At 34.0% G+C, this 144,179-nt stretch overlaps 4 protein-coding genes, 1 long non-coding RNA gene and 2 pseudogenes across 5 annotated transcripts; 4 read left to right on the top strand and 3 right to left on the bottom strand.

Moving 5' to 3' along the window:
- Positions 1 to 11,614: 11,614 nt before the first annotated feature.
- Positions 11,615 to 14,499, bottom strand: LOC120205702 (annotated as a pseudogene).
- Positions 14,500 to 22,034: 7,535 nt separating this feature from the next.
- On the top strand, positions 22,035 to 23,246 carry LOC120205704 (putative disease resistance protein RGA1). Its single transcript, XM_039205540.1, has one exon. It carries the CDS (start codon positions 22,035 to 22,037, stop codon positions 23,244 to 23,246), a length of 1,212 nt encoding a protein of 403 aa, XP_039061471.1.
- Positions 23,247 to 24,846: 1,600 nt separating this feature from the next.
- LOC120205703 (acyl carrier protein 2, chloroplastic-like) lies at positions 24,847 to 26,924 on the bottom strand. The gene is made up of 4 exons (XM_039205538.1): positions 26,784 to 26,924; positions 25,731 to 25,859; positions 25,267 to 25,389; positions 24,847 to 25,095 (listed from the first exon to the last, which is right to left on the bottom strand). Exons 1-4 carry the CDS (start codon positions 26,832 to 26,834, stop codon positions 24,967 to 24,969), a joined length of 432 nt encoding a protein of 143 aa, XP_039061469.1. The 5' UTR covers positions 26,835 to 26,924; the 3' UTR covers positions 24,847 to 24,966.
- Positions 26,925 to 41,878: 14,954 nt separating this feature from the next.
- LOC120205705 lies at positions 41,879 to 46,387 on the bottom strand (annotated as a pseudogene).
- Positions 46,388 to 49,377: 2,990 nt separating this feature from the next.
- LOC120205697 lies at positions 49,378 to 66,600 on the top strand. The gene is made up of 6 exons (XM_039205533.1): positions 49,378 to 49,495; positions 49,578 to 49,628; positions 49,834 to 49,885; positions 50,501 to 50,559; positions 65,669 to 65,714; positions 66,420 to 66,600. Exons 1-6 carry the CDS (start codon positions 49,493 to 49,495, stop codon positions 66,485 to 66,487), a joined length of 279 nt encoding a protein of 92 aa, XP_039061464.1. The 5' UTR covers positions 49,378 to 49,492; the 3' UTR covers positions 66,488 to 66,600.
- LOC120205698 lies at positions 50,618 to 65,417 on the top strand. Its single transcript, XR_005524045.1, has 3 exons — positions 50,618 to 50,846; positions 58,558 to 58,559; positions 65,369 to 65,417. It is a non-coding gene; the product is annotated as an uncharacterized LOC120205698 (long non-coding RNA).
- Positions 66,601 to 67,118: 518 nt separating the features above from the next.
- LOC120205699 (glucosidase 2 subunit beta-like) lies at positions 67,119 to 107,454 on the top strand. Its single transcript, XM_039205535.1, has 16 exons — positions 67,119 to 67,299; positions 67,413 to 67,526; positions 67,794 to 67,829; positions 84,301 to 84,361; positions 84,708 to 84,941; positions 85,257 to 85,438; positions 85,743 to 85,874; positions 85,965 to 86,097; positions 86,218 to 86,319; positions 86,430 to 86,487; positions 86,590 to 86,658; positions 105,434 to 105,521; positions 106,262 to 106,323; positions 106,781 to 106,832; positions 106,911 to 107,035; positions 107,347 to 107,454. The coding sequence occupies exons 2-15, from the start codon at positions 67,485 to 67,487 to the stop codon at positions 106,977 to 106,979; spliced, it is 1,320 nt and encodes a 439-aa protein (XP_039061466.1). The 5' UTR covers positions 67,119 to 67,299; positions 67,413 to 67,484; the 3' UTR covers positions 106,980 to 107,035; positions 107,347 to 107,454.
- Positions 107,455 to 144,179: the final 36,725 nt, after the last annotated feature.

Raw genomic sequence — 144,179 nt, forward strand, 5'->3', positions numbered from 1 at the left:
TTTGTTCATTATTTTTGTTGATTAGGACGTTTTTACATGATAATGTACTTAAAATGACTAAAAACTGTACTTTTTGTTCTAGAATCAAGGCTGGAACAATGGGCATGAAATGCTGATGTGGCAATGAGTTACCAACTTCTAGAAAGTCCAGTCAGCAGCGTCCAGTCAACAATTCTATAAGGTGGATGGATGGTTGAAGCATTTCAAGCATTTGAAATTCAAGTTTTTAGGAATTAGCTTTTTAATTTTTATGATTTAAATTTAAATAGTTATCTTTTGTATTTTCAGCACATCTTAGGGTTTTAGGAAACTATAAATACTCACCTTGGTTAAAGCTTCAATGATATCTCAGATTGCCTAATTTTTTTCTTTCTTTAGTTTAATAAAAATTCTTTCTTTTCTTCTAATTTCATTTTCTTTAATTTTCTTTTAAGCCAATGGCTAAAGCGATTACTCAATTTCAACGTGAAAAATTGAAAAACACTTGAATATCTTCGGAAATCTCTCTCAATTTCTTGCACTTATTTTCAAAAATCAAAACGATTTTCAAAACCAAAGATTGACGTTGGTCAGGATGTTGTTGCGATTAAACGTGTGGGAGGAAAGATCAACTTATTGAAAGAACATTCGACTTCCTATGAACACACTTATCCAATGATTGCTAAGGGGGAATTGAGATCGGAATCTGTTATTGTTGAAACAACATAATCTGAGTCGGTCTTTTACGAACTTAATTGGTTCTTGGTTTACAACAATTAATGTTAATTAGATTAATTTTCAAAGTTGGAATCAAAGTTTGTACTTGGGTATTCGGTATATAAAGCATAGTCACAAGGATTGATCCTTGTAGACAAGTAACCGACATGAATCCCGAAGTAAAAAAAACTATTTCGATGATCCAAAGAAACTGAGTCAAAGCGACAACCCAAGGTTAATTTACCTTATTGAATTCACTTATTTTAAATCTTCTTTACTTTTTTTTATCTTATTTCTTTTCTTGTTTTATTTACTTTACTCTCTTCATCTACAAATCCCCCATTACTCAAATTCTACTCCATCCACTTCTTGGCACAAAGATTAAACAAAACACGAATAAATCATAAAGTTTTCTTAGTCTCTGGGTTTGACACTTACTTCTCCTTTACTACGTTAAATTTCATTTATTTATTATTAATTGAGAGGAAAAAATTATTTTGAAGCGAAAAATGACGCGTGTCAAATTGGCGCTGTTGCTGGGGACTAAGTGCAAGTTATTGGTTTATTTCTTTTTTTTTTTTTGTTTTTAAATTATGACCAGGAAGTGGAGGAAACATCTTGCGGAACATGTAGTCTGGATCAGGTCATCAGACTAACGACGTTAAATAAAACGCTTTAATGGGATGTAACCCATTTTTATCTTTTGTTTGCTTATTTTTTATTTTTATTTTTATTTCCATTTTATTTATTTATGTTTTTATTTTATTTTTCTTTAAATTTTGTAGGTATCCCGTTATTCCTAATTAAATTTGGATTTACTTTGAAGTTGGAAACCGATCGAATAACACATGAAATTGCCGAATTTTGGAGCAGTTATTTGTGCACAAGAAGCAAGGAGCAATCATACAAGACTTTGGATTTTTACCCAATTTAATGAAAATCACCGTTTCATTTTATTGGACACATTTTAGCGCCTTTTTCCTTGGCCCAGGCGCACTCGCCCTTGCCTCACGCCACTGTTGCTTCATTCAACTCCATCTCTCTTGTTTCTAACAATGGTCATCACTAGATCGAAGAGTATTATTTTTCCCTCTTTTGCTTTAAATTTGAATTATGTTTTGGGATAAAATGGATTAAGTGATGGGAGGAATATTGTTGAATTTCACCTTGATTTTTGGATGGTTGGAATTGAGTTATTTTGATTTTGAATTATTTGAATTGTTTCTTGCCTATTCTTTAGTTTACTTGATTGTTTTAATTTTTTCGATGAATTTTTAATTTTACTTTGAATTGAACTTTGATGCATGATGGTTAGTTGGCATAGCTAGTGAATCTTTCAAGAAATGTTTTTGACATTCCATGGTTTATTAGTTGAATTGATGCTAGACTTGATACATTAAGCCTATTCTTCTGAGTTTTGAGCCTAATAAGCATACATTTGACTAGTGTTTATTTTGTGCAACATTTTATGATTTAATACTCCTCGTTTGTTCATTATTATTATTGATTTGGGTGTTTTTACTTGATTTCTATGCATGGGAATGTCTTTTGTTTTTAAATTATGACCAGGAAGTGGAGGAAGCATCTTGCGGAACATGTAGTCTGGATCAGGTCATCAAACTAATGACGTTAAATAAAATGATTTAATAAGAGGTAACCCATTTTTATCTTTTGTTTGCTTATTTTTTATTTATTTTTATTACCATTTTATTTATTTATGTTTTTATTTTATTTTTCTTTAAATTTTGCAGGTACCCGTCATTCCTAATTAAATTTGGATTTACTTTAAAGTTGAAAACCGATCGAATAACACTTGAAATTATCAAATTTTGGAGCAATCATTTGTGCACAAGAAGCAAGGAGCAATCGGGCACGACTTTGGATTTTTACCCAATTTAGTGAAACTCACCGTTTCATTTAATTGGACACATTTTAGCGCCTTTTCCTTGGCCCAGGCGCACTCGCCCTTTTCGATCGCCTCATGCCACCGCTGCTTCATTCAACTCCATCTCTCTTGTTTCTAACAATGGTCGTTACTAGATCGGGAAGTATTTTTTCCCTCTCTTCTTCTTAATCTTCTTTTTTTCTTGTTTTTATTTACTTTACTCTCATCATCTATAAATCCCTTATTACTCAAATTATACTCCATTCACTTTTTGGGTAAAGATTAAACAAAACACGAATAAATCAAGAAGTTTCTTTAGTCTTTTTGGGATCGACCCTTACTTTTCTTTTACTATGTTAAATTTCTTTTATTTATTAATTGAGAAGAATAAATTATTTTAACACGAAAAACGACGCGTGTCACTTATGGTGCTTGGCGTGCTCAAGATGGCTTGGCGGTTTATGGAGGGGTTCTTAGAGACCATGAAAGACGGTGGATGCGGGGCTTTACAAAACAGATCGGGAAGTGTAAGATGTTGCAGAAGACGGCTATCGAATAGAGCAAAATCGCAACTGATAATTTGAGAAAATAACAATGAAGATAAAAGAGACACAAAATTTACGTGGAAAACCCCTGAATAATATAGGGTAAAAACCACTGGCAACGGTAGAAGAATTTCACTATGAGAAAATAGGAATTACAACTTCTCTCAATCGACCAAGGAGAAAACAATGATAATTCTCTCTTGATAAAAAGGAGAAAACAACTCTCAAGAAACTCTCTAAATTCTCTCTAGTATTGGAAGAAAGCTAGAATGCTTTGGGATGGTTTTGAAGCTAAATGAGCTAGGGTATTTATAGTTGAAGCTTTAAGGACTAATTTGTAAATACCCTAAATTACAATGGCTAAAATTGAGGTTTTACCATTGTTGAAAAATCAACAAATGCTGCACCGAATGTTGAAAACAATTTCTGCAGCCCAAGCTTTTTGACAATTGCCATTCAATGCATTAATTGCACCGAAATGGCTTGACTTTCAACAATCTCCCACTTGAAGATTTGATTGGAACAATCATATCTTCACACCATTCTTTCTACCTTGTACATTCATGTTGCTTACGTTTCTGACAGGCCACAGGAGGATCGACACCAGGTAAATTTATCAGCATTGATCACCTTCGTCATGAAATCTGCTATGTTGTCTTTGGTATGGATCTTCTGCGTATCTACTGTCCCTTCTTCCACCTTTTCACGAATGAAATGGTACTGAACTCGTATTTGTTTTGTCCTTGAATGAATGCTGGATTCCTTGCTAGATGCAAGGCGCTTTGACTGTCACAAAATAGAGAGACATACTCTTGATTGTGCCCAAGCTCCTCCAATAGCATCTTCAACCAAATTGCTTCTTTACTATCTTGTGTAGCTGCTACATATTCTACTTCTGTTGTTGACGTAGCCACAACTGACTGCAATTTTGAAACCCAGCTTACAGCTCCAGCAGCAACTTTGAACACATACCCTGTAGTAGATTTGCTTTTATCCAAATCCCCTGCATAGTCAGAATCTACATACCCATTGATTAGTAAATTTGATCCTCCGTAGCATAATGCAACATTTGAGGTCCCTTTGATGTATCTCAGGATCCTCTTTATTGTATTCCAATGCTCTATGCCTGGATTCGTCATGTACCGACTAACCACTCCCACTGCTTGTGCAATGTCTGGTCTTGTGCATATCATAGAGAACATTAAACTTCCCACTGCTGATGCATACGGTACTCGAGACATCTCCATCCTCTCTTTTTCACTGTTAGGACTCATACTGGAGGATAATTTGAAGTTAATAGGAAGAGGAGTAGAAATTGGCTTACAATCTTGCATGCTGAATCGTGACAAGATCTTTTTCAAATAATTCTTTTGTGAAAGCCAAATCTTCCTATTACTTCTGTCTCGGTGAATTTGCATCCCTAGAATCTTGTTTGTTGATCCCAAGTCCTTCTTTCAAATTCCCTAGCCAGTTGTGCCTTTAATTCTTCAATATGATCTTTGTTGGGTCCTGCAACCAACATGTCATCCACATACAACAACAATATAACAAAATTATTATCACTAGACCTCTTAAAATAAGCACAAGGGTCTGCATTAAGTCTGTTGTATCCAAGGCACATAATAAATGAATCAAATCTCTTATACCAACACCTCGGCACCTGCTTTAGACCGTACAGAGATTTGTTCAACCTGCAAACCAAGTTCTTCTTTTCTTTTTCTTCAAAACCTTCAGGCTAGAGCATGTAAATCTCTTCTTCAAGATTTCCATGAAGAAAAGTTGTTTTAACATCTAGCTTCTCTAGATATAAATTCAATGTAGCACACATTGCCAAAACTACTCGAACTGTTGTTAGTCGAACCACGGAAGAAAATATTTCATTGAAATCAATACCTTCTTTTTGAGCATATCCTTTGACCACCAGTCTTGCACGATACCTCTCAACTTGATCGTCACCATTTCGCTTGATTTTGAAGACCCATTTGTTACCAATTGGCTTCCTTCCTTGTGGTAGTGGCACAAGGTCTCATGTATTATTTTTATGAAGGGCTTCAATTTCTTCTTGCATCGCCATCATCCATAATGAAGCATCTGAGTTGTTTATTGCCTCCTGGTATGTTGATGGCTCACCGTCCTCTGTTAAAAGGCGGTATGCAATATTACCTTCTATAACATAATCTGAGTGCCAATTGGGACGTCTTTTCACACGATCTGATTGACGAGTTGTTGGAGCTTCAGAACTCTCTGGTTCTTGTTCATCATGTGCTGGTTCTACTTCAGAAGAATATCCTTGTTCAACCTCTTTTTCTACATGTATTTGTGTAGTCTCTGACTTTTTAGTGCTATCATCGTCTTCTTTTCTTTGTAGCTTATCTTCTACAAAGATGGCATCCCTGCTGATGATCACTTTACGGGCAGTGGGATCCCACAAGCGATACCCCTTTACTCCATCAGCATACCCCAAGAATTTGCATTTCCTGGATTTTGGATCCAGCTTTGAGATTTCTTGGGAGTTGTACATCACGTACACAATACTTCCAAATATATGGAGGTTTGAATAATCAGCTGGTTTACCAGTCCACATCTCCATTGGTTTCATTAGTTCTATTGCAGTTGATGGAGCTCGATTCACCAAATAACAGGCGGTATTGACTGCTTCTGCCCAGAATGATTTTTCTAGGCTTGCATCCCTTAACATTGCTCTTGTTCTTTATAACAAAGTTATGTTCATCTGCTCTACCACTCCATTTTGTTAAGGAGTGTTCGCCACTGTGAACTGTCTTTTGATGCCTTATTTCCTGCAAAAGTCATCAAATTCTTCGCTTGTGTATTCTTCTCCATTATCTGTTCAGAAACACTTGATCTTATTTCCAGAATCAAATTCCACCAACGCCTTGAAGTTTTTGAAAGTTGAAAACATTTCTGACTTCTTCTTGATAGGGTATACCTAACATCTCCTGGAGTAATCATCAATAAATGAGACAAAGTATTTTGCTCCACCTAGGGATGTAACTGGTGCTTGCCATACGTCAGAGTGAACCAATTCTATAAAACTTTTTCCTCTAGAATTTGATTTGTTGAATTTCAACCGGTGATGCTTACTTGTTATGTAATGGTCACACAAAGGAAGTGTTACCTTTGTTAAGCCTGGAAGTAGGTTTTGCTCCACAAGGACTTTCATTCCTTGTTCTGACATGTGTCCAAGTTTCTGATGCCATAGCATTGCAGAATTTGAACTACACTAGGCAACAGAGGCTTCCGCTTCTAGCTAAGGCTCTCCCTTCAGCATGTACAAGTTTGCTGCTATTTTTTCGCCTTTCAGCACCACAAGCGCTCCACGGAACACCTTTATGATTCCTTTCCGTGTTTCAATCTTGCTTGCATTATTATCCAACAATCCGTAGGATAATAAATTTTTCTTCATGCCTTTCACGTGTCACACATCTCGAACAATTTTAATTGTTCCATCATACATCTTCAATTTGATGGTCCCCACGCCAACGATCTCTAAGGCATGATCATTGCAACTATACACAGATCCTCCTGAGACAGGTTCATAATGATGGAACCATTCTCTTCTTGAGGTCATGTGATATGTTGCTCCCGAATCAATGAGCCATATATCTGCAAATCGTTTTCTTCCTTCCACGGTGGTTGACGCTTCACAGCATAGAGCATCTCCATCATCTGAAGTGTTTGCGGTATTGCCTTGTGGATTGGAGTTTTTATTTAGACTCCAACAATCCTTCTTCAAGTGACCCTTCTTTCCACAGTTGTAGCACTTTAAATTCTTCTTGCTCCTCGACTTCGATCTACCATGTTTGTGACTGCTGCTTTGGCCACGTTCTGTTGATCTCCCTCTCGTCGTTGTCAACGCTTCTTCTTGTTGCAGATTTACTTGTATGTCTTCCTTGTTCTTGCGTCGATTTTCTTCTTGTAGAACAGCAGTTGCAACGTCATCGAAGACTAGACTGGTGACATTACTGTTTGTCAAGTTGATGATGAGTTGATCATACGAATCCGGTAGACTTTGAAGTAGAAGTTCAGCACGTTCTTGTTCTCCTATTTTACAGCTTAAGGATGTAAGCTGAGAAAATAAAGTGGTCAGCGTATTTAAGTGCTCTGTCACTGAAGTAGATTTTGGCATACGGAGAGTGTACAATTTCCTCTTAAGGAAAATTTTATTGTGCAACGATGTGGCCTCGTACAATTTGGTGAGATGATCCCATATCTCCTTAGTTGTCTTCTTCTCCTCGATGCTTGACAATACTTCATCTGCTAATGCTAGATGAAAGTTTGCCATAGCATTCCCGTCCATTTCGATCCATTTGTTGTCATCTGTGAAATCTATCGGCCTTTCACTGATAGCTGCTAGACACCCGTCTTTCCTCAGGATGGCCTTCATCTTCAATTTCCACAATGAGAAATTTCTCCATTGAAATTTTCAATATCAAATTTCGTTGTCATATCTTCTTTTATGGATAGCTCTCACTATTTCACTATCGTGAATAGTTCTTTGGAACCTTCAAAGAATGGGTAATACCTTCTTACTTTCTTATGTTGGAGGATCCACCTTTTTGGTGGCAACCACAAAGACAATAAGCAAATATTACACATTCTAATCTAGCTCGGATACCAATTGTTGCAGAAGACGGCTATCGGATAGAGCAAAATCGCAATTGATAATTTGAGAAAATAAAAAATGAAGATAAAAGAGACACAAAATTTACGTGGAAAACCCCTGAATAATATAGGGTAAAAACCACGGGCAACGGTAGAAGAATTTCACTATGAGAAAATAGGAATTACAACTTCTCTCAATCGACCAAGGAGAAAACAATGATAATTCTCTCTTGATAAAAAGGAGAAAACAACTCTCAAGAAACTCTCTAAATTCTCTCTAGTATTGGAAGAAAGCTAGAATGCTTTGTGATGGTTTTGAAGCTAAATGAGCTAGGGTATTTATAGTTGAACCTTTAAGGACTAATTTGTAAATACCCTAAATTACAATGGCTAAAATTAAGGTTTTACCATTGTTGAAAAATCAACAAATGTTGCACCGAATGTTGAAAACAATTTCTGCAGCCCAAGCTTTTTGACAATTGCCATTCAGTGCATTAATTACACCGAAATGGCTTGACTTTCAACATAAGATTCTTGTGACGAAACTTTGGACCATTTTTTGAAGGTTTGTCGTTTGCGTAGAGTTTGGGTATCCGATCGGTATGTGTGGAGTCTGATAGTAAGCAAGCAATTGCTTCTTTGGATCGTCGCAATTAGGTACGCACCAGTCATTCGCTTGTTTTCCATATGCAACGTTTGGTAGATCAACGGTGGGAGGTGAGTTTTATGTATGCCCCTCGGGAACAAAATCATGTAGCAGATGGTTTAGTCAAGCTTGCTTGGAATCTCTCAGAAGGTTTTCACGTTCATCAAGTTTCGCCTACTGTTAGTGGATCTTAGATGATAGCTATTCCTTTGTAATTCAAAAAAATTAAAGTTAAATAAGACATTTAAGGATTAAACACGCTATCAGGGTTTCAAATAGCAGTACGTAAGTGTTATAGCGGCCACTATTTTATAGTTGCATAGTCGTCTGAAACCGATATTGATGGTTTTAACGGTGGATAATGGATTCACGTCAATAATGATTTATCGCGCTCGCAATGTAACTAGTAATGGCGTATAACGCCGATAACGGAACGTTATTAGCATTATTCTGCTGTTACAGGAAAAAAACTTAAAAAAAATATAAACTTTCACCCAAAAATGTAAAGGTAAACAATCCCTAGATCTAAGTTTAGAAGAGAATAGATGATTTTTTTCTTTAATTACCTGTATTTATCATCGCGCGATGGCCACCACCATTAAATATGATCGACGCTCGAAAAAGGAGTTTTTGAGAGTTGGGAGACGGGAGACGGGAGACGGGAGACGGGAGACGGGAGATGGGAGTTGGAGAGGATAAAGGCAAACCTTTTAGAATTTTAATTTTTAAATGAAAGAGATGATCCACGTTTGGACTTTTCTTAACCTATTAAAATATGGCTTTTAATTCCAGGAAAATATAGATTGGGCCGTCCCACTCTCACTACCACTCCCATTTCACTTTTTTTTTAATTGTTTTAATAAATTTTAAAATATATTTTTAAGGGATATATTAATTTGTCATCCTCCCACCTTTTAAAATTTATAATTTAATCCTAACTTTAGAATGTAAACTTTAGTTTTTTTTAATTTAGTCATAATTTCAGTAATATAAATTTCTACAATTTAAATTTTATACTTTTATTCTAATTCTATTTAATTTAGTTATTTTGTGTTTTTTTAAGTTTATTCAAATTTCATTCAACATTTCAATCTTCATATTTCATTACAGTTTATTATCATGTTAAACTAATGTAATTAAATAATAATTCAAATTCAATAATACACTATTTTTTTTAAAAAATTTATGTATATACAATTTTTAATTTTTATTAAAATTGAAGCATTCTAAAAATCATTAAAATGTCTCCTTAGAATTAGAATTATTGTGTTTTATGATAAGTTTTGTGAAATTTAAAACAAATTTACGACCGCGGCACTCGCAGTGATCGTAGTGACATCCTTTATGTCCGCAAACGCGATAAACGTGACGCGACTGCAAATACTATTTAAATTTCTACATGCTATTATCTTAATTAAAATAAAAATAAAAATAATATAATATATAATTAAAAATATTAAATATGTTAATAAATTTGCTTAACTATCATATTAATAATTTTAGTAATAATTAATACTGACTGACGTGATTTAAATCAAAATACAATTGGAAGATAATAACGATTGTTTTCTTTCTCTGTTGCAGTTACAAGTAGTTTCCACATTTCTTTGGAGTTCTCACTTTTCTTTTGTGTCACGGGTACTGGTGGTGGCTTTGCCCGGCCACGCCCCCGTCATTTCTGTTTTCCTTTTTATTTTTTTTAGTTGATAGTTGTTTGATTTTATTAGATTTCACTTATACTCTATCATATTTTTAATAATGTTTTTTTACCCTTTTTCTAATAAAGGATATCATGACTATTAGTGCCTTGAACTTCCATTGCAGGCTTCTTCTTTTTGGTCTTTTGTCTATGATTCTACGGATTTCCTTGGTTAATTGTTTTCTTATGCGTGGCCGTTTATATATGACATTTTGTTGACTTTCGAATATATGTATCGGATGAGATTACAGTTAAGAGAGGATTGATTTTTCATTAATCCACTTTGGACACTCTTCAAATTATCTTCCTCTATGTCTGGTGCTCGAAGACGACAGAATAATTTGTCTCTGCATGTCATTGTCTCGATTATTCATGCTTTTGCTCATCATGTTGTCACCAATCACTCATCGTTATAGTTTACTTATGATTGTACTGAATGTATATATAATATTATTCTGCATGATGTCCATTATGGTTAATGCAATCAAAGCATTTATTTAAAAAATAATAAAAATAAAATTTCTATTTAAAAATATCAAAATAAAAAATTTAATGACTTATAAATAAATTTTTATGTAATACTGAAAACAGAATCAACTCCACAATTCAATGACTAATTAAACAATTCATGATCTTCTAATGATCCTCGAAAAAGTAATTAAGCAACGAACTAACGAGTTGAGTTGCTGCAAAATGAACAAGGATTTTTGAATTAGATGCACATGTAAGGTCAATAAGATAAAGTGGTATCGTACAAAACAAACGCCATTGATAATTAAGATTATCAATAAAGATTTTGAATTCGACCACCACCATTTTCCTCTAAACCAAACATAAATATCTTCTGTAAATCAAATACACTTTAAACAAACGACATTGATAATTAAGAAAGATGATTATTATCTATAAAGATTTTGAATTCGACCACCACCATTTTCCTCTAAACCAAACATAAAAATCTTCTGTAAATCAAATACACTTTAACAAGACCCTCACCAGATTCGAACGTAGACCAACAAGTCATGAAATTCAGATTTTTAAAATTAAAATTAAAAAATTCTAAAAATCTCACATTAGATCACTATGTTAAACACAATAAAAAAATTCAGTAAAAATTTATTAAATTTAAGGTTAGCATTGATAAACAGACGTACACTATTTTTTATTTAATAGGATATAATTTAACAATTTTCTTGAACTCATTTCAGTGAAAAAATCAATTCCGAACGAAGTTTTGCATTGAAAAGAAAAAGAAATCGAATGTTGATCTGGAATAAAATACTTGGTTTAAAATTCAAGGTTCAAACCTTTGAACACGACCAGACCAAAATTCAAACGTTGAATTAATAATCACACAACACTGTACATAAAAGCCAAAATTCACACCCAAACTACAATAACAGCATGGACTAATAGAGCTAAACTCGAGTCAGAGACTTATAAAGATGCAAAATTTGGCAATGAAAATCCCTGAATCACGAGTGGAGAAATTAGTCATTTCAGCAATTGATAGCTTACCATTAATGTCAAAAAACATTCCATTCCATTAAGAGAGCACTATTTTTAAGTTCAAAACAAAAACTAAACAAGGGTTCTTTTACTTTTATTCACTAAGTTTCTACTTCACATACAGAGTTTGCTCTCCAATCACTGTATTATTCTGGTTACCACTTACCAGGGCCAACATTTCACCCCTGCAAACCGATGATACCTGCAATTAAAACAAAGTTATAGCGAACGATCAAGAGGGTAAAAGAAGGGCATTTCAGAAAATTATTGACATTTTGTAAATGAATACACTACAGTGACGGATGTGAACTAATAAAAGTTGCTGTACATGTGATTCAATATAACTTACCGCAGGCTACTCTGCCACCAGCATTTCCTGTGCTTTTGCTAAGTTCATGCCCCCCTGCAAATATAATAGTAGTGACATTAAATGCTTAAATCATTGGATATATAAATTGGTTATTATAAGGGAGTAACAAATAAATGATTGAACGTGATATAAGTTGGTGGATACTTAAGCTTAGCTAGAAGCAATACACATACTCGCATGCATTGCCAGATCAGCTGATCTCCCAGTGTATTAACATTTCAAATTTGATTTTTCCATCGCAGCCAGGCCGAAAAGATGTTTGGGAGCGGGATCAATTCAGGAAGATGACCATTTTCATAGACTAGAGTCTAGAGAAGACTTAAGTATAACAACATTAAACAACTTAAGCAGTATCAAAATTTTGAACTATTACCCTTTCCAAGGTCATCAGGATCTGCATGGACGACAACGGCTCTTCCAATAATGGAGTTTGGCCCAGTCAGAGGAATCTGCCAAAACATAATACTGCAACGTTAAAAAACAAACACAGGCATATAAGAAAGGAAATTAAATTCAAACAGAGGAAAAAGGAGTTGAAAGAAAACCTGTTTGTCGACAATTGAGATACTAGTAGAGCTTGGATGGCACAGATAAAATTACAACGTTAATAATACAAGAAACATAAACACCAATTACATACAACCGGAAAAAGTTGAATTGGAACAATGAAAGGAGAACCTAATATAAATATTTTAAATATGTTAGTAATGAACTACAAAGCTGATGATCATTTAAAAGAAGGCAAATAACCATACCCTCATCACCAACAGTGACATTTCCAAGATCACCAGCATGGCGATTCTCATCTTCAGGAGCACCGGCCTATTTTCCAGCATGATTGAAGTGAGGTCCTGCAAGGAGATCAATCATGAGGAATTACACCCAAAGACAAAACAAATCAATAAAATCAATCTCCGATCACTTTCCCCCATTTCCCTTCCAATTACAAACGAAAAGGAAAAACAAATACTTTCAGACTTTTACCTGTTGACATGCAACCATTTGTTGTGTCACCAAGGGCATGAACGTGGAATCCATGGAGGCCAGGCTTTAGACCAGAAATGTTCCCTGTTACAGTCGTTGGACCTAAGAAAGGCAGAAAAGGTTATATAACTTTGACAAGAAAGAAATACAGAGACCAATAAGTCTTATCAGGGTTGTGATTTACCATCTCCCTCTTGAGAGAAGAAAACAGTTCCACGAACACCTTCACTGCTGCTAAGGACGGCAACGGCCTTCAGCATTTTTATATGTGTTCTATAGCATACAACGTTAGATATGAAAAGTAAATAATTTCACCCAATTAAAAGATATCAATAATAAGTCGTTAAATACTTTAATGACAATGGCATAAAAGGTCAAAAAGTATAATTATGACGAGTCATACTACTTGCTCCATCAATTTCATCCAAATTTTCTAATGACATAACATATCATTATTGGATAAATTCAAATGCAATCAAAACAATAATTCTATGCTATATGAAATAAAAAAAATTGGAGAAAAAATGTGGTGGGACAACTATTATTTTACAATTTGGATAGCTTTTATAGAAAAAGTTAAAGTAGTGAAAGAAAAACTATGAACTTTATCATTTTACCAAGGTAAGTCCATATACTTTTATGGCATCCAAATAAGTTTTAGCCTTGATTTTGCACTAAATTACCTTTTCACATAAATAATTTTTTTATTTGAAATAAAGCTTTATTTAGGTACAAATCAAAAGATAAGCTCTTATTTGACCCAATAAAAGTATAGTGGGAATAGTTTGAGAGCTATTTTTAATATTTCAGCCTTTATAAAACCAGAAGTTAGTTTAAGTTTGATGTTCACCATAAACTATCATTTATCCCCACAAAAAAAGAAAAACGGATTAGTTTCATCCACTACTTTTTAAATCACATAACAGCAAAAAAATATACTCCCTCAAAGATTAGGGAAAAAAAAGGAAATAAAGAGAAAATCAAAAGCTTGAAAAATAAGATACTTTCTTCCTCCCGCACTAGATGTTCTTCGAATATGAGCGTGCATACAAAAAATTCAACAAGAAGAAATCTAAATCGATATTACATATAAGCTGAATAAAGGCAAAACCAGAGCTTAAGATATAAGTCCGGTCGAAGCTTTAAACCGAAAATCACGGCTTTGAAAAGAAGAAGGTCTGCTTCAATATGCAGTTTGTTCTATATTTTTCTTAATTTCTTCAATCATCAACCGGCAAATAGGATTCATACAAACTTATCACAAAACGATGAAAATAATGATAATAAAAATAGAAATTCAACAAGCAAGAGAAGTCTAGGCAGAATTCAAAAGAAGAAAAATCTAGAACGATCTTATATAACAGCAGAAAAAAAAGCAAAATCGAGCTCAAGATACAGAGAAATGAAGCAGGTCGAACCTTTAAAACCTTTAAAATTGAAGGGGATATGGAAGTCAAAAGATGCATACCTCAGGGCACCCCTACAGAGTAAACGGAAACGAAGAGCGAGAAATGAACGAGTCTGTGTGTTTAGGAATTTATAATTCAGATTTATAGAAACTAAAACGGGTGTCAACCGCATGAGATGATATGCAGTCGTATCCCAACTACCCATACGAGGGTACAATTGTAATTTAACTGACTATTCTTGAAACATCTTTTAGATTTGGGTAAAGTATAGTAATGGTCACTGAACTTTTCTAAAGATTTCATTTAGGTCCCTCAGCTTTTAAAACTTGTAATACAGTCCTCTAACATTTAGTCCGTTTGCAATATATTCCCCGACGTAACTGGTTGTTTGACGCCGATACAATGTTGTTAGTACATTTTCAATATGGTCATTGAACTTTTCAGGTGTTTACATTTAGGTCCACTAACTTTTAAAACTTACAACACAATCATCATTTTCATTCTAAACCCCAAATTCCTTTTCGATCTCGAATTTCCTTTTTCTCTTCTCTCTTCTCATTTCCAGCGTAACTTTTCACTCGGGAATGCATGAGAAATTCTAATCTAACTTTGAATTATGTGGAGGTGTTGACTTGAATAAGGGTCCATTGAGAGAAGACCCGACCAAGGGACTATCGGGACCATCAACGATTCAAGGTGTAATGTTAGACACATGTCATCTCAGGTGAAGCATATATGTTCAATGAAATGCTTGTGAGGAAAAAATGGGTTTAGAAATGCAGAGTTGACAAATACTACTAAGATGAACTAAGTATCATTGTTGAAAGTCACCAACAAAGTTGAAATTATTTTGTATAAATGGCATATAATAATTTCTTCGTATAATCCTTGTGGTTAAAGATTTTCCAGTAGATGATCAAATATAATGAAATCCCAAACAGCGCATTCACCTCTCAGTCTCTTTCGCTCACATGCACTCTCGTTTGGTTTTTGTTCTTCAATTTTCTGCCATGTAAAATTGTAAACTCAAGCAGTGCTCTGTCTTTCAGCTTTTTATTTACAAAGAAAAAATGTAGGAAGAATTGCTAGAACGCAACACCGATTGTATTTATTTCTTAGCCTCTCCCCTCACTTGCAAGAAGATCTTGTTGTAGGATCCATTATTCATTTATATGTCTCACTAAGTCTATGACTTAGCGTGTGAGTGTTTCACACGTAGGATCCGCGAAGTTCCAAAGAGAAGATAGGCAGAAGAGACAACATAACTTCAACAAAGATCAGATCAGAAGAAATAATAGTAGGTTTTCTTGTTGTATTATATAGTGTTGTCATGTATTTAAAGAATTAAATTGTATAAGCTATGAACAATTTTTTTAACTTTTTGAGTTAATATATGTAAATTATTCAGTATATTTAAATTTAATCTAAATTTCCCTCTATTTTATATAAGAAATGATTTAAAAGGTTGATGTAACATCTCAGACTCATATTCGGGTCGGATAAGGGTTGGGGGTATTACATACACAGTCTAAAATAATAACTTAATAATTTTTTTAATTTAAAAAATATTATATTATATTTTTTATAACATTTTCAGTTGCATAAGTTCCTGTGATTCTTTAAGTTTAAATTAGGCTAATATTCTTTAAACATTTTTGGAAGAAAGAAAAGTCAAAATACCAGTATACACGTCTTTCTCTAGAGATTATCTGTCACATGAATTATCACAAAGTCAACTTCGATATATTGATAAAGGATTAATATAAAAATAAATGTGTAAATAATATTTAAAATTAATTTTTAGTGACTAAAGAATTTTTCATTAAAAATAGGTGCTAAAGTTTTCTTGTTATACTTTTAGGTGTCTATCGTTCAAAAAATCGTGACACGTGCCACATCTAGATTTTTTTTTAAATAAATAATATTTTATTTTTAAAAATTTATAAACATGACACGTGTTAATTAATGATTTTTTTAAGGTAGTCATCTAAATATATAACAAATAAAATTTTAGATATCTACTTTTAACAAAAAAATTCTTTAGACACTAAAATATTTTTCGATGCATTGTTTAGTTACTTATTTCTGTATTAAGCTGTTACTAAAAGATAAAAAATATTTGATAGTACCTTACTTTCCCTAAAAATTTGTCTTTCTTTATTATTTTTTCTCTCTCTCATAATTAAATTATGGCATAGACGTTTTTGTTCACTATTGCAGAAAGTTTTGGAGAAAATAGTCAATCTCTCCCTAGAATAAGTTAGCTTAGCGTTCAATGTCCAAAGCGATTTGGGAAAGCTGAAGGAGACGATGAGCAACATAAAAGTTGTTCTCTTGGATGTCGAGCGCCAACAGCACTAGAATGAAAAGTTACGCCTCTGTATATGGAAGCTCTAAGACATATTTTATGATGTTGAAGATGTCATTGATGATTTCAACTGTGAAGCTTTCCGTAACCTCAATCATCCCCAAAATGAAAATATACGATCTTTAGCTTCTTTATGTTTCCCTCTTTCATTCTCTTTAAACGCGGGTCATAAGATCATAGAGATCAATCAGAGGTTAAACATGCTTGCTACTGAATGGAACAACTTTAATCTAGTACAGGATAAGATATTCAACATATTTTTCGCCGACTGTTAAGCATTGCAGTAAGCAAAGGTTGGACTACGCAAGAAGAATATCAGAAATATTTTCATTAAGCTTACTTCCTTTACACATCACCTAAGCTACTTACTTATAGCTAATTCACAACAACATTTAACAAACTAACAGCTTCTAGAAACCGTTTCCTAACAGACTTGACATGTATACTAACTACATGCATCAGCTACATTCCAGCTCCCATGCATAGCATGCATGAACTGCTCTATCATGTGCACAACAACCCTAGCTACCTTAAGTATCTCAACATTCTCTCCGCTTATTCTTCTTCCCTTCCTTAACAAGACAGTACTCGCAGCTTTTCTCGAAACTGCTCAAACATTGGTCTGGTCAGTGGCTTGGTTAGACCATCAGCCACTTGAAATGCAGCAGGGACATAGCTGACTCGAAGATGACAAGTTATAATCTTCTCTCGGACAAAATGGACATCCAGTTCAACATGTTTGGACCGAGCATGGCATACTGGATTTACACTCAAGGCAACAACACTTGTGTTGTCGCACCAAATAACAGTTGCATCATGCAATGACAACCTAAGATCACAAACCAATTCAGCAAGCCAAGTAACTTTTGCAGCTGAGTCAGCAACACTTTTGTACTCAGCCTCCATTGTCGACCAAGAGACTATCTTTTGTTTCTTGGAATTCCATGCAACCAAACATCCTCCAAGAAAAACACAATACCCAGACATGGACTGACGATCACTAGCATCACCAGCCCAGTCTGCATCAGAAAAGGCTTTGAGACACAGCCTAGCATCACTGTTTGAAAACGCCAACCCATAGTCCAGTGATCTTGCCAAATAACGCATGATGCATTTGACTGTTACCAAATGTATTTCTCGTGGAGACTGCATGAACTGGGCTGCTTTATTGACTGCAAACGCTATATCCGGTCGAGTATGGCAAACATATAAGAGAGCCCCCACAATATTGTGATACTCTCGAGCATTGGCTAGTAGATTACTACTTTGATCAGCAGCAACCATCAAAATACACACAAGTGCTACTTGACTCATATTAGTTTTCTTCAACAACTCGCAAATATAAGCTCGCTGACGCAGCACCAAACCAGTGCCAATTTTCTTAACTTCTATCCCCATAAAATATGACAGCTCACCTAGATCTTTAAGGCAAAAATGAGTACTAGGCATATGAATGACCTGATTAACAGCGTCAGCAGATGTTCCTATGATTATAATGTCATTTACATACACTAAAATATGCGTACAACAATCATCTTGAATCCTAACAAATAGTGACACATCTGCCTTGGATTCAACAAACTCTAGCTCAAACACACTGGTTTTAAGTTTGTTATTCCAATTGCGTCGTGCTTGGCGAAGACCGTATAGCGCCTTTTGTAACTTACATACCAATGGAGTACCATCTGAAGCACACTGTTCAAATCTTGGCGGGTGCTGTATATATACGTCTTCAAGCAAATCACCATTTAAGAAAGCATTATTGATATCAACCTATCTCAAGACCCATCCTCGAGCAATAGCCATGGTTAAAAACACATACACTATTGAGAATTTCACAAATGGGCTAAACGTATTCTGGAAATCAAGGCCAGGGACTTGTATGAACCCTTTTGTAACTAATCGAGCTTTGTATCTAAGCACATACCCATCAAGGTTGCGTTTGAGCTTAAATAACCACTTTCACCCCACCACATTTCTGTCAGCAGGTAAGGAAACAAGCACCCATGTGTCATTTTCAAGTAGTGCTGAATATTCAGCATGAACTGCTTCAGTCCATGGAGCTGACTGAAGAGCCTCTTTAATTGTGGTTGGTACAATGTCATCAAAGAACGTAGTATACACTTTTGGTTTAAATACGCCACACTTACTTCGAGTCAGCATAGGATGAGCATTACTAATTATCGTTCATGTTCTGTCATCAGGCATTGACTGAGTGTCCTCAGTAATTTCAGGATCTCCATTAACAAATACTTGGAACCTCAGTCATAGCAGTAGATTCAGTATCTGACATTGATCGTGCAGTGCAGTGACCAGGAGTATCTACAGGCAGTTGAGGAACATCTGGCACTTGAACACCACTAGTATGCAGTTTATTGACATCCATTACTATATCAAGAGACCTGCTCAAAGGCAACTCGAATGATGACTGTTTGACAGGATTATCACCAGCAAATGGAAAAGTCCACTCATCGAACTTCACATGACGAGAGACATTGACATGCTTATCAGGCATTAGACAAAGAAAACCTTTGTGTTGAGAACTGATACCCAAGAACGTGCATGGCTGAGATCAAAAATCTAGCTTATGAGCATTGAATGGTCTTAAATGAGGGAAACATCGACACCCAAATACCCTAAGCGATCCATAATCAGACTACTAGTTGAACATGCACTAAAAAGAGGATCATCCAGTTAATACCCTGGAGGGAAGTATGTTGATCAAATGCACATCCATAACTACCGCATACGACCAGTAACTAGTTGGCATGGAGGCCTGAGCAACCAAAATTTGTTCTGACGTGCCTATGTTTACGTTCCACTACACTATTTTGTTCTGACGTGTGTGGACATGTAACATGATGAGAGATGCCAACTTCAACAAGAACTCGAGACAACCGACGATATTCACCTCCCCAATCACTCTGAACAACCAAAATTTTCAGTCCAAATTGTGTTGTCACAAGCTGTTGAAATAATTGAAATGCATAAGTAACTTGGGACTTATCTATAAGAATATATAACCACGTGTGTCTAGTGCAAGCATATACAAAACTAACATAATACCTATAGCCATTAGAAACAACAGGTGACAGTCCCCATAAATATGTAAATACAAGATGGAAAGGCAACTCTTATACAGTGGATGAATTAGAAAATGAAAGTTTATGGTTTTTCACATATGACAAGCAACACAAATCCTATTAACATTTTCCTTAACATTTACATCAATTAGTTTGCATATTTGCCCAAGGGTTCCCTGTGCAGGATGCCCAAGGCGTCTATGCCACAAATCGTACAGATAATGTGAAACAACAACACTATTAGCTTCAAAGAAAGCACTCGTATTTTTTATATAATCTACTTGGAACAGATATAGATTATCCTTCTCTTGTCCTTGCAGCAACACTTCACCAGTGCCTTTATAACGAACACATCAGTGGGATGCATGAAACTCAAAGTATACCCCATTGTCCCTAGCAGGTTTCGAGACCGATAGAAGATTTTTAGTTATCTTGGGAACATGAAGCAGATCATTCAACATCAAAGCTCGAGAAGAAGAACATAAAGTAGTTTTACCAATAGCTCAAATAGAAAGTAAATCTCCACTGCCAACAACAATTTTACCTATTCCTGAGAGATCCGTTTGATTAAGCACCTTAGCTGAATCAGAGGTTACATGATGTGTAGCCTCGGTGTCAACCACCCAATGATCCTTGTAGTGGTAGCAACACGACTATGAGGCTGTGAGGAATGGCAGACCTGGGCCTCAGCATGAGTTTTTATGCAGTACGCACAATCATCCTCACCAACAGAATCTGTCTCAAAACCGGAGTAGTTAGCAGAGCCTGACTCACCACGAGCCATAACACGATCCACCGACCGACCAGTAAAGGTTTGATCGAACCTGTCCCAACAATCAACAACCAAGTGGCCATTTTTTCCATGCAACTGGCACTGAAAACGTGGTCGGCCACGACCACGTCCTCCACCTCGACTTGCAGTACTAGACCCAGATCGCCCAGAAATACGATCATGGAAGCCATGACCGACAGTTTTCAAGCCAGGGCTAGACTGAACTACATGAGCGCTCATCGAGAGAGAATCTTCTCGGGAATCAAACCCAGCAAGCTGTGTCTCTGCATCGATCAACATCGAGAAGATCTTGTCAAGAGACAATGCATCTTTCATGGTGGTTATGAACGCAATGTATGGCTGATATTCTCGTAGAAGGCCTTTCAATATGCTAGCAACATGCTCGGCCTGAGGAATAGCATTATCGCACGAATCTAATGCATCACAGATTTCTTTGAAGCGAGTAAGTTATGTGCGTATGCTATTATTCCCTTTTTTGAGTGACTGAAGCCTTTAATGAAGACTGATAACCGCCGTGGTAGACCAATTCACAAAGAACTGTAACACCGTACTCCAGACCGCCGCTGCCGTCTCCGCTCCAACGAACTGGGATAACAAATGAGGGTTGATCATGGACAGTAGCCAAAAAGCTAGTGCACTGTCTTGTGCAACATACTATTCATACATTCGAAACCAAGTCACCATGCTCGTTCACCACCGTTGCAGAAGGAGGTGAGGCGGCTCCCGTTAGCAACCGTTCCAGTCGATGACTACAAAACGGTCAGCAACATTTGCTGCTTCTAGAGGAGAAAGTTTGACTCATCGAGTATGATGTTAACCTTCTTGTTTGTGAAGGTTTTTCCTGCTGAGAACTCCATGGACACGAGAATAGCGTAGCACACAGAAGCAATCTCAGGAACAACCAGCGAATGATACCATGTTAAGCATTGCAGTAAGCAAAACTTGAACTACGCAAGAAGAATATCAGAAATATTTTCATTAAGCTTACTTCTTTTACTCATCACCTAAGCTACTTACTTATAGCTAATTCACAACAACCTTTAACAAACTAACAGCTTCTAGAAACTCTTTCCTAACAGACTTGACATGTATACTAACTACATGCATCAGCTACATTCCAGCTCCCATGCATAACATGCATGAACTGCTCTATCATATGCACAACAACCCTAGCTACCTTAAGTATCTCAACACCGACAGACCCACTCTTTCATTCACTCTTCGAATGTTATTGGTAGAGATGTGGATAAAGAGAACATGATTGATCTCTTGATGAAACCCAGTGAGGATGGGAACATCCCTATCATTCCCATTGTTGGAATTGGGGGTCTAGGGAAAACAACACTTACTCAAATTGGTTTATAATGATTATGGAGTTGCCAAATCTTTACCATTGAAGATATGGATCTGTTAGATTCCTCAAGATGATCATTCAATCTATAAGTAAAGGAGAAAGATGTGATGATTTAACAGTCCAAGCCTTGCATACTTGTTTGAGAAATCTTTTGCATGATGAGAAGTTTTTGCTGGTTCTAGATGACGTGTGGAATGAAAATCGTGTTAAATGGATTGAGTTAAGGGATTTATTAAGATCAAGGGGTGATTTATCCGAAAGTAAGATCATTGTGACTACTCGGAGCTTGAAGGTTGCCTCGATAATTAGTTCAACTCGTCCTTATGAATTGAAAGGTCTCCCTCTTGAAGAATGTTTGACTTTGTTTACAAAATGGGCTTTCAACGACGGTGATGAGAGCCGGTATCCTAATCTCATGAGAATCGGGGAGGAAATGGTGAAGAAATGCAAAGGGGTTCCATTGGCAGTGAGAACATTGGGAAGCCTACTGTTTTCGAAAACTGATGCATCCGAATGGATTTCTATAAGAGATAGTGAAATATGGAGACTCGAGCAAAGCAAGAACGATATCTTACCGGTGTTGAAGTTGAGTTATAATCATTTGCCATCTTATTTGCAACGATGTCTTGCTTTTTTGTCCTTAAATAGAAAGGATGAGATCTATAACAGTAATGAAGTCATCATATTTTGGATGGCAAATGGATTACTTGAGCATCCAAAGCAAAATCAAGAGTGGGAGGCTGTCGGTGATCGGCATTTAGACGAGTTACGGTCAAGGTGCCTCATCCAAAAAGAGAAGGATTATGGCATGTATTCTACCTTCAAAATGCATGGTTTGATACATGATCTTGCACTGGATGTATCACAAAGAGAGTGCAAAACGGTGAATTCCCCAACAGAGCTTGTTGATATAAATGTACGACATTTATCATTTATCGATGAGAAGCTGCTAAAAGTTCCACGCTTGAAGAAATCGAAAAATGTTCGAACAGTTATCATCTGGGAGGTTATAGAGGATTCTCTTATAAATCTCTGTATCTCAAAATTCAAGTATCTTCGAGTACTACGTTTATGTGATTCATATTTGACAGTTTTACCTGATTCCATCGGCACCTTGAAGCACTTACGAGACCTCGACTTGACCAATGGCCGTAATATTCGAAAACTTTCGAGATCTTTCGATCAGCTTCGGAGCTTGCAAGCATTGAGAACGAGGAGTGTTCCTTTAATGCAAAAACATGGAAAGTTTGTCTGTGCTTCGATATTTAGAAATAACTATTAAAGCTTCGCATTTGAAAGAGATTTGAGCAGGATGTTGGACTTCGCTTCAACACCTTGCCTTTTATGAATGTGACAATTTAGAATGCTTATTTGAAGGAATGCAGCATCTCACATCACTTCGAAGACTTGTTCTGGATGGTTGTCCTAAACTTGTTTCGTTGCCAAGGAGCCTGAAATTTCTAACTAAATTAGAAGACCTATGTGTATCCTGCTGCAAAAATATAGACTTAGAAATGGAACCAGAGGAGGAAGAAGATAAAACCCTTAAAACTTTCGTGGTCTCGGATTCAGACGGCTTCACGGATTTGCCACTAAGCTTATGAACTGCTACTTTTTTAGGGAGCTTTCCATTGTCAAACTCTTGCTTAATGACTATATGTTTTGGTTTGTAACTTTTAATTTTTAATATCCTACAGTATTTATAAATTCCAATGTTATCTGTTGGGCACTCTTTTCCCCTCATAGGACTAGAAGGGATTTTTAATGAGACATTTCTTTCAAATAAATAAATATATTCCTATGTATTATATTCTGTTCTTCTCTGAGGCTTCTTTCAAAGAACAGGAAAAATCATTACAGGTTGTACTGCAACATATTTGTGTTGCTTTGAATCTTCTTCATGGTCAAAAAAAAAAAACCCTTCACTACGTACTTTATCTGGCAGATTTTTTCTAGGTATCTAAATTATTTTAACCAATCAAAGTTGGTTGCACAAGACGATAGGTTTTGCATAGTATTCAGCTTAGCAACAGGGGCAAATGTCTCCTGGTAGTCCATAAGTGAATACTTGTTTTGTACCTCACAGTTGAACCTTCAACATTTCATTTTTTTTTCGAGGCTCTTCAACATTTCAAGGAATGAGACTTGGAGAGCTTAGACTCTCATCCAATCATTTTTTCGATGCTCTTCTTGACAACTTTTCAATTCTTCCAAGCTTTTGGTACTGCACCTTCATGGCAACTCGCTCGATGGAACTCACCCTGGTGAAATTGGCAATTTTTTGTCTCCTAAACTACTCAACCTCCCCGGCAACCCATTCCTTCAACCATAGGCAAACTAAGCAATCTATATGGGAATGCATTCTAAACCTCACCACCTTCTATCGGAATGCTATCCGAGTTTAAAGGGCTTCATCTTTCTCACAGTCAACTCATAAGTCCCTCAAATTGGTGACATGAGCAGCTTTGAGAAGCTTAATCTCTCCCATAAAAATCTCCAAGGCAAATTAAACAAACAATTGCCACACTAGCCAGCTGAAGCATTTGAAAGGAACTTAGATCTTAGTGGAATCCCTCTTGATGGTTGTTACAAAGCTTGCATCCAGCAAGCATCGATCACTAACTGAAACATCTGCGGTGGTGATATCAGTAACTTTGACTTTAGCTGCAATTGAGTTGCTTCCTAGTAATAAGCAAAGTTATGCTTTCAAAATTATTTTCCAACTAATTTCAGGCTTAAAAGCTTCCTTTCAATCATGGGTTCGGGAGGGGAAATCATCGGCGGAGTTAAAGAAACAGCTGCGGTTTCTTTAACTCAATCCCTCATAGCTTGCAACAAGCAAGAAGCTCTAAATAAAAAACTAAAAAAGCGACACAAATATAAATTCATTACCAATAATCCCAACAACTTTATTACGAGTTTTCCTACATATTGGACATGAAAGTTCACACAAGAAAAGACATCAAACATCGGCATTCGAACTGTCCGACTTAACTAGTTTTCTAGGCACTCTTCTTGCTGCAGAGGTCCTCAATGAGATCTGCAGCATCTTGAACAGTTGTGATGCTCTGTGCATTGTCTTCTTCGACAGTGATTCCAAATTCTTCCTCCAGTCCCATCACAATCTCAACCTGAAATGGTGTTCTAACTATTATAACACAAACTACAAGTAATGCTTTTTCAAGTTAAAAAAAACACTAATTTAACAAATTCGTGCTCCCCTTGATTTTGCACACTACGTTTATTTGTATAAGATTAAATCGAGGAAAGAACGTCAAAGGGTTAAAGAGATAGGAGAGTACCGTATCGAGAGAATCAGCTCCAAGATCAAGAAATGTCGATTCGCCGGTGATTGGTTTGTCATCTTCTACAGCTAGTTGTTTCCTTACTACTTCACAAACTTTATCCAGAGTCTCTTTTTTGGCCTGTACAATGACATTTAGCTCAGGGCGTCATCTTTATGTTGTTCATCATCAGTATAACTGTCATTTCTGCATAAATCTATGGACCATGACTAGGATATTTACAGCAAACCCTTCATATGACAGAGAAGATGACATTATTTTAATACTCATGTAGGCATGATAAGTATGACAGAGAAAACATACAGTTTAATGATATTTTTTTGAAACTCCAATTGAAGTATATATATATATATATATATATATATATTGTAATAGGGGAAGTGTATTCTCATGATCACTACCACATCTACAATAGGAAGTACTACAGAAACTAATATCATTGTATTCAGTGAGAAACATACAGCACAGCTAATCTGCAAGCGAGCAGGCATTGGGCGCATTGTAAATGAGAGGCTGCTTCTTCCCTGCTTCATAAATGAACCCAATTTCAACCCAGAACCCAATTTCAACCCAGAAACCCTGCTTGAAGCCTGTCAAAAGACGTTCAACAGCATAAAAATCAGCAAATAATTTACATAAAAAGAATAGTTCTGGAAGAAACAACAATCTTCCAAGGTAGATCAACACCTTATTCCAAGCAAAACAGAAACTTTACTTTTGCACATCAATCCCAAGTCCATATGTACTAATAATATTTCATAAGCACTAGAAATATCTTTCTACTAAAGTCATATGTCACCATACGAGAATTCTCATGGTACTGAAGTTTCCATCTTTACCATATATTATGTCATTCGTATGTGATGTTCCATGTTATTATCGCAATAATTCCATAAAATATCATGTCCAGAAAAAAGCAAAAATTCAATACCGCAAACTTTCTTAAAAGGGAATTATACCCAGAATCTATTGTTTTCCTCCCTAGAACAACTTATTGAGATGCAAAACACAGATCTCCTTTCGGTTAGTTGCTTTTTACTCTCTACCCAAGAACAGAATTGACTATGGAAGAACGACTAACCAAAACGCAACACCAAATCAGCATAAATCCTTTATTATACATGCAAGTGAAAACATTTCTTATGTTCTCGATAACAATTAGAATTAAAAAAAATTAATTACTTGCATCCCAATAAAATCAAAGAAAAAAAACGAAAGAAAAAATCCAAAAAAAGATAATAGAACAAAACAAAAATAAGGAAATTTCAAATCCCAGATTAACCCGATCAAATCATCCATGATGGAAGTTGAACTAAAAAAATGAACAGCAAAGCCTCAGTAACAGCAATAATCCCAGCATTAGACTAAAATCCATAAAAAAATAAAATCAGAAAACAGATCAACTGAACAACAACCAGATCGAGCAAAAAAAATACCCAACAAACAAACAAATAACAAAGAATAAGAGTAATAAACGAGTTAGTAGCTACAAAGAAAGAAGAGAGAAGAAGTACAAGGGTGTTGCGAGGTTGCATGGTGATCAATGAGACAGCCATGGATGCCATTAGAGAGGATGTTGAGATACGATAGGAAGGAAATGAGAAACGGCGGAGAGATCGAGGAGAGTGTGGGTAAGAAGATGAGTGGAGTGATCTGAGGGTTTAAGATTGGTTTTTATAGTATTGACAACAAGAGTTGGAATCTTGTGTTGCACTGCGCATGGCACATGGGGAAATAGATCCACTGAGACTGTTTTTATTTTATTTATGGTAAATCATATCATTAAATTTTAATTTTTTAATTATGTTATAGGATCTTTATATTGTTAACATATGTATCAAAATGATTTCGTTTTGATGAAATGTCTACATTGATAATCGTCAGTTATAATAATATATAGTCGTTAATCATATTATCGTATCGTTAATGATTTAGTGGTATAATGGTATAATTAAAGAAAAAAATTAAAATATAATTTTATAAGTGATAAAATTAAAAATTTAATAATATGAACCATACTATGTATCTCTGTTAATTTTAAAATTTTGAATTTTAAATGACATATTTTATTAAACATGTAAATATACATACACAAAATAATAATAATTTAATTTTTTTTTAGAAAGAACCGTTGGCTTCAATATAAAAAAAAATAAAAGGTACAAAACACAGTCCCCAAAAACAAAAGCAAAGAACATAGTTCCCTAAACAGTCGGTGGAAAGCAAAAAACCGAGAAAAACAAAAGCCAGAAGGAAAAGTGAAAAACCAGCTCAAAAGACACTTTATCAAAGTGAGAAGCCAACCATTCGACCCAGCTTCTAAAAAACCAGATGAAGAGCGATGAAACGAACGCCGCAGGAATGAAACAAAGAGCTCGTGGATCCAAAGAGAGCAGCAAAACCTCCAAACCAAGAAAAGCTATGGAGGGTCAGAAAATCGAGAGTCCACTGCCAATTGCGCTTCCACGATCGGGGGGCCTCTTCTACCCAAAACTGGTCCTCTGTACCAAAGTCTTCCCCAGTAGCTACCAGGTGAGCGGCCCGGAGAGAAATGGTAAGAACATGCATGCAGCTCCCTATCCCGACCCTTTGCTTCAGAAATGAAGGCACTAATCATGGACATATCGTTTGCTGTATCAGCTAATTTAGAAATCACAGAGAGACAGTCACCCTCAAAGATTACTCGGTGAAAACTCATGTCCACCGACAGCTCGATTGCATGAACAGCGGCCACCGCCTCAGCTGCGAAAGCCGAGGTAACCCTCTGAATTCTCCGACGACATGCACCCATAATTTGGGCTTCACTGGTGCGAATTGTGACACCTGACCAGGCAGTATTGGATAAAATGTTGAAGCTAGCATCGAAATTTGCTTTCACCCAATGAGAGGCTATGTTGCACTGATATGGATTCGGGGGAAGGATACGGGGACGAGAACGGGGACATGAAAGTGTAATTTATAAAATTACAAGGTACGAAGACGGTAAGAAAACGGTATATAAAATAATTTTAAAATTATAAATAGATGTAAAAAATTATAAATAAAGTTAAATATCAAGACTCAAATCACTATATTAAGTTTAGAACAATAAAATTTATAAACAAATCACAATATTAAAATGTCAAATCTCAATATTCAAATCACAATATTAATTCTAGAATAATAAAATCTATAATCAAATCATAATATTAAAGTGTCAAATCTTAAGACTGAAAACATAATATTAAGTATAGAAAAATATTAAACAACACAAATCAAACATTGTTAACATCTCCTAATAAATCAAAAGTATCTCCACTAACATCCCACATCTTGGTTTTTTTCATCCTCATATTGACTAGAACTCCTTAATAAAAGAAGAAAAATGTAGTGGATGTAAACTAAATCTTCAGCGCGACTCGAATTACTTGGGTTTTGTGAGAGTGGATTGTCCATGACAAGATCAGGGGAATTACTTCATCCATTCTTGAGAACATGCGGATCCAGTAGCAGCCGTCTCCTCAATCCAGCGTATCTAGATTTCAGTAGAAAAAAAGAACAGAGATTTGAATCCATAACAGTTAGTTTTTAGTTCCTAAAGACGTGAAGAAAGAAGAAAAACAATCAATTGCAAGTTAATGAAATTTTTTAAAAAATGGACATTAAAAACAGAAGTTTATTATTACCTTCGGCGAGAATCAGCAGTTTCCCTGCGAAGATCATCAAGTGAAAGAGAACGAGGTAAAATACCCAGATTAAGACGACATCGGACGCTTCTCAAAGAACCAAGGGTACGATTCTCCGCCGAGACAACATAGGTCAACGACGGCAAAATGGCATCCCGGGGACGCATGTGCTAGTCACATGCCATCCCCGAAACATTCCCAGTGAATACCGAAACGTCCTTCGTATCGTTCGGCCGTACCCTGCCACCGTGGCCGATACGTACCCCGATCGTTTCTGTTCCGTCCTCGTGCCAGGGACGTTTCGGGTACTTGAAACGACCTTCCTCTGCCGTCCCCGTGCAACATAGATGAGAGGGCGGGGGACCAGCGAGAGACAGAAGGCGGTGTAGCTGGGTAGAGACGTTCATTAACAGAAGCAAATTCCCGACAGTGAGCTTTAATAAAGGTAACTAAATCCACATCTCTAAACCGTTTACCTTCATGGTAGTGTAGATTACAAGCATACCATAACGCCCATATAGTAACAAGGATAATAAGTCTCTACTCTTGATGACAGTGAGATAGTAACCAATCAAGCCAATAGTAAAAATCAGAAGAGTTCAGACTAGCATCCCAATGGATATCCAGAGTCACCCAAACTGAACTTGCTAGCCTACAATCTCTACTGATATGAGTGTTAGTCTCATTCACCCCAACACAGTTAGGACAGTAGGGATCTCTAACCAAACGTCGGGCATATAAATATTGCTTAGAAGGAATAAAATTACGAATAAACTTCCAAACCTAAATTTTGATTTTCCTTTGACACGAGCACGCCCAAAAACGATTTAAAAAGGCGGACAAGGCAGAGAAGTCTCATTCGGACTGGAGTAAGAGGCAGTAACCACTGCGAACACTATAAAGTCTCGATTTCTCACCACACCATACCCGACAATCTTCCTGAGAGAACCTCGAAAGCGGAATGGATAAAAAAAATTCCACATCCTCCTCAACAAAATTTGAAACAATAAAGTCTTCATTCCATTGGTTTGTGGCACTATCAATAAGATCCGAAACTCTTTCAATAGAATTAACTGGAGCAGAAACAATTCGACAAGGCAATCTCCCTGGAAGTCAGAATTTGTTCCAGACAGAGGTAGAGAGGCCTAAACGCACATTCCATTGCAACCCTTTCTCTAGCAAGCCTCTCGAACTCCAAATACTCCTCCATATATAGGATGGATGAGTTCCCAAATCAGTCGTCATAAACTCACTATTGGAAAAATACTTTTCCCGAAGGAGCCTACTCACTAGTGAAGTCGGGTTAGTGAGAATAATCCAACCCTGTTTAGCCAAAAGGGCAATGTTAAATTTGCACATGCTACGAAACCCAAGTCCCCTGTAACACTCATAGCCCATATATATCTCGTAATATGAGTTATAGATGTCACATCAATTCAACTGATTTTTACTGAACTTAAATACTTAAAAATTTTATTGCATTTAATAATTTCTCCTTTTTACTTTAAATTTTTTTTTCTTTTCTTAATCATATAAATTTATAAAGAGAAAATAATTTCAATGATCGAAAATGCTTTATAATATATAATTTTAATCAATTTTTTTTGGATTTGCAAAAATAACCAACAAAATCGCAACGCGATTTCAAATTCATAACTCGAACATAGAAATTTTCGCAATGCGAATTTTGTTTTCGCAGCGAATTTCGCAACATTAATTACCGATATAGGTAAACACAACTATCGCAATGCGAATTTCGTTCTCGCAACGCGAATTTCGATTTTGCAACGCTAATTACCGATATAGGTAAACACAACTATCGCAACGCGAATTTCATTTTCGCGAATTTTGCAACGCGAATTTCATTTTCGCGAATTTCGCAACGCTAATTACCGATATAAGTAAAAAAAACCATCGCAACGCGAATTTCATTTTCGCAACTCGAATTTCGCAAATCAAATTCGCCAATTTATTACTGATATAGGTAAACACGGTAGAAAAAAATCCGGTCAAAAATCCGAATTCGCCAATTTGAAAATTGAGTTGCGAATTTGGTAAATTCGTGTTGCAAAATGTAAAATCTCGCCTCTTAAAGAAAAAATCATTTCGACAGTTCGTTTGTTTGGTTAAAGGTAAACGAAAGAACGAACAAACATGAATATACCCTCGTTCGTGTTTGTTCAATTCATTTACAGTCGTAGATTTAGCAGACTAATTCATACGTGGACTTCGCAACTGGGATGTCCTAGGTTGAAAACCACTCCAGTGCATTTTATGTCCTTTAGTTTTTTTTCTTTAAGAGGCGAGATTTTATATTTCACAATACAAATTTGTCAAATTCGTAACTCAGTTTTCAAATTGTCGAATTCGAATTTTTCTACCATGTTTACCTATTTCGGTAATTGAGTTGCGAAATTGGTTGCGAAATTCGCGTTGCGAAAACGAAATTCGCGTTGCGAAAACGAAATTCGCGTTGCGATAGTTGTGTTTACCTATATCGATAATTAGCGTTGCGAAAATTTCTATGTTCGCGTTGCGAATTTGGAAACTGTGTTGCGAAATAGGAGTTCGCGTTGCGATTTTGTTGGTTATTTTTGCAAATCAAAAAAAAGTTGGTTAAAATCGTATATTATAAAGTAGTTTCGGTCACTGAAGTTATTTTCTCATTTATAAAATATTGTTTGATCATTGAAAACTAATATGATTTCAGTCAGCAATTAGGCAGTTCAGTGTTGTTCATATCCAAATACAACTGTCTAATATCGCTTGATTTTAACCCATTTAAAATATAACATTTATAATATTCACTCATAAATATGATTAATACTAAAATTAGACAAAACTAAAGAAAATAATCATAATTACTATTACAAACCCTTTTAAAAATAAATATGATAAAGCAGCTCATCAGATATAATGTACATGTCACTAATAAGTCAAAGTTAGGATGTCTTACTGATACTGTCAGTAGGTTTGATTTTGCATAAGATGCTGGCAAGCTCCTCACCTCACGATCTCTACTTTTTTCGAACCTACGCATGAAAATCATCACGTGCTAAGTAAAACTTAGTGAGGCAGAAATATAACTAAAAAGTAAAATCCATAAAATATAAGCAATAAATTGTAATTTAAATAAAAATATTAAAACTTCAAACCCTGCTAGTCAAGTCATTTTTCCTTCTGAAAACCTGAAAAATCATCGTCTCATGATTTATCAAAAATCATGTAATTTATCATCGAATATCATAAATAACTTTTGTTCTTTTCATTCGAAAATGTTCCAAAACTTTCTTTTCAATTCTATGTTCCTTTCTTTCATATATTGCCATAACTTTCACATTTACTATCATAGTCCAATGTATATGTAAGAGAATATAAGGTATGTGAGTTTAAGGTGCGCACTAGGCACAACACGGTGCCGAATCATAATTAAAATTGAGATATGATGCACTTCAGTGCAATCATAACCTGGACGAGCACCAACGGTGCTGAACATTGATACACGAATGTACCAAAGCTGAACTGATAACTGAACATTGATATACAAATATACCAAAGATGAAATGATAAGTATTCACTTAATGGCATGCCAAATGTACCTACGACTCTCAATGCAACATACAATGAACTTATATTTATCATCATAAAATCATGTATTAATCTGTAATATATATATTTTGTAATTATATGATAACTGTAAATCATCTGATAACTGAAAATCATATGATAACTGTAAATATTTAGAATTAATCATCATAAATATCATACTTGGGCAGTTCATACCCAAAATAATTCATAAAACTTGATGAATTTGTTTATAGAAATATTTCATACTAAAATTTATGAATCATACTGGAAAATAAAATGAGGTTGACTTATTGCAAGTCGTCCTCGACTATAATAATTAAAGAAACAAAATGCACTCACTTTAACACTTTATTATTTTTATTATTATTATTAAATCAAAATATAAGCATCACTAAGCTTAAGATGTAAATCCTTTACTTTCCACTACTTTCAATATATAATTTATCAAAATTTCATATTCTAGCAGTTTGCACTACCTTCAAACAAATATTATTTTGTATTAATTAATATACTAAAAAATTATTCTGCTTGCACTAATAAAAACCAAACTCGAATATAAATCTAGCCATCTAAGGCACTCCATCTAGTTCCACTTGTACAATTTATAGCGAAATTTCAAAGTTAACTGAAAGAAGTTATTTCAGGCAGAATCTGATGTCCTGTTTTCTGACCTATAATCGATTAAAAATTCATATTCTTTTGTGTACATCACGAAATTAGTCACCGTCTATTTTAAAAGAAGATAGACTTATATATGAATCTAACGATATATATATCATCCTCTAATCAATTATGTATAATTTATGGTGAATTTCTAAACTCACTATTCAAATTCTAATTTCTAGACAACTTTCCTTAATTAACATCCTTAGCTTAATTTCATAATTCTGTAAGCTTAATAAATGAACCTTTAGGCTAGAATCACAATTCAAATAACATTAGGAGTCACTTCTTACCGTAGTAACTCCGTCACTAGCTCATCGCAAGCCAATGTTTATACGATAATACAAACACGAATTAAATGCACTCACATTTGCCTTCCCGTCGAATCTCCTCCTCGGTTATCTTCTCAATTTCCTTACTTTTTCCTTCTTTTTCGAGTTACTTGGATCACTAGATTTATTGAGGTTTGACGAAGTTATATAATAACATAAAATGTTCAAGGTATATGTCAGTATTAAACTAATATAATCTAAGCGTAAATATAAAATTCGATAGAAATAAAAACGATACTTAAATCAATATAAAACTAAATCATACTCCCATCAAAATTTCAAACTTCTCAAAATATTTCCTTTCCAAAAATATATATATTTCCATTATCAACCCTTCAACTTTTGCTAATTGCACAATCAAACCACTAATTATAAATTCTTTCTAGAATTCACCTTAACTTCCCATTAAACTCATAATAGCCTTTCACTATTATGGTCATGTCACATTAATTACATAAAATTTCCAGCACCTTAATAAAATATTCAAATCAACACTTGAATATTTAGAAACTTACAATTGCATCCTTAACTTTTTGAAAATTTTCAATTTCAACTACCCAACTTGATAAACTTTAAATTCAATCCCAACTCAACATTTAAACTCACAAATCAGCACATAAATAAAATTTCCAGCAATGTATTATTTTACTAAAATGGTACTTTCACATTTAAAAACTTGAAATTAAGTTCCTATATTTCTTAGACCTTTCTAATTCCACCCCTAAATTTTATCTAACTTGCAATTTGGTTCCAACCAACTTTGCAACTTAATTTTCCAGCATCTTAATACTAAATATTATCATTGAATACTCCAAATATCACATTTATACAATAATGTCCCACAATTATCAAAACTTGTAAATTAACCTTTTTTCTAACTCAAGGCTCTAAATTGATCCTAATTGATCTCCAAGTCTCTTATAACACTTCTAATATCAATTCTAAACCATAGGGGAATTTTTCAATATTTTCCTCTAATTTTCCCCAATTGGTCGAATATCACTATGTACTTAGGGTGAACTTTTCATTAAATTTCAAGCATGAATTCAACTTCCTTATATTAAATTCATGCTATTCTAACCATAACAACATCCAATTACATCAAAATCCCAACATTTCCAAGAACCCTAATTAAACCAAATGGTATACAAACATGTATACATCAATTAATCATCATACATGTCTTGAATTAATCTCCAACATCACTAACATGAAAATCCTTCATCAATTCTTCAAAATCCATAAACCCTTTATAAACCCTAACTTCCAAACTCGTCATATAGGCATGTTTACCATGTGATTTCTATACCAAATGATAGAGAATTTCATGAAGATTAATTCTCTATCTAATAACTTAACCCAAAAATCAAGTATATAGCTTCAAAAATCAAAAAGAAAATTTTTAACTTTTTGGCTATGGTGTATTCGGTCCTAAGCTTGAAGATGACTGAAAATGTGGATATTTTCTTGATTATTCTAGTATTTATCAACTAATATACTTGGCTTAATAATATAAAATTCAATTAATGAAAAATCCCCAAAATACTATTAATGAAGCTTGATAATTACCAAGTGCCATTGCATTATCTTCCCTTAAAATATTCCTTGGTCAAAGAAGAATCAACTTGGCTTTGACTTTCTAATTTGGTCATGCAATTTTTGAAAATTGCATTTTAGTCACTAAAATTCCACTATTCGGTCAAATCTGAAAAATTACACTGCTCTGAGCCAAATTTCTCTCTTCTAAAATATGAAAATAATATTTTCCAACAATTTTCTAACATTCTTCTAATTTTCGTAAAATTCTGGTTTGATCCGATTATCCGATTTCAATACCGAACTTTATCGCTTTTAACACAAATCTCGTACTGAAAATCTAATTCCCAAAAAAAATCCTTGTTTTAAACCAAAATTTTCATTTATGAGCTAAAATCTATAACTTTTAAAAATTACATTTTCGGTCCCTTAACTTTTCAAACTTTATTCTTTAGCTACTAAACTTTCAAAAATTTCATTTTAGTCACTAGTCAAAATATGGGGTATTACAATTCCTCCCCCTTAAAGAAAATTGATCCTCAAATTTTCCATACGTATCTACATACTTGAAAAAAACAAATGAGGGAACTCTTTCTTCATATCTTTTTCTCGTTCCTAAATCGCTTCCTCAACTTTATGATTCCACTAAATAACTTTTACTAACGAAATCACCTCATTTATTAGTTCTTTGATTCCATATGCTAAAAATTTTACTGGTTTATTTTCATATAACAAATCTGAATGAATTTTTATTTCCCCTGTATAATCACCTTAAATTATCTAGTTTATACTTTCGAAGCATCGGTACATGGAACACATTATATATTTTATCCCTCTTCAGAAAAATGTTATCGGGTAAATTATCGAACCAATTTTCTTTACCATCTCATACAATCGTAAATCTCGGACTTAACTTCCTTTTATATGCTCGAGTCTCATAACCTTTTTCTAAGGTAAAACTTTGAGAAATACTTTATCATCTCCTAGACATTCAATCAAATCTGACAATACCGATCTTAACATCAACTCTGCAACAAGTATACTATCATTTTTCATTGAAAACTAAATATCTAAAGCACTTATGATCTAGAATGTTTTTCAGCTAAGTGCGTCAACTACTACTTTAGCTTTCTCCAGATTGTAGTCAATAATCACATCATAGTCTTTTTAGAAGCTCAATCCATCTCATTTGCCTTAATTTTAATTTCTTCTGAGTGATCAAATATTTTAAAATCCTATAATATGTATAAATGTAACATCGCTCACCATATAAGTAATAGCGTCATATCTTTAAAGAGAACACTACTGCAGCCAGCTCTAAATCATGTGTTGGATAATTCCATTCGTGTGCCTTTAACTGCCTTGAAGCATAGACTACCACTTCACATTCTTGCATTAAAACATATCCCAAACCATTATAGACGCATCACTGTAGACTACATAATCTTTGCCTGACTCTGGCTGCACTAATATTGGTGCATATGTTAGAATCTTTTTAAGCGTATCGAAGCTTTCTTGGCATTTTTCAGTCCAGACAAATGGTACATCTTTCCTAAGTAGTTTGATAATTGAAGAAGCAATCATTGAGAAATTCTCCACGAATCTCTGATAATAACCTGCTAATCCCAAGAAGCTTCGAATTTTATAAACATTCTTCGGAGTTTTCCACTCCACTATAGCTATACTTTCTTGGAATATACTCTGATTTCTTCTGCTGAAATCACGTGATGCAGTAAAGCGACCACTAGCAGCCAGAATTCGTATTTTGACAACTTAGCATACAACTTCTTATCTTGCAGCACCTGAAGTACAATGCAAAGATGTGCATAATGTTCTTCTTTAGTCTTAGAATATACCAAAATATCATCAATGAAAACGACTACGAACTTATCCAAATATGGTTGAAACACTCGATTCATCAAATCCATAAATGTTGCTGGAGCATTAGTCAATCCAAATGACATGACTACAAACTCACAATAGTCATATCGGGTTCTGAAAGTCATCTTCAAAATATCTTACTCTTTAATCTTTAACTAATAATACTTTGATTGAAGATCAATCTTCAAAGATATTGATGTACCTTTGAGCTAATCAATTCAGTCATCGATATTTGAAAAGGGGCACTTATTCTTTACTGTCACTTTATTCAGTTGACGGTAATCTATATATAACTACATCTATTCATTTTTCTTTTATTAAAGAGTACAAGTATACTACACATAGGGATGGCAAAAAAACCCGAACCCGACGGGGAAAACCGAAAACCGAATTAAACGGGTTGGGTTCGGGGATGATAAACGGGGATGGGGACGGGGACGGGGAAAACCCATTTATTTTAAACGAGGATGGGGACGGGAACGGGTTTGGTAATCCCCGCCCCGATTACCCGATTACCCGCCCCGATTACCCGCCCCGATACCCGACCCGATAAATATTAAAAATAATTATTTATATATATATATAATATTAATAAATTTAATTTAAATAAAAAATATATATTTAATTTAAATATATATATATATACCCGGCCCGATTCCCGGCCCAATACCGACCCAATACCCGGCCCAATACATGTTTAAATAACCGTTTGTGCTAAACGGGGATACCCGTTTCCCCGCGGTTTTCTCCGATTACCCGACGGGGATCCCCGTTTAAATCCCCGTGGTTTTTTAAACGGGGACGGGTACCGGTTTTTTAAACGGGGACGGGGACGGGGGGACCAATACCCGGCCCAAACCTGGCCCGTTGCCATCCCTAACTACACAGGGATACTTTAGGTTTGATAAAATCGCAGTCAAATAACTCCTATAGTTGTACCTTTAACTCTTTGAATTCTATCAAAACTATCTGATATGGGACTATCAAAATTGGCACTTTACCCAAAAAATATAAATTTTAAACCCCACTTCTTGATCAGGAGGTATTCCAGATAATTCATCAGAGGTTACATCTAGACTTTCCCAAACTATCAAAATATTCTCTAATCTAACTTCAGTTGTTCAACTGTCAATTTCACTTACCATGATGATCTCAAATTCATCAAATGACAATTCCATTAAATTTTATAAGGAAATTCCTACTTATCTGTTTTATTTTAACGCTAAGACCCAACAGTTTCGTTGCTATAATAAAATTACTACTCTATCACTCGGAGTCATTCTTCATATACTTTCTCATTTTTATAATCTTGCTCCAATTGCCACAATAGTAAAATCCTTTAAATCTTTCAAATCAATAACTACTCTTTTTTAATCTCATTTTAAATCTTTTAAAAGAATAGCATAATTATCACATGTTTCACTAAAACTTAACTTTCTTTAAACTTTAACAGACAATTTACTTACCTGTAGAAATTCAAGATCATCAATAAGTTCAATACTTTACGGATCCTCCTCAGTCTCTACTTCTCTTATAGTATTTTTAAGCCTTCTGAAAAGTTCTTCTAATTATGTTACCTTATTAAACTCTTGGACGTTTCTTTATCATAATGGAGAAAAAAATCCCTTACTGCTCTAACCCTTCTATGGCGAGATACTAAAGTCCTCCCATATCTATTTGGATCGGTTTTAGTCTCGATTCTGTTTCTAGTATTATCTTCGTTCTTACTCTAATTCTTAACTTTTTAACATCTAACACATACATTTTCTATATTATTAGTAAGGAATAACATCATTAATAAAATCATAAAACCATACCAGATAAGTAATTTTGACATCCTAGTGGCATGTACATATTTCTAACATAACATAAACTTGGTTTAGGCCGAGAATCGACTACACTTTCTGCTCTGATACCAATAAATGTAACACTCATAGCTCATATATGTCTTGTAATACAAGTTATAAATGTCACATCAACTCAACTGACTTTTGGTGAACTTAAATGCTTTAAAATTTTGTTTCATTTATGCTTTAAAACCTTTTTCCTTAATCATATAAATTTATAATTTCCCTTTATGCTTTAAAAACTTTTTCCTTAATAATATAAATTTATAAAATATTGTTTAATCATTGAAAACTAATATGATTTCAGTCAGTAATTAGGCAGTTCAGTGTTGTTCATATCCAAATACAACTTTCTAATATCGCTTGATTTTAAACCATTTAAAATATAACATTTATATTTTTCACTCATAAATACGATTAATACTAAAATTAGACAAAACTAAAGAAAATAATCCTAATTACTATTACAAACCCTTTTAAAAATAAATCTGATAAAGCAACCCAACTTATATAATGTACATGCCACTAATAGTTCAAAGTTAGGATGTCTTACTGGAACTGTCGGTAGGTTTGATTTTGCGTAAGATGCTTGCAAGCTCCTCACTTCACGGTCTGTACTTTATTCGAACCTACGCATGAAAATCATCACGCGCTAAGTAAAACTTAGTGATGCAGAAATATAACTAAAACGTAAAATCCATAAAATATAAGAAATAAACTGTAATTTAAATAAAAACATTAAAACTTCAAACCCGGCTAGTCAAGTCGTTTTTCAGTCTGAAAACTTGAAAAATCATCGTCTCATTATTTTATCAAAAATCATGAAGTTAACATCGAATATCATAAATAACTTTTGTTCTTTTCATTCGAACATGTTTCGAATATCTTAAAAATCATGATTTTGCGTAAGATGTTGTAAAGTTGTTTGGAAGTTGATTTCATTCTTGAATTGAATCAAAATCGAGCAAAATCATGAAAACCTAGATTTAAAGGTTAAAGCATTTGACCATGGTATTGTTGAGTGCAAAAAAATATGGAAAAATTATAAAAGGGATAGAATTGATGTATGAAGTATGTTAAAAGCCTTAGAAAAATTTGGGAAAAAAGTTGGGGGACCAATTCAACAATTTTGTAAAAGTTGTGAATGGTTGTGGAATTGTCTAATAGTTGATGTACCATGCTGGAATTTACTGTTTTGGAATTGAAATAAGTGTTACGATGTGAAATATGACCATTTTGGAAGTTTGAAAAGCTTGGTGATCTAAGTGCAATATTCATATAGTTGGGGTGTTTAAATGTAATTGTACCTTGTAAAAGCACTCGGATGGTAATAGTTTCAGTGCTGGAAATTTTGTATTAAAATTTAAGAGATAAAATGGCGAAGGACCATTTTGTGTAAATTGGAAAAGTTTGTGCCAATATTAAAAGTAATTATTAAGTGTTAAATATTTTGGTAGAAAATAAGTTCAAGTATATTATGGATTTTGTTTTGGGGATGTGATTATGTTAGTATAATACTAACATATGTATCGACATCAATTTGTGATTTTGTACAGATTGTGATTGAGTTTTGTGATCAAAGCAAATCGAATATAAAATGATATAGTGTGGAGCATAATGAGACACATCTTTTGATATAAAGTGTCAAGATGAGTGCATTTATTATGTACTTATATGATATGAGGAGGACTTGTGATAAGTCAACCTCGAATGTTTTTATAAAAGTATGTTTTACAGTATTTTGAAATATTTTCATAAAGTTTATGAAAATGATCTTTACGAATGATTTTAAGGTATGAACTGCCCTAAAACGAATGGATGTGTTTCATACAAATTATTATTTGTTGATGGTTTGAAATAAATGTTTAACCTGCGATTTGGATTTTAAAGTCTATTGTATGTACATTGAGAGTTATAGGTGCAATAATAATACTATAAATATTATGATATTGTAATAGTACTTTGTGTACTTGGAGTAGTACTTTACGTACTATCGTAAGAGTATTTTGTGTACTTGTAGTAATACTTTGTGTACTATGGCACTTTGTGTGCAAGGATGGTAGTCTTACGGTATTACTATTTCGAAATTGGTTAGTTTCATGTTATGGTGTATCTTGCTTTCTCATTTGTCATACATTGGGTTGTGAATTGATGTTTTGGAATATACTGATTTATAAGTATGTTAGGCATACGAAATACTGTTTAGCAGGTTATTTGGTGAAAACTTGACTTATCAAGTCAGTTTATGTATTTTATACGACAATCATATTTTGATATTATAATGATTTACTCATGTTTTTAAAATGACATATTTGTTTTATTATGTCTCACTAAGTGTATACTTAGCGTGTGATGATTTTCACGTCAGATTATTTTATTACTCAGGTTATACAAAATATTGTTTAACAGGTTATTTGATGAAAATTTGACTTATCAAGTCAGGTTATTTGATGAAAACTTGACTTATCAAATCAGAGCAAGTATCATCAATGAGTATTACACTAATTTATCCAAAATGAATATTTGAAATCAACATCAACTTAAACTCATCAAACGACCTCAGTAACAAAAGAAATAAGTATTATTTTTCTTAGAAGTCTTGAGTTCGACAAAATATATTTGTAAGGTGTGTTTATGTTGTCAATGACTAAAAATGATTATGTATAAATGATATTCCCTTATAATCACTCCATACTATTAAAAAAAATCAAAGTAAATATTACATTTATTCTTCATTAAATATTGAAAAGGAATAAATATTCATACATCGATATTTATTTAATTTGATGACGCAAGTTAAATAAAAGTATTTTTGAATAATTAAAATAATAATTAAAACCGGATCTATTCGTGTATATTGCAAAATTGACTTGTTTGAAACCCGATTCAGACAGACCAATTCATCGAACCGCCAGAAGGCCCGACTTGACATTTCTTTCGATAAAAAAATAGTCTTAACAAAATCAACCTTATATGATACATTACAAAAACCGCAACGGTTCAAAGTTCTGTCTCACCCTATACAAAGATACTTTACAAGATGTTGGCGAGTTCGAGATCAACCACGGAGCATAGTAGCCGAATTGTCCCGGCAGTCTCAGTGTAATTGAGATAGATTATGTTCACTCCTTTCGGTTGGGGAGCCGGGAACGAACGGAACGAAACCCCGGCCACCAAACATGGGCCGCATGAAGGCGTTATCGAATTTGCGCCAGTAGCAATGAACGGTGTGCGTTGGAGTTGTGAGAAGTGCACGGATGCTGCTTGGCCGTTGACCTCCCTTTGGACTATCATCAAAGGAGTCCTTGAGAAACGGCGTCGTAGCCGATTTTGGCGACGACGGTCCGGAGCGCATGCTTGTTGTTACTTTGGGATGAGGTATCAAGAACCTTATTAGAGGTTTAGTTAATAGTCCAAAAACCTGATCAGCCGAAACAACAGAAAAAGAGTTACTAACATCTCCAAAAACATGACCCGGATAATGATGATACAGCAAGGAGTTCAAGCATCTGGATCGATTTTGTAAATAAGAACTTCAGATAAAGAGCTACTAACACCTCCTAGACTAGGAAAAAGATGCTAAAACATGGAATTCAGGCATCGGATTTTACAGTGCGAATACGAACTTCAGCGATGTAAAACTCGAATCCTCAGTTAAGACTCTACATCAGATCCTTAACCAAAGGAACAAGAAGAATAAAATTAAATGCCAGCCAACCAATCTCCAGGCAGTAAAAATGAAGGCCGGAGACATCTTACCACAGTGCTAAAAAGAACGACGGTGATAGTGCTTGTAATCATAATGGCATCCAATCGCGATTGAGTGTGCCCTCCCTTTGTAAACTGCATTTTCATTACATAAAAGTCTATCAGATTTTCAAGCAAATCTCTGAACTTAACTCAAACATGCGTCGAGATTTTTTTTTAACTCCGTTGTAATCTTTTAGCAAACTTTACCTGATTATATGCAAGTGCCATCGATACAGCACCTCTCATGAGACCAGACCACCATATTATGATCTGAACAAAAGATTACAAAGATATTGTAATGCCAAATGCCAAACAACATTGTTAATTGATTTGGAAGCAAAAACAGATCGCTATGAACTCGTACTTGTTCTCTAAAGCTGATCTTTTCACTAGGTGATTTTTTGGCCAAGTTGGTTAAAAATGAAAGGGGAAACACAAAAGCTGCTCTTCCGGCCATAACCAGCAAAAGCAGTACGGAACTAACCATGATTGATGTTCCAGGCCTGCAAAGAGGAGATCAAATCCAATGCCAGGACATCGGATAATTCTGTAAATAGATGTTATTTTGTACAAGTTTCAAGGGAGATAAAGGAAATGGAAAAGATAATCTGAAAAATATAGCTGAAGCAAACGGATCCAGACCAAATTGACATACATTTTACCAAAATTTATTTATTCCAGCTGAAGCATAGAGTTATGCACTCAGATTTAGGTGTGATTATTGGATACGGACGTGTTTAAATTCTAAAAGTTTTTCCACGTACTTGAAGATCTTTAGAGTGTCACATTTTGTCAGACAAATGGAAAATTGAAGCACCATCGGCATAGAGAATACCTATCATTTACAAAGCTCCATGTCTCAATGTCCAAGGCATCCATTCCAACATAGAGAAAAATAAAATCTCGGCAACGAATGACAGGGTAGCAAAGGCATTCCTGTAAAAAATATCTGAATCATTTGAGGCATATAGAGTTAAACATTCGTTTAAGAGGTGTTAAGCATCGATACCAAGACCAATTAGCAATAGTTACAAGGGTGTAACTTTAATATAAAACTACAGAAAACCCCCAACTTATGTAAGATAACACCAGTTAACAAGTTCTCTTCCCTCCTAATATCAATGATCCATGAACTTTATTGTCTCTAAGACAATAATATGAAGGATACATACTTGGAAGTTACTCGTGAACTCTCAGTAACATTGTGCCACGTATAATGCGACATCACAATCCCACAAAAAAACACGGTGAGAATTCCACTCAAATAGAACAGCTGCAGGGGAGGCAGTATTAGATTTATCCAAATGAAAAAAAAATGAATGCAATAAACTGCCATAATATGATGAGAAGAGTCTTTACTTCAGCCATAATATATGAAAGGTATGCCATGAGCATCATGAGAGCAAACTCTCGATCTGTTGAGTGCCTGGTAATGTTAAAATCAAGTACATACAATTAGTTCTCGACTTCAAAGACTGTACCATAAAAAACTGTACTGTAATAACAAAATTCATGTTCAGTTGGAGTCTTCTGTAGACTAAAACATTTTAATATAAAAAACGATTAAAAACACTATATTTCTCTAAAATTTAATTCCCTAGAAAGGAGTATCAGATTCTTATAGAAGTATATTGAGATTTTATTTTCAAGAGCTAGTTGATATCAAACCCAGATAGCATCCGAAACATACCTTCCAAAGTATAACGTTTTGATGATATAAGCACTTACCAGTCCAACCTGAACAGAAAAGAAAAAATATCACACCTTGGGGGAAGCTATGTTACCGGACTCGAGTATGAGAGTCGGATACATGTATTTGTCCGATACAAATATCTTCAATTTTAGAAGTTTTTCTATGTATTTGGAGGGTCCTTAGAAGGATATATCCCCAGATACCAATGTTCAAAACTGCTTTGGACACAGTCAAGGAAATGAAAAATCAGATAAATGTAAAGTGAAAGTGCAGTGTTTACAGAATGAAATCATATTTGTATGAAAAGTGACTTACAACCACTCCCAGCAGAGTGCTTGCTGAAAATAAATACAGAAACTTTCCAATAAAATGAAAAGCAATTCCAGGACTCGTATTAGTGAGGTCAAAACTCCGGATTGCATTGAAAAGCACCACTGATGTTGCATCGTTTACAACACCCTCCCCAAAAACCAGACTGTAGAGCAATGGAGTCTCATCCTGATTAAGAACCTGTACCATCAGAAGAAGTACCTTATGTTTAGTAAGTTTGATATACTAGTCGTTCAATTTAGAAATGCTACTACAATTTCGATTTATGTATACCTGCAGTGTGCAAACAGAATCTGTTGCAGCAAAGATTGCACCAATTGCTGCAAAATTGCAACAACAAAAAAAAAAATAGTAAGATGCATAAACATGAACCAAACCAGTTTGAAAAGGAAGGGGGAAATAAGGGAAATTACCTATAAAACCTCCCACATCCAATGAGCCAATATCCATTTCCTTAAAGAACTTAATAACACCTGTTTGAAGAATAAAAGATGCTATCACAACCACCAAATTAATCTCGAAAATATTAAGAAGTGCATCAACAAACCAATCCGACCCCTTACGATGCCACTTGGCTGCTAATCCCCACAGATCACCCGTAAAACAATAGATAAGTTGAAGGTATTGTATATCCATCAACATCTATAAAGTAGTAGAAATTACCTATAGATATTATTGTACAAGATATTAATGTACCAACAGCACCAAATAGCATGATGGTAATAAAGTTACGGAAAAATTGCTTCTTTTTCACCGAAAACCTGGCAAAGAAGTGATCAGAAAAGGCTTTAGGAAGGCAAATAATGAACTACGTGTAATCTTGTCTATTTTCCTACAAAAAGCATTCAATTAAAATTTAAACCTCAACATTGCAAGAAAGACACCTGTGTTCTTATATATACATTGTTGAAAACAAGAAGAAATTCTCAATGCACTCAAGTTCAAGCTAGCTGCATTACTTTGAATACTCTTTTTTTTCTAAAGCGTCTGTGTTATCCAGAAATGGCCATAGGGATGGCCTTCCAAAGATATTAGAAATGCATTAAAAGTCTTGGAAAAATTTGAGCATACCCACATGGACAGATATTTATATTCGAGACTCGTACTCAAATCCTGGCAAAATGACTTATAACCAGGGGAGAGAAAATTAGACAAAATAAAGTTTCTTGTTGAATAATTGTTGCATAGCCATCTATTTAAGCTTACAGAAGCTATAACTAACAATCTCCATATTTACCATTCACAAGAGAGAGAGAAAATAGAAACAGAACAAACTTACCCAGCATTGAATATTATAGGGGGAAGAAGATAAATAAAGAATAGATCTTCACTGAAGACTAAAAGACGTGAGCTTTTACCCCCACTCGCCAACAAGATAATGACCCCAGTAAGAAGACCCTGCCGTAAGATCATTAAATTCAAAATGTTCTAGGAAAAGTAGAACATGTAGTCCAAGCATAACCAAACTTAGCCTAATTGTTCAAAATAGAATAAATTCACATTTAAAAATGACAAACTCACAATGACAAGGGCAGTAATCGATTCATTCATCCATCGAGACTCCTCCAAAAGATGACCGATCACAATGGAAGTGCAAAGAAGCGCGACAAATAGGTTCATGGAGACCACAGAGGCGTGGTCTGAATGTAATGTTTGAAAGTTGGAAAAGACAGCAGCTAACTGAGATGCCACCATTTTGACCTCTTCTCTATCAACAGTTTATTGAAAACAATCAATTTATTCCAATTGAATGAAGTTATAGCTCAAAGCTTTAGATTTGAATTCTCCTTCAACATTGCATATCTTCAAAAACTTCCTGGCTTCCTTAAGAACTCGCATTTTACGGAAGAATCCAAAGAATTATACTCATTTCTTCGCGTATTCATTCTCGAAACCTACATTTTTCTCCCACTTTTCTTTCTTTATGTTTTTTTGTTTATCCGAACATTGAAAAGAAAAAGAAACTTATCGAAAGAACTATTAACAACAACATGATTGAAGACTGCATTTAAGTTTCACCATTTTACTACCGCTTTTTCTAATATCAGCAATCAAACGTCCAAAAACAAAATAACATAAAGCTTACCGAATCGTGGTGAATGGACAAGATCCTTTCAAATTTGTTTCTCTATTCACAAGTTATTTGTGATTTGAAAGAATCCAAAGTTTCACCTTTTCGAAAATTTCCTACATTAATCTTCCACCTTCCAATTTGCAACAAATCTCCCAAGAAATTTCCAGCTTCAAAAAAAAAATCGCGTTTTGATGCGTTGAAACTTGTTTGAAATTTTGTGTTTAGATTTAGAGAAATGGGATTGGAGCATTTTATTTTACGACAAGCCAAAGAGAAGGAAGGGCCGTGTTGCGCGGGCGATCATCTGAATACAAAGAACATGTATTAAAGGACGACCGATGACAAAATATTAAAACCTGAAATTAAATTAGGACCGTCCGATTTATGACGTCTCTGCAATAAAATAAATCACGTGGTCTAGACGATGGTTTGATATGAAACGAGTTATAAGACAAATAAGATTTGATGCAGTTGAATTTATAAAATTTTAAATAATAAAAATATATTACCAATAAAAATTATAAAAAAATTATTTAAATTATATGAAAATTTAAAATGTTTAGGTACGATTATCCCTCCTTTCCATATGTATAGGAATAGTTTTACAATTTTCTTTTCTTCTTCCTATAGGAATGGTAAAGTTTCAATGGGCCATAAGAACAAATCTGTAAGTGAAAAAGTAAAAGAGCAAGTTATTTCACTTCACACGACAACCACAAATAGGAGCGTAAATCAACATAGTTTTTGTTATTTCTTTTCGTAAATCGTTTGTGTAATATTTATTTATGTTCCTTTATTAAGTTAAATAAATGAATATGAGTAAAGTTTTTATGTTTATTTAATAAATTGAACGAACACAAATATATGTGTATCCGATTATTTATGTTCATGAGCACACTAGTTTGAAATATCATTTATCAACTCGCTTATAAGTTCGTTTATCCGAATCTTCTTTTTCCCTTTTTTTAACATTTTATTTATTGGTGAAGGTAATGACTAAATTAAACATAAGGTGAATTTTGAAGTTGAGAGTATCACGCCTAAGAAGCTTTAGGACTGGTGGCGGCATATTTTCCTCTTCTCTTGTGTTCCCCTGTTTGTGTCTAGAGATTATTATGTATTTATGCATAAAGAGAGAAGCTTAGCGGCCAAGAGTGGTAATGGTGTTGGACTGGTAGACATGCTTGTGATTTATGTTAGGAAGATGAATTTATAAAATTTTGATAGGATGAAAATCAATGGTGGATATATATAGAATTCAAGGTGGGCACGTGCTCATTCTGGAATCTTAATTTGTTTATGTTAATTGTTTATTTTACTTAAGGTATTCATCATGAAATTTTATTTGTGTCCGTTCTAAAAAATATTTATGAATTCGTCATTTGAAAATAGATTATCAATAAAATATATAATAATTTGTGATTGCATGGGGAGATGACATTCTAAGATTATATCTTATTTTATTCCCTAATATTTGGATAACATGAAATTCAATGCGTTTAAACAAACGAATACTATATTTCTCACTGTCTCTTTCAACTATAGTGGAGATAACTCTTCCCAATGATTGTTTGCAACCCATTTATATGTTTTTTTAGGTATTTGTTATATAAATCTCGACAATATGATACACTATTTAGTGTGAACTGCATGACATTTTTAAAAAATTGTGTCGGAACAATTAGAACATTTTAAAGTATATTACTCAATATATTATTTAATTTGGCATTTGAAAGATGAAAAAAAAACAAAAAATTAAATTTTAATTGAAATTAGAAAACAAATTCAATTATGATTAGTTTGATGACTTAATTAGAACATTTTGAAGTTTATGAACAAATTTTAAAATTAAAAACAATTTAGGTAGGTATTGCATAGGGCCATTTTCCTCACTCGGCAATGGCTGACGTGTCCAAATGCCACGAGGCATCTAACTACTGGGTATATGTCTCACAGACCACCTGTCTCTCGTCCACACTCAACCAGAACTCTCCTTGGGCTAAAACCCTTCTTTCGGTCTCAAACCTTGAGAGGTGTTTGGTTCAAGGATTATGGGATTCCCATGGGATGAGAATCTTACATTCCCATATTTGGTTGGCCGAGAATCTCATTTCTGGTAATGTTTTATTACCAATAGTAGATTTTTTGGGGTATATTATCGGGAATGTCATTACCTCTCTTCCCTTAGGTATTGTAACATTACCGGCGTTTTGGACTAAAATGCCCTTAAATTTTTATTTTTTTTTAAAAATATCATTCTTCTGTCATTGAATAATAAAAATTATACGAAAGTTAAATTACAAATTTATCCTTAAATTATTTTAGATTTACAAAAAAAAATCTATAATTAAAATTTTATATGAAATTCAGGGGTTAAAAAAAAATTTATCCTTTCATTAAACATTTTTTATATTTTTAATTTTATAAAAAAAATTTATATAAATATTATGAATTTAATTTTTTAAAGAAAATATATAAATATTTTACAATTTGTAATATTATACAAATATATAATAAAGATAATTTGGTCAAATATACATTTCAATAATCTTTTATTCCTTTAACCAAACACGATAATCTTACATTTCTGCTAAATCAACCAAACACAAAATATAACATTCATAATAATTATATTCTCTGATAATCTTTTATTCTCACTGATAATCTTACATTCCGTGAACCAAACGCACCCTCAATATCTTATTCTTATGTATGGGTTTCGGCATTGGTCCCGAAAAACACTGACAAAATACCAAATAAAAGGTTAATTTTTTAAGAAAGAAGGGGCAAAATACGCGACGGCTAATTCAAACCCTCGATGCAATTTGCGTTGCCATCACTGCGCCGGCCCTCTTTCCAAAGAGATGGTAATAATCTTCACTTACATATCAATTTTCCTTTCTTTTTTTAGTGATTGTTGTGTTGAGTTTAATTTTTTTAATGGTGCAGGAAACAAGTGAATGGACTGTTGCTCCACTTGTCAGGGACAGCTTTTCTATGGTAAAATTTATCACATTCTTTTCTTTCATTGTTGTTTTTGCTTTTTTTTTTTAAAACTTTTTTATATGTTATAACTTGGGTCTTTGTATATATATGTTGTCAGTTCAATAGAACTGGGCAGTGGGCATTTTGTTCTTGTAGTTTTCGCTTCGATAGATTCATACTTTGGAAGGTGGTTTAGTTAGTGTATTTGTTGTTGTTTTAGATTGGCTCTGCGGTTGGCGGGACTACGAGTGCCTTCTACGGGTTCAATCATGGTATAATGATATGTTTCTCCTTTTTTTTTCACTTGTTAGATGTAGTTCAGTTAATATGACTTGATTATGTTGCTGTAAGCCTGTAACTCGTGTTTTTATGCATTTCTCATGGCTTCTTCAATGGATTAACTTTCTACAATGCGTACTTTAAACTTTTTCCATCTTATATAAAGTACTTCCTTTTAGGGGACAATAGTTTCCATGTTGATTTAGAAGAGTCAACTTCCAAATAAGTCTTTGCTTATGCATCTTTTTGTTCAAGTTTAAATTTCCAGCAGAATTCAGTCTTTTCCTAGTGCCTGCAACTAGGAGTAAAAGTGTGAAGCTCTGTGATGCTTAAAGTTCCAATTTCTGATTCTATTCAAGGACATATATATAAAAAAGTATCATTTGTTCTACCTTTGGAATATGAATCATGAAACTTAATTCTCTTGGCATATTGCTATTAGCCTATTATCTTTTTATGCATTTTACTACGCATAGTTTTTTTTTTCTTTTGATGACCTACTCGATAACCCTTTCTCGTCATAAGAAAAGTTATTTTTCCGATGGCCCATATGGAAAGGGCATAGTTTAGATTGTATTTCTATTTATTTTTTTTTTGTTTTGGTGCAGTAATGCCAAAAGTCAGGAGGTGGGTTAAGGGACCCATGTGGTTGCATTTTCTAATTGGTGTAAGTTCTTTAAAGGCCAAATCTCTTGGTTTTTCAATGTACAGTTTTTAGTTGTTTTTCAAGCCGAGGTTGTTCCATGGTCTCTAAAGTGTTACTCATTTGGTGTGCTCACTATAAGCTGCTGTTCCGTATTTGAACTTGTGGCCTGCAAATTGGTTTCACTTTGCTGCATTTTATACTCCTTCCGTCTATTAACTGATAAGATATAAACTATCCTTGTTTAGTTGCTGCTCCTTGTTTATAATCTGTGTTCTCGGACTCGGATATGAATGTTAGACACGGGTATTGTCTCTGAAGATACTCATTTTTTCATTTAAATATTATTATTATTATTATTATTATTATTATAATTATTATAATTATAATTACTAATTTTATTACTAATATTATTATTAATTATTATTACAAACGGGCCAAATCCGGCCCAACCCAAAAGCCCAAATATATAACCCTAAACCCATTTAGGGTTTGTATCTAGCTCCCAGCCGCCGCTTCCAGAAGGCTCAAGCTGCCTCTCCAGCTTCCAGACGCTGCTGCCGACGCCTCCACTGCCAGATGGTCCAACCAGTCGCTGCCGACGCTGCTTTTGCCACGCCACCTCACCGCCGTAAATTCCAGAACACCAGATGGCAGCCCAAATCGAGCTCCATGGTGAGTCACCAGCATAGCTATGGTGACTCACCTAGACATCCCTCTCGGGACCGGTCCAAACAGAACCTCGTGGTGGCTATAAAAGCCACCATACCTGCGAAAGAACAGACGGCCACGGAGAGACACGGCAGAGAACGACAACAAAAAAAAAAGAAAAAAAATAATAACAACCCTCAGCAGCAAACAAAACAGAAAGAAAGAAAAGAGAAAGAACTTACCGAGGAAACCACAAGGTGACCGGAGACGCTACGTACCGAGGAAACATTCGAAATACCCGAAGGTATTTCTCTAGATCTGCTCCGATCCAGAGCTTTTTAGGGCAAACCAAGGCCAGATTCGGCCTTGGGAGGATCGGGTCTTTATTTTAGGTCTTTAGGAAAAATCCGGCCACCGCGTGTGGTAGCCGGCGGTGGAGACCAACACCGGAGTACGGTGTCCGGCGACGGCCGGAAACTCTCTCGGTTAGAGAGAGGCGAGAGAGTTTTATAAACTCTCTCGGTTAGAGAGAGACGAAGAAGAGAGAATGAGGGATGCTGGCCCTACGGGCCAGCCATTTGATCATATATACCCCTTCCAAACGACGCCGTTTTGGGCAGGGGTATATCTGTAATTTCGCACACGGGTCAAACCTCTCGCGTAGTCATCCTAGATTTGTAAATTTCTATTTTTGTCACTAAAGTCAATTCTTATATGTTTTAATTAAGTCTCGTAATTTTATTTTATTTCATTTTAGTCCTAGCCTGTATATTTAAATATTTAGGATATAATATATTCAGTCCCTTAATTTTAATAAATAATATTTTAATACTGAGTTTATATTTTTAATTTATTTTAATCTGATATTCGAATTTTAAATAAGTTTATTTTAGTCACTAAATAAATAAAATAAAAAAATAGCATGTTTAATCCCTAATATTTTGATTAATTATGAATTAGATTTTTTTAATTTTACTTTTACTATATTTTAGTCACTAATTCTAAATGTTTTCATCTATTTTATTATTTTTAAATATATCATTTTAATTGTATTTTATTGTTTTATTTGTCTATATATTTAAATACTTTTATTATTATATAGTTATAAATATATATAATAATTATTTATATATATTTAATAAATTATTTTGATATTTTTTTATTATCGAAGAAAAGGACAGTCTTAATACAACTGGATGTCCTATTCTGGTATTTTAAATTAAACAATAGTATTTAAATTAATATTTATCAATATCAAAGAAAAGAGCTGTCTTAAGGCACCTAGAAGTTCTTTTCGGATATTTTTAAATAAATAAATATTTTTTTATAATTTTGAAATAATAGAATTATAAATTAAATATATTTTTGAATTTTTAAAATTTTAATAATAGAGACAATTTATAATTAAAAAGTACCAATTTTGGGCGTTGTAGGGGTGCTAATCCTTCCCTAAACGTAACCGACCACGAATCCCTTTTTATTATTAAAAAGAACGAATTTTTGGTTAAAACGCAGATCAGTTTATCTTTTAATTGATGTTTTCTTAAAAACTCTTTTAAAAGATATTTTTTAGGTATTCGACCTACCTGACCCAAAAGGCCGATGGCGACTCCTAAATTATTTCCAAAACCATTTATTCACATCAATTTCACCGCCAAGTAAATATTTCGTGCCCGGACCAAAACAGGTTACGACAGCTTGGCGACTCTGCTGGGGACCGGTCAAACTTTTAAAAATCAATTATAAATTGTCTCTAGTATTAAAATTAAAAATTCAAAAATATTTAATTTTTTCTTTCAAATTTTTTATTTATTTATTATTTTTATAATATTTATATGTTTTATTTTATTTGCAAGTATTTTTATTTCATTATTTATTTTTTTCTGTTAAGAAGTTTGAATATTTCTCCTCACACACAACACTTGCATTGCATAACATAAAGCTCTATAATTGAGCTTGTCCCTTTTAAGTGGGAGTGAAAGCGACGTCTTCGTGAGAATTTATTCTCCGTGTCAGACCTAGCAAGTAACTTTTGGGGTTCATATGCTCTATGTCTTCGTGAGAATTTATTCTCCGTGTTAGTCATAGAGAAATGTATCCCCTTGAATTGAACTCGATCCGTTTAAGTCTGTAATGGACTAGGATTGAGGGTTGACAGCCCAAGGGGGCACTAACAAGGATAATTCGAGTACCTTACTCCTAGAACTAAAACCCTACATGTAATAAAACTTAGAACTCCTCCTAATCTAAGACAGTACTGAACCTCTGTTCTTAGGTATACACAAAGGAGAAATAAAGCTTTAGCTTTTATTTTATTATTTTATGAATAAATGCCTGCGAATTAAAAATCATGCGGTTAGGTTAATTTTTCCAAACAAAGCATGGAACTAGAAAGCATGAGGTTAGGATTTATTATATACCATGATAAATAAATTTTTCTTTCAATTATTTGGTATTAACCATTTTATTTTTTCTTATTTCCCATGTATGTTATTTTGCTCTAATTTGTTTAAATTATTTTCTTTTGTTTGCATTACATGATCATGACCAAAAGGTGTTAACTGAAAAGACTGCTCATCAAATTAGAAAGAAATCATAAATGAACAAAAAGTTCTATGATCAAACAAAATATGATGCGGCCAAGAAAAGACATCCTGAGGGAACTTTGAAGATAAAGAAGAGCTATTCACCCAAAGATTGTATGCCCATTGAAGAGCAAAAGGAAATACGAGAAATAAGAGAGCAGATGACCAAGATGATGGATAGAATATCTGTTTTGGCCAAAGGAAAAGAGATTCCAGCACAGAAAGAGGGAGAGCTCAATGAATCTAACTCTGCAGTTTCAGATACGCAAGGGATTTTGATTCCTAACCAATTAGAGAAATTACAGACAGTCATCATTCGTATTCACAAATCGTATGGAGATACCAAAGAAATGGTGACGACTGTACAAGCTCCCAGAGAAGAGAAGAAATCATGTAATCAGAAATCATCAAAGTTTGGTCTGCTCCCGACGTCTAAAACTCAGGTTCAATCCAAAACAAAAGGTGTTTCTCATGTTGATGCTGCACCTATATCATATAAAGATTTGTATGAAAAGTTACTTGAAGCACGAGAAATAGCTCCATATTACATAAAACCGTTCCAACCTCCGTATCCAAATTGGTATGACATCAACGTTCATTGCGAATATCATACCGGAGCTCAAGGACATACTATCGAAAATTGTCTTACCTTCAAACGCCGAGTCCAAAGTCTTTTGGATCATGGAACCTTAAAATTTATGGTAAATGATCGACCTGGTTTGGTAACCAAGGGTCCTGATAGATTAATACCAAAAATCTTCAAAGGTAAGAATATCAGTAGGGGCACCCAGAGAGAAGAAGATTTGCTGAGGTGTGAAGCTCAAATACGTCATTTGAAGATTGAAAACAATAAATTGTGCACCAAAATGGAAACCATACATGAAGACTTCCAGAAGGTCAGTCAAGCTTTTCAAAATGCTGGAATAGGAAACACCCCATAAGAGTGGATATCAGGGGTCACTAAACTGAAAAAGAGTTGCAGCATACATGAAGATCTTCTCCAAAAACTTTTTGAACACAAATGTTCTCTCGCAAAGGAAAATGATCAACTCCAAGAATTAACATAGGTGATGAAAGAACCCCAGAATGTCATGAAAGAAGCTGCAGTCCAGACAAGCAATATGGCCCATAAGCTGATAATCTAACTTAGTTTTAGAGAAGAAAATGGGAAAGTTATTCCCTATATGAAAAGTTTTGTTGAAGTTAGGATTAAAAGTTGTCCCCTACATGTAAAAGTTTTGTTTGATGTACTGAAGCTTTTGTGTTCAATGAAATCTGTTCTAAGATGATCACTCTTAAGTAACACATTTTCATACATGCATTTACATTTTGTATCTGTGCATTTTCATTTTGTATTTTTATATTTATGAATTGCACATTTTGCATTCTTATTTTTCTATTTATGCATTTTTCATATTTTTATTTAATTACTGTCATGTACTTTAATTATAAAAACATATAAATAATTCATGAAAGGTTTCTGTAACAGTAAAAACCAAGATCATTCATTTATTTTACTGTACCATCATCATGAAAACAATGGAGCAACCTTATGAAGGACTACAAAAACCATTGGCCAGAACCATTGACAGGGTTACCTCGGGATACAAGGAAAGAAGTTTCAGATTCAGTACCAGATGGATCAGATCAAATTATCCAAGGAATGGAATTTGATAAAGAAGATACAACTGTTATAGAGAAATCGTGCTATCAGATTGAAGAGTCGAGAAAGATAACATACCCTAGGGCATCCCACTCAAACCCAAAGAATAGCCTCATTAATTATTCACAATATGAGGATAAAGTCAAGAGGACAGAGAAAGCAATCAGAAACATGATAGTCTTGTTGGCCCAACAGTAGTCTGGTATAATCAGTTGACCCAAGAACAGATCAAGAAATGGGTAGATCTAGCTGATGCATTTTTGAGACAATATCGGTATGTTAAAGGCTTAGCTCCAACACGTATGGATCTTCGAAGAGTAAAGAAGAAAACCAATGAAAGATTTCAAGAATATGCCCTAAGATGGAGAGGAATAGCAGCACAAGTTCAACCTCCCATGTTAGAAGAAGAAATATCACGTATGTTTCGGGATTCTATTCCCACTCCTTTCTGCGAGTTAATGCAGGCAAATCCGACGAACGAATTCGAGAATCTTGTGACAAGTGGAGATTTAATTGAGAATGTAATCAATGAAGAAAACACAAAAGTCACATACAAGAGCCCAACAGATCAAAAAGCGAAAGCTGATAATGTGAATGTATGTCGCATCCAGAATCCCCGCAACTGCAAAAGAAAAAGAGTAAGTAACTGTTCGGATCGACCAAAGAAAGTCATGAGATCAAGAAAAACTTTAGAAGTGTTCCAAACTTCTATTTCAGACTTATACTCTCATTTGGTTAAAGGTCAGTACATCACACCAAGACCAACTAAAGTGACATCAAATCCTTCTGCTCATAGCTATGATCAAGATAGAGTTTGTAATTTTCACTTGGGGGTATCCGGGCATTCTACAGGCAATTGTAGGCCACTGTTAAAAGAAATTGAGATGCTTGTTGACAAAGGGGTTTTGACACAAGAAATAATCAAGAAATGGGGGGCAAATAAGGATGAGACTCCTGATCCTATTACATACCCAACATTAGAGGAATAATAAGGCATGGCAAAATAAATAAGTGGAAGTGTTATCTACCACTGTAGTACCTTTCTACTTTCAGCATCTTGTTTGAACTTGTTTTTTGTTCCTTTCTCCGCCTTTTGTATAATAAATAAATTTGTGTTGCTTTTATGGTTATGAGCAAAGAATCAAGTTTTAATCTTGAGATTATTGAGTATCAAGTAGATTAAATATTCTTTTAAATTTGCAAGAGTTATAGATCTATTGGCAAGTGATAAAATTATATCTTCAATATCCCATCCAATGCCAATTACTCGACCCTTACCAAAACCAAATCCTGACACTACATTTATCTGAGATTCTGAAGAAATGTCTCTATTTGTTTTTGAGACATCAACTCTAGATGTTCACCTTCTCGGATAGAGTTAATTGGTTTATGATATTACCCCTTCCACCATATACATAACTTTAAGAGTCACACATTTGTCCTTCCAAACACAAAACCATCATAAACTAAAAGACCTCAAAAGAACCAAACTTTCAACTATTCGTGAATATTACCGCAAGAAGAGACGAGATGAGGCATCATGGACCAACTCATTGATGATAATTTCAAGTGATTAGGGCATACTCAAAGAAGAAGGGGAAAGTGATTGATTGAAATAAATATATCAGGCATTAATTACATTTTTCATGTAAATAAAGTTAATCTTGAATATTCATCCCCCTGTGGATACCTCTTTTTACAAAGGTTTCTGTGTATGAGATGATGAACGGCATTGTTTCATTTATCCTTTAATATATATATATATATATCCTTTGTTGTCCCCATTTGAGCCTGAATAATGTTTCTTCTAATTCAACCCTAACCAAGGATCACCCTCTACATTAGGGGGCAAGGTAAAGGATATTGGCTCATAAGAATAAAGATTGTCAATACAGTTTTATTACGAAGACAAGTTTCCATGAAGTTATGAAAGTTTTGAACTACAAAGTATGTCAAATACAGAGTGCTTGAAGATCAATCCAATCAAGAATAATGGAAAACCTCCAAAATGCAAAAGGAAAAAGAGGTGCTCAAAGCAATTGAAGTATTATACTCATCCAGCAAAGAAAGAAGAAGAAGAAAAAAAAAAAGGGAAAATCGAATAAAGATGGGTGATTTATTGAGCCTCAAGTTACAAGGTTGATCAAGTACGAACAAGAAGAGCAAGAAATGCTGAAGATATGAGAAAATGGAAATGAATCCAAAATTTGGCACTCTAGAGGGATCCAGTTGATGGAAAATTCCTCAGCAAGGCAGATCCAAGTCAAACAAAACAAGATTGACGGCATCAGAATGAATTGATCCTTGGTTTGATGACCCTTAAACACTTATTTGGGCCTTTTTATCCATTTCTTTCGTAACCATAAGCCATGGCCTACGTTACGTACCTGAAAAGTCCATTCTAATCATACATGGGTTTCTAAGTAAAAGATGATATCTTTAGAATTCATTCCGCCTTCCAAGATTGATTTTTATTTGCAAAAATTAGTTTTTAAAATCTTTAATGCATGATATGAAAAATGATAAAGGTGGGTTCAAGATATAAATTTTTAAATAACATCTTGAAACCAAAGGAGGATTCGAGTTGAAAACCTGAAAAGGCGGCTCGAATATTGAATGGTGCAACAACGACATAAGAGACGATCTTAAGCTCTTAATAAAGCACCACACATCTCAAAAACGTTCCTGAGATTCTGGAAACGAGAAGCATCTCTACAAGATGAGCATAACAACCATTTCTTCAAGTTAGTGGAAGCCCGAAGCGACATACTGAACCAACTTGAAAGAACCTACTTTACCAAAATCAACCTACACCTCAAATCAGTCAATAATTTTGACACTTGCCATAGGACTATGATTTTTGAATGATTTAAAAGTGTAGTTGATTTATTTGATATTCATTAAACTCCTTGTTTATGATTCGATTATATTGTGAACCTGAAAGGGGTAATACTTTGCAAAATTCTTTCATTCTTCAATAAAGAAAGGAGAAAAAACATTTTCAAACAGTACAGTCTCAAATGAGGAAGGTCCTTAAAGCAATTGTTGCTTATTCTACCTCTGTTGTAGAAAAAGAATGAACGAAGCCAGAATAATGAAGCACTTCACATTTTTGAAGGCAAGTGGTCCAAGAAGCCAGAAAGTCTGGAGAATTGAACTTGTGACACTCTCCTATGACATTATTAGCAGCTCATCAAGAAAGATCGTTTATCTCATACTGAGGGCAATAAGGATCACCAGACAGATTATTTTCTCCAACCATCAATTCATGTTCTCTAGAAGATTACATTATAGAACCATGAGCAAGTCACTACCTGCACTCTGGTTATACCGTGATGCTGGCTCAAGTCTTGATACATCATTGCTACTTCTTCTATGCCGATCACTTTCTTTGTCAAGATGATACCCATTATGTCCTTCAGAAGATTGCTGAATTTGAATTTGAGGACTTAGGGCACAGAATAAGATATTGGAACAGATTCTACACTTGTATGCTGTACAGGATTCCAAAAGTTGAGATAACCAGTTTTACCATCAACTAAACCTTTCCATAGTTAAGGAAGAGTGAGATATGGCAGTGTGTATTTTGGAGCAGCAGAAGAGACAGCTGTCGTAGCAGTCATTACAAGAAAATGCACCAACAAAAATCTTCTAGTTAATCATGATGATGTTTATGCTTCCGGTAAGATTGTTACACGGGATGCTACCGACAACAAGGTCGAATCCGCCAAATCTATTCATCAATTGCTCCAACCGATCACCATTCAGTTCTTGCACCTCTGTTTTCAAAGATATACTAAGACAGTAGAAGGCGATCTTTGCAGCACTGATTCCAGCAAAAAGAAACAAGACATTGATATCACTGGGAAACATGTCTCTAAACAGATCCTTATGTATGGTTTTTAAGGAAACCTAGAAGTATTTCCACCTCATCAGGTTCAAGTGGAGCAACTTTATTCCTTCCAACCCATACTAGATTCCATTTTTAGCACTCATTAAGAACATACTTCTGGACACTCTAAGGTGGCTCATTGTCATAAGCTTCAAGAACCTTACAGATCCTTTCTGTTAATTTGGCACTTCCTGTACATATTTATAAACAGTTCAACTTTGTTTTTGGATTCCAAGAAGGCCATCATTTCTTTGTCAATGGAAAAGCATCAGCACATGGAGGAAGCAGAATAAGAGAAACTCTGTTCTTAATTGGCAGATTATGAATATAGCCTATTTTCAGTGTGACAGCATGAAAATGCTTCGAATCTACAAATTCTGGCTTTACATCGAATAAGTACTGTGATATCCCAGTCCAAACATTAAATGGAACAAATGAATGTGCTCATAGCATCTTCTGGAAGTGTTCTTTGAGTTATCTGATCTGGTTTGGCAAAACCGATCATTGAATATGGAACAAATGAATGTGCTCATAGCATCTTCTGGAAGTGTTCTTTGAGTTATCTGATCTGGTTTGGCAAAACCAATCATTGAATTTGGAAGATGAATGTGCTCATAGCATCTTCTGGAAGTGTTCTTTGAGTTATCTGATCTGGTTTGGCAAAACCAATCATTGAATTTAGAAGATGAATTTGTTCATAGCATCTTCTGGAAGTGTTCTTTGAGTTATCTAATCTGGTTGGACAGAACCAATCATTGAATTTGGAAGATGAATTTGCTCATAGTAGAAATAAGGAGACTCAATAGCATCTTCTGGAAGTGTTCTTTGAGTTATCTGATCTGATTCGGTAGGAACCCCAGAACCGATCATTGGAATTGAAAGATGAACTGCATGATCATCTTCATTAAGAAGCTTCTTTTCAAGCTTCCTCTGCTTCTTCCTTTTCCACAAATCATAACCCAAGTTTTGCCTTTGCTTGTAATTGGGATCATTACATAATGGTTTCCTATCTTCTACCATAAGAAGTGCATCAGTAACCCTAGACATTTGATCAGCACATATAAAATCTGTCAATTCTGCAATTGATGAATCTGAACCACATCTCTCCATGGTTATTGAAGCTTCAGCCTTTGAGAATCTCATTTTTGTCAAGTATAACAGTTTACTCTCCTCATCAGAATCAGAACTCATGATTTCCTCGATATCAGAAGAACTATCAATATCTGTGAAATCATCCTGAAAGATCGCTTCATAATCAGATGAATTATTATCAGAATCAACATGTTGCATGGGTATGGATTTTTATGAGCCTGTACCACTGTATATGTAGTCTTGCTATTGCATCAGATTACTGTTCGCATAAATTGGTTTCTCTCCCCACAGAAAAGTATATTTCAGAGATGGCTTTCACTGAAAGATGATAAGCCACTGTGTCAGCCTGGAACGGATTACCAAACTATTTTCACTGCTCTGTCTGACTAAATCCCTCCAGATACAGAAAAGGGTCACCTCATTCAGAAGATACATATTTCAGACGTTTCTGTCAGAATGATTGAATACTTCTTAGGTTTGTGACAACATGAAGAGATTTCAGTTACTTGATAACACTACTGTTTAGTGACACCAGAATGAGAGTATTCAAGATAAATAGATTTGGGACACGAATAAAGCTACAAGTACCTACAACAAATCAATGTCAAAATTGGACCTCGTGGGGATCATGACATTCCAGTCAAACAGAGATTGAGAGTGAATCAGATAAATCTAGAGGGACATCTTGAGGGCCCATTTCAACCAGAAATAGAATATTGGGGCATTTTGAAGGCTCACAGCAATATGAATATTTGGGCATTCTTGTAGGCTCATCTTAACAAGAAGCAATATTGGGACATTTTTAGAGCTCACTTCAGACAGATCCATGTGGTGTATTTTGAAGACTCATATTAACAAGAAGCAAATATTGGGGCATGCTAAAAACCCTTTTCAAACAGAATCAGAAATGTTGAAATATTCTGAATATTTATCAGCAAAATGTTGGGGCATGCTGAAAACTCATTTCAATCAGAATCAGAACTGTTGATGCATTTTGAACACTTGTATTAGCCAATGTGGGGCATGCTGAAGGCCTATATCATCCTGTGTCAAGATCATTGACTTGAAAAAATATTTCCAATGAGACAGAAAGGTGTGAAGAATGAAAATGGTAAAACAGTGACAGTCGAACTGACTATACATAATTGCTTCGTTCATCAGGCAGTTACATTATGATCATGTTGTTGAACAAATGTTACTCAGCAAGTATGTTTTCAAAAACCTAATATTCTTAACCGTATGACAGTGTGTTCTTTGATAAACTACATTACGGTTGCATGAATAAAGATGATCCCCAGGCAGACTACTCCATCCAGGGTTCAGTTCCTCAAGATCTCAGCATTGAATATGGCCTTCTGTGTGTCGGTGATAATTGGAAATATTTCTTTGAGATTCCTAGCAAATAGTTTCAACCATACTATTGAGATTATGAAGCTGTTTTTCACGTCAGTTTTTGCTTGCTTGATGACATTAAAAAGGGAGACTCGACTCTCACTTATATTACTGTTATTCCCGTTGTTATTGGGATCATCATTGCTAGCCAGGGTGAACTGGGTTTTCATCTATTTTGGTTTTATCATGGGTGTTTCATCCCCAGCAGCAAGAATTCCCTGGACCTTTTTTCTGTACGTGGATCCTATAGTTGATGTGTTTCTACTTCCTACAACGCTCATTATGGAAAAAAATGTGATCAGTATTATACTTTCCCTTGCCTGAGATAATATCAAGAGCAATTAGTATCTCCTATTCAATTCGACACCAGCACATTTTGTGAATTTGACCAACTTTTTTGGTCATACTAACATTTCTCTTGTATTCCCATTGAGTTTTGTTCTCAAGTGATCTTGTGACATTATACAAAAACTTTGAACACTAGGCAAAGAGCTTCAATGATTAAGACATCTGAGCAGAATACACAGAAAAGGATGAATGTGTTGTCAAATGTTTTACATCTGAGTAGAAACCACATGAGATGATGCATGTGTTGTCAAATGTTTTACGAACCAGTTATTCTGATGCTGAACCAATGTTGTGATCATATGGTTTCCATTTTTGATCCAAGATGAAGTCTGTCTTCTTCAACCCCAAGATTAGAAGTTGAGATATGATGAAGATTTCTTTCCACAGAAGGAGAGCTGAAATTTTAACAACAAGAAACTATTGGAGCCAACTAAGATCAAACAATAGGTTGTTGTTAAACATCTTTACATGATATGGTTTGAGTTGCTTTGTTCGAGATCCAATTAGATGTTGAGACATGAAAGGAATTGGAATAAATCCTCCTTGTGATATGTTTCAAGAGTCAAATCAGAACAGACTCTACTCTCTTAATTAATCCTTGCTGAGTCAGGCATATCTACATCTACACTCTTCAAAGATGGTAGATTCTCTTTTTAAAGATGACAAATTCTCTTTTCAAAGATGAAAACTTTATGTGATTTCTACACAAGTCCAAACAAATAAAGTTGGTTTTATCCAAGACAAAATGGGGCACTAAGGTCATAATTCTGACTACGACAAGAGTTCCACAAATAAAACAATTCTTCTGAGACAAAGAATACATAAAGATGCAAGTTGATCAGATAGTTCTTCAGAAATGCAAGCTTGATAGCATAAGTTGCTACACTGATATCCAGAGATGACCCTGGCAATAAATGATGAAGTGGAGGAAAACCGAGTTCACCATTTTGAAGTCAAATGAAGATTGCATCAACATTCATGCATCATATTTAGACATTTGCAAAATAGGAGCATTTTCATTCATTTTATCCATGTTGAATATTTGACAGGAATTTCAAAATTTTAGCAAAGATTCAAATCCATCATCTGATGGATTAACATTTCCAGAGAAAGTTCATAATGAGAAGAACTCATCTGAAGAAGGAAGAAGAAATTCATAATGAGAAGAATTTGTTCAACCTTTTGTTCAAATCCATCATCTGATGGATTATCATTGCCAGAGAAGGTTCATAATGAGAAGAACTCATCTGAAGAAGGAAGAAGAAATTCATAATGAGAAGAATTTGTTCAACCTTTTGTTCAAATCCATCATCTGATGGATTATCATTGCCAGAGAAGGTTCATAATGAGAAGAACTCATCTGAAGAAGGAAGAAGAAATTCATAATGAGAAGAATTTGTTCAACCTTTTGTTCAAATCCATCATCTGATGGATTATCATTGCCAGAGAAGGTTCATAATGAGAAGAACTCATCTGAAGAAGGAAGAAGAAATTCATAATGAGAAGAATTTGTTCAACCTTTTGTTCAAATCCATCATCTGATGGATTATCATTGCCAGAGAAGGTTCATAATGAGAAGAACTCATCTGAAGAAGGAAGAAGAAATTCATAATGAGAAGAATTTGTTCACCTTTTGTTCAAATCCATCATCTGATGGATTATCATTGCCAGAGAAGGTTCATAATGAGAAGAACTCATCTGAAGAAGGAAGAAGAAATTCATAATGAGAAGAATTTGTTCAACCTTTTGTTCAAATCCATCACCTGAGGGATCATCATTGCAGAGAAGTTCATAATGAGAAGAACTCATCTGAAGAAGGAAGAAGAAGTTCATAATAAGAAGAATTTGTTCAACCTTTTACCTGAATTCATCACTTGATGGATCATTTTTTCCAGAAAAAGTTCATAATGAGAAGAGAGAGGCCACCGCGTGTGGTAGCCGGCGGTGGAGACCAACACCGGAGTACGGTGTCCGGCGACGGCCGGAAACTCTCTCGGTTAGAGAGAGGCGAGAGAGTTTTATAAACTCTCTCGGTTAGAGAGAGACGAAGAAGAGAGAATGAGGGATGCTGGCCCTACGGGCCAGCCATTTGATCATATATACCCCTCCCAAACGACGCCGTTTTGGGCAGGGGTATATCTGTAATTTCGCACACGGGTCAAACCTCTCGCGTAGTCATCCTAGATTTGTAAATTTCTATTTTTGTCACTAAAGTCAATTCTTATATGTTTTAATTAAGTCTCGTAATTTTATTTTATTTCATTTTAGTCCTAGCCTGTATATTTAAATATTTAGGATAAATAATATATTCAGTCCCTTAATTTTAATAAATAATATTTTAATACTGAGTTTATATTTTTAATTTATTTTAATCTGATATTCGAATTTTAAATAAGTTTATTTTAGTCACTAAATAAATAAAATAAAAAATAGCATGTTTAATCCCTAATATTTTGATTAATTATGAATTAGATTTTTTTAATTTTACTTTTACTATATTTTAGTCACTAATTCTAAATGTTTTCATCTATTTTATTATTTTTAAATATATCATTTTAATTGTATTTTATTGTTTTATTTGTCTATATATTTAAATACTTTTATTATTATATAGTTATAAATATATATAATAATTATTTATATATATTTAATAAATTATTTTGATATTTTTTTTAATATCGAAGAAAAGGACAGTCTTAATACAACTGGATGTCCTATTCTGGTATTTTAAATTAAACAATAGTATTTAAATTAATATTTATCAATATCAAAGAAAAGAGCTGTCTTAAGGCACCTAGAAGTTCTTTTCGGATATTTTTAAATAAATAAATATTTTTTTATAATTTTGAAATAATAGAATTATAAATTAAATATATTTTTGAATTTTTAAAATTTTAATAATAAAGACAATTTATAATTAAAAAGTACCAATTTTGGGCGTTGTAGGGGTGCTAATCCTTCCCTAAACGTAACCGACCACGAATCCCTTTTTATTATTAAAAAGAACGAATTTTTGGTTAAAACGCAGATCAGTTTATCTTTTAATTGATGTTTTCTTAAAAACTCTTTTAAAAGATATTTTTTAGGTATTCGACCTACCTGACCCAAAAGGCCGATGGCGACTCCTAAATTATTTCCAAAACCATTTATTCACATCAATTTCACCGCCAAGTAAATATTTCGTGCCCGGACCAAAACCGGTTACGACAGTCTCACATGGGTATATTAAATCTTTTCAAGTTTTCCATACGTGTTGAGGGTCTTTAGAGAGTCATATCCTCGTATTCATGTTCGGACATGTGTACGGCACATTTATTCCAAAATGAAGTAAACCAGAGCAACAAATTTCCAAGTTTATGGGCGATTACTGTCCCTGCTGGTTGACTATTAACCTTCTGACCCCTCGCTCCGTAAACACCATTTAAGCTGAATATGTAGTGCACCCTGTGCTCGTAGTTTCGCCTGAATGGAATATTATAACTTACATAACTCTTCTCTATCTACATGCAGGCACCACCTGTGATTGTATTCTCTTCTGCGTGTGCAGTATTGGCAGGTTAGAAAGTATTTATTTCTTCAATGACTATCAATGTCTTTAACTATTTATGACTGAAATCAAATGATTTAAGACTTTTGACAAAGATTTTATGCACAAAAAAGAGGGTTTATTATTATTGTGTCTTTTATGGTTTGTCCAAGTTCCTTTAATATCATATTTATTTATGAATGTATCACCTTCAGTTGGCTGCCTAGCTAGTAAAATTAATTTTCTTAATTGAGATGTTAAAGATCGTCTTACATAACTGTGTTCTTGAATATATTTTCTGATGTTCTCTCAAAGTTCTCTAAAAATGTTTTATGTTGTCGGAACACTATGGTACTTAAACTGGTTTTTAAAAGGAAAAGGTCAAAACACTCTGATGTTTTTCCTTCACCTTAAATCCACTCTGCAAAAGAGGGATTTTTTTTAATACAAACCCCAATCTGTGAAGGATCATGTTGACTATCTGTCTGAATTTTATGAACTGCTTTCTGGATTTTGACAATCTGTGTTAACAACTTCGTTTTCGCCAAAGATGTTTTACAGCAGTTGATGTATCATTCTGGAATTCGCATTGGTAGTATGAATGAGTCATTTTATCAGAAGATAGGGATTATAACACCATCCTTGTGAAATCTTGCTTCATCAAAATTGTCTTTGGCTTGGACTTATGGCTGTTGTGCGACAACACTGACATTCTCTCTTGGAAAAAATCCTCAGGCGGTGCTGTTCCGGCCCTTGCTCAACTCGCTTCTTCCTCCTACCGTGCAGCATTCTCGTCCTCTTAATTGCCTCCGTCTTCACAGAAAGATACGATGCATTAGTCCAGGACTTCCTCTTCTTTGTAATTATGTACCGCATATAGCATGTTTTAACACGTGCGTTTACCTCTATTCTCCAAATAAACATGTGTAAAGGTTTGCCCGCGATGCTCAATTTCCTTGACATGTGATCATGCTTCAAGGCACAATATTTTGCCATTTTGGATCATTTTGTAATGTATATGTTTATGTTTATATTTCATCATTTTCTGCTTTTCATTATGTTTTATAAAATGAATCCATTGTCTGGGACAACCGTAAAAGATATCATAGAATAATAGTTTTTAATGAGGACGAAAAATATGTAAAAGAACTCTTAATTTGATGAAAAATATTATAAACTAACATAAAAGGATAATTATTTATTTCTAGTTAACAAATATCACCATATTATTAATGGACTAACTATTTAATATTATAGTTGAAATAAAAAAATTAATATTTTTGTAATTAATTTAAAATTGCATTATAAAATTGATAGATACACTAACTAGCAAGTAGTGTCCAAATGCTCCGTTGAACGGTTGAAGTCTTCAGCGCCTGCTTATTTCCTTATTTTCTTTATTCAAGATCAACTGAAAATGAAAAACTTTCACGTTAAATAGAGAATATTTTTTTCCATGCATTAACAAAATTTAATCTTTAATCCAATCCTCCGAAAATGAAAGTCACCCTTTCTTTGATCAATCTTTCTTTACTCTTCTTCTCCTTAATAGTTTCATCCCATGAATCATCTTCTTCTCTTCCTTCCAATTCCTTCCTTGGAATTCCTCCTCAAGGTATACACTCTTTTCTCAAAGTTTTGTTTGCCGAACATTCACCCTTTCTGGCTTATATATGTTTATAATTGAAACTGGGCTCTTTGTTTTTTCAATGAAAAAAATAGAAACAGATGAAGAATACTTCAAACGAGATATTATAGTGCGTAAGAACGGATCAGAGAAGTTCACCAAAACCCAACTCAATGATGATTTCTGTGACTGCCCAGACGGCACTGATGAGCCAGGTCCCACATTCTGTCTCTTGATTGCTTGATTTGCATTTTTTTCCTATTGTTTTTGGTATAAAGGGCTTGCTTAAGTAGAGAAATCAGGGCTCTTTTATTATTTTAGCCTCTCCTTTTTTCTGTTTTGATTTATTTCTAGTAATAATGGGCCATGTTGATAAGGAATTTGGATGTCTTATTTATTTATTTATTTATAAGTTACTAGTTTTTTCCTCTGTTATGTTGTTTCTTAAATTTCTTTATAATTTCTTAAAATGTTTGTTTCAGGAACATCAGCTTGTCCAGGAGGAAAAGTTTTATTGTAAGAATTGTAGACACTAAATTTTGTCCCGGTTTTATTTATATAATTTATATTATTATATTATTATTTATTATATATTTTATTATTAATATTATTATTAATATTATTATTATTACAAACAGACCCAGATTACACGACCCAATTACAAATCCCGGATGCCCACATCTGGAAGCCCAACCTAAACAGAAGCCAACTGGCCCAGCTAAACCCTAAACCCAATTTAGGGTTTATATCATCACCAGCAGCTGTAAGCTCCTCATGACCGTTGGATCTGACTTTGATCCAACGGTCCACAGAAAGGTTCCAGATGAAACCCTAGGGTATCATCACCCTAGGGCCACGTTTCCAGCCGCCTCTTCAACTACCACGCGGCGCCTCCTCTGCTGCCAAGCTTCCAGAAGATGCTGCCACGCCTCCACGTCTCGGCCAGCTGCCGCCCTCGTCGAAGACTCCACTGCTGCCACGACCCCTCTACACGTCAAAGCTATATGGTGAGTCACCATATAGTTTGGTGACTCACCGAAGGGCCTTTCTTGAGACCAGTCTGATGAGAGCCTCGGTGGTGGCTATAAAAGCCATCACCACCTATAAACAAGAAAAAAACGGAGAGCAAGAATAGAGAAAAGAAAAACAGAGACCAACTCACAACAACCAACAATCAAACCGAGAAGAGAGAAGGAAGAGCTTACCTTATCGAAGAACCCCAAGCGGCGCTTGAGAAACAGAAATACCGAAGGTATTTTCCTTAGATCTAGGAAGATCCATAGCTTTTTAGGATGAAAGAAGGGTGAAATCGGGTTTAGGGTACTCGAATTTAGAGTTTGGGGAAATTTTGGTATTCTCCGGCCACCAGTGATAGTGGCCGGCGGTGAGATTGGCGGTGGTGCAAGGCTGCCGACCGATTACCGACTCCCCTCCGATGAGGGAAGCTAGAGAGAGGCGAGAGAGAGTTTTATAACTCTCTCTGTTAGAGAGAAAAGAAGAAAGGAAGAAATGAGGAAGTTGGCCCTTGGGGCCGGCTTAAATGGGTATAAATACCCTCATCAAAACGACGCCGTTTTGGTAAGGGTATATACGTAATTTACACACATGGACAAACCCTTTCCGCAGCCATCATAACTTTGTAACTTTATATTTTGGTCACTAAATCAAATTTTAGATTTTTCTAATACGGCGCATGAATTTTATTTTCTTTATATTCTGGTCACTAATTTAATTATATGTAAAACAACCTAATTAGTTATTATGATTTTAATAATTTATATTTTAGTCATGAATAACATGTTTTAATTTCTTTCAATTTGATGTTCGAACTTTATATAATTTTATTTCAGTCCCTAAATAAAAAAATATTAAATATTACATATTTAGTCACTATAATATTAAATAATTATTTACTAATTAGATATTTAATTTTAATATATTCTAATTTAGTCATTAACTTTAAATTATTAGTTTTTATTATTTTTACTTTCATTTATTATAGTTATTATTTAAACTTTATATATATATATTTTAAAATATTATTATTATAAATATATATATATATATATATAAATAATATTTATTTATTTTATTATTATTTTTAAATCTTTTATATAAATTATTTTATTCTATTTTAATTAAAGAAAAGGGTTGTCTTAAAACACCTAGAAGTCCGTTTTCTGATATTTTATCCTACAAAATATATATTAATTTTTAAGAAATATTTTATTAATATTTATTTATTTTTTTAATATTAAGAAAGGAACTGTCTTAAAGCACCTAGAAGCTCTTTTATGATATTTCTAAATAAATAAATATCTTATTTATATAAATTAATATATTTTCTTAAAATTATAAATTTGAAATAATAATATTATGAATTAAATATATCTTTGAATTTTTTTTGCCAATAATAGAGATAATTTATAATTAATAAAGTACCAATTTTAGGCGTTATAGGGGTGCTAATCCTTCCCTAAACGTAACCGACCACAAATCCCTTTTTATTTCTAAAAAGAATGAATTTTTGGTTATACGCAGATCAGTTTATCTTTTAACTGATGTTTTCTTAAAAACTCTTTTAAAAGATAATTTTTAGGTATTCGACCTACCTGACTCAAAAGGCCGATGGCGACTCCCAAATTATTTTAAACCATTTATTCACATTATTTTCCCGCCGAGTAAAAAATTTGTGCCCGGGCAAAAACCGGTTACGACAGCTTGGCGACTCTGCTGGGGATACAATCTGGTCAAGCTTCAAAATCAATTATAAATTGTCTCTATTAATTAGAAATTAAAAATTCATATATTTAATTTTTAATTCTTTCTTTTCGAAATTTATATATATATTTATTATTTTCATAATATATATATATATATTATTTTATTAATATTTCATTTTATTTTCAAGTATTTTATTTCATTATTTAAGTTTCTGTCAGAGGTTTGAACTTTTCTCCTCACACACAACACTTGCATTGCATAAACATAATCTCTATAACTGAGATTTGTCCCTTTTAAGTGTGAGTGAAAGCGACGTCTTCGTGAGAATTTATTCTCCGTGTCAGACCTAGAAAGTAGCTTTCAGGATTCATATGCTCTATGTCTTCGTGAGAATTTATTCTCCGTGTCAGGCATAGAGAAGTGTATCCCCTCGAATTGAACTCGATCCACTTTAGTCTTGATGGACTAGGATAGAGGGTTAGCAACCCAAGGGGGCACTAACAAGGACAATTCGGGTACCTTTACTCCTAGAACTGAAACCCTGCATATAATAAACCCTAGCACTTCACCTGATCTAAGAAGTACTGAAACTCTATCCATAGGTGTACACAAAGGAGAAATAAGCTTTAGCTTTTAATTTATTATTTTTATCTCTGAATAAATGCATGCGAACTAGAAATCATGCGGTTAGGTTTATTTTTCCAAACAAAGCATGGAACTAAAAAGCATGAGGTTAGGATACATTATATACCTTGATAGATAGAATCTTTCTTGGTACTAACCAATTTATTTTTCATACATTTTGTTTTGCTCTAACTTGTTTATATTGATTTCTTTCGTCTGCATTGCATGATCATGGCATAACCAAAAGGTGTTGACTTGAAAGACTGTTCATCAAATTGGAAAGAAATCATAAATGGACAAAAAGTTTTATGATCGAACGAAATATGACTTGGTCAAGGAATGGCATCCCGAGGGAACTCCGAGGATAGAAGAGAGCTATGCACCCAAAGATTGTATGCCCATTGAAGAGCAGAAGGAGATACGACAAATAAGAGAGCAGATGTCCAAGATGATGGAAATAATATCTGTTTTGACCAAAGGAAAAGAGATTCCTGCACAAAAAGATATAGAGATCAATAAACATAATCTTGCAATTTCAGATATGCAAGGGACTTCTGGTCCTAATCAATTGGAGAAGTTACAGACAATCATCATTTATATTCACAAATCGTCTAGAGATACCCAGAAAATGATGACAACTGTAAAAGCTCCTAGAGAAGAGAAGAAATCATCGAAGTTTAGTATGCTCCCAGTATCTAAAAATTAGGTTTAATCCAAGATAAAAGGTGGTTGTCATCTTGATACTATCCCCATATCATATAAAGAGTTGTATGAGAAGCTACTTGAAGCACGAGAAGTGGATCCATATTATATAAAACCGTTCCAACCTCCGTATCCGAATTGGTATGACATCAACATTCATTGTGAATATCATGCCGGAGCTCAAGGGCATACCATTGAGAATTGTCTTGCCTTCAAACGTCGAGTCCAAAGTCTTTTGGATCATGGAACCTTACAATTTATGGTAAATGATCGACCTAGTTTGTAACCGAAGGTCCTGTTAGATTAATACCAAAAGTCTTCAAAGGTAATAACATCAGTAGGGACGTCCAGAAGGAAGAAGATTTGCTGAGGTTCGAAACTCAAATATGTCATTTGAATGATCAAAACGATAAATTGAGCACCAAAATGGAAAGCATACAGGAAGATTTCCAGAAGGTCAGTCAAGCCTTTCAAAATGCTGATATAGGAAACTCCCCAGAAGAGTGGATAACAGGGGTCACCAAACTGAAAAAGAACTGTAATATATATGAAGGTCGATCCAAGAAGTTTTATCATAATTCACGAGTTACAGAAGAAAGATGCAATACAACTGTCATGGAATCGAGAAAATATCAAGTCGACAATCAAAGGTTGAATAGTGCTATGACCAACATGGAAGCATCATATCAGATTCATCAGCTTGAGATCGATACTGAATTAAAAGCCACTATGGCCAAGAACAAAACATTGAAGAAATGTTTATATGATTATGGAGATCTTGTACGAGAACTTCTTGAACATAAAGAATCTCTCACAAGGAAAAATGAACAACATTGTTTACAACTTCAAGAGTTGACACAAATGATGAAGGAAAAAGACAATATCGTAAAGGAAGCTGCTGCTCAAGCAAACAATGTGGCTCATAAGCTGGTGGACTTAGCTGGCTTCACGAGAGAATTAAAGCAGATGGACAATTCCACATCTGAGTATGAGTGGAAGTTAGTTTGGCTTTTAAGGGAAATAGAGAAGTTAGGAGTGAAAGTTGTCCCCTACATGTAAAAAGTTTTGTTTGATGTACCGAAACTTTTGTGTTCAATGATATCTGTTCTAAGATGATCACTCTTGAGTAACACCTTTTCATACATGCATTTGCATTTCACATCTTTGCATTTTCATTTTGTATTCATACTTTTATGTATGCTTTTACATTGCACAGTTTGTATTCTTATTTTTACATTTATACATTTTTGCATTTACATTACATTTATTATTGTTATATACATTAATTATAAAAACATATAAATAATTCATGAAAGGTTTTTTGAAGTAAAACCAAGATCATTCATTCATATTACTTTACCATCATCATGAAAACAATGGAGCAATCTTATGAGGGACTACAAGATCAATGGCCAGAATAATTGACAGGGTTACCTCAAGATATAAGGAAAGAAACATCAGATTCAGTACCAGATGGTTCAAATCAAATTATTCAGTGTGTGGCATCTGATAAAGAAGATATAATTGATAAAGAACAACCATGCTGTCAGATTGAAGAGTCAAAAATGGTAAAACCCTCTGGGCCATCCCAATTGAACCCAAAGAATAACCTTGTTCATTATTTACAATATGAGGAAAGATTCAAGAGGATGTATGAAGCAATCAGAAATATGAAATGTATTGATACTTCCCACAAAGAACTAGAAGCAAGAGAACTCAGCTTGGTTCCACACTTGGTTATTCCCCATGATTTCAAAATGCCAAATTTTGAAAAATATGATGGCACCAGTTGTCCCTTAATCCATTTGAGAATGTTTTGTATAAAAATGGAAGGATATTTAAGTTCTGATGATCTGTTAATTCACTCTTTCCATGATAGCCTTGTTGGCCCAACAGTAGTCTGGTATAATCAGTTGACCCAAAAACAGATCAAGAGATGGGTTGATTTAGCTGATGCATTTTTGGGACAATATCTGTATGTTAAAGGCTTAGCTCCAACACGTATGGATCTTCGAAGAGTAAAGAAGAAAACCAATGAAAGATTTTAAGAACATGCCTTAAGATGGAGAGGAGTGGCAGCACAAGTTCAACCTCCCATATTAAAAGAAGAAATATCACGTATGTTTTATGATTCCCTTCCAGCGCCTTTCTTCGAGTTAATGCTGGCAAATCCGAAAAAGGAATTCGAGAATCTTGTGACAAGTGGAGATTTAATTGAGAATGTAATCAATGAAGAAAACTCAAAAGTCACATCCAGGAGCCCGACGGATCAAAAAGCAAAAGCTGATCATGTGAATGAGTGTCGCATCTAGAGTCCTCGCAATTGCAAAAGAAAAAGAGCAAGTAACTGTTCGGATCGACCAAAGAAAGTCATGCGATCAAGAAAAACTTTGGAAGTGTTCCAAACTTCTATTTCAGACTTGTATCCTCATTTGGTTAAATGTCAATACATCATACCAAGACCAACTAAAGTGACATAAAACCCTTCTGCTCATAGCTATGATCAAGATAGTGTTTGTAATTTTCACTTGGGGGTAAAGGGGCATTCTACAGGCAATTGTAGGCCACTGTTAAAAGAAATTGAGATGCTTGTTGACAAAGGGGTTTTGACACAAGAAATGATCAAGAAATGGGGGGCAAATGAAGAAAAGAACCCTGATCCTATTACATACCCAACATTATAGGAATAATGAGGCATGATGCATAAACAAGTGGAAGTGTTATCTACCACTGTAGTACTTTCTATTTTCAGCATCTTGTTTGAACTTGTTTTTTTGTTCCTTTCTCCACCTTTTGTGCAATAAATAAATGTGTGTTGCTATTATGGTTATGAGCAAGGAATCAATTTTTAATCTTGAGATTATTGAGTATCAAGTATATTAAATATTCTTTTAATTTTTCAAGAATTATATATCTTTGGCAAGTGATAAAATTATACCTTCCATCCAATGCCAATTACTTGATCCTTACTAAAACCAAATTTTGATCGTACATTTATTTGAGACTCTGAAGAATGTATCTACCTGTTCTTGAGACACCTACTCCAGATGTTTACCTTTTCGGGTAGAGTTAATCGATTCATTATGTTACCTTCCACCATATACATGACTTTAAAAGTCACACATTTATACTTCCAAACACAAAACCATCATAAACCAAAACACCTCAAAAGAACCAAACTTTCAATTATCCGGGAATCTTCCTTCAAGAAGAGACGATATGAGGCATCATGAATCAACTTATTGAAGATGATTTCGAGTGATTGGGGCATACTCAAAGAAGAAGGAAAAAGTGATTGATTGAAATAAATATATCATGCATTAATTACATTTTTACAAAGGTTTCTGTGTATGAGATGATGAACGACATTGTTTCATTTATCCTTTATATATATATATATATATATATATATATCATTTGTTGTCCCCATTTGAGCCTGAATGATTTTTCTTCTAATTCAACCCTAACCAAGGATCACCCTCCACATGGGGGGTAAAGTGAAGGATATTTGCTCACAAGAATAAAGATTGTCAATACATTTTTATTACGAAGACAAGTTTCCATATCAAAAAAGTTTTAAACTACAAGGTATGTCAAGTGTTTGAAGATCAATCCAGTCAAGAATAACGAAAGACTTTTTGAAATGCAAGAGGAAAAGGAGGTGCTCAAAGCAATTGAAGTCCTATACTCATAAAAAAAAGGAAAAAAGGAAAAGGAAAAAAGGAAAAAAGGAAAAGGAAAAAAGAAAAAAAAGAAAAAGAAAAAAGAAAAAAGAAAAAAGAAAAAAGAAAAAAGAAAAAAGAAAAAAGAAAAAAGAAAAAAGAAAAAAGAAAAAAGAAAAAAGAAAAAAGAAAAAAGAAAAAAGAAAAAGAAAAAAAAAAAGAAAAAAGAAAAAAAAAAAAAAAAAAAAAAAAAAAATTGAATCAAGATGGGTGACTTATTGAGCCTCAAGTTACAAGGTTAATCAAGTACAAACAAGAAGAGCAAGAAATGCTGGAGATATGAGAAAATGGAAATGAATCCAAAATTTGGCAGTCTAGAGGGATTCAAATGATGGAAAAATCCCCAACAAAGCAGATCCAAGTTAAGCAAGGCAAGGTGAAGGCATCAGAATGAATTGATCCTTGGTTTGATTACCTTTAAACACTTATTTGAGCCTTTTTATCCCTTTCTTTCGTAGTCCATTTTAATCATACATGGATTTCTAAGTGAAAGAGAATATCTTCAGATTTCATTCCGCCTCTCAAGATTGATTTTTATTTGCAAAAATTGGTTTTTAAAATCTTTAATGCATAATATGAAAAATGATAAAGGGGGTTCAAGATGTAAATTTTTAAATAACTTCTTGAAACCAAAGGAGGATTCGAGTTGAAAACCTAAAAAGGCGGCTCGAATATTGAATGGTGCAACAAACGACATAAGAGATGATCTTAAGCTCTTAAGTGAAGCACCACACATCCCAAAAGACGTTCCTGAGATTTTGGAATAAAGAAGTATCTCTCCAAGATGAGCATAACAACCATTTCTTCAAGTTAGATGAAGCCCGAAGCGACATACTGAACTAACTTGAAAGAACCTACTTTACCAGAATTCACCTACACCTTAAATCAGTCAATATTTTTGACACTTGCTATAGGACTATGATTTTTGAATGATTTAAAAGTGTAGTTGATTTATTTGATATTCATTAAACTCATTGTTTATGATTTGATTCTATTGTGAACTTGAGAAGTGCATTACTTTGCAAAATTCTTTCATTATTCGATAAAGAAATGAGAAAAAACATTTTCAAATAGGACAGTCTCAAATGAGGAAGGTCCTTGAAGCAATTGTTGCTTATTCTACCTCTGTTGTAGAAAAAAAATGAACGAGGCCAGAATAATGAAGCACTTCACATTTTTGAAGGCAAGTGGTCCAAGAAGCCAGAAAGTCTGGAAAATTGAACTTGTGACACTCTCCTATGACATTATTAGCAGCTCATCAAGAAAGATTATCGTTTATCTCATGCTGAGGGCGATAAGCATCACCATACATATTATTTTCCCCAACCATCAATTCATGTTCTCAAGAAGATTACATCATAGAGCCATGAACAAGTCACTACCTGCACTCTGGTTATACCGTGATGCTGGCTCAAGTCTTGATACATCATTGCTACTTCTTCTATGTCGATCATTTTCTTTGTCAAGATGATATCCATTATGTCCTTCAAAAGATTACTGAATTTGAATTTGAGGACTTATGGCACAGAATAAGACATTGGAATAGAATCTACCCTTATAGGCCTTTTATATAGGGTAACATTGGTTACAGGATTCCAAAAGTTGAAGATGACCAGTTTTACTGTCAACTAAACCGTTCCATGATTCGAAAAGAGTAGGATATATTGGAGCAGCAGAAGAGACAGTTGTCGTAGCAATCATTGCAAGAAAATACACCAACAAAAATCTTCTAGTTCATCCTAATGATGTTTATTTCTTCCAGTAAGGTTGTTACGCTAGATGCCACCGACAACAAGGTCGAATTCGACAAATCTACTCATCAATTGCTCAAACCGATCATCATTCAATTCTTGCACATCTGTTTCAAAGTTATGCCAAGACAGTAAAAGGCAACCTCTGCATCACTAATCCCAGGAAAAAGAGACAAGACATTGATATCACCGGAGAACATGTCTCTAGTAGCTCCTCATGTATGGTTTTTAGGGAAACCTAGAAGCATTTCTACCTCATAAGGTTCAAGTGGAACAACTTTATTTCTTCTAACCCATACCAGATTCCATTTTCGGCACTCATCAAGAACATACTTTTGGAAACTCAAAGATGGCTCATCGTCATAAGCTTCAAGAGCCTTACAGATCATCTCTGTCAATTTGACACTTCCTGTACATGTTTGTAAACAGTTCAATTTTGTTCTTGGATCCCAAGAAGGCCACCATTTTCTTTGACGATAGAAAAACATCATGTATGGTGCGTGAAGAAAACAGAACAATAGAAAATCTGTTATCAATTAGCAGATTATGAATATAGCCTTTTTGCCGTGCAACAACAAAAAAATACTTCGAATCTACAAATTCTGGCTCTACATCGTATAAGTACCGTGACATTTCGGTCCAAGTACCAACTGGAGCAAGTGCCACTTTCTCGTAGTAGAAATAATGAGGCCCAATAGCATCTTCTGGAAGTGTTTTTTAAGTTATCTGATCTGTTTTAGTAAGAACCCCAAAACCAATCATTGGATTTGGAAGATGAACTGCATGATCGTCTTCATTAGGAAGCTTCTTTCCAAGCTTCATCTACTTTATTTTCCACAAATCATTGACTGAGTTTCACCTTTTCCTGTAATTGGGATCATTGCATAATGGCTTCCTATCTTCTACCAGAAGAAGTGCGTCAGCAGCCTTAGCCATTTGAGCAGCATATATGAAATCTGTCAACTCTGTAATTGATGAATTCAGACCACATGTCTCTATGGCTATTGAAGCCTCAGCCTCTGAATATCATGTTTTTGTCAAGTATAACAATTTATTCTCCTCATCAGAATCAGAATTCAGGATTTTCTCGGTATCAGAAAGAACTATCAATATATGTGAAATCATCCTGAATAACCGCTTCATAATCAGATGAGTTATTATCAGAATTAACATGTGCATGGGTATGGATTTTTGATGAGCCTGTACCACTGTATATGTAGTCTTGCTATTACATCAGATTACTGTTCACCAAAATTGGCTTCTCTACCACTTAAAAGTATATTTCAGAGATAGCCTTCAATGAAAGATGATAAGCCATTGTGTCAGCCTGTAATGGATTACCAAGCGATTTATACCGCTCTGTCCGACTAAATCCCTCCAGATCCAGAAAATGACCACCTCATTCAGAAGACACATATCTCAGACGTTTCTGTCAGAATGATTGAGTACTTCTTAATTCTGTGACAACAAGAAGAGAATTCCTCCAGTTACTTGACAACACTACTGTTCAGTGACACCAGAATGAGAGTATTCAAGATAAACAGATTTGGGGCACGAATAAAGCCACAAGTACCCATAACAGTCCCTTGTCAAAATTGGACTTTATGAGGATCATGATATTCCAGTCAAACATACATTGAGAGTGAATCAGAAGCAGAATATTGAGGCATCTCGAAAGCCCAATTCAGACAGATTTAGAGGGACATCTTGAGGGCCCATTTCAACCAGAAATAGAATATTGGGGCATTTTGAAGGCTCACGTCAGTATGAATATTTGGGTATTTTTGAAGGCTCATCTCAACAAGAAGTAATGTTGAGCACACTTTTAGTATCTGTATCAGCAAGTATTGGGGCATTTTAAAGGTTCCTTCAGACAGATCCATGTGGGGTATTTTGAAGGCTCAGATTAACAAGAAACAAATGTTAGGACATGCTGAAAAGCCCATTTCAATCAGAATCAGGAATGTTGAGGTATTTTGAACGTTCATATTAGCAAATGCTGGGGCATGTTGAAGGCCCATTTCATCCTGTGTCAAGATTATTGCTTTGAACAAATATTTCCAATGAGACAGAAATGTATGAAGAATGAAAATGGTGAAACAGTGATAGTCGAGCTGACTATACATAATTGCTTCGTTCATCAGGCAGTTATATTATGATCATGTTGTTGAACAAATATCTACTCAGCAAGTTTGGTTTCAAATACCCAATCTTCTTAAACCATGTGTCACATGACAGTGTGTTCTTTGATAAACTACATCATGATTGCATGGATAAAGATGGTCCCCAGGCAGACTACTCGATCCAGGGTTCAGTTTCTCAAGATCTCAGCCTTGAATTTTGCATTCTGTGTGTCGGTGATGATTAGAAATATTTCTTTGAGATTCCGGGCAGTTAGTTTCAACCATACTGTTGGGATTACGAAGCTGTTTTTCACAATAGTTTTCGCTTAATCGATGACATTGGAAAGGGAGACTCGACTCACTTATATTACTGTTATTCTCGCTGTTACTGGGGTTATCATTGCCAGCCAGGCTGAACTGAATTTTTATCTATTTTGGGTTTTATCATGTGCGTTTCATCCCCAGCAACAAGAATTCCACGGATATCTTTCTGTACATGGATCCTATAGTTGAAGTGTTTTTACTTTCTACAATGCTCATTTCGGAAGAAAACGTGATCGATATCACACTTGCCCTTGCTTGAGATGATATCAAGATCAGTTGGTATCTTTTATTCAACTCGACACTAGCATATATCGTGAATTTGACCAACTTTTTGGTCATACCAACATCTCACTTGTATCCCCACTGAGTTTTGTTCTCAAGTGATCTTGTGACATCATACAAAAACTTTGAACACTAGGAAAAGAGCTTCAATGATTGAGAAATCTGATCAGAAGCCACAGAAAAGGATGAATGTGTTGTCAAATTCTTTACGAACATCTGAGCAGAATCCACAGAAAAGGATGAATGTGTTGTCAAGTGTTTTACATCTGAGCAGAAACCACATGAGATGATGCATGTGTTGTCAAATGTTTTACGAACCAGTTATTCTGATGCTGAACCAATGTTGTTATCATATGGTTTTCCTTTATTAATACAAGATGAAGTTTGTCTTCTTCAACCCCAAGATTAGAAGTGAGATATAATGAAGTTTTCTTTCCATCGAAGGAAAGCTGAAATTTTAACAACAAGAAACTAGTGGAGCCAACTATGATTGAACGACAGGTTGTTGTTAAGCATCTCGACATAATATGGTCCAAGTTGCCTTGTTCGAGATCTGATTAGATGTGGAGACATGAAAGGAATTAGGATAAATTCTCCTTATGATGTGTTTCAAGAGTCAAATGAGAACAAACATTTCCATGCTGAATTTGGCATATCTACATCTACATTCTTCAAAGATGATAGATTCTATCTTCAAAGATGATAGATTCTCTTTTTAAAGATGATAGACTCTCTTTTCAAAGATGAAAGATTCTCTTTTCAAAGATGAAAGCTTTATTGGATTTCTACACAAGTCCAAGCAAAGAAAGTTGGTTTTATCCAAGACAAAATGGGGCATCAAAGTCATAGTTCTGACTACAGCAAGAGTTCCATAAATGAAACATTTCTTCTGAGACTTTCATGAAGCAAAGAAGACGCAAAGATACAAGTTGATCAGATGATTCTGCAGAAATGCAAGCTTGATAGCATAAGTTTCTACACTGATATCCAGAGGTAACCCTGGTAATAAATGATGAAGTGAAGAAAGACTAAGTTCACCACTTTGAAGTCAAATGAAGATTGCATCAACATTCATGCATTCATAAGAATATCATTTACACAATAGACACTGCATTACATTGATACATCTGAGTGCATTCAAACATGAAGTTTTACAGATCTTCGGAAGAACAAGAAGATGCATGGTAAAAAATACCTTACATGAAGAAGGTGTTCAAAACCGCAAATACAGGAATCACACAAACATCTGAAGAATAGATGTACGTAATCCACAAAAATCCAACAGCCTTATCTTGAGATTGGGGCATGTTACCCAATCAACATGTTATTTTGAAAAATAATGAGAAAACGATTTTCATAGTTTCTCATTCAATCTTTTCTAAAAATGAAATTGTTGAATAGTAAGAAAACGATTTTCATAGTTTCTTACTTAGTAAACTATTTCTCACATCTGTAAGTCCTACAGTGCATGATGTTTCCAAAAAGCCTTCGGGAGCTTTTTGATGTTTTCAAAGCCTTAGGGTCATCTGTAAGTCCTACAGTGCATGATGTTTCCAAAAAGCCTTCGGGAGCTTTTTAATGTTTTTAAAGCCTTAGGGTCATCTGTAAGTCCTACAGTGCATGATGTTTCCAAAAAGCCTTCGGGAGCTTTTTGATGTTTTCAAAACCTTCAGGTCATCAGCATTTCCAGAAGAGTTCATAATGGGAAGAACTCATCTGAAGAAGGAAGAAGAAGTTCATAATGAGAAGAACTTGTTTAACCTCTTGCTTGAATTCATCATTCGATGGATCAGCATTACCAGGTAGAGTTCATAATGAGAAGAACTCATCTGAAGAAGGAAGAAGAAGTTCATAATGAGAAGAACTTATTCAACCTTTCGCTTGAATTCATTATTCGATGGATCAACATTACCAGGTAGAGTTCATAATGATAAGAACTCATCTGAACAAGGAAGAAGAAGTTCATAATGAGAAGAACTTATTCAACCTTTCGCTTGAATTCATCATTCGATTGATCAGCATTACCAGGTAGAGTTCATAATAAGAAGAACTCATCTGAAGAGAAGAAGAAGTTCATAATGAGAAGAATTTATTCAACTTTTTGCTTGATTTCATCATTCGATGGATCAATATTGCCAGGAAGAGTTCATAATAAGAAGAACTCATCTGAAGAGGAGAAGAAGTTCATAATGAGAAGAATTTGTTCAGCCTTTTTCATGACTCTATCACGGAAGGAGATAGATCAACATCAACATTTCCAGAAGTGTTCATAATGAGAAGAACTCATCTGAAGAAGGAGAATAATTTATTCAACCTTTTGCTACACTACATCTCAGAATGAGATGAATTGTCATCCCCAGTGGAAAGTTCATAATAAGAAGAACTAATCCCAGAGGAGAACTTGTTCAACATTTCCATCTTAATCAGGAGAAGTCAATTGAACAAAAATTGATTGCCTTTTCGTCTTTGCTCTATTATTGTTAACACAAGAATGAGCAAAGAGGGGCAGCTGTAGACACTAAATTTTTATCCCGGTTTTATTTATATTATTATTATTATTATATTATTATTTATTATATATTATTATTATTATTATTAATATTATTATTAATATTATTATTATTACAAACAGGCCAAAATTACACGACCCAATTACAAATCCCGGAGGCCCAGATCTGGAAGCCCAACCCAAACAGAAGCCAAATGGCCCAGCTAAACCCTAAACCCAATTTAGGGTTTGTATCATCACCAGTAGCCGTCAGCTCCTCATGACCATTGGATCTGACTTTGATCCAACGGTCCAAAGAAAGGTTCCAGATGAAACCCTAGGGTATCATCACCCTAGGGCCACGTTTCCAGCTGCCTCTTCAACTACCACGCAGTGCCTCATCTAGTGCCAAGCTTCCAGAAGATGCTGCCACGCCTCCACGTCTCGGCCAGCTTCCGCCCTCGTCGAAGACTCCAATGTTGCCACGACCCCTCCACACGTCAAAGCTATATGGTGAGTCACCACATAGTTTGGTGACTCACCGAAGGGCCTTTCTTAAGACCAGTCTGATGAGCGCCTCGGTGGTGGCTATAAAAGCCATCACCACCTGTAAATAAGAAAAAAACGGAGAGCAAGAATAGAGAAAAGAAAAAACAGAGACCAACTCACAACAACCAACAATCAAACCGAGAAGAGAGAAGGAAGAGCTTACCTTACCGGAGAACCCCAAGCGGCGCTTGAGAAACAGAAATACCGAAGTTATTTTCCTTAGATCTAGGAAGATCCATAGCTTTTTAGGATGAAAGAACAATGAAATCGGGTTTAGGGTACTCGGATTTAGAGTTTGGGGAAATTTTGATATTCTCCGACCACCAGTGACAGTGGACCGCGGTGAGGTTGGCAGTGGTGCAAGGCTGCCGGCCGATTACCGGCTCTCCTCCTATGAGGGAAGCTAGAGAGAGGCAAGAGAGAGTTTTATAACTCTCTCTGTTTGAGAGAAAAGAAGAAAGGAAGAAATGAGGAAGTTGGCCCTTGGGGCCGGCTTAAATGGGTATAAATACCCTCACCAAAACGGGCTTAAATGGGTATAAATACCCTCATCAAAACGACGCCGTTTTGGTGAGGGTATATGCATAATTTACACACATGGATAAACCCTTTCCGCAGCCATCATAACTTTGTAACTTTATATTTTGGTCACTAAATCAAATTTTAGATTTTTCTAATACGACGCATGAATTTTAATTTCTTTATATTCTGGTCACTAATTTAATTATATGTAAAACAACCTAATTAGTTATTATGATTTTAATAATTCATATTTTAGTCATGAATAACATGTTTTAATTTCTTTCAATTTGATGTTCGAACTTTATATAATTTTATTTCAGTCCCTAAATAAAAAAATATTAAATATTACATATTTAGTCACTATAATATTAAATAATTATTTACTAATTAGATATTTAATTTTAATATATTCTAATTTAGTCATTAACTTTAAATTATTAGTTTTTATTATTTTTACTTTCATTTATTATAGTTATTATTTAAACTTTATATATATATATTTAAAATATAATTATTATAAATATATATATATAATAATATTTATTTATTTTATTATTATTTTTAAATCTTTTATATAAATTATTTTATTCTATTTTAATTAAAGAAAATGGCTGTCTTAAAACACCTAGAAGTCCGTTTTCTGATATTTTATCCTACAAAATATATATTAATTTTTAAGAAATATTTTATTAATATTTATTTATTTTTTTAATATTAAGAAAGGAGCTGTCTTAAAGCACCTAGAAGCTATTTTCTGATATTTCTAAATAAATAAATATCTTATTTATATAAATTAATATATTTTCTTAAAATTATAAATTTGAAATAATAATATTATGAATTAAATATATCTTTGAATTTTTTTTGCCAATAATAAAGACAATTTATAATTAATAAAGTACCAATTTTGGGCGTTATAGGGGTGCTAATCCTTCCCTAAACGTAACCGACCACGAATCCCTTTTTATTTCTAAAAAGAATGAATTTTTGGTTATACGCAGATCAGTTTATCTTTTAACTGATGTTTTCTTAAAAACTCTTTTAAAAGATAATTTTTAGGTATTCGACCTACCTAGCTCAAAAGGCCGATAACGACTCCCAAATTATTTTAAACCATTTATTCACATTATTTTCCCGCCGAGTAAAAAATTTGTGCCCGGGCAAAAACCAGTTACGACAAGAATATTGGCCATTCTCCTTCTTTGCTGTATTCCTCCAGAGTCAATGATGGTATTTGTGGTATGTGTTTGTTCTCCAGCAATCTGAAACATTTGAATTTAAATCGCTGTTTGCCTCTTCAGAAACTTGCTGAAAGTATATTTTCATACTTATGCTTACATTGCCACGGCTCTTTATATTTTCTTGGAGTACCTGTTCCCGATATTCGTGTCATGCGTATATCTAGACATGTGTTGCAAATATTACTACATAGGAAAACTTGAACATACCTTTTCCGGCCGCATATCTGGATCCAAACTCACGCCCAGTTTGAGTAACATAGCATTGTGCAAGTGCATTATGAGTGACCTTTTTCGTTATGTAGTTATTGTATTGATCTTTTTGTTATAATGAACAAAAAGAGCAAATTGTTGTGATGGGAGTGATGAGTATGATGGTAAAGTGAAATGTCCTAATACATGCAACGATGCTATAGCCATAGAAAGCTTGAAGAGAAACGTCGAAGTGTATCAAGAAGGTGTTACTTTACGAAAACAAGAGATCGAGCAAGCAAAACGAGCAATTGCTAGAGACAGAGCAGAATTATCAATGCTGAAAAGGGAACGAGAAGTTGTAGGAAAGCTTGTTAGTCAGCTCGATGGTATGACTCCGATTTGTTTGTTCTTTTAATTTAATACTTAAGGTTCGAAGTTTATTATATATATTTCCTGAAATTCAGCAAATTTAATAACCATTTTCATGATTATTGCTAAAATTGCTCGACTTTCTACCTTACATGTATTTTATAATTCCTAAATTTATTTACTTGGATGAATTTTGTATTACATGTGCATTTTTCTTGAAGAAGATCTGTTTCGATTATAAGAGAAAGAGTATAGTTTTCCTAGGGAAAATGATTTATGTCCATGCTATATCTCTTATTTATTTGATTTGATTCCCAACATTGTACATGAAGAGCTAGTTCAGAAGTTGGAGCAGGAGCACGAAGAGGAAGAAAATAAGATGAGTGAAGCTCGGAATGAGAAAGTTAAAAACAAAAAGAGTGGACCTGAGGAAAACGCTGACAGACAAATAGAACCCATGAAAACATCCGATGTTGAAAAAAAGCGGCAATCAGGCGAATCTCCATCAGATCAGGTAGAATATTATATAAGTCAATTTGATGCCTCCTACTTTTGTTTTCGTTTTCAATTATTTGTTATATTTTCCTATCCTGTTTCACTTTGTTACAGATTGCACCGTCGATTGAATATCGGATACTATTAACACGACAATGTAATCTTGATAATTAAATTTTGACATTGTACATAGACTTAGCAAATGCTGAAACTTAAGGCAAATAATTGGGTCTTCCCATGTTATGATCTGCATAATTTACAGTAGGAAAATAACTTTGTTTGACAATATTGTCCATTGCCGCATATGAACCTATTGGTTTCAGAATGAAAAGGATGAAGATAAAAATTCTGAAGGATTGTCAAGAGAAGAGCTTGGTCAGCTTGTTGTATCACGCTGGACGGGGAAAAAGACCGGGGAACAAGTCAAGGAGATTGATCAAACTAAAAATGACCAGGTGAGCAACGGAGACAAAGCTGAGAGTGCACATGGTGAACATTTCTATAATAATTCTTTACGGTTCAATGAAAGGATTCAATTGCATCAGGAGAACGACGGACAGGTTGATGGATATAAAGAGTCTGTCGCAGATAACACTAGTCGTCAATCTTGGTTAAATAAGATTCAGGAAACCGCTCAGAGTTTCCTGAACATGTTTTCAACCACGATTGCTAATCTAGGTAAGAACGAGCTTATGGTTTCCAATATTCGTTGCTCTATAAAAAAAATTGTAACCACATAAAGTGCATTATGTCCCATCTATATGTATTTACTTTTGTTATTATTTTTTATTTTTGTAGATGCAACTCAGATTCGGAAGGAATATAATGACTACACTTCGAAGTTGTCCGACATAAATTCAAGGATTTCAAGTTTGACAGAAAAGTTCAAGCATGATTTTGGTAAGCCATAGATATATATTTTGGTGACTTTGTGCTATATAGTATTAGTTGTACAAGAAGTGTGTCAGAACTTTTTATCCGCTTTGTTGAATTATTCTTTTAAACTCCAGGAAAAGAAAATGAATTCTATTTGTTCTATGACCGTTGCTTCGAGTCGGAGCAGGACAAGTAAGAATAAAACTTACCTTGTGCATGTGCTAATGTTTGGTAATATAATATTTTTACTCTCTCATTGTTGTTTCTTTGGGCAATGGACACTTCTGGTTTTAGGTATGTCTACAAAGTTCGTCCATTTAAAGATGCAACACAAAAGGGTGACAACAGTGAAACCCTGTTGGGGTATGTGTCTCCTTTTTCTTTCCGTAATTGCTTCCATGAGTGCCAATCATAAGGTGTGTTATACGGAATTTACCTGTGAAGATACTAATTTTTTACCCATATTGATTTATTATTATTATTATTATTATTATTATTATTATCATTATTATTATTATTATTATTAAATATATTAAATACATATATAAATAAATATTAAAATATATACAAGCCCAATCGACCAGCCCAATTACAATGACCCAACCATTTAACCTAAATATGTAACCCTAAACCCTAGCCGCCATCATCCATCCACCGTTGGATCTGGCATGATCCAACGGTCCAAGAGCCTCCAGATGCAAACCCTAGGGTATGATACCCTAGGGCCACGCGGCCGCCGCAGCTGCTCTCGCCGTCTCCACCGCTGCCACGTCCCAACCGAAGGCTCCAGAAGCTCCAACGTCAGCCGTCCACGCCATGGCTATGGGGTGAGTCACCACTGGGAGTCCGGTGACTCACCGAAATCCACTCTTCGGACCAGTCCAATGGCCGCACCGGTGATGGCTATAAAGCCATCACCCCATCTGCAAACAGAGACAGAGAAAACGGAAAGACAGAGAACATAACAGAGACGAGGAAACGACAGAAACAGAGAGAGAGATACAAAAACTACCAACGATCCCAGTCAACAACAACACAGCAACAAAAAAAGGGGAGAGAAGCTTACCAAAGAAACCTTGACCATCACCGGAAGCATTAAACATCGCCGGAGAACAGAAAATACCGAAGGTATTTTCATAGATTTACTCCGATTAGGAGTCTTTTTTGGGGAAATAAAGGTCGGATTCGGTCTTAGGGTGTATAGATCTACATTTTAGGTGAATTTGGGGAATTTCCGACCACCGGAGGCGGTGGTCGGCGTCGGAATTTACTGCGGCAGACGGCTGCCGGATTCCCTCCTGTGAGGGAATATAGAGAGAGGCCAGAGAGAATTCTGGCTCTCTCTCTGCTTGAGAGAGAAAAAAAAAAAGAAATGAAGGCTGGCCCAAAGGCCAGCCGGGTTTGGGCATTAAATAGCCCTTCCCAAACGACGCCGTTTTGGGGAGGGCTATTCGTGTAATTAATAATAGTTAAATCCTTTCCGCAGTCCTCTGAACTTGTAAACTTTACATTTTAGTCACTAAATCGAATTTATAATCCTTTTAATTTGATCTCTAAGTTTTAATTTCATTTATTTTAGTCCTTTATATTAAAATAATATATTTAGGATAAATAACAGATTTAATCCCTTAATTTTAATAAATAATATTTTAATCCCTAGTTTATATTTTTAATTTATTTTAATCTTATATTCGAATTTTAGATAAGTTTATTTTAGTCACTAAATTATTAAATAAGAAAATAGCATGTTTAATCCCTATAATTTTGATTAATTATGAATTAGGTTTTTAATTTCAATTTTACTATAATTTAGTTATTTATTTTAAATGTCTTTATTTATTTTACTGCTTTTAAAATATATCGTTTTAGTTATATTTTTATTGTTTTAATTTTTACTTGTTTATATATTTAAATATTTTTATTATGTAGTCATAAATATATAAAAATAATAATTTATTTTTAAATAAATTATTTTAATATTTATTTTTCAGTATCGAAGAAAAGGACAGTCTTAATACAACTGGATGTCCTATTCTGGTATTTTAAAATTAAATATTATAAAAAATTTATTATTTAAAATAATATTTATTAATATCAAAGAAAAGAGCTGTCTTAAGGCACCTAGAAGTCTTTTTCTGATATTTTTAAATAAATAAATATTTTTTTATATAATTTTAAAATAATAGGATTATAAATTAAATATATTTTGATTTTTTTAAATTTTAATAAAAGAGACAATTTATAATTAAAAAAGTACCAATTTTGGGCGTTGTAGGGGTGCTAATCCTTCCCTAAACGTAACCGACCACGAATCCCTTTTTATTATTAAAAAGAACGAATTTTTTGGTTATAAACGCAGATCAGTTCATTTTTTAATTGATGTTTTCTTAAAACTCTTTTAAAAAATAATTTTTAGGTATTCGACCTACCTGACCCAAAAGGCCGATGGCGACTCCCAAATTATTTTCAAAACCATTTATTCACATCAATTTTCCCGCCAAATAAAAAAAATTCGTGCCCGGACGAAAACCGGTTACGACAGCTTGGCGACTCCGCTGGGGACCGGTCAAACTTTTAAAAATCAATTATAAATTGTCTCTATTAATTAAAAAATTAAAAGTTCATATATTTAATTTTTAATTCTTTCTTTTCAAAATCTTTATATTTACTTATTATTTTTATAATATTTATATGTTTTATTTTATTTGCAAGTATTTTATTTCATTATTTATTTTTCTGTCAAAGGTTTGAACATTTCTCCTCACACAACACTTGCATTGCATAACATAAAGCTCTATAATTGAGTTGTCCCTTTTAAGTGGGAGTGAAAGCGACGTCTTCGTGAGAATTTATTCTCCGTGTCAGACCTAGCAAGTAACTTTCGGGGTTCATATGCTCTATGTCTTCGTGAGAATTTATTCTCCGTGTCAGGCATAGAGAAATGTATCCCCTCGAATTGAACTCGATCCACTTTAGTCTGTAATGGACTAGGGTTGAGGGTTAGCAACCCAAGGGGGCACTAACAAAGACAATTCGGGTACCTTTATTCTTAGATCTGAAACCCTGCATATAAAAAACCCTAGAAATTCTTCCAATCTGAAGTCATGCTGAAATTTTGTCCAAAATAGGTGTACACACAGGAGAAATGAATTCTAACTTTCCTATTAATTTATTTATTTTCTTTACTGATTAAATTACATGTATATTCAAATTATTTAAATTTAGAAAAAGCATGTTTAAATAAAAATATTTAGGTAAATGTTATTATTAAATTTCTTTATTATATAAACTAATTCATTTCTTTTTGTGTGTTCTTTATTTTTTCTATTTGCATAGCATCATACAGGATAAAAGGAATTGATCCTAGTGTTAATTGTCTCATTGGAAAGCCTTCATCTATGGATAAAAAGTGTTCAAATCAAGTAATTCTAAACTCAGAAGTAAGACAGTGGGTTGAGGACTTACAAAGACAAGAAGGAGACAACCTGCAGGATGATTATGTATCTGACTTGGCCAATTATGCTCCAGTTTCGCTAAAAAGAAATGATATGCAAGATTTGCGAAGCATTTGGGAAAGTTGGGATTCAAAAAAAAAATTACAGTTTTATCAGACTTACGGAGACATCCCATATTTGCTCTATGTCGAAGTTGATGATGAATTACTCAGAGCCCTAGTTCAATTCTGGAATCCGGGGTACAATTGCTTCACTCTCAATAAAGAGGACTTGGTCCCTACTATTGAAGAGTACACAACTTTGCTACATATCGAAGGGGCTTTGGAGAATCGAATATATTCAAAGTCAATTAAAACTCAACCCTTTCGAGTTAAATTAGCAAAGATTGCCGGTGTACGAGAAGAATGGGTGGCATCCCGTACAAAACAAAAAGGCGAAAGTGAAGGCATTGCTTGGACCAACATTAGAGAACTTATTCAGAGCCATCCAAATATTAAAGTACGATTCGATTTATTTGCTCTGGGTATATATGGTATGGTCATCTTCCCAAAAGTATTGGGATATATTGAAGCTGCAGTGGTAGATTTGTTTGAAAAGCTACCGAAAAAGATTAATCCTGCTTCTGCAATTCTAGCAGAGACCTTCAGATCGTTAAATGCTTGTAGAAAGCTAGGAGGTGGACGATTTTCAGGGTGTACTCAGTTGTTATATGTTTGGATCCGTAGTCATTTCTGGAGGACAGAAAAGGTTTTATACCGACGCTTTAATACGGATTATTCACCATTAAAAGAATTTCTAGAGCAAGAATGGCCGAAAGAAATTAAGAAAGATATGTGGATTAATGCCTTTCGAAATCTGCAAAGCAATGACGTTGTTTGGCGAGCCCCTTGGCAAATCCAAAGGGAATTCTTTTACAAATGTGGCGATTACAATTGGATAATGCTGCTCGGATTATGGGGAGGAATTGGATATGCACCACTCTTGGTTATAAGACAATATGAAGGTCGTCAATTTGTACCTGTCACTGCTGGATTACAGTCATCTGAGTTCGCATTCCACAGCAAAAATTATAAAAGAAATATCATGGAAGCCGTTACAGCTTGGAAAACAACTTTTTGTATCCGAGCTAAAGCAGCAAAAGAAATGCTAACTCCTGATTATGAAGAATGGAGATCTGTTAGGAAAAACGAAAATATTCCTCTACCAGATCAAAATGAGGATATTTCTATGGAAGATCGCATTAAGGTGGTTCCATCAGAGATTGAAATCCTGAGAGCTGAGTTTGAAGCAGAAAGAGAAGGCTGGTCGAAAGAATTAGAGCAAATGAGACAAGATAAAGCTATGTTGGGGGTTGACATTGACTTTCATTCATCACAATGTGCAATGTTGAGAAAAGATAAAGAAAAAGTTGATGATGAATTCAGAGCATTACAGAAAAATTACCAGGAGTTATATAAATCCCGGAAAGCATTAGGATCAAGCCAATCAACAATACAGATGACCAGAGAATTGAACATCGAGAAAAGACGAGTTGAAGATCTGAAAGGAAAGAATAGCCGTCTACTCAAAAGCCTTGAGAAAGGAAAGCAAAAAATGGAAGATTTTGAGGTCGACAGAAGAGAGCGAATTATAAAACACAAGGCTGAACACCGCGAGATCATGAATGAAATGCAAAGAGAAAGGGATCAAGCCAAAGATTTAGAAGAAATGAAGAATGACATCTTTAATAAATTTGAAGGTGAGAAAAATATCATGTTCAAGGGATTTGAATCTGAAATGAACCAGTTGATTGCTGAACTTGAAGTCAGAGGCCAAAAGATGGAAGAATCCAATATTGAAAAAGAAAAATGGGAGTTAGAAAGAAAAAATTTCAACACCAGACTTGAGGTAGAGCAGGAAGTGGCTAGCAATTGGATGCAAAGATGCAGAAACAAGGATGTTCAAATCCAGAAGCTTAATCAAAGAACGCAAGAAGCACAAACAAAACTTGAAGAAGATCTGGATCAGTCTAGAAACAAAAATTCAGAGTTTAACGCTTATATTTTGCAACTTGAAGAGTCATTATTTCAAGAAAAGGTTCGTCTAGGACCTAATGATCTCAAAGAAAGTAATGAGGAAAATGCTTCACTGCGAAGACGCATTAGATATCTTGAAAAAATTCTGCACAATTGTCAAGTCAGAATCACTGAGTTAGAGCAAAATCTTGAAGGAACGAATGAACAATGACAAAAGTCAACTGAGTTCTATGTTGAAAGAAGTGAAGAAAGAAGTAATATGGTGTTCGAGGCCATGGTACAAATGAGCGAAGTTGCTAGATATGTTGGGGAACTAGCTGTTGAAGCCAAAATAATTGAGCATCACGTTGATCCAGTTTCTAAGTGCGGAAAGAAGGTGTCATGGTTAATGAAAGAAATTATAGAGCTTAATAGGAAAGCTATGCCTTATCTGTAGTTATGAATTATTATAAAGAAACTTTTGTATGCCGATGAAAGTTGTTCTATGACAGTTAACTTTTTGGGATCAATACCTTTTTTGCATACATACATTTTGCATACATTCATCATTCATTTCATAATTTTATTTATGAATTATTTTATTTATTAAGATAAAATTCATTAATTAAAATTTGGAAAAATTAATATTAAAAGATTTTTCAATCGCAGTTATTCTGGCCAAAAGAGAAATACAACTTCACTACGGTACTAGACAAGCTACTAAGAGAATTATGGAGGATAAAATACAACGTATTGAGGAACATCATAATAAAGAACAAGCAGAAATGAGAATGAAGCTGGAAAAAATTGAAGCCAATATCGCAAATTCACAAGACAGCATGATGCAGAAAATAGAGGACATGTTTAAAAGACAGGCTATCATTGGAAAAATGCATGAAAATCCTGTATCTTTCGACCAAGAACCTATGTATCCTCTAGGTTTTCCACCAGAACCAATTTATCACTCTGGTACTAGACCTATACAAATCAATGCTCGTATATCTGCATTACAAGAAGCCAAACCACATGAAGATCAACAAGTGAATCCTGCATCTTCAAGCAAAAATCCGCTTATATCAGATGTGAAAATAGGGGATCTTAATACTAAGCATTTAATCCCAGATTTGAATGAGCTGAATGAGAAACAAAAAGTAAATGAAGAATTGACCAGACAGATCAAGAGCTTAGAAGAACGAATGAAATCTGTGGAAATAACTGAATCATTCTATGGGTTTGACGCTAGTGAGTTGAGTTTGGTTCCAGACCTAATCCTCCCCATCAAGTTCAAGGCTCCCGAATTAGATAAATATGATGGTACTACATGCCCTTCATCCCACATTACTATGTTTTGTCGCAGAAAGGCAGGATATGTGAAAGACGAGAAATTGTTAATTCACTGCTTTCAAGATAGTTTGACAGGACCAGCTCTAAAATGGTATACTCAATTGACCAAAGCCAACATTAGATCCTGGAAAGATTTGGCTAAAGCATTTTTAGAGCAGTATCGCCACGTAACAGACATGGTTCCTGATAGATGGACTCTCCAAAATTTGGAGAAAAAGAATAATGAAACGTTCAGACAGTATGCCCAGAGATGGCGTGACACAGCAGCCCAAGTTCAACCACCTTTGTCAGAAAAAGAGGCCACAGTAATATTTGTTCATACATTGAAGGCTCCTTATTTAAATCATCTAATGGGGAATGCAACCAGAAATTTTGCAGATTTGGTCATTTCTGGAGAACTCATTGAAAATGTCTTGAAAAGTGGCAAAATTGAATCAAATGAGGGGTCTAGTTCCAAAAGACCTATGTACCGGAAAAAAGAGAATGAAGTTAACAATGCAAACTCTTACAACAAGGATTCATCGAAAAGTGTTACAATAACCCAGCCAAGGGTTAAGAAGGAGGAAACAAACACTAATCGAGCAGATTCCAGAAGATCTAGAAAGGAAAATGAAAGGTTGTCTTTTACACCTTTACCAGTACCATATGCTGAGATCTATGATTCACTGTTAAAAGCAGATGTCATACGGCCCTATCCTTTGGTTCCCATGCAACCACCATTCCCTCCTTGGTATGATACAAAAGCACACTGTGTTTATCATGAAGGAATTACGGGTCATTCTATTGAAAACTGTTTGGCATTCAAAAGGGTGGTTCAAAATTTGATCAACACTGGAAAGTTGGAATTCAATACACCATCTGCATCAAATCATCCATTGCCAAATCATGGAGATAAAAACGTGAATGCAATTCAGGAAGAGAACAGAAAGAAAGCAAAAAATGACATTTCTGAAATTAAATCTCCTTTTGTTTGGGTATTCCAACAACTCTCTTTAGCCGGTATAATTCCACAACAATTCAGGCCAAAGCAGAATGAAGGCAAGAATTATTGTGAATATCATCAAAAGAAGGGGCATAAAATTCAACTATGTCCCGAGTTTAGGGATTTGGTGCAGAAATTGATGAACAATAGAGAAATAGAATTCTTTGAAGAAGAACCAAGGAAAAAAGAAGATGATGTTTGCTCATCAAAGGATTCTAAACCTAGTCAAAGAATAAATGATCCTGTGATCATTAATGTGAAATCATCTACGGTGATTCCTGCACCAATAAAGCCGAAAGTAGTTATCACCACTCCTCTACCATTTCCATACAAAGATACCCGCAGGGTACCTTGGAATTATACTACCAATGTTTCAATGGTAGGAGGATCTGTTTCTCTAGAAAAAACAGAAGAGAAAATACAGAGTTTGGGTACAACATCGACGTCTGAAGCAATAAGCGAAGTCGGTTTCTTTACAAGAAGTGGGAGATGTTACTCTCCCGAAACATCCAATGCTTCAGAACAAGTGAAAGCAAAAGGAAAAGCCATGGCAATACCTCAGAAGGTATTTGATGATGAATCCCCTCCAGCATTCAATGAGCCTGTGACAGAAAAACAAGCCCAAGAATTTTTGAAATTCCTGAAACATAGTGAGTATAGTGTGGTTGAACAACTACACAAACAACAAGCGAGAATTTCTATTCTTGATCTATTGATGAATTCAGAAGCACATAGAAATGCTTTGATGAAAATTCTCAATCAAACATTTATCCCTGAAGATATATCCCTCAATAAACTTGACAGAATTGTGGGACATATAGCCGCTGACAATTACATAACATTCACGGATGATGAAATACCAGAAGGCGGAATGGGGTCAGTAAAAGCTTTGAACATCACGACACATTGTCATGGTCATGTGTTGCCAGGAGTATTGATTGACAATGGGTCCGCTCTCAACTTGATGCCTCTAGTCACACTTCAAAGAATGCCTCTGGATCAATCACACATGAAGAGTTATCAGAATGTAGTGCGAGCATTTGATGGTACTCAAAAAGAGGTGCTTGGGAAAATGGAAATGCCGTTGTTAATTGGACCAGTCGTGTACAATATTGACTTTGTAGTGATGGACATCCACCCTACATATAATTGTTTATTAGGGAGACCATGGATTCATTCAGCAGGAGCCGTTCCTTCTTCATTACATCAAAAATTGAAATTTGTTGTTGATGGACAACTAATATGCGTCGGTGCTGAAGAAGAAATCATTGCGTCGGTAACAAGTGATGTTCCATATATCGACACCAATGATGATGCTCTTGAATGCTCTTTCCGAGCTCTTGAATTTGTAAATGCAACCTTTATTGCAGAAGGAAGCAAAATTCCATATCCCAGATTGTCTGATTGCACCAAGATGATGGTACAACAAACTTTAGGCATCGGAGCTAAAGCTGGGAAAGGGATAAGAAAGAATCTTCAAGGGATTTCAGTTCCTGTCAGTATAAAGATGAAGAAAGATCGTTTTGGGCTTGGATTTAAGCCCAATTTTCAGCAAAAGAACAAAGAGATGAAAAGAAGATGTGAAGACAGAAAGGCAAAATTGAAAGGGAAAGAAATCATCTGGGAACACATGTTTTTTCCACAGTTGAAGACCATATTCAGATCAGGGGGAACAATTAATGTAGAACAGCAGCTTGTTGAAGCCTTCAAAGAAGAAAAGTTGATGAAAGATCAAGACATAGTTGAAGAAGCTATGAATGGATTATTTATCAACATGATCATGAATGACAACAAGACTGGCAAATACTTGGATAGAATTCGTCCATGTTTTCCTGGAGAAACACTCAACAATTGGACCACTGAAGATCTTCCTATAGTTTTTAATATTAACGCAGAGTAATATTCAGAACTAATCTTTATGTTTAGCTCAAAAATATGAAAACTTTTTGTTATCTTGTAAAGGAAAGTATGTTAAATATAAGAAATTTTCTTTAAAACTTTCAGATGGCAATCATTCTTTACATTTTCTTACATTTTTACATTTATTTATTTCATAAATTTACTATATTCTTTCGGAAATATGTCCGACTTAAATTTGCAGGTGTCACCGTGTTAATAGCATGTTTATTCCTAAATTTAATCAAGAGATAAATTTAGAGCAACCTATATGTCTGGAAGAAATCAATGGATGTGAGGATGAATTGGAATGTGATGTTCCTACTGAACTATTAAGATTGGTAGAAAAAGAAGACAAACAAATTCTACCCCACAAAGAGGAGATTGAGACTGTGAATTTGGGAACAGATGAAGAAATAAAAGAGGTGAAAATTGGTACTACTCTGACAGTCCAGACAAAACAAGAATTGACAAATCTCCTTCAAGAGTTCAAAGATATCTTTGCCTGGTCTTATCAAGATATGCCTGGTTTAAGCACTGATATAGTGATACACAAGCTTCCAATTAATCCAGAATATAAACCGGTCCAACAAAAGCTCAGACGAATGAGGCCAGAAATGTTGTTACAGATCAAAGAGGAAGTGATGAAACAGATCAATGCAGGTTTCCTACAGGCAGCTAAATACCCAGAATGGGTAGCCAACATTGTTCCCGTACCGAAGAAAAATGGAAAAGTTCGAATGTGTGTGGATTACAGAGATCTCAACAAAGCTAGTCCAAAAGATAGCTTTCCATTACCCCACATAGACACATTGGTGGACAATACTGCAGGGCATGCATGGTTTTCATTTATGGATGGATTTTCAGGATATAATCAGATAAAAATGAATCCTGAAGACATGGAAAAAACAACATTTGTAACCATGTGGGGCACATTCTGTTATAAAGTGATGCCATTTGGATTGAAAAATGCAGGGGCAACGTATCAAAGAGCCATGGTAACTTTGTTTCATGACATGATGCACAAAGAGATTGAAGTATACGTGGATGACATGATTGCCAAATCCCGAACTGAAGAAGAACATATTCAAAATTTGAGAAAGCTTTTCCAGAGATTGAGGAAGTATCAATTAAAGCTTAACCCCGCTAAATGCACTTTTGGGGTAACTTCTGGAAAACTTTTGGGATTTGTGGTCAGCAAAAAAGGAATCGAGATTGATCCAGATAAAGTAAAAGCAATTCAAGATCTTCCACCACCCAATACAAAAAAAGAAGTTCGAGGCTTTTTGGGAAGATTAAATTATATATCTCGGTTCATTTCTCAATTAACTGACAAATGTGATCCAGTGTTCAAATTACTTCGAAAGAACAATCCTGAAGTCTGGAATAAAGAATGTCAAGAAACTTTGGATATTATTAAGAAATATTTATCCAATGCCCCAATTTTAGTATCACCAATGCCTGATAAACCATTAATTCTCTATTTGACGGTCTTCGAAAATTCGATGGGATGTGTACTAGGACATCATGATGAATCGGGAAGGAAAGAAAAAGCTATTTATTATCTGAGTAAGAAATTTACTGATTGTGAAATTCGATATCCACCAATACAAAAATTATGTTGTGCTTTGGTGTGGACTACTCGAAGACTCAGACAATATATGTTATACCATACTACTTGGTTGATATCCAAACTTGATCCTTTGAAATTCTTAATGGAATCACCAGCTTTGACAGGCAGAATGGCTAGATGGCAAATGTTATTATCTGAGTTTGATATTGTATATGTCAACCAAAAAGCAATAAAAGGAAGTGTCATAGCTGATTTTCTGGCCAGTCGTGTATCTAATGATTATCAGCCTTTGAGTTTCAATTTTCCCGATGAAGATTTGTTGTGCATATCCATGAATGAAGAAGTCAGAACAAATGATGAATTTGCAACTTGGAAGCTTTATTTTGACGGAGCATCTAATGCTTTGGGACGAGGAATCGGGGCAGTGTTAATTTCTCCATAAAATATTTATTATCCCTTTACAAGTAGACTGGAGTTCTTTTGCACCAATAACATGGCGGAATACGAAGCTTGTGTTATGGGATTAAAAGCAGCTATAGAAAGAAAAATCAAATATCTCAAAATATATGGAGATTCATCGTTAGTGGCGTATCAATTGCGAGGAGAATGGAAAACAAAAGACCCCAAATTGTTGGAATACCGAAATTTTACCCTCGAATTAGTGAAAGAATTTGAGAAAGTTACCTTCAATTATCTCCCTCGAGAAGAAAATCAAATGGCAGATGCTTTGGCTACATTAGCTGCTATGTTTCAAGCAACTAAGAAAGTTGATATGATGCCAATCAAAATGCAGGTATATGAAATTCCTGCACATTGTTATAATGTGGAAGAAGAGGTAGATGGTAAACCATGGTATCATGATATTCTGCAATATATCAAAAATCAAAGTTATCCACCAAATGCATCGGAAATTGATAAAAGAACCTTGAGAAGAATGGCTGCTGGATATTTTCTTGATGGCGAGATTATGTATAGAAGAAGCGATGATCAAATGTTATTGAGATGTTTAAATACCAGCGAAGCTCGAAGCATCATTGAAGAAGTACACAGTGGAATATGTGGAACACATGCAAATGGTCTTTCCATGGCCAGAAAAATAATGAGATATGGATACTATTGGGCTACCATGCACACAGATTGCATTGACTATGCAAGGAAATGTCATAAATGCCAGATATATGCAGACAAGATTCATGTACCCCCATCTCCTTTACATGTAATGACAGCACCCTGGCCATTTTCTATGTGGGGAATAGATGTCATTGGAGCAATCACACCAAAAGCATCGAATGGACATTGCTTCATCCTTGTAGCAATTGATTATTTTACCAAATGGGTTGAAGCTACTTCATATGCCAATATTAAGAGGTCCACAGTCTGTAAATTCATAAAGAAAGAGATAGTTTGCCGATATGGTCTACCAGAAAAGATCATTACAGATAATGCTCTGAACCTAAACAACAAAATGATGACCGAACTTTGTGCACAGTTTAAAATCAAACATGCAAACTCAGTGGCGTATCGTCCAAAGATGAATGAGGCAGTTGAAGCAGCAAATAAGAACATCAAGAGAATCATTACAAAGACCACTGAAACTTACAAAGACTGGCACGAGAAGTTACCTTTTGCTTTATATGCATACCGAACTACTGTTCGAACATCTACTGGGGCAACGCCTTTTTCTTTAGTCTATGGGATGGAAGCAGTCTTACCAATTGAAGTTGAGATTCCATCGCTTCGAATATTGAGAGAAATAAAATTGGATGAATCTGAATGGATCCAAGCTAGATTTGATCAATTGAACCTTATTGAGGAGAAAAGATTGAAAGCTATTTGCCATGGACAGATGTATCAGAAACGGATGATGAAGTCTCATGATAAAAAAGTACATCCAAGAGAATTCCAAGAGGGTGATCTAGTACTAAAAAAGATTTTGCCTATACATAAAGATTTCCGTGGGAAATGGATGCCTAATTGGGAAGGGCCATACGTTGTGAAAAAAGCCTTTTCCGGAGGAGCGTTGATCTTGGCAGAAATGGATGGAAAAATTCTGAGAAATCCAATAAACTCAGATTCTGTCAAGAAATATTATGCTTGAAAAAAAAAGAAAAAAGAAAAAAGAAAAAGGGGGTCAAGGTGAAAACCCGCAAAGGGCATCTTGTAACCAAAGGAAGGATTTGAGTTGAAAACCTGAAAAGGCGGCTCAAATGCAGGTTAATATTAGGCATCCGGCAATTGAATTCTCTTAAGATTTTGACAGTTTGGAAGAAACTTCACATCTACAAGCATTTCGACAACGTTTGAGATCTTCCAGACAAAAGCTTACATCATTTCTCTAAGTTGTGTCAACTTGATTAATTTAGAAATACTTATGCTTATAACTTGTTGAGACATTTGAATTTTTATCATTCTTATGCTTGCCAGAACTTTGAATACAATTCTATATATTTCAAGTCCAATTTATTTGAGATTTAATTTATTTTCGGAAATTCAATTTATTCTTCTATGAATTAACATAATTTTGAAATAATTTAAAGATTTCTGAATATCACTTTATGATAATACTTTTAAATACATGGAATACAAAGTAAGCAAAACATCACCATCTTAAAACCATGAACATCAAGATTGTTACACAGGATGCTACCGACAATAAGGTCGAATCCGCCAAATCTACTCATCAATTGCTCCAACCGATCACCATTCAGTTCTTGCACCTTTGTTTTCAAAGATATACTAAGACAGTAGAAGGCGATCTTTGCGGCACTAATTCCAGCAAAAATAAATAAGACATTGATATCACTGGGAAACATGTCTCTATACAGATCCTTGTGTATGGTTTTTAAGGAAACCTAGAAGCATTTCCACCTCATCAGGTTCAAGTGAAGCAACTTTATTCATTCCAACCCATACTAGATTCCATTTTCAGCACTCATCAAGAACATACTTCTGGACACTCGAAGGTGGCTCATTGTCATAAGCTTCAAGAGCCTTACAGATCCTTTCTGTCAATTTGGCACTTCCTGTACATGTTTATAAACAGTTCAACTTTGTTCTTGGATCCCATGAAAGCCATCATTTCTTTGTCAATGGAAAAGCATCAGCACATGGAGGAAGCAGAATAAGAGAAAATCTGTTCTTAATTGGCAGAATTATGAATATAGCCCTTTTCAGTGTAGTAGCATGGAAATGCTTCGAATATACAAATTCTGGCTCTACATCGAATAAGCATTGTGATATCATAGTCCAAACATTAACTGGAAGATGAATGTGCTCATAGCATCTTATGGAAGTGTTCTTTGAGTTATCTGATCTGGTTGGACAGAACCAATCATTGAATTTAGAAGATGAATTTGCCAATAGCATCTTCTGGAAGTGTTCTTTGAGTTATCTGATCTGGTTGGACAAAACCAATCATTGAATTTAGAAGATGAATTTGCCAATAGCATCTTCTGGAAGTGTTCTTTGAGTTATCTGATCTGGTTGGACAGAACCAATCATTGAATTTAGAAGATGAATTTGCCAATAGCATCTTCTGGAAGTGTTCTTTGAGTTATCTGATCTGGTTGGACAGAACCAATCATTGAATTTGGAAGATGAATGTGCTCATAGCATCTTTTGGAAGTGTTCTTTGAGTTATCTGATCTGGTTTGGCAGAACCAATCATAGAATTTAGAAGATGAATTTGCCAATAGCATCTTCTGGATGTGTTCTTTGAGTTATCTGATCTGGTTTGGCAGAACCAATCATTGAATTTGGAAGATGAATTTGCTCATAGTAGAAATAAGGAGACTCAATAGCATCTTCTGGAAGTGTTCTTTGAGTTATCTGATCTGGTTTGGTAGGAAATACAGAACCAATCATTGGAATTAAAAGATGAACTGCATGATCGTCTTCATTAAGAAGCTTCTTTTCAAGCTTCTTTTGCTTATTCCTTTCCCAAAAAAAAAATCATAGCACAAGTTTCGCCTTTTCTTGTAATTGGGATCATCACATAATGGCTTCCCATCTTTTACCGGAAGAAGTGCGTCAGCATCTTTAGTCATTTGAGCAGCACATATAAAATCTATCAATTTTGCAATTGATGAATCTGAACCACATTTCTCCAGGGCTATTGAAGTTTCAGCCTCTGAGAATCTCATTTTTGTCAAGAATAACAGTTTATTCTCCTCATCAGAATCAGAATTCAAGATTTCTCGATATTAAAAGAACTATCGATATCCGTGAAATCATCTGAAAAGGTCACTTCATAATCAGATGAGTTGTTATCAGAATCAACATGTTGCATGGATGCAAGCTGTTCAAGAGCCTATACTATTGAGTTTTATTCTCAAGAGGTTTTGTGACATAATATCTACATCTACATTTGTCAAAGATGATAGATTCTCTGATTTGAAGAAGAAAGATCTATTGGGTTTTTACAATTGAAGAAATACTCAATTCACCAATCTGAAATCAAATAACTTAACATTCATGCATCATATTTTAGGTGTTTACAAAAATAGGTGCATTTTCATTCATTTTCATCTATGTTGAATTTTTAACAGGAATTTCAAAGATTTTAGCAAAGATTCAAATCTATCATTTGATGGATTGACATTTCCAGAGAAAGTTCATAATGAGAAGAACTCATCTGAAGAAGGAAGAAGAAGTTCATAATGAGAAGAATTTGTTCAACCTTTTGCCTGAATTCATCACTTGATGGATTATCTTTTCCAGAGAAAGTTCATAATAAGAAGAACTCATTTGAAGAAGGAAGAAGAAGTTCATAATGAGAAGAATTTGTTCAACCTTTTGCTCAAATCTATTACTTGATGGATCAGCTTTTCCAGAGAAAGTTCATAATGAGAAGAACTCATCTGAAGAAGGAAGAAGAAGTTCATAATGAGAAGAACTTGTTCAACTTTTTGTTTGAATTTATCATTTGATGGATCGGCATTTCCAGGTAGAGTTCATAATGAGAAGAACTCGTCATCTGAAGAAGGAAGAAGAAGTTCATAATGAGAAGAATTTGTTCAACCTTTTGCTCAAATCCATCACTTGATGGAGCAGCTTTTCCAGAGAAAGTTCATAATGAGAAGAACTCATCTGAAGAAGGAAGAAGAAGTTCATAATAAGAAGAACTTGTTTAACTTTTTGCATAATTCTATCACAGAAGGAGATAGATTAGCATCAGCCTTTCTAGAGAAAGTTAATAATGAGAAGAACTCATCAAGAGCTTATTCAACCTTTTGAATGACTCTATCACAGAAAGAAAGAGGTCAACATCATCCCCAGCGGAAAGTTCATAATAAGAAGAACTCATTTGAAAGAAAGAGAAGAATTTATTCAACATCTCCATTATGATCAAGTGAAGCCAAATGGATAATTTTTTTTTTATCTTTTCATCTTTGCCCTATTCCTGTTAACACAAGAATGAGCAAAGAGGGGCAGCTGAAGATACTAATTTTTTACCCATATTGATTTATTATTATTATTTTTATTATTTTTATTATTTTTATCATTATTATTATTATTATTATTATCATTATTATTATTATTATTATTATCATTATTATTATTATTATTATTATTATTATTAAATATATTAAATACATATATAAATAAATATTAAAATATATACAAGCCCAATCGACCAGCCCAATTACAATGGCCCAACCATTTAACCTAAATATGTAACCCTAAACCCTAGCCGCCATCATCCATCCACCGTTGGATCTGGCATGATCCAACGGTCCAAGAGCCTCCAGATGCAAACCCTAGGGTATGATACCCTAGGGCCACGCGGCCGCCGCAGCTGCTCTCGCCGTCTCCACCACTGCCACGTCCCAACCGAAGGCTCCAGAAGCTCCAACGTCAGCCGTCCACGCCATGGCTATGGGGTGAGTCACCACTGGGAGTCCGGTGACTCACCGAAATCCACTCTTCGGACCGGTCCGATGGCCGCACCAGTGATGGCTATAAAGCCATCACCCCATCTGCGAACAGAGACAGAGACAGAGACAGAGAAAACGGAAAGACAGAGAACATAACAGAGACGAGGAAACGACAGAAACAGAGAGAGAGATACAAAAACTACCAACGATCCCAGTCAACAACAACACAACAACAAAAAAAAGGGGAGAGAAGCTTACCAAAGAAACCTTGACCATCACCGGAAGCATTAAACATCGCTGGAGAACAGAAAATACCGAAGATATTTTCATAGATTTACTCCGATTAGGAGTCTTTTTGGGGAAATAAAGGTCGGATTCGGTCTTAGGGTGTATAGATCTACATTTTAGGTGAATTTGGGGAATTTCCGACCACCGGAGGCGGTGGTCGGCGGCGGAATTTACGGCGGCAGACGGCTGCCGGATTCCCTCCGGTGAGGGAATATAGAGAGAGGCCAGAGAGAATTCTGGCTCTCTCTCTGCTTGAGAGAGAAAAAAAAATGAAGGCTGGCCCGAAGGCCAGCCGGGTTTGGGTATTAAATAACCCTTCCCAAACGACGCCGTTTTGGGGAGGGCTATTCGTGTAATTAATAATAGTTAAATCCTTTCCGCAGTCCTCCGAACTTGTAAACTTTACATTTTAGTCACTAAATCGAACTTATAATCCTTTTAATTTGATCTCTAAATTTTAATTTCATTTATTTTAGTCCTTTATATTAAAATAATATATTTAGGATAAATAACATATTTAATCCCTTAATTTTAATAAATAATATTTTAATCCCTAGTTTATATTTTTAATTTATTTTAATCTTATATTCGAATTTTAGATAAGTTTATTTTAGTCACTAAATTATTAAATAAGAAAATAGCATGTTTAATCCCTATAATTTTGATTAATTATGAATTAGGTTTTTAATTTCAATTTTACTATAATTTAGTTATTTATTTTAAATGTCTTTATTTATTTTACTGCTTTTAAAATATATCGTTTTAGTTATATTTTTATTGTTTTAATTTTTACTTGTTTATATATTTAAATATTTTTATTATGTAGTCATAAATATATATAATAAATAATAATTTATTTTTAAATAAATTATTTTAATATTTATTTTTCAATATCGAAGAAAAGGACAGTCTTAATACAACTGGATGTCCTATTCTGGTATTTTAAAATTAAATATTATAAAAAATTTATTATTTAAAATAATATTTATTAATATCAAAGAAAAGAGCTGTCTTAAGGCACCTAGAAGTCCTTTTCTGATATTTTTAAATAAATAAATATTTTTTTTATATAATTTTAAAATAATATGATTATAAATTAAATATATTTTGATTTTTTAAAATTTTAATAAAAGAGACAATTTATAATTAAAAAAGTACCAATTTTGGGCGTTGTAGGGGTGCTAATCCTTCCCTAAACGTAACCGACCACGAATCCCTTTTTATTATTAAAAAGAACGAATTTTTGGTTATAAACGCAGATCAGTTCATTTTTTAATTGATGTTTTCTTAAAACTCTTTTAAAAAATAATTTTTAGGTATTCGACCTACCTGACCCAAAAGGCCGATGGCGACTCCCAAATTATTTTCAAAACCATTTATTCACATCAATTTTCCCGCCAAATAAAAAAAATTCGTGCCCGGACGAAAACCGGTTACGACAGCCTGCATCATAGGTGTAGATTTGTGGTGCAAATTTATTATTTTGATATTTAGTGATGAACTAATAGAGGCAGATAGGTGTTTTATACAGTAAAATTCAAATCTAAAACAGTTTAGAAAAGAAAATGGACTTAGGAGCAGAAGGCTGGTTGATTTACTTGCATCTTCGATATGAATTTCGATTTTAAGGCGCAAAAACCTGAGGAAAGGTCCGAATGCTCGATAATTTTGCAGTTTATCTGGTTGACTCTTTTCCTTGTATAAACTTTAATCCATTCCTTTTATTGTAGGAAGTGGGATGAGTTTGGGAATTCTCATAGATATATGCTGTTCACAGATGGAGATGAATGCTGGAATGGACCCGATAGAAGCTTAAAGGTAATATTTATATGCTGGCCAATAGCCTCCATGTGGTGCTCATTTGTATCTCGTTGGCTATTCTTGGATCGTGATCCTAAAGAAAAGAGGTATCGATGATATGTTGTTCCTTGTCGAGCAAAAGATCTGATGTAATTGTTAGGAAAATAAACCGAGTACAAGTAATTTCCCTATAACCAGATTAGTGAGAATGCGAAATAAAAGCGGAAAAATAATATCCGAAAATTGATAACGGAGTTCAGCCAATTGTGCTTACGTCTCCGGGCTGCTGCAGATCTTTTACTAAGAGAGAAAATTTACAGGTGTTTACAAAACACTCACTACTCACAAGAAAGCTCTCTAGTATAGGAAGAAAGAAATGTTTTGGGATGATTTTGAAGCTAAATGAGCTAGGGTATTTATAGTTGAAACTTAAGGACTTAATCTTGTAAATACCCTAAAGCCTAGGGATTAATTGTGATTATCCCATTATCATTTTTCAACAAACATCTACCAAACTTTGAAAAACTATTTTTCAAAGAAACATTTACCAAACTTTGAAAACCATTTTCAAAGAAACATTTACCAAACTTTGAAAATCATTTTTTCAAAGTTGGTTACCAAACTTGAAAAAACATTTTAATACTTTCAACAGTAACATAATCAATTTGGTAGATATTGACTGGTAAATGGATCGTTGTCGAGAAGCTTTCTTCTCATATGCAAAATTCTTAGCGTTGATCCTTCTTTTTTCCTTACAGGTCAAGCTAAGGTGTGGATTAAAAACCGAACTAACTGGCATGGATGAACCAAGCCGCTGCGAGTAAGTCCTTCCCTCCCATTCTTCATCCCTATTCAGATAGAAAAAAGATCTTCAATTCGGCTTTGCTATTTTCGAGTCAAGCTTGAGTTATCGAGCAAACCAAATTCAAGTACTAATGCTTGACTTGAGTAGCTTGTAAGCAGCTGAGCTTTATTTTTAAAATATGTATTTTATTGTTAAGTAGTATTGAAAAATACCAATTCGATCTTGAGCATAGATAATTAGTTTGGAAGTCAAGCATGAGAATTGAGCTCATATTTTACTAGGTAAACAAAAGCCTAATTAAGTTCAAGCCAAGCTTGGATCTTTTAATTTCTACTCTAGCTTGAGCTTATTATGGTCTAAAGCTCGGCTCGACTCGGCTCTTATTTCGTCCTTATGCACACATACACATCTAGCCACACGTGTGTGCATGCACTCGAAAACTATGCCATCTAACCCTCCTTATTCATGGCAGATATGCAGCTCTCATGTATACCCCTGTTCTCTGCCTAGACGAAAAGCTTGAGGTAACTGTCACTGGCACATGGAGCTCTTTTCATTTCGTTTTTATTCTGCATCTTCTATAAGAATGATGGATTTGGCAGGAATTCAAACAGAAACTAGAATCAATCGACCAAGTCCAAGAACAACAATGGAATCATGATGAGCTTTGACTTTCTAACAGCCTATATCGTCCCAAGTATTCCGACATTATCGATTCTTTCAATGGAAAATTTCGAAACATCATACTTGTTTTATCTAATGGTGTTCTATGCTATGTTATCGAGTAGCCATTAACCAATTGATATCTTTTGTCTATGAACAAGCTTCATGTAATAGCTGTAGTATCTCTACAAAGTAGATCATAAACTTTAAGCCGACTGCAGTTTTCGGACGATGCACAATCTTTTTATTTATAAAATCGAAAACCAAACGTTACGGTTGAATTAGTTTTCGATTTCTTGGTCTTCTTATCAACCCCTAGATATGCCGAATACTATTTTTTGTTGCTTATTCCAACTCTTATACTTCTTTTGCAGGTGAGAACGAAGATGAAGATTTAATCATGTTTACGCAAAACCAGAATTTCCTACAAAACAGTGCAGGACATGTTTTCATTTGTTGAGGACTGAGACCATGATATTAATGGTCTTGTCTGTTTTTTTGTTGGTGTTTTTTAATGAACCCTTTAAAGGAATGGTGAACCCGCTACATGAATGCCTGCATTGTTTCTGGTATTTTGTTGGCTCAAAACCATTTTCTTGGGAAGGGCTAAAAGTTCTAAAATGCCAGACATAAGAACAAGTGATTTTTTTTTATGAAGATATTGGATATTAACAACATTTTATTTATTATTATTTATCAAGCTTCAATTGCACGCATTAAATTGAATGAATCCCAGAATTGAGAATCCTACTAGTTAGTGATGGCAGAATATCTTCTTTGTTCAACACTTAAACTTTTTATATCTCCATCTTCAACATTGGACCAATATAATAAGAGCATCACATGAGTGTAAGGATATTTTAAAATATAAATTTAGTATGGAAATTTGTAATAATGTTGAATGAGGAAGACCAAATTCAAGAATTTGATGAAAAAAATAGAGAATAATTTCCATAAGCATATGCTGTTTTTTCTCAAGGTTATGTGACCTATAAACTATATATTATTATTCAGGGCCGACCTTGGGCGGGGGCAAGTGGGGCACCCGCCTAGGGCCCATAATTCTAATTTATATTAATTTGCCCTACTTTAATAAACTATTAATTAATTCACCTTCTGTTAATGTACTCTCAATTTTTTATTATATTGTTATTAAGAGTAAAACTAAATTAAAAGTATTGCAACCCAGAGCCCACAAATATTAATGCAGTATTTTCTTACATTAATGCAGGAGGGCCACAAATAACGTTAAAAATTGTTATTTGTTATCAAAAGTAAAAAAAAAATATTAATAACATTCAAATTCATAATATTTATCAACGGTTACTTTTTATTCAATATAAATGAGAGGAGAACATTGAAGTAAAATTAACTTATTTCTTATTGTTCTAATTTTCAATTTCTCATATTTATCACAATTCACAAACACAAAATCACAATTACTCATCATCAATTGTGGTCATTGAAGATATTTTTAAAATCCTAAGTTCATGTTTCCAAATTCTTTTTAATTTTTATATATTTCTAAATTCTAGATAAATTTATTCTCTTTTTTTTTTGTTTCATAAATTTTGGATATGAAATGTCAAACGTGGATATGCAGATACTTCATCTTCCTTATAAGTTCAATCATTACGGTGTTGTGAATTTGGCGTATAAATACTTCAATCGAGGATCTTGCCATTTACAGGTGTTATTGTTCTTTTCTACATTAGTTGCATTGTTATATAATGTTGCCTAAAAAACATTTGTCTGGTAGTGAAAAAAGAAAACAAATAGATGATTTAATAGAATCACAAAAAGGAGCTCTTGATAAATTCTTTAAAAGTGGAGTTGGAGAGCCTTCTAATAAAAATTTAAATGATATTGCTGGGAATTTAAATAATCTTTATAGTTCTTCAAATTGTACCAATCTAGGTGTTACTGATGCAAATTACCATGATATCCTAAATCATATAGATGGTGACATTTCTAATTTAAATGCCATAATCATGCACAAAATGAGTCTAATGTTGAAGATGTTGGGATTGATCAACACTTAGTCCATGTTGTGGACATTTATGACCCTAGAAATTGGGGTAATCTTGATAATAAATCTAGAGATATTTTAGTTGAAAAGGGGCCTATAAGAGAATTGAATTTGAAATTTCTCTTAGCCAATATGTTGAAAACATTTTGATGTTTCGATATAACAAACTAAGTTTAAATGAATTTTAAATTTTTACAAAAGATTTCTGAAGTATATTCGATATAATTATTCGAATATCAAAATATTACTCCAAGTCTTTCAAAGTTCAATTTCAATCCTTACTAAAGTGTAAAGTTGTGTTTTATACTCAAAATATTTTTGAAACAATTTTTACAAAGTATTTCGAACCAAAAACGAGCCAAAAATCAAACTTGTGAAGGGATGCACCGATGCACTCATTGATGCATCGATGCATTCACCATATCGAATGCATTTTATGCATCGATGCACTACCATGCATCGATGCACTACCATGCATCGATGCACTACCATGCAACGATGTACTACCAGGTTTCATGAAAACATCGAATGCATTTTATGCATCGATGCACTCAGGCTTGTTTGAAACATCGAATGCATTTTATGCATCGTTGCACTCTTAGTGCACCGATGCACTAAGGGTCCAACGGTCCAAATATTTGAATTTTACACATAGTGTACCGATGCACTAGCCTTATGCATCGATGCACCAGATGCTCCCACTATTTTATTAATTGTTTTCACACTTAAACGACTCTATTAACTCCACTAATCATCCCCAACGTTCAGAATCAATTTAAAGAGTATTTAAACAAGCTTAGAAGCCATTGATCAAATAGAAGAAACAACAAGAAACATCAATCAACTAGAATCATGAGAGAATCAAAGAGAAAGCATCAAACTCATTGTTTGAGCATTTCAAGCCTATTTTTCATTCAATATTCATTTTGCTTTCAAGAACACTACTTTTACTCAATTGTATTCATTCTTGAATGTTCTTTCTTTGTTCTAGAATTGAGCAAACACATTTGCCTTGTGAGTTTTTTCATTATGTTTGCAAATTTGTAATCTTCTCTTTAAGAAAAGAGTGTTCTCAAGAATTGGGGTATATTCTTGAGGGAGTTGTAAGATTATCTCTTTGGCCTCAAAAGAAAGAACAAATTAGTGAATTTGTTGGAAAATCCTTAGTGTGGATAGCTAAGGTAGTGGACGTAGACTTTGGTTGAGAAAGTCAAACCACTCTAAATCGCTGTGCAATTACTTTTAATTTTCTGCAAAAGCTTCCACCAAAATTTTAATTGTCAATTCACCCCCCTCTTGGCCGATTCCATCAATCGATTAACTCAACAATTGGTACCAGAGCTTGACTCATTTGAAGGTTTAACTGCCTCTTGAGTAGATCTGGGAAGAGTTAAATCGACAAAGATGACGTCCACTTCCGGTTCATTCTCCATGGAAGAATCTAGACCAATTGACATGCCTCCTTACTTCAATGGAACAAATTATCGTCGTTGGAAGAGGTTATGATGATATTTATCCAAAAACATGATATGGAAGCTTGGATGATAATCGAGAAAGAATATTCCTCTTCTACGAAGAAGGCAAAGAAGTGGAGTGATCAAGAACGGAAGAAAACTCAACAAAATACAAAGGCTATGCACATGTTGTGTTGTGTAATTGATCCTAATGTATATAAAGGAGTTTCTTCTTGTTCAAATGCCAAAGAGATATGGGTTAAGCTTTAGGAGATGTGGGTTAAGCTTGAGGAGATCTATAGAGACAGGGAAGAAGAAGAACCAATAAAGGTGATGTCTCTATTAGCTCTCACAGAGCCAAAGGTATCTTCTAACTCAAATAGATTAAATTCAAAATCTTTTAATGAGTTACAAGATGCTTATGATGAATTATTTTTGGAGTTTGAGACCATGAACTCCAAATAAAATAAATTGATTTCTAAATTTATTGCTAAAAATGATCTTCTTTTGAAAGCTAAAACAAACTTGGAAAATCAAAATAAAATATTGAGAAAGGAGTTAGAGGTTTCAAAAATAAAATCTGAAAACTTTGAAAAAGAAAATTTCAAATTAAACAAACTTATTCTAGAAACGAAAATGGATTTTGAAAATCAAAATGAAATATTGAAGAAGGATTTAGAGCTTTCAAAAATGAAATTTGAAAGTATTGAAAAAGAAAATTTCGATTTGAAAGTTAAGCTTGAATGTTTAACAAAAGAAAAAGAGGAGCATACTTGTCATTTAAAGAAAGGAAAACAATTTAAAATTAGACAAGTATGAGTTCTAAAAGGAACAAGAGGCATTGAAACTAATATTCAAGGATCCAAAGCAATTTGGATACCAAAATCTACTTAAATGTCTCTTGTAGGTGTGTGGGAGCAATGGTGATGAAGATGCTGATATTCAAGATGCTCTAGCCACACATGAAAAAGGAATGGGTAACCTCTAAACTTAATGTTTTAATTTTATTTGGTTGCTCATTTAGTTTATGCATGCATGAGGTTTTAAATGTTGAATAATTCTAAATTATTATGTTTTATCTCATGTATGTTGAAAAATATTATATGATGAACATAGTAATTTTTGGTAATGTTTTATAAACTCTAGTTTATCATATTAATTTTTGGTCAAAATTGTTTTTAAAATATAATTGATATCTCTTTAACAATTGATATCGATTTTTCAAGAACTTTGGTTTTGCAAAATTTTGACCTTAAAATTTTCTTAATGTTTATGCATAGATTTTTTAAAATATTATAAAGTTTTAATGTATAACATTTTCAAAAACTTTATGCATGTGCTCTTAATCTTGATAATCAACATTGCATAATGTTTTTTTGTATGTGAATGGATTAAAGCATAATCCGAATAGATGAATTTGACAAAAGATACAATCTCTTATTTTTAAATTAAGTGTTTGCAAAATTGATTGACATTGCATCTACTTTGATTATGCTTGTTGGTCATAGAATAGGAAACATATACATGATTCATTTAGATTCTATCAATATGACTAATTTATGCCTAGTTTCTAAGGATGAGCATGATAGTTGGTTATGGCATAGGAGACTAGGACATGCTAGTATGAGTGTTTTACAACGATTGATTCAAGGAGATTTAGTTAGAGGGTTGCCAAAGCTAAAATTTGATAATGATAAAATCTGTGATGTTTGTGCTAAAGGAAAACAAAAGCGAGTTTCTTTTAAGTCCATTAATGATGTATCAACTAATAGAGTATTACAATTTATCTATATAGATCTTTTTGGGCCACCTACGACTACTAGCTTGGGTGGAAAACAATATGCATTTTTATTGATAGATGACTATTCTAGATATACTTAGGTTTTATTCTTAAGTACTAAAGATGAAGCATTAGAAAAATTCATCACGTTTTCAAAAGTAATCCAAAACGAAAAAGGTTACTCTATAACTAGTGCTAGGAGTGATCATGGAACTGAGTTTGAAAATCTTGGATTTACTGAATTTTGTAATTCTAATGGTATTAGCCATAATTTTTCAGCACCTAGAACCCCTCAACAAAATGGAGTTGTTGAGAGGAAAAATCGAACTTTAGAAGAAATGGCTAGAACCATGCTTTGTGAAAACAATTTGCCAAAATATTTTTGGGCGGAAGCCACAAATACCTCTTGTTATGTTATTAATCGAGTAATGATTAGACCTATTTTGAAGAAAACTCCATATGAACTTTTTAAAAATAAAATGCCTAACATTAGCTATTTTCATCCTTTTGGATGTAAATGTTTTGTTTTAAACAACGGTAAAGAGTATCTTGGCAAATTTGATGCTAAAAGTGATGAACGAAATTTTCTGGGTTATTCCTTAAATTCTAAATCTTATCGAGTATTTAATAAAAGAACTTTAGTTGTAGAAGAGTCTATACATGTTGTTTTCGATGATAATCCCCTTTCGAGGAAGGATTCTTGTGTTGATGATGATGTAGGTATTATACAAGCAAATGACGTTGGACATGACGTTGGAGAACCATCATCAAAGGAAGAAACGAAAGATGAAGAAACTCAAGATCCTCTCAAGAATCCAACCATTGAAGAAAGGGAAGTCTCTTACCCAAGGCAATACAACTATGTCAAGGATGGTGAGATTATAGGTGATCCATCCAAAGGGGTAACAACTCGATCTTCTCTTAGAAATATTTGTAATTATGTTGCATTTATCTCAGGCATAGAGCCTAAGAATGTTAAAGAAGCATTAAATGATGAACATTGGATTATGGCTATGAATGAAGAGTTAAATCAATTTCAGAGAAGTAAAGTGTGGATATTAGTTGAAAGACCTAGTAATAAATCTACTATAGGTACTAGATGGGTATTTAGGAATAAGCTTGATGAAAGTAGTAATATAGTGAGAAACAAGGCTAGACTTGTTGCTCAAGGGTATACTAAAGAAGAGGGCATAGACTATGATGAAACATACGCTCCCGTAGCTAGGATGGAAGCAATTAGAATGTTATTAACATTTGCATGTTTTCATGAATTTAAATTATATCAAATGGATGTTAAAAGTGCATTTTTAAATGGTTTTATAAAAGAAGAAGTTTATGTGGAACAACCTCTTAGTTTTGAAGATTCAAAGTTTCCAAATCATGTTCTTAAATTGACAAAAATTCTTTATGGTTTAAAATAAACTCCTAGAGCTTTGTATGAAAGATTGTCAAACTTTTTAATTGAAAAATGTTTTTCAAAAGGGAAGGTTGACACTACATCGTTTTCAAAGCATAAAGGTAAGGATTTATTAGTAGTTCAAATTTATGTTGATGATATAATATTTGGTTCTACTAATGATGTTCTTTGCCAAGAATTTTCTAAGCTAATGCAAAGTGAATTCGAGATGAGCATGATGGGGGAGCTCCCATTTTTCTTGGGACTCCAAATCAAGCAAAGAAAAGATGACATCTTCATCAATCAAGCTAAGTACGTCAAAGATATGCTCAAGAAGTTTGGACTGGAAAATGGGAAACCTCATGACACTCCAATGAGCTCATTAACAAAACTTGACATAGATGAAGGAGGTAAATGCGTGGATGTTAAATTATACAGATCCATGATTAGCTTATTGCTTTATCTAACCGCAAGTAGACCGAACATTATGTTTAGTGTTTTCTTATGTGCTAGATTTCAATCATGCCATAAGGAATCACATTTACTAGCTGTTAAGAGGATCTTTAGATACCTTAAGGACACTCCTAGTTTAGGACTTTGCTATCCTAGAGACTCTAGCTTTAGCTTGCATGCCTTCTCTGATGCGGATTATGGAGGATGCAAATTAGATAGGAAAAAAACCTCCGGTACTTGCCAATTCCTTAGAAACATACTGATTTCTTGGTTTTCAAAGAAACAAAATTGTGTTGCATTATCTACCACTAAAGCATAATACATTTCAGCTGGTAGTTGTTGTGTACAAGTTTTATGGATGAAACAATAACTTTTTGATTACGGAATTGAAGTAGGTACCATTACTATCAAGTGTGACAATACTAGTGCTATTTGTCTCACTAAAAATCCCATCAAACACTCTAGAACTAAGCATATTGAAATTAGACATCACTTCATTAGAGACCATGTCGCTAAGGAAGATGTTATTCTAGAATTTGTTGATACTTTGCACCAATTAGCGTATATCTTTACAAAACCTTTAGACAAAGAAAGATTTTGGGCATTTAGGAGAGAATTAGGTTTGACCAACCTATCTTCACTTAGTGTTTAAATTTATTTTTGCACTTTTAAGAATAAATGAAAAATGCTTATAATAATAATAATTTTTATTACATTCTTTGCTATTAGTTAGGGGGAGTTTATATTATTTGGTGAAAATTAATGTGGTTTAAAGATTAAATTGATTTATTTAACATGATTAATTGTCAATATATGAGTTGTCAATACCACTAGAGCTAAATAATTTAGCATTTTAAGTGTTTAAAATGGATTTTTGACATTTTTGTGCATAATGCATCAATACACTATGAAAGTGCATCGATGCATCCCTTTGAATGTGCATCGATGCATCATGAAGATGCACCGATGCACTCCTTGAATGTGCATCGATGCACAAGGCCATGCATCGATGCATCCATTGGGGTTTTGGTTAAAAACCCTATTTCTCTTTTTTTTCTCAAAACCCTTCAAACACTCTCAAAGTCGTCATTCGTCCCTCTCTCTCTAATCTCTCCTTTCACTTCAAATCAATGTATTTTTGATGGATTTCAATCGTTCTTCAACTCCAAATCCTACTTATATCATTAAATCATGCAAAACAACATCACATCCCTCTCAATCCAAAAATTTTCAAGGTAATAATTCAAAACTTATGTTTTATTATTTTTGAACTTAAAACTAGTTTTGATTAGTTATAGGATGAACAATATATCGAGAATTGATTATATTATGATTCTAAACTAGATATTACAATCAATTTCGTCAAAAACAAATAATTTTTCAAAATTGTCTTTGAATTTTGAAATACAAAAACATATATAAAAAATGTTATTTTCGGAAATTATTGATGTTTTTGATTTAATTGTATTGTTTTCATGAAAACTATATATATTATTATTTCTCAAATATTATTTTCAAATAGTTTTCAAATTCTTGCCCATTAGGATTTAGTTTAGAAAATCTTGAATTATTGCGGACTCTTTTGAGTTTTGGGATTGATTATATTGCATACATGTTTTTAAATTTGTAGGTTACCCATCGAATTCCGTTTCCTAAACCATATCAAACCCTAAACGCCCTAGGACTTCTTCTAATCATTCTAACCGACCTCCTAATCCTATTCCTCCTCAAGCTGCAAATCCAAACGATCCCAATATGACCATTCTAAACTCATGTTTTAATATGACTGGTCGTCATAGAGAAGAACTCTATCATAGGTACATGAATTCTTTCTAATCATACAAAATCCGGGAAGAACGTATTCCCTCTGTTCAAACAATGGTAGATATCAACTTTGAATACCTACAAACTCTCAAATCCTGGAAGTTTGATAAACTATTTCACCTTAAACCAATTGTGTATCATCAGTTAGTCCGCATTTTCTACTCTAATGCGGTATGTATTCAAAATGAGAGTCAATGTGGGACTATAGGAATCAAATCCTACCTTTTAGGACAATATATTCATATTGACTCCGAGACTATAGCTAAGCAATTTGGGCTAGATGACAATGATTTATATAATGGGAAAGAAATTATGGCATATCCCTATCTTACTAATGCTAGTGTTAGTACCTTACATTCACATCACGATCGTTTTCTACATTTAATGATCTCTTGATGGTTTCGACCATCCAGAGGTAGGTACTCCACTCTTCGTGTCAGGGATTTATGGTGGATGCATTGTATCCAACATAATAGAAAGATAAATTTGCCACATATTATTTTTAGTGAACTAGTAGATACCATAAATGTTGTCCCTTCTAAACATGTCGAAACTTTAGTTTATGGGTGTCTACTTAGTAATCTTTTTATCCAAGCACTTGATATGGAAGCTTGAATGATAATCGAGAAAGGATATTCCTCTCCTACGAAGAAGGTAAAGAAGTGGAGTGATCAAGAACGGAAGAAAGATCAACAAAATACAAAGGCTATGCACATGTTGTGTTGTGCAATTGATCCTAATGTATATAAAGGAGTTTCTTCTTGTTCAAATGCCAAGGAGATGTGGGTTAAGCTTGAGGAGATCTATAGAGACAAGGAAGAAGAAGAACCAATAAAGGTGATGTCTCTATTAGCTCTCACAGAGCCAAATGTATCTTCTAACTCAAATAGATTGAATTCAAAATCTTTTAATGAGTTACAAGATGCTTATGATGAATTATTTTTGGAGTTTGAGACCATGAACTCCAAATAAAATAAATTGATTTCTAAATTTATTGCTAAAAATGATCTTCTTTTGAAAGTTAAAATAGACTTGGAAAATCAAAATGAAATGTTGAGAAAGGAGTTAGAGGTTTCAAAAATAAAATCTGAAAACTTTGAAAAAGAAAATTTCAAATTAAACAAACTTCTTTTAGAAACGAAGATGGATTTTGAAAATCAAAATAAAATATTGAAGAAAGATTTAGAGCTTTCAAAAATGAAATTTGAAAGTATTGAAAAAGAAAATTTCGATTTGAAAGTTAAGCTTAAATGTTTAACAAAAGAAAAAGAGATAATTTTAAATAATTCATCTAGTTCAATAATGACAATATGTTCACATTGTCATTATCATGGTCATAAGGAAAATACTTGTCCTTTAAAGAAAGGAACAAGAGGCGTTGAAACTAATATTCAAGGATCCAAAGCAATTTGGATACCAAAATCTACTTAAATGTCTCTTGTAGGTGTGTGGGAGCAATGGTGATGAAGATGATGATATTCAAGATGCTCTAGCCACACATGAAAAAGGAATGGGTAAACTCTAAACTTAATGTTTTTATTTTATTTGGTTGCTCATTTAGTTTATGCATGCATGAGGTTTTAAATGTTGAATAATTCTAAATGATTATGTTTTATCTCATGTATATTGAAAAATATTGTATGATGAACATAGTAATTTTTGTTAATGTTTTATAAACTCTAGTTTATCATATTAATTTTTGGTCAAAATTGTTTTTAAAATATAATTGATATCTCTTTAACAATTGATATCGAATTTTCAAGAACTTTGGTTTTGCAAAATTTTGACCTTAAAATTTTCTTAATGTTTATGCATAGATTTTTTTAAATATTATAAATTTTTAATGCATAAAATTTTCAAAAACTTTATGCATGTGTTCTTAATCTTGATAATCAACATTGCATAATTTTTTTGTATGTGAATGGATTAAAGCATAATCTGAATAGATGAATTTGACAAAAGATACAATGTCTTATTTTTAAATTAAATGTTTGCAAAATTGATTGACATTGCATCTACTTGATTATGCTTATTGGTCATAGAATAGGAAACATATACATGATTCATTTAGATTCTATCAATATGACTAATTTATGCCTAGTTGCTAAGGATGAGCATGATAGTTGGTTTTGACATAGGAGACTAGGACATGCTAGTATGAGTGTTTTACAACGATTGATTCAAGGAGATTTAGTTAGAGGGTTGCCAAAGCTAAAATTTGATAATGATAAAATCTGTGATGTTTGTGCTAAAGGAAAACAAAAGCGAGTTTCTTTTAAGTCCATTAATGATGTATCAATTAATAGAGTATTACAATTGATCTATATAGATCTTTTTGGGCCACCTACGACTACTAGCTTGGGTGGAAAACAACATGCATTTGTATTGATAGATGACTATTCTATATATACTTGGGTTCTATTCTTAAGTACTAAAGATGAAGCATTAGAAAAATTCATCACGTTTTCAAAAGTAACCCAAAACGAAAAAGGTTACTCTATAACAAGTGTTAGGAGTGATCATGGAACTGAATTTGAAAATCTTGGATTTACTGAATTTTGTAATTCTAATGGTATTATCTATAGTTTTTCATCACCTAGAACCCCTCAACAAAATGGAGTTGTTGAGAGGAAAAATCGAACTTTAGAAGATATGGCTAGAACCATGCTTTGTGAAAACAATTTGCCAAAATATTTTTTGACGGAGGCCACAAATACCGCTTGTTATGTTATTTAGGAATAAGCTTGATGAAAGTGGTAATATAGTGAGAAACAAGACTACACTTGTTGCTCAAGGGTATACTCAAGAAGAGGGCATAGACTATGATGAAACATACGCTCCCGTAGCTAGGATGGAAGCAATTAGAATGTTATTAGCATTTGCATGTTTTCATAAATTTAAATTATATCAAATGGATGTTAAAAGGTCATTTTTAAATGGTTTTATAAAAGAATAAGTGTGTGTGGAACAACCTCTTGGTTTTGAAGATTCAAAATTTCCAAATCATGTTCTTAAATTGAAAAAAGTTCTTTATGGTTTAAAACAAGCTCCTAGAGCTTGGTATGAAAGATTGTCAAACTTTTTAATTTAAAAAGGTTTTTCAAATGGAAAGGTTGACTCTACATTGTTTTTAAAGAATAAAGGTAATGATTTATTAGTAGTTCAAATTTATGTTGATGATATAATATTTGGTTCTACTAATGATGTTCTTTGCCAAGAATTTTCCAAGCTAATGTAAAGTGAATTCGAGATTAGCATGATGGGGGAGCTCTCATTTTTCTTGGGACTCCAAATCAAGCAAAGAAAAGATGGCATCTTCATCAATCCATCTAAGTTCATTAAATATATGCTCAAGAAGTTTGGACTGGAAAATGGGAAACCTCATGACACTCTAATGAGCTCATCAACAAAGCTTGACATAGATGAAGGAGGTAAATGCGTGGATTTTAAATTATATAGATCCATGATATGCTCATTGCTTTATCTAACCGCAAGTAGATCGGACATTATGTTTAGTGTTTGCTTATGTGCTAGATTTCAACCATGGCCTAAGGAATCACATTTACTAGCTGTTAAGAGGATCTTTAGATACCTTAAGGACACTCCTAGTTTAGGACTTTGGTATCCTAGAGACTCTAGCTTTAGCTTGCATGCCTTCTCTGATGAGAATTATGGAGGATGCAAATTAGACAGGAAAAGAACCTTCGGTACTTGCCAATTCCTTGGAAACAGGTTGATTTCTTGGTTTTCAAAGAAACAAAATGGTGTTGCATTATCTACCACTGAAGCAGAATACATTTCCGCTGGTAGTTGTTGTGCACAAGTTTTATGGATGAAACAACGACTTTTTTATTATGGAATTGAAATAGGTACCATTCCTATCAAGTGTAACAATACTAGTGCTATTTGTCTCACTAAAAGTCCCATCCAACACTCTAGAACTAAGCATATTGAAATTAGACATCACTTCATTAGAGACCATGTCGCTAAGGAAGATGTTGTTCTAGAATTTGTTGACACTTTGCACCAATTAGCGGATATCTTTACAAAACCTTTAGACAAAGAAAGATTTTGGACATTTAGGAGAGAATTAAGTTTGACCAACCTATCTTCACTTAGTGTTTAAATTTATTTTAGCACTTTTAAGAATAAATGAAAAATGCTTATAATAATAATAATTTTTTATTGCATTCTTTTCTATTAGTTAGGGGAAGTTTATGTTCTTTGGTGAAAATTAATGTGGTTTAAAGATTAAATTGATTGATTGAACATGATTAATTGTTAATATATGAGTTGCCAATACCACTAGAGCTAAATAATTTAGCATTTTAAGTGTTTAAAACGGATTTTTGACATTTTTTGTGCATAATGCATCGATACACTATGAAAGTGCATCGATACATCCCTTTGAATGTGCATCGATACATCATTAAGATGCATCGATGCACTCCTTGAATGTGCATCGATGCACAAGGCCATGCATCGATGCATCCGTCGGGTTTTTGGTTAAAACCCTATTTCTCTTCTTTTTCTCAAAACCCTTCAAACACTCTCAAAGCCGTCGTTCGTCCCTCTCTCTCTAATCTCTCTTTTCGCTTCAAATCAATGTATTTTTGACAGATTTCAATCATTCTTCAACTCTAAATCCTACTTATATCATTAAATCGTGCAAAACAACATCACGTTCCTCTCAATCCGAAAATTTTCAAGGTAATATTTCAAAATATATGTTTTATTGATTTTTGAACTTAGAACTAGTTTTGATTAGTTCTAGGATGAACTTTATATCGGACATTGATTATATTTTGATTCTAAACTAGATTTTACAATCAATTTCGTCAAAACCAAACAATTTTTCAAAATTGTCATTGAATTTCGAAATACAAAACATATGTAAAAAATGTTATTTTCAGAAATTATTGATGTTTTTGATTTAATTGTATTGTTTTCATGAAAACTATATAAATTATGATTTCTCAAATATTATTTTCATATAGTTTTCAAAATCTTGCCCATTAGGATTCGGTTTAGAAAATCTTGAATTATTGCGGACTCTTTTGAGTTTTGGGATTAATTATATTGCATACATGTTTTTTAAATTTGCAAGTTACCCATCGAATTCCGTTTCATAAACCATGTCAAACCTTAAATGCCCTAGGACTTCTTCTAGTCGTTCTAACCGACCGCCTAATCCTATTCCTCCTCATGCTCCAAATCCAAATGATCCCAATATGACCATTCTAAACTCATGTTTTAATATGCCTGGTCGTCATAGAGAAGAACTCTACCATAGGTACATGAATTCTTTCCAATCATACAAAATCTGGGAAGAACGTATTCCCTCTGTTCAAACAATGGTAGATATCAACTTTGAATACCTACTAACTCTCAAATCTTGGAAGTTTGATAAACTGTTTCACCTTAAACCAATTGTGTATCATCAGTTAGTCCGCCTTTTCTACTTTAATGCGTTATGTATTCAAAACGAGAGTCAATGTGGGACTATAGGAATCAGATCCTACCTTTTAGGACAATATATTCATATTGACTCCGAGACCATAGCTAAGAAATTTGGGCTAGATGACAATGGTTTATATAATGAGAAAGAAACTGTGGCATATCCCTATCTTTCTAATGCTAGTGTTAGTACCTTACGTACACATCACGATCATTTTCTACATTTAATGATCTCTTGGTGGTTTCGACCATCCAGAGGTAGGTACTCCACTCTTCGTGTTAGGGATTTATGGTGGATGCATTGTATCCAACATAATAGAAAGATAAATTTTCCACATATTATTTTTAGTGAACTAGTAAATACCATAAATGTTGTCCCTTCTAAACATGTCAAAACTTTAGTTTATGGGTGTCTACTTAGTAATCTTTTTATCAAACTCTACCTTAGAGTCTCTATCGAAAATCCCATCCCTCTTCAAAACCAAATCAACCTTACTTCCTTGAAGAAAGCTGACTGGAAATAGGATGAGGAAACTAGTCAATGGGTCTTTCGACCCAATAAGCAAACTCAGGGAGCCAGTTCTTCACAAGCCCCTCATGCTCCTAGTTCTTCTCGTGTTCTACCTCCTCCGGCACCTACTGTAGATGATGATCCTGAACTTCAGCTGCTCATGCAAGATATTGATGAGGAAGTATCTGACGATGATCCTCCATCATTGGAACCATCACAGCATGAGGAACAAATGCCTCCATATTTTCGAACATTTATGGAGTCATTTGATCTAGGGTTTGCCTCCATGGAATCCCAACTGACTGAGTTTCAACGGGAGATGCGTGAATGTATGGACACTCTCACTCTTGAAGTACGAGCGCATTATCCTCCTCTTCCCGACCCTCTGATGGGGTAGATCTTTATTTTTCCATGCTTTCTTGGTCTTAAAACTTGGATTGATAAACATTTTGTTGTTTTTGGATTGTTTTACTTTGGTTGTTGAATGTTTGAATTTGTTTGGATTTATTGTTTGGATGCTTGAATATTTGAACTTATATTTATATATTTGGTTGTTGAACCTACATTGGTTTAATTAGATTTTTGCATCATTTAGACATATATGACCAATTTTCCATTACATATCTATTTATGAATATTGATTATGAAACTAATGGCTAACCTTTCTCTTGATTGTGATCTTAGCAGCTTAAGCTACATTTATAATTATCAATTGGCTATGTTTCAAAACTTTTTTTTTCTTCAAATGCTTTTATTAGAGTGTTTTTGATTTAACAAAAAGGGGGAGAAGATGTATCATAGTAAGGGGGAGTAATTTCAAAACTTGATTTCAAAATTTATTTTCAAAGAAAATCTTAAAATTACACAAATGTTTTGTTATATCAAAACGGGGGAGATTATTGAAAACATTTTGATGTTTCGATATAACAAACTAAGTTTAAATGAATTTTAAGATTTTACAAAAGATTTTTAAAGTATATTCGATATAATTATTCGAATATCAAAATATTACTCCAAGTCTTTCAAAGTTCAATTTCAATCCTTACTAAAGTGTAAAATTGTGTTTTATACTCAAAACTTTTTTGAAACAATTTTTACAAAGTATTTCGAACAAAAAACGAGCCAAAAATCAAACTTGTGAAGGGATGCACTGATGCACTCATTGATGCATCGATGCACTCACCATATCGAATGCATTTTATGCATCGATGCACTACCATGCATCGATGCACTCAGGTTTCATGAAAACATCGAATGCATTTTATGCATCGATGCACAGACCATGCATCGAGGCACTCAGGCTTGTTTGAAGCATCGAATGCATTTTATGCATCGATGCACTCTTAGTGCACCGATGCACTAAGGGTCCAACGGTCGAAATATTTGAATTTTACACATAGTGTACCGATGCACTAGCCTTATGCATCGATGCACTAGACGCTCCCACTGTTTTATTAATTGTTTTTCACACTTAGACGGCTCTATTAACTCCACTAATCATCCCCAACGTTCAGAATCAATTGAAGGAGTATTTAAAAAAATTTAGAAGCCATTGATCAAATAGAAGAAACAACAAGAAACATCAATAAACTAGAATCAAGAGAGAATCAAAGAGAAATCATCAAACTCATTGTTTGAGCATTTCAAACCTATTTTTCATTCAATATTCATTTTGCTTTCAATAACACTACTTTTACTCAATTGTATTCATTCTTGAGTATTCTTTCTTTGTTCTAGAATTGTGCAAACACATTTGCCTTGTGAGGTTTTTCATTAAGTTTGCAAATTTGTAATCTTCTCTTTGAGAAAAGAGTGTTCTCAAGAATTGGGGTATATTCTTGAGGGAGTTGTAAGGTTATCTCTTTAGCCTCCAAAGAAAGAACAAATTAGTGAATTTGTTGGAAAATCCTTAGTGTGGATAGCTAAGGTAATGGACGTAGAATTTGGTTGAGAAAGTCGAACCACTCTAAATCGCTCTGCAATTACTTTCAATTTTCTGCAAAAGCTTCCACCAAAATTTTAATTGCCAATTCACCCCCTCTTAGCCGATTCCATCAATCGATTAACTCAAAACAATAATTCTATGCATTTTTCATATGCTTATTTTTTCTAGAAACTTGAGTAATGGAGAGATTAGCGATAGAAAATGGTTGGTATATTCTAAACATGTGCAAAGTTTATTTTTTTTTTGTTGTAAATTGTTTACAAAGCAAAACAATAAGAGTTATTTAGCAAATGATGGATTAAATGATTGGAAGCATCTTAATGAGAGATTCAAACAACATGAAAATAGTATTGAGCATATGAATAACATGAATATTTGGAGTGAATTAAGAGTGAGATTAAAAACTAACTTGATAAAGATTTACAACAAGGAATTTCAAAAGAGAAAGAACGTTGGAGGCAAGTTTTAATAAGAATAGTTTGTGTTGTAAAATGTCTTGCTAAAAATAATTTAACTTTTCGAGGATCTAGTGAGAAAATTTACGATGAGAATAATGGAAACTTTTTAAGATTAATTGAAATGATTGTCGAATTTGATGAGAATGACCATGATGAAGAAATGCAATCAGCAGAGGAGTCTTTTAATGTTAATTATTTTTTTGTTGTTGTTGATATGGCGATCGCTTCTTTGAAAGATATATTTGAGCAGTTAAAGATTTTTGAAAATTATTTTGGATTTTTAATTGATTCTACAAGGTTGAATTCATTCGATGAAAATAAATTAAAAGAATGTCGCAATAATTTTAAGATTATTTTTCCCATAATAATTTGTTGGATGTTGATGTAGATGATTTTTTTCTGAAATGAAAGTGTTGCAATTGACTTTGCCAAATGTATTCATGTCAGCGCTTGAAGTTCTTGAGTTTGTTAAAACTAGAGATTGTTATCCTAATGTTTCAATTGCTTATCGAATCTTATTAACAATGCCGATAACTGTAGTATCCGCGGAAAGAAGTTTTTCAAAGCTGAAATTATTGAAGAATTACTTGAGGTCAACAATGTCACAAGAAAGATTGTATGGGCTAGCTATGTTATATATTGAGAGAAATATGTTGGAAAGCATTGATGTTTATACTATCATCAATGATTTTGCATCAAGAAATGCTCGAAGGCAATGTTTTTTTTATAAGAATTTATATGCTTAAATATATTTTTGACATTTTAATTTTGTAATGAATTAATATTTATTTAATTTAATAAAAAATTAATTAAAATTTTATATTGAATATTTTTTTAATTTACTTTTAAATTAGGGCCCATTTTTTAAATTTTGTCTCGAGCTAAGAAAAAGTCAGGACCGACCCTGTTATTATTATTATTTAAAAGAGGTATATGAAAGAATTGTTCTTTACCATTATTTGTGAAAGAGCTCTAATTTAAATGTATAATATCCTCTAATTTAAGAATTTAAATAGTTTGAACATGACATAAAAATAATAAATATAAATTTTACAAGAAAATAGAAAAATAATTTTAAATATTATTTTTTATTGATATAAATTTGTGAAAGAACTCTCATTTAAATGTATAATATCCTCTAACTTAAGAATTTAAATAGTTTGAACATTCTTTCAAAAAAAATAGTTTGAACATGACATAAAAATAATAAATATAAATTTTACAGGAAAATAGAAAAATAATTTTAAATATTATTTTTATTAATATATGGTGCTTACAAGTGACAATATATGTTCTAAAAAATCTTAACTATTTGACAATGAACACTTAAATACTTTTTAGTTTTTGGTACTCGAACCTGAGACCTTAAAAAATAACAACTTTTTTTAACAATTAAGTTAGTTTGGTTGGTGCAAAATATTATTTTTTTTATCAAAAAGAAAAGGGTAAGTGAGCATGTAAGTTACAAATTGATTTAGTATTATTTCTAACGCGTTCGTATAACAATAGTCAATTGCCATAAGTTTAGTCCCTAATATTTATGTAGTTTGTCACTTTCACCTTTTTTTTATCACTTTGACTTTAAAAAAAACAAGGCCATTTATGAGACAAGTTCTTTAAGTCATACCCTTTATGAGTAATTAGACTCCTATTTAATGCTATTAAAAAAGACTCTTATTTAATCGTTTAAAAAATAGGGTAAATTACGCAGTTAAACCTAAACTATCTGTTTTGGTCCATTTTAGTACTTAAACTTTCATTTTTTTCAAAATCATTTTTAAAGTTTAGTTTTTGTTTCGTTTTAGTACCTTGCTGTTAAAAACTTTCACTTTTGTTTCATTTTAGCACCCGTTCAAAATTTAATGTTAAGTTTTGAAACGATTGAAAATTTAGGTACTAAAACAAGCCAAAACTGATAGTTTATGTACTAAATGCATTAAGTTTTTAACGATAATGTACTAAAATGAAATGAAAACTAAACGTTAGGTATGATTTTGAAAAAAAATGAAAGTTTAGATACTAAAACATATTAAAACTAATAGCTTAAATCAGTTTACCCAAAAATTTAAAATAATTCCTTGAACCCCAAGAAAATCAAACCCTAGTATTATTCTTTTACACATGAAAACCCTCTATATAAAACAAAACTGAGTAAAAACCATTCATAATAAAACGCTAAAACCTCCCCCATATACAAACTCTAAAAAAAACCCAGTAACTCTTATTTGCCCATAGCTATGGAGAAGGTACTAACAGAAGGAAAGGGCAATGTGACACCAAAGACAAAGATAGTTTCCACCTTAAGACCGGCTTCAAGGTCCGTCGAGATGATCGAGAGGCTCTTGAAAGCTGGTATGAACGTTGCTCGTTTCAACTTCTCCCATGTTTCGCATGCATACCACCAGGAGACGTTGGATAATCTAAGGACCACCATGCTCAACTATGTTGCACTAATACAGATACGGGGACGGATACGGGGATGAATATGGGGACGGGAAACGATAATTTTTTAAATTAAAGGGTACGGGGACGACATGTAAAAACTTTTAAAATTATAAATATATATAAAAAATAAATAAAGTTGATACTTCATAGAAAATTAAAAAAAATAAAATTCATAAATAAATCATAATATTAAATTATCAAATCTCAATACTCAAATAATAAATTAAGTCTAAAATAATATTAAATTCTGAATTAGAATAAGTACTCCAAAGCTATAAACATCACATTTCTCCGAGAGTAAACCGTCACTTCCTTACTCCGGCGCGATATAACAAATAGTTCCTCTCATACTCGATGTACTACTGATCCCGCCACTCTTGGGTATATCGCCACTACCCCAATCTTGGCTATTCCTTCTTCCCATTTTGAATCCACCACTGAATCCATTTAACCACCAATCAATGTTGCCTTTGCTATTCTTCTTCCTTTTTCTTTCTACCATTTCTTCATCTCTTTGCCAGCATAGTTCTCCATTGTTACTCGAACTTAGTCCTCTTTTCTTCTTTTTATTCTTCTTCTTTGTTAGTTCTTCACAAAATTCTTCTTTCCAACATTCACTCGGCTTCCTATTCCTCTTTTTCTTTCGAATCTTTTCCTTCTTCTACTCAACACTCGAACTCGAAATCTTACAATCATAAATGTTATCAACTGAGCTTGGAGAAGCAAACCACTCATTTTTGGGTCTTTCCTTTTAAATCTCATTCCCAATCCATTCCATTACATAGTCTTTAACTCGCCCGACTCAGACCCAACTCCAGGATCCTGCTTCCACCACCAATCTCTTCTCGAACCACCCTTTTTATTACTAACCAAATCTCTCCCACTTTCTACACTAACCTTGTCAAACAACCCTTCAGATAAAACACTCCCTTTTTTCAGTCCCATCTCCAGTGACAAAGCCGGCGAGCCTCGGAAACCAAAACTCTAAGCGCACAGCTTTCTGGCGACCTATGGCTATCGGCCTCGTTGAGTATTCCTGACCGGGGACGCATGTGATAGTCACATACTGTCCCAGAAACATCCCTAGATCCTGATCGATCGTCTCCAAGATTTTTCAGCCGTACCCTACCATCGTAGCACGTCCCCGTATTATCCCCGTACCGAAGATGTATTGGGTGTTATAACCATTTTTTTAGGTAAAACAATTAAATATTATTTTAATAAACGATTATGACTTTTATTTGGAAAAATTGAGTGATTTTGGATTAATTAGAATTAGATTGAAAGGAGTCGCCATCAACCTTTGGGTTAGGTAGGTCGAATAACCTAAAAACGTCTTTTAGAAACAATTTTAAGGAAAATCATTTTTATAGGACAAAAATTGGTCTGCGTAACCAAAGATTCGATTTAAAACGGGTTCAGGAGTCGGTTACGTGTGGGGAAGGATTAGCACCCCCACAACGCCCAAAAACTGGTACTGTGTCGCTTACACATTGTCGTACATGATGGAAAATATAAATTGAATATAAAGTTAAAATGTGATTCATTTATTGAAATTTAATTAATTTTCTTCGAATTAATTAATGTTAGGGAAAAATCTTTAATTCGAAAAGAAATATCGAAATTAGCAATCCTCCATCAGGAAAGCTAACTCGACTATTTCTTGTCAATAAAAGAATATTCCCTCATTGATAAATATGCGAATCAAATATAAATAAAATTGACGTTTGCATTCGAATAAAAGGAAATAAATAGTGAATTAAAAATAACTCACACATTGCATCATTAAAATAAATTAATTAGTAAAAGAAAATGGATTTATTTTAAGTTCGTATTTGTTCGAATGTCGTATTGGATTGTACCACTTCGATCAAGTAGTACTTTCCACGCCCGTTCCATAAACTCACGTTCTTGAAAATATTCTATTAACATTAATAAATAAAGAAATAAACTAGAAACACATATGATGTAAAATAAAATATTTACAACATAAAATAACATCATTTACAATATATGCATACCTAAAAATATACAACATGTTAAATATACAATCAGAAGGGATTAAAACAGAATAATAAAAATTTAAAGGACCAAAAAATGATTAATATCAACTTGAAGGACCAAAATGGCAAAAAAATAAAAAAAAATAAAAGATAAACCTAAAGACTAAAATAGCAAAATCAGGAATTTAGTGACTAAAACAATAAAAATAGAATACTAAAGGACCAAAATAAAAAATGAATCTTAGGGACTAAAATAGCATAAATAGAAGCTTAGAGGAATAAACTGGTAAAATAGAATCTTGGGGACTAAAACAGAAGAAATTTAAATTTAAAGGACTAATTCATAATTAAACCAAATGTAAAAACAATGATAAAAATGATAGATTCTCAAATGTCATAGCCAAAATCAAACAACATAAAAAATATACAATGTATTAAATCATTGGCTAAAATAAAACTATAACAAATACAATGTCCAAAGTCCAATCATAACAAAAATATCATAATAAAACTAATAGGACTAAAATGAAGATCTACAAAATAGTATGCATAAACTTAAAAGATGTAAAAAATAAGGAACAACATGAAATATGGACTGGGATGAAATAAATCTAAAATCTAAAACTCAAAATCAAACAATTACACAAAACATGTAAATGATGACTAAAACGAACAGTAAACAAAATAAACATAAAAAGCTCTAAACATTTAAAAATATAATACTAATCAGATAGGATTTAAACGGAACCCGAAATAAATAAAGTACTCAAAATAGAAAGATGAAATTTCATTAATAACCAGTATAAAATAATACAAACAGAGAATGGCTTAAACCGTGATTTACCCTGAAAATAAATGATAAATATGGGTAAGATTACAAAAGGCAGGGACTAAAGATGACATTAACCCCTAAAGCCTAGGACACGGGTATGTGGTTTACAAAGGAGAAAGGACTAAAGTTAAGATTAACCCTTTTCTAAAAACGCATTAAAACCCCATACCCACTGAACTGCGTCGTTTTGTTTATGATACTTAAGGCCTAAAACCAGACCAAACTCAACCCATTCTTCATTTGCTTCCTCACGTCCAAACAGAAGAGAGAGAGAGAGGGGGAAGAGATAACTCTCCCAACTCTCATCGAAGAAGAGACCATAAGCCACTGCCGGCGACGCTCACGGCGGCGCCACGGCGACGCAAGGTGGCCGGAGATGAGGAAAATACCCCAAACTCATCCTCTCTTCACACACACCTTAAAAATAGAACCCTTTCAACCCAAAACCCTCACCAAAAACATAGATCTAGGTTATACCTTTCGGGAGTCATAACTCCGGCGACCCTCCAACTTCCACAACGATGAACCAAGGTACGTCTCTTCTCTCTTTTATATTTTCTTTCTTTTTTCAGTTTCGATTTTCTCTTTTTTCTATTCTGGAAACCCCGAATCCTCCCTATATTTTCTCTTTTCTCTCTGCTTTTTTTTTCAAACCCCCCCATCGAATGGTTGTTGATCTCCTTACTACTTTCTTCTTTTTATTTCCCCCTTGCATATGATTGATGATGACTGGATGTTGTTGTTGATGGATGGCCTCGGTTCGTAGGGAATGAGTACCCTAGGTTTATAGTCCCAATTTCTTTGAGATTTCTTGTGATTTGGTAGATTGATAGATGCTCTGGTCACTGTAGGTGATGGAACGGTGGCTCAATGAGAGGCTTGGTGTCTCGGCGGCAGTTGGAGGAAGCTGGAAAGCCAGAGGTGACGGCTGAGCGAATGAACATAAACCTTAAAAATTTAGGGTTTCATAATGGGTCAGGTTGGTGCTTGGGCTTCCTGGTGGGCTTCTGTAATTATATATGGGCCATGTAAACTGGGTTGTTGGGCATACAAAATTTGTAATAATAATATTAATAAAATAATAATAATAATAATAAAATAAAATAAAATTATATAGAAAAGACCCGGACAAAAACGGGTGTCTATAGCTGCCCCTCTTTGCACATTCTTGTATTAACAAGAATACGGCAAAGACGAAAAGACATCACGTTTTTGTCTGGTTCTCTCCCCTTTAAACTTAGAAATTTGATAATGTTGGTTGTTGGGGACGACACTGCTCATACGCGATGAAGAGTTCGGGTCGTCTAAGGGTGATACGGTTCCTATGTGATGAGGAAATCTGGTCGAGGGATGACACTGCTCAAACATGATGAAGAGTTCTTGGCCATCTTTAGGAAGGGTGATAACGCGGTTCCTACGTGATGAGGACGTATGGTTATCTATGGGTGACACGGCTCCTACGTGATGAATAGATCTGGTCAGGAAATGACACGGCTCATACGTGATGAAGAGTTCTGGCCATCTTTAGGGATAATGATTTCAAAAGAAACCAACTCAAAGATGATGTTTCTCAAAAGCAACTGTCTCCAAAGAGACAAAATTCATTTCAAGGGAAATGACTCAAAGATGACATTTAAAGGAAACTGTTTTAAGCGAAATAAATTTTTTTTTAAGGGAGACGTTCTCAAAGATTTTTGTTTTGTTTTAAGGGAAACAGACTCAAAGATGGTAAATTTTGTTTCCAAAGAAACAAACTCAAAGATTTTTCTTAAAAGAAACTATCTCAAAAGAGACAAAATTTTGTTTCCCAAAGAAACATATTCAATGATTTTTCAAAAGAAATTGTCTCAAGATAGACAAAACTTTGTTTTTCAGAAAATTGTATCTAAGTGAAACAAAATTTTGTTTCCAAAGAAACAAATTCAAAGATTTTTCTTCAAAAGAAACTGTCTCAAGGGATAAAACCTTGTTTCCAGAGAAACAAACTCAAAGATGATATTGTTTTAAGAGAAAATGTCTCAATAGTCAAAATTCGTTTCAAGGGAAATGACCCAAAGATGGTTTTATTTCAAGAGAAACAAACTCAAAGATTTTGATTTTCTAGAGAAACTGCCTCAAGGGATATAATATTTTTTTTAATAGAAACGATCTCAAAGGTGGGTGTTTCAAGAGAAATTAACTCAAAGATAGGTGTTTGAAAAGAAAGGACTCTAAGATTTTTTCATGAATAACTGTCTCAAGCAAGACAAAATTTTGTTTCGAAAGAAAAATACTCAAAGATGAGTTTGTTTCCAGTGAAACAAATTCATAATTTGGAGAATTGTCTCAATTGAGACAACATTTGTTTTAAGAGAAATTGTTTTAAACGAGACAAATTTTTTTTTAAGAAAACTATCTCAAGTGAGAAAAAGTTTGTTTTTTTTGAGAAAACGATCTCAAGTGAGATCAACTTTGTTTAATGTGAAATAAATTTAAAATTTGTATTCTCAAAGGAAAAATGTCTCAAACGAGACATAATTGTTTTGAAAGAAATAACAATCTCAAGTGATATAATTTTGTTTCAAGTACAACAAATTTAAATTTTTATTTCATAGAAAAATGTCTCAAGCGAGACGAAGTTTTTTTTTTTAGAAAGCGATCTCGAATGAGATCAACTTTGTTTAATGTGAAACAAATTCGAATTTTGCATCTCAAAGGAAACATGTCTCAAGTGAGACAAAATTTGTTTTTCAAAAGAAGTTGTCTATAGCGAGACGACATTTTGTTTTGAGAGAAACAACATCAAAGGATACTGATAATTTGCTTGTTTCTGCTAGTGGATGAAATGTTTCAGAAGATCTGATTGTTGACTTCAGGAAGTCAAATCATTATTTCTTCAAGTTAGAGACATCTAGTCATTTCCGAGCTTTGATTTCCTGAGAGATCAAAATGATGCATTTTTGACTGACTATCTTGGATGTTATGATGGATGTTAAGATGAAATTCATTTGATTTGTCCTCAAGTGAGGCGAAAAATGTTTTTAATACACATGATGATAAATGTTTGATACAACTTTTATATATAATGTATGTATGTGTATATATGTTTGTATGTATGTATGTATGTATTGATGTATGCTTTTCTCGATCTTGCAGGAGAATGGTTGCGAGAGCAGTATTCATTATATCTTTGATTCAATTTGTCTACATTTCCACTAGGGTGTACTCTTTCAAACCTCGACCTGAGACAATTTGTTTCCTTGCCCCAGTAAATTTTGACTCGCAAATTTAGCTTCTCTTGCCCCAGCTTTGATCTTGAGCTTCAGAGAGATATTCGTTGAATTCTAAGATATGCATCCAGAGAGATTATCTTGTTTGAAAATGTTTTCCTTTTTCTTTTTATTTTCAAAAGTCTGAAAATATCTATCAAAAGAGTTTTAAAAATGTTTAATCAAATATTTTGAAAATATTGCCCCTTTCAAGGTTTCACAATTGAAAAATCATAAAACAAGAGTTCATTGTATATCAAAGAATTAATTACACTGTTAATTCTTCAATAAATTATAGTTATTTTACAAATGTTAAGATCAATACTATCTTTGAGGAATGGTTTAAGGAAGGATAAAAAAAGTCTCAAGCGGTTATTTTTGGTCAAAGGTTTGGTATTCTCATTTATTTGTTGTTCACTGATCTAATGGAGTAGCTTTTGTACTCATTTATTGGAAGTGTTTTCCGACTCCCAGTTCTCATGATCTCATTCGGGGTTGTGCGATGCCTTATAAAGGGACTTGTGCGATTGCCTCATATGCAATAGTTGCACCATCTTCGTATTCGAGCCGCCTTTTTAGATTTTCAACTCGAATCCTCCTTTGGTTTCAAGACATTATTGAGAATTTACGTCTTGAACCCCCTTTGTTATTTTTCCTCTACCATGCATTAAATATTTTAGAAAACCTTTTTTTTGTAAATAAAAGATTAATCCTGATGGGCGGGATGAAATCTGAAGATAGTCTCTTCTGTTTAGAAATCCATGTATGATTAGAAGAGACTTTTAAGGCACGTAATGTAGGCCATGGTTCGGGGTTATGAAAGAAATGGATAAAAGGCCCAAACAAGTGTTTAAGGGTAATTGAACCAAGGATCAATTCAATCTGATGCCTTCAATCTGGTTTTGCTCAATTTGGATCTTCTCGTATATATCTTTCTCTTGATGTTCTATGATCTTCGAGTGAAGTGATTCTGGAATGATTGTGCTTGATCAATCTCATGGTTTAAAACTCGATGCGTCCTTTGAGTCAAGGGACTCTTTGTCTTTATGCTTTTGTCTTCTTTTTCTTTTGCTATTTTTCTTTGATTTTTCTTTGTACTCTGCATCTGGTTCACCTTTCGGTATCTATTTTGAATCAATGTATTCACTCATGCGAGAAGATTTCCTCCATTTTGCCCCTCGGTGTGGAGGGTGATCCTTTATTAGGGTTGAATCAGAAGAAAATAAAATTTAGGCTCAAAGGGGGACACAAGGGATATATATTTTCTCATGTTGTGAAGGGATAAAGAAAGAAAGTCGTTCATCATCTCATACACAGAAGTCTTTATAGAAGATGTATCCCCAGTGGGATAGATTTTCAGGATTAATTGTATATTCACATAAAAAAATAATTAATGCATGATAAAATTATTTCTTTTTCTTCTTCTTGCTCCCAGCATGTCTCAATTGCTCAGGCTCGTCTTCATAAGATCGCTTCGAGATACCCCACATTGTTTCTTGTTGTAGGAAATTTCATGTTCAAGCGAACATCTTGTACTCAATGTCTTCTTGTTTTATTGGTAGAAAAATGTCGACTTTGCGTCTAAAGAGACAATGGTATGACTTTGTTGGCTCAAAGGAATGTATGGGTATAAATTTTTGTGTATCGAAAGGATAGATGCAATGTTTCAAGGTTGAAAAGAATGTTTCAAGGTCTCAAAGAGAGGGAATGTCAAAAATTGGTTCTTTGGTAATGACCATGAATTATTTTGGGGGAAAAAAGAGATTCTTATTTTTGGGGTTTTTAGACATTATAAGAAAGGTCTAATCTTGCCATATGTAAAAAATCCATAATTCTTGAAGAATTAAAAGAATCCGTAATTCATTTGATATTCAAAGAACTCAAGATTAAAACTCGTTCAATTACTCAACCTTAAAAGGTAATATAAGTTCAATCATTAAGATTAAAAAAAATTAAGAAAATATTAAAGACAGATAAAAAACGAGTCAAACAAAATAATCTCTCTGGATGCAAATAGATGCAATGACTTCTCTTGCTTAGCATTAGGATGCCCCTGAATGAATCAGATTCTGGATTTTGATCTTCATTTCCTTGTAGTTTTCAGTAGAATGTCCAGAGCTTCTTAGGTGGTAATTGCATACTGGATCAACATCATAGCCCTTAGGATATGGGGACTTTTTTCTCATATCATTATGACAGGCTCAATCATACAACCAACTGAACAAGCTCCAATCGTACTGATTTCAGCTTCTTACTTCTATTCTCAATGTGGTTAGGACCACTTCATCGAATCATTCGCGAATTAATTCCATGATTTTATGAATGATGCATGTGAAAATGCAGATGCAAAACGCAAAGATGCAACTGCAAAAATATTGATCCCAACGATGAATATCGTAGAATAATTTTCACCAGAGGTAAAGGCCTCCACATTACAAGATAGTCCACTTTACAAACATGCCTTCGCTTAGATGATGAGTCTGAAATGTATCGATGCTTCGCCTCAGATTTTCATCCTCGAAAATGATGCCTCTCAATGCTCTGTAAACTAACTCCGTTAATGCCCCAACGGTGCTGGAGTCAGTGCGTCGCTCTTTGATGATTAATGATGAAATGATCATAGATGAGAATCTACCACTGGATTACTCTTTGGCTCAATGGATCATCGTTTCAATCTCGAATGTTGCACAATCTTCGAGCTCACTGCTTCGTCTCGGATATTTGTATTTTGGAACTGATGCGCCTCAAGCGCTCTGTAGCTTAACTCGGCTAATGTCCCTGTGGTGCTGAAGTTATTGTGTCGCTGTTTGGTGGTTTACATTGGTAGGATCGTAGATAAGAATCTACTGTTGGATTACTCATCGGATCAATAAATCGTCATTTCAGTCTGGAATGTTGCACGATCATCGAGCAAGTCTCATTTTGGTACCCTGAACTTCTTTAAGCCCTCGATGCATGTCTTTATATGTGACTGCTGGATTGAAAACTTTTATCTCTTCTTGAGAAAATTTTCTCTCGAAAATTCCCTTACGGATCAACACTTTTGCATTATGATAATGCAATGATGATAAAATGACACAAACAAAATAGAAGAAATAAATTAGTGCAAACAAACAAAAGAAATCAGTTAGTACATGTAAGACAATAGATATAGATAAAAATGTTATTCAAAGATGAATATAACACCTACCCTGTCATGATATCTAACCGAACATGCTTTAATTAAATAGCAATCCTACCCAGACATGCTTTCTACCCACAATGATCTATTTTCAAGAAATTGGTCCTAACCACATGGTATCTTGTTTGCATGGTGTTATTAAACAGAATTTAAAGCGAAAAGGAAAGGTTCATAATCGCTCCTCCTTTGTGTACTCCTATTTTAGGTACCTACTGACGGATAGAGGTTCGGTATGACTATACCTAGGGTGACCGTGCTATGGTTCACTATATGCATGGTTTCAGCTCTAACGAAAAAAATGGTACCCGAATTGTCCTTGATGTCGGTGCCCCCTTGGCCTGCTAAACCCTCGATCCTCACCCGTTACAGGTTTCGAACGGAACGAGTTCAATTCGAGGGGATTCACTTCCTTATACCCATACGAGGAATAAATTCCTACGAAGGTATAAGGTGTGTATCCCATGGGTTATTTGCTAAGACTCATACGAAGAATAAATTCATACGAGAGTAAAACATTCACCCCGACTAATTTGGATCAAAGCTCGTGTCTAGAGCTTATGCTATGCAAATGTATGTGATGTGTGTGAGCAGGAACGTACCTACCTTTGACTCAAAAGGAAAAATAAAAAGCTCAACTCAAACTTGGATCGATCTGAAAGGAAAAAAAATCAAATGTTAGTATGACAATTAAAATGAAGCAATAAAAAACTTCAATAAACGAATCACAAGTTAACTAAAGACTCGAACTCATAATTTTCATCAAGACGACAATGTGTAAGCGACTTACAGTCTGACTCTCTAAAAAAATCCCCAGTCGAGTCGCCAAGCTGTTATAACCATTTTTTTAGGTAAAACAATTAAATATTATTTTAAAAAATGATTATGACTTTTATTTGGAAAAATTGAGTGTTTTTGAATTAATTGGAATTAGATTGAAAGGAGTCGCCATCAACCTTTGGGTTAGGTAGGTCGAATAACCTTAAAACGTCTTTTAGAAACAATTTTAAGGAAAATCATTTTTATAGGACAAAAATTGGTCTGCGTGACCAAAGATTCGATTTAAAACGGGTTCGGAAGTCGGTTACGTATGGGGAAGGATTAGCACCCCCACAACGCCCAATAACTGGTACTGTGTCGCTTACACATTGTCGTACATGATGAAAAATATAAATTGAATATAAAGTTAAAATGTGATCCATTTATTAAAATTTAATTAATTTTCTTCGAATTAATTAATGTTAGGGAAAATTCTTTAATTCGAAAAGAAATATCGAAATTAGCAATCCTCCATCGGGAAAGCTAACTCGACTATTTCTTGTCAATAAAAGAATATTCCCTCATTGATAAATATGCGAATCAAATATAAATAAAATTGACGTTTGCATTCGAATAAAAAGAAATAAATAGTGAATTAAAAATAACTCACACATTGCATCATTAAAATAAATTAATTAGTAAAAGAAAATGGATTTATTTTAAGTACGTATTTGTTCGAATGTCGTATTGGATTGTACCACTTCGATCAAGTAGTACTTTCCACGCCCGTTCCATAAACTCACGTTCTTGAAAATATTCGATTAACATTAATAAATAAAGAAATAAACTAGAAACACATATGATGTAAAATAAAATATTTACAACATAAAATAACATTATTTACAATATATGCATACCTAAAAATATACAACATGTTAAATATACAATCAGAAGGGAGTAAAACAGAATAATAAAAATTTAAAGGACCAAAAAATGATTAACATCAACTTGAAGGACCAAAATGGCAAAACAAATAAACAAAAAAAATAAACCTAAAGACTAAAATAGCAAAATCAGGAATTTAGGGACTAAAACAATAAAAATAGAATACTAAAGGACCAAAATAAAAAATGAATCTTAGGGACTTAAATAGCAAAAACAGAAGCTTAGAGGAATAAACTGGTAAAATAGAATCTTGGGGACTAAAACAGAAGAAACTTAAATTTAAAGGACTAATTCATAATTAAACCAAATGTAAAAACAGTGATAAAAATGATAGATTCTCAAATGTCATAGCCAAAATCAAACAACATAAAAAATATACAATGTATTAAATCATTGGCTAAAATAAAACTATAACAAATACAATGTCCAAAGTCCAATCATAACAAAAATATCATAATAAAACTAATAGGACTAAAATGAAGATCTACAGAATAGTATGCATAAACTTAAAAGATGTAAAAAATAAGGAACAACATGAAATATGGACTGGGATGAAATAAATCTAAAATCTAAAACTCAAAATCAAACAATTACACAAAACATGTAAATGATGACTAAAACGAACAGTAAACAAAATAAGCATCAAAAACTCTAAACATTTAAAAATATAATACTAATCAGATAGGATTTAAACGGAACCCGAAATAAATAAATTACTCAAAATAGAAAGATGAAATTTCATTAATAACCAGTATAAAATAATACAAACAGAGAATGGCTTAAACCATGATTTACCCTGAAAATAAATGATAAATATGGGTAAGATTACAAAAGGCAGGGACTAAAGATGACATTAACCCCTAAATCCTAGGACACATGTATGTGTTTACAAAGGAGAAAGGACTAAAGTTGAGATTAACCATTTTCTAAAAACACGCTGAAACCCCATACCCACTGAACGACGTCGTTTTGTTTATGATACTTAAGGCCTAAAACCAGGCCAAACTCAACCCATTCTTCATTTGCTTCCTCACGCCCAAACAGAAGAGAGAGAGAGGGGGAGAGATAACTCTCCCAACTCTCAGTGAAGAAGAGACCATAGGCCACTGCTGGCGACGCTCACGGCGGCGCCACGGCGGCTCAAGGTGGCCAGAGATGAGGAAAATACCCCAAACTCATCCTCTCTTCACACACACCTTAAAAATGGAACCCTTTCAACCCAAAACCCTCACCAAAAACATAGATCTAGGTTATACCTTTCGGGAGATCGTAACTCCGGCGACCCTCCAACTTCCACCATGATGAACTGAGGTACGTCTCTTCTCTCTTTTATATTTTCTTTCTTTTTTCAGTTTCGATTTTCTCTTTTTTCTGTTTTGGAAACCCTGAATCCTCCCTATATTTTCTCTTTGCTCTCTGTTTTTTTTTCAAGCCCCCCATCGAATGGTTATTGATCTCCTTACTGCTTTCTTCTTTTTATTTCCCCCTTGAATGTGATTGATGATGACTGGATGTTGTTGTTGATGGATGGCCTCGGTTCGTAGGGAATGAGTACCCTAGGTTGATAGTCCCAATTTCTTCGAGATTTCTTGTGATTTGGTAGATTGATAGATGCTCTGGTCACTGTAGGTGATGGAACGGTGGCTCGATGAGAGGCTTGGCAGAGGCTTGGTGGCTCGGCGGCAGTTGGAGGAAGCTGGAAAGCCAGAGGCGGCGGCTGAGCAAATGAACATAAACCCTAAAAATTTAGGGTTTCATAATGGGTCGGGTTGGTGCTTGGGCTTCCTGGTGGGCTTTTACATATGGGCCATGTAAATTGGGCTGCTGGGCCTACAAAATTTGTAATAATAATATTAATAAAATAATAATAATAATAAATTAAAATTTATATAGAAAAGACCCGGACAAAAACGGGTGTCTACATTGGGTACTTGAAACGGGTCTGGTATGCCGTCCCCGTGCTACATAGATGCTCAACACCAGCATCCTTTGTGCCGTCATATTGGATACAAAGGTACTCTCTTTCTTCTTTCTTTGCGTTCTTTTATCTTTTAACTTTATTTTTTCATGAATAATGTAGCCTGTAGTTACTTTGTCTTTAGGATATTAAAATTACATAGATGCATTTATGGTTGCAAGAGGTGATTTGGGGATGCAGATACAAATTGAGAAGATATTCCTGGCTCAAAAATTGATGATACTTAAGGACAATATACGAGGAAAGCCCGTGGTGACTGTAACTCAAATGCTGGAGTCTATGATCAAATCTCCGAGGCCAACACGATCCGAAGCCATCGATGTTGCCAATACGGTCCTCGATGGTACCGACTGTGTCATGCTAAGCGGCGAAACTGCTGCTGGATCGTACCCTGACCTTGCTGTTCAAACCATGGTCAGAATTTGCATGGAAGCCGAAAACTTTATAAACTATGGATAGCTTTTCAAGAGAATAATGGAGACTGCACCAATGCCAATGAGTTCCCTAGAAAGTTTGGCTTCTTCGGCTGTGAGCACAGCTGGTTGCATTAAAGCCTCTTTGATTTTGGTCCTATCCAGAGGTGGAACAACCGCAAAGCTGGTGGCCAAGTATAGGTCAAGAGTGCCTATTTTGTCTGTGATCATCCCGGAGATTACGACGGATTCCCTCGAATGGTCATGCAGCGACGAAGCTCCATCGAGGCATTGCCTTATTTTCAGGGGTCTGATCCTGGTTTTGAGTTCCGGTTCGATAGAAACTCATACACCGACTCAACCGAGGAAGCAACCAAGTATGCTCTTCAATATGGAAAGGAAAATGGGTTAATCAAACCTGGAGATTCAGTTGTGGCATTGCACCCTTCAGTGATCAAGATCTTGACAGTTTGTTAAATTTTGAACAATTTTTGGCATTTCAACCATTTGAATCCCTATTTAGCTTAAATTTTGGTAGCTTTAGTGAACAAGTTTTGATTGCATGTTGGAGAACAATTTCACATGAATGAGGAAGTAGTTTAATCCAACTGATCCATCTCAAGAGTTTACAGAGATATATATGTCATAACCATTTTTTCGTAAACAATTAAAATATTATTTTTAAAACGATTATAACTTTAATTTTGAAAAATTGGGTGATTTTGAATTAATTTGTATGAAAATGTATAGGAGTCGCCATCGACCTTTGGGTTACGTAGGTCGAATACCTAAAAACGTCTTTTAAAACAATTTTAAGAAAAAAATATTTTATAAGACAAAATTTGGTCTACGCACCAAAAATTTGATTTAACGGATACGGGAGTCGGTTACGTGTGGGGAAGGATTTGCACCCCCACAACGCCCAAAAAACTGGTACTATGTCGCTTACTCGTTGTCGTAAATGGTGGAAATTAAGAATAGAATATAAAGTTAAAATATGATCTATTTATCGAAAATTGATTAATTTGCTTCGAATTAATTATTTAAAGAAAATCCTTTAACTCGATAAAAAATCTTGAAATTAATATTCCTCCGTCGGGAAAGTTATTTCAACTATTTTTCATTGTTAAAGAATATTCTATCATCAAATATGTAAAAGATGCATATCGAATATAAATTACAATTTGACAGTTGTGCAAAATAAAATGAAATACATAACTTGCATTGTTCAGTGTAAAATAAAAATGAATTAACAATTAAAACTAAAAATTGATTTATTTCAAGTTCCATTTAGTTCGAACGTCGTATTAGATTGTACCACTTCGATCAAGTGATACTTTCTATGCCCGTTCTACAAATACGAGCTCTTGAAAATATTCGAATAAATAAAATATAGAAATACAAATGGAAATAAATACTAATGAAAATATGTGAAATAAAATACTTCAACAAATAAAGCCAATAACATTCATTTAATAGTACAAATAGCAATTTGACATGTAAAATAAATATTCAATAAAAAGGATTAAATACATATTGTAAGATATTATAGATTAAAATAAAAATAATATAAATAGGTTCAATAAATGACCTAAGGGACCAAAATAACAAAAACTGGCTTAAAAGACAAAAATAAAAAAAAAAAGTAAGGATTAAATAACACAAACAGAAACTAAGAGACTGAACCATAAATATAAATAAACTGGGTTACCAAAATCGAAAACATTACATGTTACAGGTGCTAAAAATAAGAATAATCCAAAAGAAAGTTTAGGACCAAAATAAAATATTTAAAAATGCAGAATACAATGTACAACTTTATAAAAATATTAACAACAAAAGATCTAGTGACCAAAATACAAACTTTATGAACATGGTGTACGAAATACAAAATACATAAACTGTAAAAGTGACCAAAATGTAACATGCATAAATCTTAAGGCCAAATTTAAATATCAACAGAAACATATATCATGCGAAATTAATAACTAAAACATAAATATAGAAAAATAAGTGCTCAAAACAAAATATTACAAAAGTTTCATTAATAGTTATAATAAAATGTTACAAACTATAAAGGGCCTCAAAAGTAATTAACCCATAACAATTAAAATGAAACAGGTGGGAATACAAAATATGAAAGATTAAAACTGATATTTACCCATAATACGAAAACACGCAGCCCTAACCCCTACTGAACGACGTCGTTTTGGCTGGGCAATATAAGCCCAAAACCGAGCCTTTCTCCCCTCACTTATCATTTGTTCTTTCTTTCAGAAATCAGAGGGAGAGAGAGAGTGAGAGAACTATCTCCTTAGAAGGAGATGATCAACCACCGCCGGCGACGCTTACGGTAGCGCCACGACAGCGGCGCGGTGGCCGGAGATAGGAAACCTACCCCAAACAATCCTCTCATCTCCCTAAGCTCAAAAACCAAACCCATTCATCCTAAAAAAACACCACAAAGGTCCTAGATCTAAAGGGAAACCGAGACTTTACCTTCGAAACACCCCGTAAATCGGCGACGTTTGGAGTTCCAGACTTCGAACCAAGGTAAAAATCCTCACTCTCTCCTCTGTTTTCTTTTTTGTTTTGGATTTGCTCTTTGTCTTTTTTCTGGACAATCTCCCTATGTCTCTATGTTTTTTCTCTATAAAACCCCCCACCGAATGCTCCTTATTTCTCTCTCTGTATTTTTCTTTCCCCCACCGAATACTCCCCCTTTTTTGGTTGCTTCTCTATCTTCTTTTTATGGTTGCATGTTCTTTTTTTGATGATATGATGATGCTAGCGTAGGGGTAAGGGTCTTTATCTTGGTAGGGACAAATTTCCCGATTTATTGGGATTTTAGGTATTTTAATTTGGGGTTTTGATTCTGGTTGATGGATTGACAAATTGACTGATTTTTTTACTGTGTGACCTATGTTGATGACATCGGCGTCTCGGGAGTGCTCGACGGTGGCTCGGCACGGATAGGAGATGGAATGCCAAACGACGATGGCGGCTAGCTGTTGGATGATAGTTTTTAGGGTTTCAAACCCTAATTGCTTTGGGCCAGATCCAGTCCTGGTTCGGTTTCAATAGGCTGGGTTAATGGTGTTGGGTTAGCAGCTGGGCTTGGGCTGTTAGAGATGTAACTGGGCCGGGTTGTTGTAATGGGTCAGTTGGGTCACTTGTAATCATGACTTAATTTGGCCTGCAAAAAAATATGTACTTGTATTAATAACAATAGTTAATAAACATAATAATAATAATAGATAAAAAATAAATAGAAAAGACCCGGAAAAAAATGGGTGTCTACAGCTACCCCTCTTTACACATTATTGTGTTAAGAAGAATAAGGCAAAAATGACAAGACCACACGTTTTTGACTAGTTCTCCCCCTTCTTTCGTAGAAATTCGATAAGGTTTGTTGTTGGGGATGACACTGATCATATGCGATGAAGAGTTCGGGTCATCTAAGGGTGACACGGTTCCTACGTGATGAGGAAATCTGGTCGAGGGATGACACTGCTCATACGTGATGAAGCATTCTTGGCCATCTTTAGGAAGTGTGATAACTCAGTTCCTACGCGATGAGGACGGCTGGTTATCTAGGGGTGACAAGGCTCCTACGCGATGAGAAGATCTGGTCAGGGATGACACGGCTCATACGTGATGAAGAGTTCTGGCCATCTTTAAGAAGGGCGATAACACGGTTCCTACGTGATGAGGACGTCTGGTTATCTAGGGGTGACGCGGCTCCTACGTGATGAAGAGATATGGTCATGAGATGACACGGCTCATACGTGATGAAGAGTTTTGGCCATCTCTAGGGATAATGATTTCAAAAGAAACCGACTCAAAGATGATGTTTCAAAAGAAACAGATTCAAAGATTGTAAATTTTGTTTCCAAAGAAACAGACTCAAGGATTTTTCTCAAAAGAAACAATCTCAAAGGTTGATTTTTTCATTAAAATTGTCTCAAGAGACAAAATTTGTTTTAAAGAAATAGAATCATAGATGATTTTGTTAAGAGACATAATCTCAAATTTTTTTCAAAAGGAACAGACTCAAAGATTTTCTCAAAAAAACTGTCTCAAGAGAGACAAAACTTTGT

The sequence above is a fragment of the Hibiscus syriacus genome, unplaced genomic scaffold (assembly GCF_006381635.1).
Source record: "Hibiscus syriacus cultivar Baekdansim isolate YM2019G1 unplaced genomic scaffold, ASM638163v2 tig00012635_pilon, whole genome shotgun sequence".
Classification (NCBI taxonomy): domain Eukaryota; kingdom Viridiplantae; phylum Streptophyta; class Magnoliopsida; order Malvales; family Malvaceae; genus Hibiscus; species Hibiscus syriacus.

Coding starts and splice junctions, on each gene's coding strand:
- LOC120205704 (XM_039205540.1), top strand. CDS start 22,035: ATGATCATTCAATCTATAAGTAAAGGAGAAAGATGTGATGATTTAACA.
- LOC120205703 (XM_039205538.1), bottom strand. CDS start 26,834: ATGGCATCCATGGCTGTCTCATTGATCACCATGCAACCTCGCAACACC. Junction 25,860..26,783: donor TGCAACCTCGCAACACCCTT/GTACTTCTTCTC, acceptor GTCTTTTGACAG/GCTTCAAGCAGGGTTTCTGG. Junction 25,390..25,730: donor GCTTGCAGATTAGCTGTGCT/GTATGTTTCTCA, acceptor GTCATTGTACAG/GCCAAAAAAGAGACTCTGGA.
- LOC120205697 (XM_039205533.1), top strand. Junction 49,629..49,833: donor TCAGGGACAGCTTTTCTATG/GTAAAATTTATC, acceptor TTGTTGTTTTAG/ATTGGCTCTGCGGTTGGCGG. Junction 49,886..50,500: donor CTTCTACGGGTTCAATCATG/GTATAATGATAT, acceptor GTTTTGGTGCAG/TAATGCCAAAAGTCAGGAGG.
- LOC120205699 (XM_039205535.1), top strand. CDS start 67,485: ATGATGATTTCTGTGACTGCCCAGACGGCACTGATGAGCCAG. Junction 84,362..84,707: donor AGTCAATGATGGTATTTGTG/GTATGTGTTTGT, acceptor CAAAAAGAGCAA/ATTGTTGTGATGGGAGTGAT. Junction 106,324..106,780: donor GATGAACCAAGCCGCTGCGA/GTAAGTCCTTCC, acceptor TATTCATGGCAG/ATATGCAGCTCTCATGTATA.